The sequence below is a fragment of the Haliotis rubra genome, unplaced genomic scaffold (genome assembly GCF_003918875.1).
Source record: "Haliotis rubra isolate DU_JTF1 unplaced genomic scaffold, ASM391887v1 Scf42, whole genome shotgun sequence".
In the NCBI taxonomy this organism is placed as follows: domain Eukaryota; kingdom Metazoa; phylum Mollusca; class Gastropoda; order Lepetellida; family Haliotidae; genus Haliotis; species Haliotis rubra.
Genome location: NW_025767102.1, coordinates 1,317,566 through 1,461,744, shown reverse-complemented (window position 1 = coordinate 1,461,744; position 144,179 = coordinate 1,317,566). Strand labels below are relative to the sequence as shown.

Here is a 144,179-nt window from a genome sequence, read left to right as displayed (position 1 = left end):
ACTTATCCCCTGTAACATACATATCTACCTGGGGTTGCAGGTTAGAACCTATCCCCTGTAACATACATATCTACCTGGGGTTACAGGTTAGAACACACCTTCTGTAACATCCATATGCACCTGGTGTTCCAGATTAGAAGAGACCCACTGTAACATACATATGTACCTGGAGATCAAGCTAGAGCAGATCCTCTGTAACTTCCATATACACCTGGAGGTCAAGGTTAGAACAGATCCCCTGTAACACACACATACATCTGGGAGATCCAGGTCAGAACAGACCCCCTGTAACATACATACTGTAGTATGTACCTGTGAGATCCAGGTCAGAACAGACCTACTGTAACATACATATGTACCTATGAGATCCAGGTCAGAACAGATCCCCTGTAACATATCAAGCTGTTTCTGAGTGTCGACTCAGTAATCAGTAGGTAGGCTGTGAAATGTGAATGATTACATACCAGCGTACCGTGATGGCATGGAGCATAGTTTATACCACCAACCAATAATGTGAATTCTTTGTTTTATCCCCTTTAATCCGCAATAAAATGTAAATCAATGTAACAACGATCTTTTAACGTCTTTTAGTATGACGCAACTGGGGATCGAACCAGGACCAACCGCCGTCCAGACAGACTCTTTCCCCACTACACCACGAACGCGGTTACGCTGAAAACACTTTAGTTTTACTCTGGCATAGTTACACGTCAGTCTCACATACTTTGGATGCATAACATCAGTCTGCAATTATTCAAAGACAACGTGAGTGAGTGAATTTAGTTTTACGCCGCACTCAGCAATATTCCAGTTATATGGCGGCGGTCTGTTAAAATTCGAGTCTGGACCAGACAATCCAGTGATCAATAGCATGAGCATCGATCTGCGCAAATGGGAACCGATGACATCAAAGACAACGAACTGAACAGACAGATCGTATTGGTCACTGGATAAGCCTTTATATTCCCGATGTGTATGATTTTGCATGAATGTGCTCTGTGACATAAGGTACACATCATGAAAGTCTGTCTCCCATACACTAGGGCATAAACTGAGAACGAAATCCAATTCAAGTCTAGCATCATCTGGCGTATTTGCCTCATCCTGAAATCAAGCATTGTTTATGGCGTCATTGGGATTTTATTTCATTATTTGTAGATATATGTATTATTTGTATTTAAAAGACAACTCAATTCTTTATCCAATTGCTAGTCTAACGTTATGGTGGTATTCTTACGCTGAAGTGAGTGAATGAGTTTAGTTTTAGGCCGCTTTTCAATATTCCAGCAACATCACGACGGTGACACCATAAATGGATGTCGAACCCGGTCCTCTGCTTGGTGAGCGAACGCTTTAACCACTAGGCTACCCCAACCCACCCTTCACACGCTGGAAGGGATTTCAGAATTTTAAACTGAATCATTTTCTTTGCGATTTTTGAAACTTCGTTGCTAAATATGTCTGCCACATGAAGAGCCTAACTATATTGGTTTGGCAAAAATGCAAATAACATCTAAAACAGATGAATCTTCATGCCGTTTATGGGCCCTTTAGTCTAGACTAGTCAGCACGTAATGTTGTTTGACAGAACCGACCGCCTATGGTAGTGTTTGGATATTTCATGGGATTTTAGCACGCATTTAATTTGCGCTTAGTAACAACACAGTCTTCGGTTATTCCTAAAGGTTTTACAGCCTGGCTGTTTCACGGGAACGTGTAACAGAACATTTCGGGCTGATGATTTGGAACACAACGCCCAACGAAGACCACAGAGACAAGTGCAAACATTGGTTTTATATTCTGTGGAGTTTTCTAGAGCTGATTACCGTATCCCCTCATTGTTAAATGTGGTAAACATGAATGAGTAAATTAAGATTAAACGTTGCTGAGAGAATACACATCATAGACAATTTGAGGAGTTTGATGGCTCAGAAGACAACCTCAAACACAGACTTCCCTTTTCACCACTTTTAGCAATTTCACGGAGGGGACACCACAAGTCAAAACATTGATTACACAACAGACTGCAGTCTCGTTTCCTGCTAACTGGGTTCCGTCATATTGCGCAAATTAGTACAATAACCAGTCCAGAATTTTGAGACCAACACATTCAACTGGAGATATAAATATTAATCAGTATTATTTGATACATCTAATCACTTGTATATTGCAACACTACGCTTCTTCTAATCCTTACAAACCCGTCGTGCAGCGTGCTCTGTCGTACAGCGTGCTCTGACAAACGGAAATCTGGAAATCGTGAAAATCTCAAAACGAGGCTCGGCCGATAGAAAGGTTTGGCGGTCTGGTACGGGCTTGATATGATATCAATCACATTGTACTTTACAAAAGTACACTTAATTAGCGTCAAAAATACATAACAGGTGTAACCAGTTAGCCATATGAATTGTGAATCATTGTACGACCTCTTCAAACAGGGGCAGTCTGTGACGTCTTAGTTAACGACATGCTGCCTAAACCTCGACATAAAATATAGAAATACGATTTTATTAAACTTTAAAATTGAAATTAATTTGTAAATACCATTTTCTTATGAAACAAGGAATTGGAATTCAGTGTAACCAGAGTTGTTTATAGTGTCTCTTTTCACTTTCACACGAGGAAATTCGGATCGGCTGAAAAGTAGGTCATTGTCTGAATTGGTTAATGAGACTCATGTTTCGGTTTGAAATGGGTTTCACACATTGTACTTGAACTGAACACTGAACTTTATTTACGCCCCGATCTCGTTCTGCGGAATTAGAGGTACATGTTTAAATCTTTATTATGTATAACTTCAATATGTTAATTACACGTGTGACACACAAACTGGTAATATGTACATATCGGTTGGTTGCAAGAATAAACTATGTCTGTACATGCATTTAAAGGGTTAACGGAACAGTGTTACACTCATGCGTTATTGGTTATTATGTATGGACTCGAACCCTGGTTTTTGGTGTGACGAGCGAACGTGGCATTCTTACGCTGGAGAGTGAGTTTAGTTTTACGATGGTTTAGCAATATGCCAGCGATATCACGACGGGGACACCATAAATGGGCTTCACACATTTTGCCTATGTGGGGAATCGAACCCGGTCTTCTGCGTGGAGAGCGAAGGCTTTAACAACTAGGCTACCCCACCGCCCCTCCCTATAGAGACAGGTGTCATACATTGCCCAGACTTAGGTAGTATAATACTAGGGCTGAGCAATATAACAGGTTTACCGATATTTATCGGTTCAGACATGACAACGATACGTATTGCAATACGCTGATCGAAAACCGGCATTTTGACATGCATTCGGAAAACATCGTAACACTCGGAAATCTTCGGATATTTCCGTTTTTTAAATTGTTCCTTTCCTTGTTTATTTGTGCTAAATATTATTTATATTTTTATTTTGTCATGATTAAAAGTTTTTATTAAAGCCTAATCAAGCATAGTGATTTTGTTGTGTTTTCTTTATAAATTAAGCAGTAACTCGATTATAAGTAGTTTATTAATCAAGCAGTAACTCGATTATAAGTAGTTTTTTGTTATACACATCACAATATATGCTTTCGCATCGCAATATATCGCAATATGAAAATTCTCTGCAATACCCACCCCTGTATATTACATGGTTGGTGTCTAGAGCTGTGAAACCGGAAAAATATATTCACCTTTGACTGACTGACTGAGTTTGGTTTTTACGCCGCTTTTAGCAATATTCCAGTGTGTATGTATCGGAGGGCAGTGTTTACTCTCGCTATAACGAGGCAGGTTGCGCCGCACAAACGTTGTAAATACTCGACTGACTGACTGAGTTTGGTTTTACGCCGCTTTTAGCAATATTCCAGCAATATCAAGGCGGGGGACACCAGGAATGGGTTTCACACATTGTACCCATGTGGGGATTCGAACCCGGGTCTTCGGCGTGTCGAGCCAACGCTTTAACCACTAAGATACCCCACCGCCCCTATTCACCTTTGAACGGATGCGGTAGCCTCATCTAGAATGTTTCCACACTGCCGTTGGTCGATTTGTTCGATGTCTGTCCCACTTGCTGTAGGCATGCATGAGGAAAATACGTGGTTCCAGCTCGAGAATTTATGTATTTTGCTTTTATCAACGTATTACACCATCATAATTTGAGGACAGAAAAAACACGACGACCAAACACAAATTGTTTTGCGAATTATTTGCTTTCATCTGGCTCACGTTCAGTGTCACTAAAGCGGCTAAAGTTGTTTGACAAATGCACCCGTTCTTCAATGAAAAAGGTGTATGCTGCGGGTGTAGGTTGTATTGACCCAAGGCAAGGATCAGCCTGTGTACCAGGAAGTATGCAAAGACCCACTGGACAACACCGACATCATGGCTAAAGGCTGTGTCCGGCACGTGAACATAAGTGTCAGCGTCCATGCTTCACACAAATAGGTAGCTCATGCTGTTGATCACTGGATTGTCTGGTCCAGACGCGATTATTGACAGACCGTGGATATATAGCTGGAAAATTGCTGAGTGCGGCGTTAAACAACAAACAAACAAAATAAATGGGTAGCCGAAAGATTAGAGGGTTGGTTCGTCACGCCGAATGCCCGGGTTCGATCCCCATAACTATTACATGGGCAGTTCAGGAACGCGGTTAAAAACCATACATTCTTATACAGAGGCCAATAGTAACGATATTCATTCTATAGTTACAGTAGCCTTGGGGCATACGCGAGACAGTATCCCGTCCTTGCATAAAACCTTTATGCCAGGCCCCGGGGGCAAATGGATGAAATATTATCTATTGATTTATACTTTTGTTTTGTGCGAGGGCGAAAAATGTGAAAAATGAAAAAATATATATGGGTTAAGTCACTCGTAAAGAACTTTTTGGCATTGATATATTATTGGAGTTGTGGATTGTCTCCCTTGATTGGTGTTGCGATAGCTGGCACCAAGCTGGTATCTCTTGGGACTCCAGTGAAGAATTGCTCTGTGAAGCGATCTACACTCCTATACACAAGGAGGTCATGTGGTGGCCAGGGCTAGCTATAACTCCTACCCCAGATCTATAGTTAGTTTCTAGTATATACAGTATCGGAGTAAGCTCGATAAGATATGTGTTAGTAGGCTGGGAACTGTCCATGGGCACTGAGAAGTTTTCGACTAGGCACACAGACACAGATACACAGACACAGATACACAGACAGACAGACACAGACAGACAGACAGACAGACACACACACACACACACACACACACACACACACACACACACACACACACACACACACACACCACCACCACCACCACCACCATCACCACACCACACCACACCACATCACACATTCATAACTATTACTTAAAATTCCGATATACACACATGTGAAGGGAAATATCGAAACATATGAGATATATAAAAGATGGGCACAACTATCTTTTAACCATTTTCAAGTCATGTAATATTGAACACTATGCCGTCAAACATCGACGTGTCGAATTTACGGTTGTGTCGAAGTAAATGATGGGTCCTTGCGTATTCCTTGTTAAGTCATCATTTTCGGTAGTTTCAGACCTCGGATATCTCGAAGTATTCACGTAGGTACCTTTAAACTTCGACACATCGGTGTTTGACTATACCTGTGCAATACCAATCGTTAGCGAATTATATCTGTGTAATCCTGGTATAGCCATTACACTATTCCATCAGTTTACTGTATACCTGCATGTGTAATACTGTTCACCTGTATGCCTGTGTAATATTGACCATTCCCAGGGACCAAATTTAATTTAACGGAACTTTTTGAGTGAGCGTTCCCTTGACTATTGTTGTTCCCTCAGCAATCATTTAATTCTTCTTTGAGAGAAAACATTGTAAGCACCCCCAAATGAATGATAAGTTTCCATGGAGATGCAGCCAAACATTGATCCAGATTCTGCCTGATCATCGATCTGTCAGTACCATACCTGTGCTCATGGGTTTAACAAAGTGAAAGACCTCTTCTACCTTCTACATCTCTATCGGTAGAATTGGTCTTCAGTAAACCATGCTTGTTGTTCGGCGTGACGAGCGAACGCTTTAACCACTAGGCTACCCCATCGCCCCGGATTCAGTCTGAGGATTCAGAGCTGACCAGGGTTAACCAAAGATAACTCTGCCCAGTACACAAAAATCATACAGAGCAGTCTATTTGTTATGCGAAATGGATTTCCAGGGAACACATACCCTTTCTTGTTTTAATGACGTCACAGCGAGACATGTTTGTTAACTGACCCCCACGTTTCTGTGGACATACCAATTTGCAGGAATATCCACAACAAAAGATTTCGCTATCAGTGTGAGGCTCGGAACTTATCAATCAACTCTCATACCTTCAGTGGTAAACAGTGAGTGAGTGAGTTTAGTTTTATGCCGCTTTTAGCAATATTCCAGCAATATAAGGCGGGGAACACCAGATATGGGCTTTACACATTGCACCCATGCTGGGAATCGAACCTGGGTCTTCGGCGTGGTGAGCGAACGCTTTAACCACTAGGCTACCCCACCGCCCCTCAGTGTTAAAGAAGATGATTTGAACATGTGAAAACACGACTAGGATCGTACAGTTTCTTTGTGTACTGTAATCAGGTTTAAGCTGATCTCGGGTATGGCATGTGTAGAATGTTGTATTGAATACCAGGAAGCACACGCAAAGCTGATCCATGCTGATTGTACATTCCAGCTTTCTGATGGACAGTGGAATGGCCTGCTGGGAAAACAGCCTCATATTTATGGACAGCTGATTATTCAATTGGAATAAGTAGACGGGTGTGCTTTCAAAATGTTTACAACACAGCGACATGTATAACTACAGAGGAATCTGTCTGTTGGTTCTCACAACAACGTCTGGTTGGTTTGTTGTTTTACGCCGCACTCAACAATATTCCAGCTATATGACCGTGGCCCGATTGATATCATAAGCATCGATCTACGCAATTGGGATACGATGACATGTGTCAACCAAGTCAACCTGACCACCCGATCCCGTTAGTCGCCTCTTACGAAAAGCATGGGTTACTGAAGATCAATTCTAAAGATGATCAATGTTAACGGGATCGATGCTCTTGCTGTTGATCACTGGATTGTCTGGTTACAGACCGCCACCATATAGCTGCAATATTGCTGAGTGCGGCGTAAACCTAAACCCACTCACTCACTCCATATCAAACATATGATCCATACAAATATCTTTTCTTGTTCCACATATTAGCGAGTGAGTGAGTTTAGTTTTACACCGCTTTTAGAAATATTCCAGCAATATCACAACGGCGGACACCAGAAATGGGCTTCACATATTGCACCCAAAGTGGGGAATCGAACCCGGGTCTTCGGCGTGACGAGCGAACGCTTTAACCCCTAGGCTACCCCACCGCCCCCTCCACACATCAAGGTATGCAGGTTAGTGGATGAATAAGTGTCATTAATAGTCGGTGTGTGGCCTTGGTACACTTCCTTTACCTGTTATGTGGGTTAAACATTGCCCCGGGTCTACACACAGGCGGTACAAGCAGGATACACGGCTTTCATAAAACGACATTTATCAAACAGCGAAGGCCAACTGAAAGCAAACATAAAAGCATGCGTGCGCATTCTGTTTGTTGTTGTCTTCGTTATTTACTGTGTTTGGTTCCATCGAAAATGTGGCGCGTTTTAATCATTATGATATCTTTGTGTTATGGTTTTGTGGAAGAACATCCGTTGTTTTCTCGATTAATGCGTGAACAATCATCAATTAATTTATCTTTATCTTAAACACTCATTCGAGTATTTACAGGGCGGTGGGGTAGCCTAGTGGTTAAAGCGTTGGCTCGTCACGCCGAAGACCCGGGTTCGAATCCCCACATGGGTACAATGTGTGAAGCCCATTTCTGGTGTTCCCCGCCGTGATGTTGCTGGAATATTGCTAAAAGCGGCGTAAAACCAAACTCAGTCAGTCAGTCAGTCGAGTATTTACAACGTTTGTGCGGCGCAATCTGCCTCGTTATAACGAGAGTAAACACTGCCCTCCGATACATACACACGCAACCACTTATTTAGGCCTTGGGCAAAAAAGGTCAGACCTTGGACAAATCTGTCAAGGTCAATCTGAAAATATTCATAGGTTCGTCGTTAAATATTAGTTTATACGTTTATAACGTTGAACGGGTGAGGTGATACAATAACTAACCCATGGATAATGCATCATGTTGGGTAGCCTTGTTGTTACAGCGTTCTATTGCCATGCCAACCACCCCTGTTCGAATCCTAGCATGGTCATTTGTTGGGTAGCCTAGAGGTTAAAGTGTTCGATCGTCACGCCGAAGACCCGGTTCGATTCCCAGCATGGACATAATGTGTGAAGCCCATTTCCTGTATGTTGCTGGAATATTGCTAAAGCGACGTAGAGGTAGACTCACTTGTCCGTAGAACGCCGTCAGCGTCAAATGTTTAGTTAATTATCTGCGTGTTATGGGGCGGTGGGGTAGCCCGGCTTCGATTCGACACATGGGTACAATGTGTATCCCCCGCCGTGATATTGCTGGAATATTGCTAAAAGCGGAGTAAAACTAAACTCACTCACTCACTCACTCACTCACTCACTCACTCACTCACTCACTCAGCGTGTCATGCTAGTGTTTCTGTTTTTTTTACGGCTGTAACAAACTATGAACGGGTGAGAAATACGATAATCGCAGGAAGTAGAGTGATTGTAACTAACCCTTGTACGATCTATTAATGTCCATGGAGGAACATTTTCTTTGGAAATGTCTTCGGGATCAAATGCGACAAATATTCTGTTTCATTTTCCCGTGAAGCCGCCAGTGTTTAGGAATCACCGAAACGATATTACTAAGCGCAAGTAAAATAATGCCCACCCACATACCCACTCACGCACTCATCCACCAAACCATTCTCCCACTCAAGCACTCAGTCACTTACAGAGCGCCCCCACACACACACACACACACACACTCACTCACCCACCCTCCAAACCACACACACACACACACTCACTCTCCTCAAGCACTCGCTCACTCACAGACGCTCCACACACACTCACGCTCTCTCACTCACCAGCTCACTCACCCACATACCCTACCACCCACCCACTCACTCTTCCACTCAAGCTTTCACTCACTCACACTCACAGATTGTCCCACCCACCCACTCACTCACTCTCCCACCCACCCAATCATTCACTCACGCACTAACACACTCGCTTACTCCATATAAACTCGTCGGTTCAAAGGAACCGCTCACATGTTCAACACATACATTGATATGTAAATATTAAGTCCATTCCTATGTAGTGAGTCCCATGTGGTTTAAGTATGATATGAAAACAAGTATCTTTCGACCGACGAGTAGCACACAGAGAGCGCCAGTGTATGGTAACCGGAGATGGGCCAGTACTAACGAATGTCATCGATCCGACAACACACGCCCTGAGATCTACAGAGCAACGCTTAATACGGTTACAGGAGACTTGGTCCCAGGGTATTTAAAATGTAATGCATTCAATAATGTACCACCCTGGATCAATATTCCATCTGAAACATGTTTTATATCAGCCGGATGTGCAGTGATGATGATCTGAATGCAGGACTGTGCGATACATAGCAATCAAACTAGAAGCCATACCGTCATAGAGGTCGCATCAAAGGAATTAAGGCCACCTGAGGGTGTTCTCTGGTGCAGTTGTAATGATTCACGCTCAGTCGACACATGTAATGTTTAATCAGTCCGACGTAATCACGATGAAAATCTGGGCCCATATTCACAAAGTGTGTAGAATGTGTAAGTCAATGTTTAACTGTAGAGATACGATGTAGTCGTCGCACTGCGAATGCCGCGTAGTCCTGTGTAATGATACACGCTTAGTCGACACTTATAATGTTTAATCAGCCCGACGTAATCACGATGAAAATCTGGGCCCATATTCATACATTGCTTGTAGAGTTCGAAAGACAATGTTAAACTATAGGGCACTGCGAACGGATGGTAATCCTGTTGTAATTATCCTAGTCGACATATGCGATGTTTTTCATCAATTCTGTGCACAAAGCGTTGGTAGAGTTCGTAAGTCAATGTTTAACTTGTAGAGCTACGATGTAGTCGTAGCGATGCGAACGTCTCGTAGTCCAATTGTAATGCTCCGAGTCGATATATGTGATGTATTTAATCATTTCGATGAAATGCCAAATGAATGAAATTCTGGGCCCCTATTCACAAAGCCTTTGTAGAGTTCGTAAGTCAATGTTAACCGTAGACCTACGATGTAGTCGGTGCGATGCAAACGTAGTCCAGTTGTTATTATTCGCGCTCAGGCAACACATGTAATGTTTAATAAATTCGATTAAATATTAAATGGATGAAAACCAGGGTCCATATTCACAAAGCGTTCGTATAGTTCGTAGTTCTAGCGACGCGAACTATTTATTGATCGCTGACCTTCCTTACAAGTAATAAAAGCTTAATCATTTAATAAATCTCAATCCATAAACTATATCTGTAAATCTAATTCAGTTACGTTCGTCCCATTCCATTGCTTCATTGCATGAGTCCGGGGGAGTTTTATTCGGCGAAATTCAACGTGCTAACCATGAATCATGGGTGTTCAGGAATCGTATGATTTGGGTTTGAATCCCAGGGATAAAGATTCATGTTTTGTAGCACTATGTCAATACTCATCGATGTCAACACAATGGAAAATGCCTGTGACCTACCTCCTTTTCGGGCGTTCCTCTGATTATGCTGAATAAAATGGCATAGGGTTTTAAGTGGGACACTCACTCACTCTCTCACTCACTCACTCACTCACTCACTCACCCACTCACCCAAGACCACTCATTCAATCAGTCAAGTTCGTAGATCATATAGACATTATATACTGGCCTATTGTGATTAGAATAGTCCGTCTCATTGTCCCTGAACCATGTAATTTTCCTTTCGACAAGCCCTTTCTGTATACGATAAACAACTAAATGGTATGTTTAAGTCTAGATATTTGACAGATTCTCAATCTCACATCTCGCCGGAGCACCTTTTTGCAATTTGAATACAGTTGCCTGTTTCTATCACACATTATATTCAGTGACTAAGCTAAGTCTAGGGTCAGGAAGGTACCTAGTCTGTCTCACAGTCCCTGAACCACATTATTTTCCCTACTGCCAAGCCCTCTCTGCTGTGCTAGAGCCCTAAAAAAAGCAAGTCTAGATTTCCTCAGGGATCTCTGGTCTCCCTAGGGCTCCTTTTCAATATAAATGGGCTTGTTTGTTACTATCAAAATTATATATATTCAGAGACTAAGCCTTAGTCTAGAAGGTACCCTGTGAACTCTGATGATACGATCGGCATGAAACCGGTACTGGCAGGAATTACGGGTTTTGCATCCGTGTCAAAGCTGCCCGAGTGTGTGATGGCTTTAGCGAGAGGTTTTCTTACGCATCTTATGGTTTAATATGTCGTATAAAAATTGTTGTCTTTTATAACAATCTGTTGTAAATGCATTTCTTGTCCCTGTTCGATTCACACCAAGCTTACGGTTAAACATCATTTTGTCGAACTTTGATGAGTCGGACGTGTGGTCACAAATCTGTGGTTGTGTCGACCCCCGGATAACTCGAAGTATTCACGTAGATCCCTTCAACTTCGACACAAACGTGTTTGTCTGTATGCTCAAAACTACCCGGGTACAAAGTAGTACAAAGCATTCGCATGTGCTGACAGTTTCACCAAGTTTCTGTTGTACCGAACCACGGATAACTGGAAGTATTTACGTTGGTCCCTTCAACTTCGACACAAATGTGTTCAACTGTAGTTGTCTCAAGAAGTAACATTTCGCTGTGAAGAGTTGCATCCCTTGCGAACGCCAGGAACCTATAATCGTGGGCTGGAATCACGGTTCATCCGGAATATGTTTCTAGGTAAAAAGCAAGTGGTGCCGGTTTGTGAACCTTGGCTTGCTCCACATCTGGCTTCCTCCAATATTAGCTGACTCGACGTGAAACAACTGGAATACTGTTAAAAGCGGCCTTAATTTCAGCTCACTCACACACTCACCCACACTCATGTCAGTGTTTACCACAAATAGCTTGGGCATTCAACATATTAAACTGAGCGTCGGTATTTTCCTGGGCCCCGTTCCTCAAAGCGACCGTAGTTCTACTACAGACGTAAGTCTATGTAAAAGTATAGGAATTTCGATCATCTTAGCGCTGCGATCGCTTTGAGGAACGGGGCCCAGTTTTGAACATCGGTCCATTGAAATGAATAAATGTATTATAAAACAATATGTTAAATTTTCCAGCGTTGATAAATGTGTTTTACATATTTATTGACCAGGGCCCACTTGCACAAAGCAATCTGAGCGCTAAGGCGGTCTTAAGTATGTTAGCGTATGGGAGTTACGATTGTCGTAGCGCCAAGGTCGCTTTGTGCGAGTGGACCAACACTATGTTTCACATTTTATCGTACTTACATGTACACAATCAGAGATATAGCTACACAGTTTTAGCTATAACTTCTGAAGTCGATAGAACTGTAGCTGTATTCTGCCTTTACAGCTTTATTATTGAATTCCATCAAAATATAGTTTCGTTTACAAAAAAAATGTACAGACAATTCGTTTTTATGGCCATGGCGTTTCATACAGTACATAAATAATTAAATAATGCTCATTCAAATAAATATACATAATGTCATTCATACATATATATTATATATATATATATAGAGAGAGAGAGAGAGAGAGAGAGAGAGAGAGAGAGAGAGAGAGAGAGAGAGAGAGAGAGAGATTGTTGGAGTGAAATTAGCTCTGTGGGTTTTTTCAATCTAATGAAATATATCTTACTGTTTACCTGTGAACTTTCAAAAAACTTTTCACATATATATGTATATTTCTTCCAACTTTTGTATAATGGATAAAATGGCCACAAACATCAAAATAAGTTACTTTTTTTCATTTAGGCATGACGTAATCAAACACAGTTATGTTGTCGTTTTAGTGTTTCGGGATGGACTTGGGCACAGAGACACAGCATTACGCATGTCTGATAGCTGAAAGCATAATGCTGCGTTGTCATTGTGTATGACCATATATTAACCAGGTGAATGATAACATCAGGTTGATATCAGCTTAACCTATATTTAAATGTTATCAGTGGGTGTGTATGTATACATATATATGAATATATCCACACCGGTCATAGCAGTGACAGCGATTAGAAGTGTCCTCACGTGTTTTGACACGAACATGCATACCGACAACCTATACACGTGTAGAGTTATATCTATAACTCACGATGACGTAAAGCCGCTTGATAGCAGTGTCGTGTGACTAGAGCATATTTTCATATTTGCTGATTGTCCACCACGATGGCTCAGATAAAGAGGCATTTCGTAACACTTGTGACAGTGGGTGAGTGTGGTTTTACGCCGCACTTCAGCCAGGTGCTCCCAGCATGCTTTAAGGGAAACAAGGTGGTAGATCACTCTACTCTAGTAATGTCTGATGTCTACTCTAGACAGGAAGTTTATTGGAACAGGTGACCTGATCTTTCTTGTCTCATATTGGTAGGCAGTTCTTACATCCTGAAGTAATGTAAGGCGTAAAAGTCTTCGATGATGTCTAATTCAGATCAGGGCCCCATTCCAGAAGGTAATTGTTGCTCTGTGACAGTTGTACGTCAGTGTCTACGTATGGGAGTTACGATCACCTTAGATTTAATTCTTTGTTCAATGGGTCCCTTTGTTCAGAATATTTCAGAGTGTTTGGTGTTATCGAATGAAAATGGTTGGTTGATTTGTTGTTTAATGCCTCACTCAGCAATATTCCAGCTAATTGGCGGTGGTTTGTAAATAATCGAGTCTGGACCAGACAATCCAGTGATCAACGGCATGAGCATCGATCTACGCAATTAAGATACGATGACATGGGCCAACCAAGTCAGCGAGCCTGACCACCGATCCCTTTCGTCGCCTCTTACGACAAGCATGGGTTGCTGAAGATTAATTATTCCGGATCTCCAATTCCCGGATCTTCACGATTGTACTCTCTCGACACCATTCCCAATATATGGAAACTCTGTCTGAAATTGGGTAATTGTCTCTTTGAGGTTAGGCCGACAATTAACTGCCACAGTGATATGTATAACAAAAGTTTACTTTGCAGACCAAGAAAAATAGATATTAAAGACTTGCTGGAACTGCTCTTTGCCCCAAGACAAGGGAGGTAATTCTAAATATGACGGATGACCACGAGCACTTCAGGGTGTTTGCAAATCTTTACGAATTTACCATCAGCGGACGCTGACTGCCAAAACTAGATCTAACATTTGTATAAACTATATCCCAACAGAGCCACAACCTCACGAAACAATATAACGTTGTGAGTCACGATAGACACGAATATAAATCATATTTTGATATGAGAAAATATCTTCTGCGTAGATGGTTCAGACGGTTACACTAATACGCTCTACAAAACGCAAAATATTGTTAAAATCAAAATAATATCTCTTCCTTAGCCACTTATCTTAAAATGCGTATACCGTATATAACCAAAAGTGATCTCTGACTAAGGATCCAAGATCAAAATCGAAAACGTAACAGAACCTATTCTGGTTCAGAAAAGCAACATGAACACAATGAAACTACCCGATTTATGTTTTCGATCTGGAATAAAAAAGAGGAAGCCTTATCTCATGTTTACTGGGGCGGTGCTGTAGCCTAGTGGTTAAAGCGTTCGCTACTCACGCTGAAGACCAGTGTTCGATTCCCTGAAAGGGTGAAGGTCATTTCAAAGTTCCTCCACACCACAAGGCTTTTCACAAAATAAATTAGCGAAGCCTATGGCGCAGAGAGAAGTTTTTATTTGTGAAATATGGGGGGTTGATATACCAGGAAAATCGCTGACATACATGGAAGTGAAACTGATTCTCGATCTTTAATAAAAAAAAATCTTATGGGAAAAATTCCAGTCGGAAACAAAAGCCAGATAATTTACTGAAGGTCACAAGGGCCTGAAAATATTTGCAACTTCTGGCCCGATACAATAACAGGCGGGGCTGGGCCTCCGGTCCGGCGATTATTTCGAACGCTGTGAAGCCCATTTCTGGTGTTTCCCGCCGTGATATTGCTGGAATATTGCTAAAAGCGGCGTAAAACTAAACTCACTCACTCACTCTAATGTTTACTCTCTATGAAAAGAGTGTAGGTGTTATGAATTACTAACGCGACGACCCGCAGTTCCCAATAATAGAATAAAGGTAATTGATATTAAACGAACGGAAGAGGTAATACGGTAACCACGGCTGTTATCAAAATATACCAATATTAAACGAACGAACGATGTAATACGATAATTGTAGTAGTGTTATAAAGAAAATCCTAATATTGAAGGTAATACGGTAAACGACGTTGTGTTATGTAGAAAAAAACACTTATATTGAACGAATATTGTAAGTGAACGAACGACTGAGGAAATACGGTAACTGCAGGCGTGACACATATAAAAACTGATACTGAAGATGAATGGATGGAGGATACGGTAACCGCAGCTATTTAAAACACGTGCAACACGTTACTCCCTTTAACACAAGAGACACATATCCGTAACCACCAACGTAAAGAATACCCCAAGGACAAGATGACTTACTTCTCCAAACCATCATTTACAAAATAAACAACTTCCCAAGTTAAGTCTCCGGGAGGCCGATATGGGATATTTATTCAGTCGTTCATAACGTCCAAACGGGTAATACCAGCTGTCAACTAAATTGACGTTTATGCTAAAATAAAACAGCATAATTTCATAATGCTAGCGCGTTAGAGCCTGGTGTCGCCCAGTTCGTCAGATCACACACCTGGAGTTCGCCCGATGCTCACCTCATTTGAAATCATTATGCACAGAGAGCTCTTTTCATCTTTCTCTTTGATGTCCGACGTCGACACGGGGGATGCGTGGGTGAATGGCATATGACGGACGGTCTTGTATTTTGTGGATCAAACCCTGGTTTGAGGCTACAGATATGACGGATGAAGGAAAAGGTTGACTGGATGTTATGGCGTTTTATCGCCGTTGACAGGAAGGGATAACGCAAGCTTGTGTTGTTAGTTGCAGCAGGGAAATAGTGTCTTCTACATTGAAAACAGTCAACATGGCGTAAACAATGACGTCATGTGACATCAATATACGTGAACAATGTTATCTATGACGTCAACACTGATTAGTTTGAAATAAAATCTTAAAATTGAATTCGAATGGATTTTAATTAAAAACCCTTAAAAAACTGAAACTATCATCATAACTATCTTATCGTTTCCCGTCTTTCAAGACCGATTTTCCTTTATCACTTATCCTGTTAGCAGGAACGAAAGGAAAACAATATATTTAATAAGTGCAGTTTGCTCTACCCCTGTGTATAGTGTAATAGACAAGAGCGTTGCCCTTTATAGTCAAAGCACGAAGATGGCGTAGTGACGTCAATTCAGTGTGACGTAATGCAAAACGTGTACTTTATCACCTGATAACGTACTGACGGGATCGGGTGGTCAGGCTCGCTGACTTGGTTGACACATGTCATCGTATCCCAATTGCGTGGATCGATGCTCATGCTGTTGATCACTGGATTGTCTGGTTCAGACTCAATTATTTACAGACGCCGCCACACAGCTGGAATATTGCTGAGTGCAGCGTTAAACAACAAACAACAACCACTCACTCACTGATGTGAAATCAAGTTGTCACACAGCGGAATTTGCCCTTAGCCTAAACTCGAGGTCATATATGTATAACTAGCTCCATTTACATCGTGTTCATATCTTTCATTGTTTGGTATATTTAAATTAAAAATGTAATACAGAAATATAAATTCTTCTGATTTTAATGTCTTAATTGTAAACCAGCAATAAATGACTGTTCCACGCGGCATGGTTGCATGAGTTGCGTCCCTTTACCTAGTGTCCCGATCGTCCCGCCAGTCAACATTATTGGATGGTCTTTCAGCATGTCTTTCCGAGTTCTTCAAACATTGACAAGAACAAGATCGGAGAAGCCAAGGTATTGCTGTGACAGGAGCAGACGTACATTTACCACTACTTCCATCGGAGATAAATATCAAAATCTGATATGGCGCAATCGGTTATGACAGAGTATCAAATCTGATAATTGACATCTTCGTCAAAGTCATAATGCCCATGAGGAGTTATGTCAGGAGACACAGACTATACATAATATTATATACCACGAAGTCGTGTTTGAGATCACATGCAAGATATATTTCACACATGCCTAGGGCTACATGGTAAAAACCTCCAGGGGGTTGTATAGTGGGGTTAAGGTTGTAAACCTCATGAAGTGGTCCTCGTGTTAACTCCTATCAACTGAACCGACAGATGACGTATAATTTTCTAATATAAATTACTGGGGAAAAGGTACACATGGATTTAAAAACAAAACAAATATTGCGAGGCTGAAAAATATCGCCAAAACACTGCAAGCTAAAGTCCCAAACTTTATTATGATTCATAACCATTGTTTGTTTGTTTCCAATTTTAACCACAATCAAACATGGCTATACAGTAAACAGTTTGTCATGGGTTACGCCGCAATGCCATGGAGATCTCGGTGGCACAGTATATTCTCTAAGCACGTGTAAATTAGCATCAACATCGGTTTGTTGTACAACGATAACCTTCATAAGACTGATAATGTGGCTAAACGTCAGTTTTATACTTTCTCATTTTATGGCGACAGCATTTCACCTGGTACTCAAGTACGAGTCGAGGAGTACATAAACATGAGCAGTAAATCATTACTTGTGTACTGGGAGAGTTATCTCCCTTGTCCGCACCACTCAGCAACACTCTTACCAGCCGTTCCCGGGAACAAGGCTGCTCTCCAACTATATATACTGCCCATCAAAAGTTTAGACTCACCTAGAGCACTCACTATATGTTATGTATATGGTTACATCGAAGATGAATTTCTCCACTCTCTTGGGGGAACAAACTGCAATCATGCAGATGAATTGCACGAGGATCATGCGTCAAATTGCTGCAAAGAATGTGCAAATATCGTGCATGTGAACAGCTGCGTTTTGGTGTAACGTTTTTGTTAAGAATTCGCCAATTTTCACTGAGTTCCATCATTTAATGAATTCAGTACATCAGTTCATGTGTAAACGGTACCTTTAAACAGTATGGAATATTTTGCAAAATCTAGTTTAGGACAGTTGACTGAAGTAAGTGGCTACATTTACACTAGCGAGTCTAAACTTTTGATGGGTAGTATAATATGGGCTTGCAAACAATCAAACCTGGTACACACAAACCAGGGGTTGATATCATGAGCAGCGATCCACAATACACTGACAGCAAGTAAACACATCACCGAGCCAGACCACCCAATCCACCACGTCTACGTAACGCCTACAAGATGACAGTTGTAATCCGGAATCAACTCGGGGCCTTGAAGAGTTATCTGATCTATAAATGTAGTTTTGTACGCGGTGAAACTGTCAAACGTTCTTTGAGAGCATTCGCTGTTCCGTGTCGTGAACATGCTAAAAGGAGTTGCTCAATGTGTTAGCATTTCTATTGACAGTGTTCTTTTTAAACTGTCAGTTATATGAATAACACAGGCATATTTGCCAACTGCCTGCCTTAGGTGGGGTGCAGGGTGTGTGCATACCGCATTTGTAAATCTCATCTGGCAAATACTTACATCCCTTGTATTGCCCACAAAGAATCTCGAGTCAGTAAGTGCTCCCCTCGCTTGGCTACCCCTCGAATACAATGACCTTGTACCCTTTGCCTTGTATAAATTGTTCTATGGTATGGCCGATTGTTCAGACCATCCTTGGTAATGTTTTCCTCGATAATAATGAGTTCGTGGGCGAGGGGTGCTTTTTATGACGATGGCGCCTTGTTGAATGCGTTTACCTCCATCAACATGTGTTAGGCCTACCCACGGCTGTCCAAGGCCAAACGTTTCTTTCAATACTGTTGAAGACTCCTCATGTCAGCCATTGTACTGTATCCCAGTGACAGCAACCACTGTTATATTTTGACGCGTCCTCGTACCCCGACAGAGAGGATGTGGTGAGACGCCCATGTTCTCGATACCAGAATCTGCTCGTTACAAGACACCTATTTGACCGTATCCCCTTGAAAGGGCGTGACAACCCTAAACTATTCATAACTTTATCCAGAGAACTCTGCTTTAAAATATCGGATTCTTTTAAGACGCATATTGTTTGAAGCGTCGTAAAATACCCACACAGCGTCTGAACGATTTAAATTGTACTAGGAGTTTTACGATTTATTCTTTATTCACGGATCTTAAAATGCATTCAGCCATGCCACATAATATGTGCCCACTCACTGTAAACTACACAGAGCGACACAGCCGACCTTGTCACCTTGCGCAGGTTATGTATTCCTGCGCGGCGGATTCCCAGCGGGTGTATCCTCAGGCGTGACCTTGAAAAACGGGCCTATAAATAACCAGACGCCCCTAACATGTAAAACCGGTTATTGTAGAGTACACGTACATCAAGAGGTCAAAAATGACATTTACATGTCAAGATGTGACTCCTTTAGGCGGCACGCATACTCTCGCCATCGTAACGTGCAGACGACAGATGCAAGTTTTTCCCACTTACCGCGGAGCAATATAGATCTAGATGTAGAACTTTCTGTAGACCCCTGAAGTATTTGAAGACAAAGGTGAACAAAACGAGTCACGCCATGCCTGTATGTCACATATATCTTTTATCAGATGTCGGTCAACCAAACAAATGCAAACACATAGCTGATACATCTCATACAGACTTAATATGAAGTTATCAAATAAAGATGAATTGTACAAAAGGAGGGTCAAATTCACTTTCTCAGTTCAACTATTTACGTACGCCTACATATGTAAGTAAAAGTAGAAATATACCCTGAAATTAATATTACAAATGTAAGAGTATTTTGTTTAAAACGCGGTTTATGATACTTACATGATAAGTCCGTATGATATGGTTTCGAACAGATGTTATTTTAAAGGGGAACTAATCTCGCTTTGAAGTCTCAGTAAATTTGGTCCTTTGAGCTCCAGTTTGTTATTCCTGTAAGTTTATATTTCATTTTTTAGTTACAGTTTATCAATTTACCACTTAATGTTTTCGATTTCTGTTGTTAATCGTTTAGCGCCATGTATCGGCAATATGGCGGCATTATTTAAATAATCCAGTTTGGACTAGACAACCCAGTGATTAACATCTCCAGCATCGATCCATGTAGTTGATATACGATGAAATGAGGTCAGCCAGGTCTCTGAGAGTGACCACCTGACCCATTTATCCACCTCTGACATAGCTTACTGGAGATCTACATTCTCACGGGGCGGTGGGGTAGCCAAGTGGTTAAAGCGTTCGCTCGTCACGCAGAAGACCCGGGTTCGATTCCCCACATGGGTACATTGTGTAAAGCACATTTCAGGTGTCCTCCACCGTGATATTGCTGGAATATTGCTAAAAGCGGTGTAAAACTAAACTCACTCACTCATTTAAGACAAGTACATCAAGGCCAGCACCAAAACGGCTACCAGTCATCGAGCATAGTCCTCCTTAAAGCAAATTAAGAGTCATGAAGACCTTTTGCTTTATAAAATCCTGTAAACCAGAAGCATCTATTACAACCCTCCCATGCTGACCATTCACTGCACTACATTGGACTACCATAATACACTTTTACATACAAGCATACGTGGTTCATTCATTCTCACTCATTCTACATTCTCACTCTAACTACATTCTCACTCATTCTACATTCTCACTCATCCTACATTCTCACGGTATCCCAACGGGTCGGTTAATGATAATGGTAATTAAGTAGCGGCAATATGCTTCTCTTTCCCATGCCATCAGTTACAAAGTCTAAAACTTCGGGGACAACTGTACAGGAAACCAAGAAACCATATTTACTTATCTCATACACGTGAACAGAGCCCCGTATTTGAAAGAGGAGAAAAAGGGTATAAGCTGAGGTTCATCCTAGTGTTTATTCTCTATAAAGTATCAGAGAAATGTCTATATACAGAAAGGTCGTAGTATTTAACACTACAAACATGTGTTGTGGGTACGTACATTTCATCACTGAAGATTTTTATTCGACTTATTGATGTAACCCCTCACAGATATAAGTTGATGGCTTCACGTTTGAAACAGTATTTATTCAATTTGATATGTCACTATTTGAAAGCAAACAATTATGAAGAAAACTGTACTGGAGATAGGATAGGCGCATAGGAAAGACTGTTCAGATCTTTTATCGAAAGACACAGGTTGCCAAATAATTAATACAATTACACTAACTCATTGCTCATTTGAAACCATTGGTGTTCCGTAGTCATGTGTTTGCATAGGTGTTGAAAGAAAGAAGTGTTTTCTTTTGTCAAATCCAGTTTTTAAGTGTATACTTGAATTTACGCCAATTTATGAACAGTAAACATTAACTATTCACAAACTTGTAAATGCAGACGAACAGCGTTTATAGGTTTTTTATAACTTGAAAACGTTACATTTTAACAAATTAAGCATAGAGCCTACACTGACAAAAGAAAATGTAGTTCTCGTATCGTAGGGATTATCCAACAACATATTACTGCCTTGACAGGATAAAAGGTCCTGTCAATACAGTCATTTATCAGACCTGTAAGGCTAACAAGGTTGGGTGTGATAATTTATGAATGTTGACATGAGGAGCTGTGTCACATCTCACAGAAATATGAGTGAGTAGGTGAGTTTGCTTTTACACCGGTTTTAGCAATATCCCAGGAACACCGGTATGGGCTTCGCACAATGTACCCCTGTGGGGAATCGAACTCGGGTCTTCGGCGTGACGAGCGAACACTTTAACCACTAAGCTACCCGACCGCCCTTTAGTAGGGAGAATCTTGTCACCAAACATTCCAACGGGAATCCGGAATCGAACCTACTATGACGACACTAGCGAGGGTGTAACTACTAGGCTACCCAAGTGATCAGCTTCTTTTATTCTGAAAACGGTCTACGCTGGACAATCTCTCCGAGATCCCAAATGTTAAAATTTCAAAAATCTAGTTTTTCCTCAAGTTGAAATTAAACATTGTTCGGCGCTTAACATTTACATTACTTTTGATTTTGTGGATATACATTCATGCAAGAACGGGATCGGGTGGTCAGGCTCGCTGACTTTGTTGACACATGTCATCGTATCTACAGACCGCCGCCATATCGCTGGAATATTGCTGAGCGCGGCGTAAAACTAAATACAGCATGAGCATCAATCAACGCAACTGGGATACGATGACATTTGTCAACCAAGCCAGCGAACCTGACCACCCGATCCCGTTAGTCACCTCTTACGACAAGTATGGGTTACTGATAGAAGGTTCATTCTAACCCGGACCTTCACGGGTCGATTATTTACAGACCGCCGCCATATAGCTGGAACATTCCTGAGTGTGGCGTAAATCTAAACTCACTCCTTCATGCAAGATAACCCTATTTCTTGAACTAAATGTTAGTCTTCAGACAATGCAGTGATTGATACGTAACTGAGAAACGATATACAATCAACAAATCTTATCACAGACCTATGGTTAGGTTGAATATGTATCTGAAAACAATGTGTTTTTAGTTGCATAACGTGCACCTGTTTTTATTGCAATTCAGTGTTCGTTGGAAAAATATGTTTCACCACGCCCATAGAAGATACTGTGAGTGTAGGAATACACTGGGTCAAATGTCAAGTACAAATGTTTCCCTGCATGATTGATAAGGCGATGATTTGTGTGCGACACTCCAACCTGTCACTCTTAATGACAAGAAATTCATAACATACTTAGCCACATTAACACACGCTTAAGGGAACTGCAGAAAAACGCCCTAATTCCTTACACGCGAGTGTTTTTCTTTAAATTCTTTTACATTTTTTGTATTTTATCCTCTTTAAATGTATGACGTAAGCACATGTACATAACGGTACGTTATCGCTACAGAAAAAATATATTACATTTTGTAGGACTTAGGCTTACATTTCAAAAGAACATCATTCTTGTGTATGTCAAACTGTTGACAATAAGGTTTCAGTCGACTGAGATCGTAACGTACACAGAGCCTTTTGCGCACACGGATCACGTATGTCAGGATAGTCGTGTTTACGTTTATCATTAGAATCCTTGAATGTATTAAGCTTGGGCTTAGCGTGGCTCACCTCAAAGTAACAATTTAACATAAATAAAAACGTATTTCTCATTCCGGCACAGAAAGCATCCTTATCACCCAACGCTTGTCTTGTCGAGCTGAGTGTTAAATCGGATGATCGTATTATCTGACCATAGTTGTCCCTGTGGAGAGCCCCAACTGATTCCAGCGTTGTTATTTCTATTAACAACTGGTCTCTCCACAGGGCCTTGGAATAGCGTAGTGTTTAAGCGTTCGCTCTTCTCGCGAAGACCCGGGTTCGATTCTCCACATGGGTACAATGTGTGAAGTCAATTTAGGGTCCCCTGCCGTGATATTGCTGGAATAAAGCGGCGTAAAACTAAACTAACTCACTCACTGTCCCTGTAAGGATAATTTCCCAGCATGCTTTAGTGTTGCAGCTTTGATGTTGCTGACCCTGTTGACACTCCATGGTGGGTGGGGAGAGGGGATGCTGAACCACATTCCTATCGACCGGTTCAAAACGAAGACATATGGACTCTGACAATTCCTCGTATATGGCTTCCTCAAAATCTTGTCCCGTGTGGCAACGTGAATCAGAGATCATAAAGATCAAGCACAAAGAAAATATCTCCTTTCATGAAGCTAAGAAGAGGGTTGCAAGTTTAACTGTAGCCCCTTCAACCATCACCTACTCTTCTGCTGTCTCCCGTCCTTCTATCACTACTGCAACTATCTCTTGTCAGACCGATCTGACATGGGTCATGTCTTCTCAGCCAACTCAACTCAACTCAACTCAGCCCATCTCAGCCACTCCATCTCCAAAGCCAAAAGTCAAAACTTCTGAATCACAAACACCAGAACAAATGCCCAAACCAGAGAAAGAAACTGCTCGCGAAAAAAGGGAAAGAAAGAAGCTACAGACTAAAGCAGCTTGAGCAACTGCCAAACACAAAACCAAAGGCCACCTCTCCTTCAGAGGTCCCCGTCGAGGTCCATAACTCCTTTGGCCCTCTGGATATGGAGGTCACTCCATCTCCACCTGACACCAATAGGAGTTCATCAAACGCTTTCTCACGTTCACGTGACATGTCACCAGTGGAAGCACCATGAATCCACAAAATATGATTCAACGGAATTGCAGAGGACTAAAGAATAATTATAACGAATTACAGTTACTGATTCCAGACTTCAAACCATCCACGTTTTGTCTCCAAGAAACCTACCTAAAAAGAACTGATAAATTTGACATCCGTCGGTACAGCTCCTACCACTCCTTTTCTCCTCCCGGTGTTAAAGCTACAGGAGGCACTTCTATCCTGGTGAGGCTGGGCATCCTCCATAGCCCTGTTCCACTTAACACCAACCTACAAACTGTTGCTGTCCGCATGACTCTGAACATAGGGTTTACACTATGTTCACTCTATCTTCCACCCTCCTCAACTGTCCACCTATCAGATCTTCAGAACCTGTATGATCAACTCCCAAAGCCCTGCATAATCATGGGCGACTTGAACGGCCATAACCCTCTATGGGGGAGTACTGATACAAACAATAAGGGAAAGGTCCTTGAAGATTTTCTCGCCAATAATGATCTATAAACACTTATCTCCATCCTGCCACTGGAACATACTCTGCACTTGTTCTATCACTTACGGACTCTAATCTCTTAAACGAGTTTGAATGGACGGTCCACGATGACCTTTGTGGAAGTGACCACTTCCCAACTATTCTTACTCCTATCAATCCCGCGGATGAACCACCTTCAACAAGATGGAAGTTTACTAAGGCCAATTGGCCATTATTCCAAACTCTCTGCTCTGAAAAACTTAAACCGGACAACTTCAGGAATGTTCCTGATCCCATGGAACTATTTTACATACTATTGGAGACGAAACCATTCCCAAGTCCTCTGCAAACCCGCACATACGCAAACCATGGTTTGACACAAACTGCAAACAAGCTAGGAAAAATAGGAAGAAGGCGGAAAAATACTTCCGACAACATCCTACTGTGCATAACCTGAATGCAGTTAAAATGACAAATGCCAGGGCAAGACGTACATTTAAACAAACTAAACGCCGGTAGTGGAGGAAATATGAGTCCAAAATCAACTCCCGCACACCCATGTCCAAGGTGTGGAACATGATTCAAAAGATTAAGGGCAAAGGATCCAAATCTGGTGTTCGCCATCTCAAAGATGGTGACTCTCTCTTAACAAATAAATTTGAAATTGCAAATAAACTTGGCGAAACTTTGGCAAACCACTCCTCTTCCAACTCCTCTTATAACCCAAAGTTCCAGAAATACCAAACGCAACAAGAAAAGAAATCAGTCAATTTTAACTCTGATAATGGTGAGGATTACAATGAAACGTTTTCTCTCCATGAACTACGTACTGCCCTGGGGCAGGCTCACGACACTGCAGCAGGAGCTGATGATATTCATTATCAACTTCTGAAACACCTCCCTGATCCAAGTTTGGAAACTCTACTCAATATATTTGATGACATTTGGGCAACCGGCAACTTTCCTCCTTCGTGGCACAATGCCATTATCATCCCTATACCAAAACCTGGCCGGGATCATACTGATCCCTCAAACTACCGTCCTAAATCCCTAACTAGCTGTGTTTGTAAAACCATGGAGCGCATGGTCAACAATCGATTAATCTGGTACTTGGAGACCAATAACCTCCTTAGTGACCTCCAATGTGGTTTCCGAAAAAAACAAAGTACCATTGACCATCTGGTACGTCAATTGTCAACAAACAACATGCTGTATCTATATTTTTCGATTTAGAAAAAGCATACGATGCAACGTGGAAACATGGTATCTTAAAGATTTAAATGAATTTGGATTGAGGGGCAGATTACCTCAGTTCATATCTCAGTTTTTAAACAACAGACAATTTCAAGTACGGGTAGGTTCCACATTGTCTGATTATTTCCACCAAGATCAGGGCGTCCCTCAAGGCAGCATCCTGTCTGTCACCCTTTTTAGCATCAACATTAACAGCCTCACTAACGTCTTGAACAGTTGTGTTGATGGGTCCCTTTTCTTGGACGATTTCAATATTTCATGTCGTGGTAAGAACATGCACGCAATAGATAGGCAGCTACAACTCTGCCTTAACAAAATCCAAAAATGGGCCAATGAAAATGGCTTTAAATTTTCAAAATCAAAAAACAAATTGTATTCACTTTTGTCGTAAATACAAACCACACAAGGATCCAGACCTATCTTTAGATGGTACTCCTATCAAGGTAGTAAAAGAGGCTAAATTCCTGGGACTCATATTCGACCGTCACCTGACATTCTTACCACACATAAAATATTTGAATACCAAGTGCTTAAAGGCTCTGGACTTACTAAAAGTCGTTTCAAATACAGAGTGGGGAGGGGATCAGACTACCCTTCTTCATTTGTACAGATCTTTGGTTCGCTCTAAACTATACTACGGCTCCATCGTTTATGGTGGAGCCTGCAAAAGCAAGTTAGAAAAATTAGATTCTATCCACCACCAAGGCCTGAGGCTCTGCCTGGGAGCTTTTAGGACCTCTCCGGTAGACAGTCTATATGCAGAGGCTAACGAACCTTCCCTTGAACAACGCCGCATTAAACTTTCACTGCAATATATCACTAAATTACGTTCAAATCAGTCCAGTCCAGCATACAATTGTGTTTTCAACCCTCTCTGTGAAAACCTGTTTCCTAAACTGCCAAGCCTGGTTCCACCACTTGGAATCAGAATTCAACCACACTATCTGCAGCTAAAATTGATCTCAATATCATAGCACCTTACCGACTCCTGTCTTCACCACCCTGGCAGATGGTGAACCCACAGGTCGATCTTACCAAAAAGTCGAAACAAATCCGTTGGTGTTCGAGCAGGAATACAACCAGTTACGTTCCAAATATGACACCCATAGATCCATTTTCACAGACGGATCCAAGGATGAGGGCCAAGTTGCCAGTGCTACAGCCATTGGATCCAAGACTGTCTCCTCTAGGATTCCCGACAACAGTTCCATTTTCACTGCCGAGGCCAAAGCTATCTTTTCAGCTTTGACTTATATTAAACAGCAGAATCATTCCAAAAACTTCATCGTTTTCACAGATTCATTATCTTGCCTTCAAGCACTACAAAATGTCACTTCAAGTCACCCAATCATTCTGGACATTTTAGAACTTTACAACGACCTCTCTACTGGCCAATGTGACATCGTCCTCTGCTGGTTGCCGGATCACGTCGGCATAGCAGGTAACACAAAAGCCGATGCTGCAGCAAAAGCAGCTCTTGACAAGCCCTTATCTCCACTGCTGATCCCGTACAATGATTTCAAACCCACTATCAAAAGCTATACTCGGGACCTCATGCAAAAAAGGTGGGACACTCAAGTAGGAAGAAATAAACTGTATGAATTGAAGCCAACAATTGGTTATACCTACTTGGGTTGTCAGTCAAGACGTGATGAGGTAATTTTACGACAATGTCATATTGGCCACAGTCGGTTTACTCATGACTATTTGCTGAAAACGGATGGGGATGGGGCCCCCATGTGTGTCTCTTGCGATGAGGTTTTCACCATCAAGCATATTCCGCTTGACTGTGTGGACTTATCGTCTGCAAGGGACTCACATTATGAATCAACAAATCTGACAGATCTGTTCTCCCGCGTGAGCGCTCACCTGATAGACAACTACCTGAGGGAAGTTGATCTGTATCATAAATTGTAACTGTGTAATGTGACTAACAAATTGCCTGCCTTTAAATGTAGTGCTATGACTTTTTCTGTTTTTGAATGACAATTAAATGAATATATGTTTTTGAAATTAAACTCATTTTGACTCTGTACTTACAATGTTTACTAATACAGACTTGTTCTCGTCACTATATGGTTGGAATAATGCCGATGTGACGTAAAGCCCAACTCAACCCAACTCAGCTGTTGCTGACTGTGGCATAAAACGTCATTCACTCACATGCCCGAATCAATTTTAACCTGTTTCGAGTGAAATTTTATAATGCTGTTTTGAATAAAGGCATTAGAAAAGTTCAACATAATCTTCAAGTGGATGGGGGCGGTGGGATAGTCTGGTGTGTGAGTGAGTTTTACGCCGCTGCAATATTCCAGCAATATCACGGCGGGGGACACCGGTAATGGGCTCTACACATTGTATCCATGCGGGGAATCGAACCCGGGTCTTCGTCGTGATGAGTGAACGCTTTAACCACTAGGCCACCCCACCGCCTTCAGATCTGTAGCATCAGTTGATTGAAACCACACGGCTGTAACGAATATATTTTTACAAGCTCAGGTGTATGCTGAGCAAAGCGATGTTTGACCTAAAAAATCCATGGCGTTTGACCTGCGGGCTTTTGCATGATTTATATCTCGTCCCCTTCGTGAGTATACCCTAGGCCTACCGTGTAATTGAATCAACAAGGTCGAAGTGAAGGTCAGTTGGCTTTACGGCATCTCCAGTGTGAGTTATGTAGGACAAACTTGTGTGAGTGTGTACACGTGTTCCCAGGGCACCATACTACTCCATTGCAACGACTGCAACTGCAGCTACTCCTTCGGCGATTTACTACTGTCTTTAGCAATATACGCGCTGGCAATATGTGGTGATGCTGTTGTAGTGTTGCTGACTAAGGTATTAAACAATACCCATTTTCTCAAATACGTGTTATAAACCACATTTATTTGTTCGAAAACCAGTAAATTAAGTGTATGATCTTTATGACCACGCATGGGCGGATCCAGAGAGGGTGCAAAAAGCCGTATCCGCCCCTGTGAAGCGTTTTCATGGTACACAGGAATCCTGTGCCAACGGACCCGTTAAAGAGCAGAGTTGAGCCCCTTAGCTTCAATGATACGCTGGTATCGAGTTCGAACCCTAAACCCGGACCGATTATGACCTGCATGGTTAAATAAAACCTCATAATTGCTGGTTTCACCAACGTGACCAAAATATGCATGCAGGGGTGGTGGGGTAGCCTAGTGGTTAAAGCGTTCGCTCGTCACGCCGAAGGCCCGGGTTCGATTCCCCACATGGGTACAACTTGTGAAGCCCATTTCTGGTGTCCCCCGCCGTGATATTGCTGGAATATTGCTAAAAACGTCGTAAAACCATACTCAGCCAGCCAGCAACATATGCATGCACAAGCATAAAGAAGTTAAATAAAGACGTTGAAGGCCACCCTTTGTTTTCGTATGACAAAATAATCTATAAGGGAAACCATTTCTGGTGTCCCCCGCCGTGATGTTGCTGGAATATTGCTTAAAGCGGCGTAAAACCAAATTCAGTCAGTCAGTCAGTCAATCTATAAGGGATCAAATTAAAAGGTGTTTTATGACTTCTTTTGAATGGTATATATAACCGGTGTTAGTTATGGGCTCCCGGGTGTGTTTGCTTGCATAACGCCCGACTCAGCACTTTCCAGCTATATGACGACCGTTTATAAATAATCGAGTCTGAAGCAGGCAACTCCAGTGAGTGACATCGTGAGCATCAGTGAAGCATGCATCAACCGGGTCAGTGAATCTGACCACCCGATCCCGTTAATCGCCACTTACGAGGGGCACATAGATACCCGTTTCACAAAGCTTTCGTAGAGCTATCGTAGGTTACAGTATAGGAGGTGGGAATGCTACGAGGAAAGTTAAGAGATCTAGGCTTACGAGAGCCCTGTAATGTCAGATAAATACTGTTATGAATTATGGTTGTTATTGGAGCTAGGTTAATAAGAACAAATTATGCACGTAACAAGACTGAAAATATTGGTTGAAACTCACAAAGATTGTATTTGTGTAATGTGATATGACATGAATCAGGACAGACTTGTGCTTTAATCCTACACTGATCCAGCTGAGTGTATATTTGCCGAGGATCACAATCGATGCTGTCCAAACACCAGTGGCAGAGATCAGGGTTGTGTCCACCTTGTCAGTCACGGCAAATACTCCACTGGACTTCCCAAACAACAGACGCGCATCCTAGACTGGCCACTTAAACGTTCCTAGACATATTTACACGCATTGACCACTGTCATCGTGTTGGAAGTGAAGCCTGAGGCGGGCTCTGGAAGAGTATAAACTGTAGTAGTGGTGGTGGTAGTAGTAGTAACAACAGCAGTAGTAGTAGTAGTAGTAGTAGTAGTAGCAGCAGTAGTAGTAGTAGTAGTAGCAGCAGCAGTAGTAGTAGTGTAGTAGTAGTAGTAGTAGTAGCAGTAGTAGTAGTAGTAGTAGTAGTAGTAGCAATAGTGTAGTAGTAGTAGCAGCAGCAACAGTAGTAGTAGCAGCAGCAGTAGTGGTAGCAGCAGTAGTAGTAGTAGTAGTAGTAGCAGCAGCAACAGTAGTAGTAGTAGTGGTAGCAGTAAGTAGTAGTAGTAGTAGTAGCAGTAGCAGCAGTAGTAGTAGTAGTAGCAGCAGCAGCAGCAGTAGTAGTAGTAGTGTAGCAGCAGTAGTAGTAGTAGTAGCAGCAGTAGTAGTAGTAGTAGTAGCAGCAGTAGTAGTAGTAGTAGTAGTAGCAGCAGCAGTAGTAGTAGTAGTAGTAGTAGCAGCAGCAGTAGTAGTAGTAGCAGTAGTAGTAGTAGTAGTAGTAGTGACAGCATCAGCAACAACAGTAGTTGTGGTAGCAGCAGCAGTAGTGGTAGTAGTGAGTAGTGGTAGTAGTAGTAGTAGTAGTAACAACAGCAGCAACAACAACAGTAGTTGTGGTAGCAGCAGCAGTAGTGGTAGTGGTAGTGGTAGTAGTAGTTGTAGTAGTAGTAGTAGCAGCAGCAGCAGTAGGAGTAGTAGCAGCAGTAGTAGTAGTTGTGACAGCATCAGCAACAACAGTAGTTGTGGTAGCAGCAGCAGTAGTGGTAGTAGTAGTAGTGGTAGTAGTAGTAGTAGTAGTAGTAGTAGTAGTAACAACAACAGCAGTAGTTGCAACAACAGTAGCAGTGTAGTAGCAGTAGCAGTAGTAGTGGTAGCAGTAGAAGTAGTAGTAGTAGTAGTAGTAGTAGTAACAACAGTGGTAACAACAGTAGTTGTGGTAGCAGCAACAACAGTAGTAGTAGTAACAACAGCAGCAACAACAACAGTAGTTGTGTGGTAGCAGCAGCAGTAGTGGTGAAGTGGCAGCAGTGGTAGTAGTAGTAGTAGTAGTAGTAGTAACAACAGCAAACAACAACAGTGGTTGTGGTAGCAGTGCAGCCCAGTAAGTAGTGGTAGTAGTAGTAGTAGTAGTAGTGGTAGTGGCAGTAGCAGTAGTAGTAGTAGTAGTAGTGGTAGTAGTAGTAGTAGTAGTGGTAGTAGTAGTAGTAGTAACAACAGTAGCAACAACAGCAGTAGCTAGTAGCAGCAGCAGTAGTAGTAGTAGTAGTAGTAGTAGTAGTAGTAGTAGTAGTAGTAGTAGTATAGTAGTAACAGCAGTGGTGGTGGTGGTATGGTGAAAATAGTAGAAGTTTCATTTCAGGTTGTAGTTGTAGTAGTTGTTGCGATTGCTGTGAGAGTTGTGCTGCCATTTCCTGTTTGACGGGGTGAGTCAGTGAGTGAGTTTGCAGCAGCTTTGTGCCATGATATATGAGAAGACAGAGAGCCCGGCCATTCATGCCGCTAACTGGTGTACACTACAATAATATCCAATCACCAATGCCAGTCTAGAGTACCCCTCGATCACATACCGAAACAGACCATTGGAAGCAAAAGATCTATACATGGATGGAGTACTCAAGGTTATGAGTCATTGGGACCTGTAAAACTGAAATGACGGCTGTCAAAATGGATATCAAACAAAAATGACAGTTATGCAACAATGTTTCACTTTCATTTTGTCGTTTTTCCTGTTACAAGGAACGTTTGATTTACTGTATACGTTATTATAAAGGTTTATGACTGGCGGCAAGTGCGACTTCAACCGCAGGTCACCAAGACATCATCCACATGACTCATGGGCAGCTTATATTACAACTGCAATCACAGGTGAGACGAACAGGGTCACCTCGAAAAACGTACGATGTTCTGCAGGTTGACCAATGGCGATGAGGAGAGCTTTGATGCTCATTTGATATTATTACTTGTGAGAGCATTGCCATAGAAACATATAAACAGGGGGCTACTGTGATGACCCGTGTGAGCATTGCCATGGAAACATATAAACAGGTGCTAATGGGATGAACCGTGTGAGCATTGCCATAGAACCATATAAACAGGTGCTAATGGGATAACCGGTGTGAGCATTGCCATGGAAACATATAAACAGGGGGCTACTGTGATGACCCGTGTGAGCATTGCCATGGAAACATATAAACAGGTGCTAATGGGATGAACCGTGTGAGCATTGCCATAGAACCATATAAACAGGTGCTAATGGGATGACCCGTGTGAGCATTGCCATGGAAACATATAAACAGGTGCTAATGGGATGAACCGTGTGTGCATTGCCATGGAAACATATAAACAGGGGGCTAATGTGATGACCCGTGTGATCATTGCCATGGAAACATAAACTGATAGAATAGCATTGTTGCAATCATACGTGTCTTGACAAAACACCAGAACATAAACAGTGATAAATCTGTTTTGTATTTGAAAGTTGTTTAATGCTGTGACTGAACAGCTTTGTAAAAATCAGAATCAGTGTCGCAAGAATACGGATCGATGTATATCCCAGAAGATCATGAATTGAACTGAATGTAAATTAGTTAGTGTCCTTTTACGCCGCTTTTGGCAATATTCAAGTAATAGCACGGCGCGGAAAACAATAAAAGACGTCACACATTGTACCAATGTGAGAATCGCACCGTGGACTCCGGTGACTAGCTTTACCCACTGGGCTACCCAACCGCTTGACTGGTTCCCTTGGTATTTTGCGCTGGCGCTTCACTGCTGCGCGCAACACTGAGTGAGGAGACAGCGCAGCATACCCAGCTAACCAGTCTGCTCCACCTGCGAACAATAATGAGAAACTAGGTTCATGTTATACTAACTATATTTCCTCAAGAAAAATACGAAACCTAGTTCACGTATTACAAAAAGCACAAATTTGATTATTTCCACCTGTAAACATGACATATATACCTGTAATTATTACCTGTATACCTGTAATCAAGCTGCTGATGACATGTCTACTATACGAGTGGCCTATACAGACCTGGACGACACATGCAGGCAATGGGACAATGAGCGTTATTGCCATCAATCGATATACAGACTGAATGCTACAGTCCCCGTTATGTTTACTAAACACATGCTAGTAATGACACCTCCATGTGTTGGTCGAGACATCGTTGCCAGGTCGATCACCAGGCACCTGTACACACAACTCGTGCTCCGAGTTTGTGCGTGTGTGTGTGTGGTTGCGTGCGTAAGTGCGGTTGAGCATATAGATGGTAGAAGAAGTGAAAGTCAGTGAGTGAGTATGATTTGGCGTCCCTTTTGGCAATATTCCAGTAATACACGTGGGAGATGCCAATAATGGGCGGGGCAATGGGGTAGCCTAGTGGTTAAAGCGTTCGCTCGTCACACCGGAGACCCAGGTTCGATTCCCCACATGGGTACAATGTGTGAAGCCCATTTCTGGTGTCCCCTCGCCGTGATATTGCTGGAATATTGCTAAAAGCGGCGTAATAATAAAACTAACTCACTCAATAATGGGTAATATTATCACATGCCTTATGAATAAAGAGCGTGCGTGCGTGCGTGCGTGTGTGTGTGTGTTGGAGGGTGAGGTGGCAAGGGAGGTGACAGAACACAGAACATACAATCTAATAACTTTCCCCTAGACCTTGAAAAATGTGGTGCCCCAAGACATAGGCTAAAGTCGAAGTAGAAAAGTACTGAAAACCCCACTTTTAGAACGCCACATATGCTTCTGCCACATATAGATGGAATTTTGCTGAGTGCGGCGTTAAACAACCAACCAACCATCAGATATACTTACAAGCTCTACATTATTTTGTTTGTTATTAAATGCAGCAATCAGCAATTATATAACGACGGTCTGTAAACGATCGAGTCTGGACCAGAGAATCCAGTGGTTAACTTCATACGATGAACTCAGCGAGTCTGGCCTCCCGTTCAGGTTAGTCAGGCATAGGTTACTGAAGATCGATTCTTATCCGGATCTTCACGGTTCACAAGCTCTACGTAAATGTATATAGTCCATATATACTATAATGTTTTATTTATGTGTATAAACTTACAGAATAACTATTGGGTTTTACGTCGCACTTAAGAATATTTCGCTCATATGACGACGTGCATGCGTGTGTATTTGTGGGTGCTTGTACTAGCCCAGACTTATAAAAGCTGGTTTTATAGTACTGGCTCACTGAGATACCATGCCGCAGTTAAGCACGAATACCCCACTCAGACACATTACACTGACTCCGAGCCGACCAGTCCTTGTTGTAACCATAAATGCCGAGCGCCAGGCAGGGACCAGCAAGTACCATATTTTAACGTATTTTTTGGTATGATGCGGTCGGGGATCGAACCCGCGACCTTCCGGGCGGACGTTATCACCACTACACCACGGAGGCGGTCTTGTTTCAGATTTCCTTGTCGACCAATGAATAAGTTTGTTCTGCAATGTATCACAGCATATCATTATCCATATCAAAACACCTTATCCCAACATCTAATTCGGTGAACTAGTGTACAAACTTAAGTTCTCCCAATACATTCCATACATACCACAAATCAAAAACTTGTCTAATAATTCCAACTTTTCATGAACTGGGAGTGTGGGTTCGAATCTCGGATGGGGTTGATCCCCAACACCCCACCCGTCCCCAAAATAAAGTACTAGAATTCAAGGGCGGATCCAGAGGCGGGTTGTGAACCTTCCCCCGAAATAATTTTTCCCCTAACCTTTGGACTTCATGATTTATGTGAAACCCCCCACCTCTTCTCCAAAGTCCTGAATCCGCCACTGGAATTTGTACTTTACTGAGAAAGTGTAATTCCAAATACAATTCTCATTTGACCAATGTGAATGGTATATTCACGCCTAATAGACACATTCCCTGTTCCGTGAGGTGTACAACTGACAATACGTGTGTAATATTTCAACGTTTTTCTTCAGGAACACCATATCATACGTGATGCCTTATCCTACAAGAGTGCATATTTCGGTGGGCTCTTCTAAAACTATCTCAAGGCTCGGTAACAATTTTTCCTATGCAATATGAAACTGCATCAATACACGTTTGTTTGACTACTTATATTATGTTTGCACGCCCCAATATAGGCGTCACCCACACCAAGGTATACACAGTGTATGTTGCTGCTTTTGTTGAAATATTCAAAGGTAAACACGTCTATGTGCGGACTTTTCAACATAATGCTATCCCAGACCCAGACTCCAACTAGTCCAAATATAGTCGTCGTCATCTTTGAAATGAAAGAGAAATGTTGAAATAAAAACGAACACAAATTTCGCTTGAGTTATATTTGTACCACTTTTTAAATCATAAGGATTGTAGAGGTTAGTACTTTAACTACTGTAACCAACATGTAGATATATACCTACATGGAGATATATAACTGTACATGTATTATTACGCGCCTTTGACACCGTGTCACTCAGATGGGACATTTTCATGTTGAAGGAGACGAGCAGACGATCGGAATGAACTACAATCGATCGCGCATTGATAACAGATGAGTGCTGCGGCTTGAGCTATTTTTAGCGCATACCGGTTCAACATATCATCAGGTACGATAACTGTGCATGCCTGTCAGCAACCTAGTAGAACTGTGTCGTCGACAAGCTCGGAATATCAGGTAATTCTAACTCGTTTTTCTTGTGTTTCCTCTACGTGAATTATTTTTGCACTGACACTCTCAATTTAAGCGTCTGCCTTCTTTTACGTGTCTGTTCGCTTGGCTGTCTAAACATGGCGGTCCATCAAAGAATCCAGGTGAGATGTTACCGTAATAGTCCAGGTATACTGGTTCGGAACGCGAATGTCGTCCCGGCGTCCAATGCAAGTACTCAACCATCAGTGTCACTAAATTGAATTAGCGTAAAAACTGTGAGGACTGCGAAAAAAACCTGTTACATCTTCCTCCCATGGTGTTTTAACTTCATGGAATTTTGCAAGAGAGTGTCAGCTTGCAATCGGTTAGGTCGGATTGCGTTCTGCAGGGGTGCATCCACTGTGACCAAACCAACGAAACAACTATTCCTATATACCACCAAATATGTTAACCTAAAACTCCATACATCGACGTTTTTGTGCGTCACGATAGCATTATGCAATGAATACGATAAGGAATTTATTAAACTAATTACACTTTTGAAAGAATATGAAACTGCACCTATACATATTAAGAGTTTTTTCTCACAAACATTATTGTTGCATGAATGAGGTTTGGATTTATTTAGCTGTATAAAATCATGCTTCAGTCATCAAGGGAATGTTATATGAATAGATAAGGAATGCTGGGTCACAGTAAACATTTATGTGGAAGAGTGGATGGTGTAGATAGTCAGACATTGTAATCAAGGGCTTTGGTGTAATTAAGACATTGTCACAGACTCTAATTAGGTTAAGTATTGATGATTAGAACTATATTAGAGCTTGTTCTTGAGTAAAGTGTTTCATTGACCTCATTCAAACTAGCTGAGATCACCAATTGTCTCCATGAACATGATGAAGGACTGTCCGATCATATAGACCTTTAACATGTTTAAGGGGTGTGTTAGTTCTTACAAGCTTGTAATATATGACATATGGTTGTCGTTTATATATTTCATGAGTGTAGAAAGACTTATATCCTTGAGAGAGATGTTTGCTAAAAATCATCCATTGACCTGTTACCATGTTTGACAACTGAAAATAAATCCTGCTCAGAGAGTCTTGATGTCACAAAATGAGAGATTTTATTGCTGATCAAGCAGATCTTTCATGATGTTATATGGTCTTTATATACACATTGATATGCATGTTTCTGGGTGAAGTATCCTAATTCTCTAATATGAAATATTTCTTGTGAAATTTTATCTGGATATACATGTAGGTGCCTTCCTGGCCAACTTGAAATATTTTCAAATAGTTACAAATATTTCATATTTGAAATGTGGCCTTCTGTATTCTCTTACAATTTTCTAACAAACTGTATCTCTATCAAGTTTACAGTCTAGGTCCAGAAATTGCATTTAATGCCATACATAACTTGTTACATTGTCTTGGTGTAAGGTAACTGATAGACTGACTGGCAGTCATCCTTCAATTTAAGATGTAGACTTTGACACACTCTTGCTAACATTTCCAGTTGACCCTTATGTAAAACTGAAGTGATTCAGGTTAAACTGAAAACAAAATCTAAAATATCAAGGGGTATTTGTTGTGTATATTTTAAAAATTCAATAAATATGATGATTCACTTGCAAAATGCATGTGAGTATTATTTGGACCATGAAATACACAATGCCACACTGTGAGGGTGTGGGTTCGAATCCCGGATGGGACTCAACTGAAAAAGTACTAGAATCTGTACTTTACTGAGAAAGTGTAATCCCAAATATAACATATGTTATTATTTGGACCAGTTTTCAAACTTGTGCTTGTCCCACAACACAGTTACCAGCTTTTGCAGAGTAGGAATCAGAGGTTCCTTATTTTGATTGTCTGCAGAAAGTGGAGACAGGGTGTGTGCAAAACAAGCAATATATTTAGAACCAATGAGTTGCAGTTGCCTGTCAACTGTCATTGGGACGAGTTACCGGTATATTTCTGAGGAGGCAGTGGGGTAGCCTAGTGGTTAAAGCATCCGCTCATCACACCGAAGACCCGGGTTCGATTCCCCACATGGGTACAATGTGTGAAGCCCATTTCTGGTGTTCCCCGTCATAATGTTGCTAAAAGCGGCATAAAACTAAACTCACTCACTCACTCATATTTCTGTGAGATGTGACACAGCTCCTCATGTCAACATTCATAAATTATCACACCCAACCATGTTAGCCTTACAGGTCTGATAAATGACTGTATTGACAGGACCTTTTATCATGTAAGGCAGTAATTGGACTGCACAAGGAGCATCAGTCTGTCAAGTTTCGCCAGGTGGTGAGGCGATAACTTCAGGGGAGGTTTTGACGACATGAATGTCTTGACAAGACCAGGGTTTTGCATGACACAGAAACATGCATTCAATGTGTACAAATTTTTAGAATGGAAGCAGAATAAAATATACTGCATTCAGACGCACACACAATAATATTCTTCGTATCAAATTTGTACCAGAAGTGTAAAGTTCCTGTTATAAATGTCATTATCAGTGTATAAATTACACATACTTCTCATCACTGATGGGTCTCGGTGGGTGGGGTCCCGGTAGGTGGGGTGTTGGTGGGTGGGGTCTCGGTGAGGTCTAGGGTCGTTGGTGAGGTCTAGTGGTGTTGGTGAGGTCTAGTGGTGTTGGTAGGTGTGGGTGTAGTTGACCCTGACCCCTGTTTAGTCACAGTCAACAAACTGGTTTGTTTGGAGAAGTGAAACTCAAAATGAGAAGGAGACATTTGACACTAATTTAACAAAATGTAGACTTATTAATATCCTTTTGATGCTTTTTAATCAATGCAATTTGATTAAATTATATACAATCATTGAAAGTCATTTAGAAGTGAAACACATAAAGGGGTGTGCAGGAATATATGGATGTCAACTGCTGTATGAGGACCACAACATTTTAGAGTATGATGGAGGTGTAACAAAACACTTTGAAACTTTATAATTTACAATTATAAATGTCATTATCATATCGTACAGTAAACTACACTTTATGGGACCCTCATATATTCTGTTTGACCCTTGATGTTAGTAATTGGGGGTCCTGGACCCCTAGTTCTGTAGAGCAAGGTAAACCCTGCCTATCTACACGTGGATGTGTAGGACTTATGTCAATGGGTTTTTGTAGACATTGGCTTGACAAATTAACACTTAATAACACACACACCTGTCGTGTGTAAATTGCAGGGAATAAGGTAATTGTAGGTGAACTTGACATGACATTGTTGCTACCTGGGGTTGACAGATTGAAAGTCACACTGTGCAGTGAGTGAGTGAGTGAGTGAGTGAGAGGGTGTCTGTTGAATGCTGCAGTATATTCCAGCGTTATGAGAGCAGCCTGTAAATAATTGAGTCAGGTCGAGGTAAACATGACTGAAAGCATTAGCCATGACATTCACTCATAAGGCCAAATCCAGTGGGGGAGGTGGTTTAGCCTAGTGGTTAACAGCATTTGCTTGTCACATTGAAGATCCAGGTTCGATACCCCACATGGTACAAAGTGTGAAGCCCCTTTCTGGTGTCCCCCGCAGTCATATTGCTGGAATATTGTTAAAAGTGATGTAAAACTAAACTCACTCACTCACTCATTTCCGGTGACTTCTGGAATACAGTTAAATCCAAACGAAATCCAGTGTTTTTGTCCAGCATGTTCAGCAGTAGCTTTTGGGTTTATCATTAAATGTATGCATACCAGACATTTTGATGTGACAATATACTGTTGAAAAGGGTTTGGGATCATGAATATATTTGGGGGTTGTATTGTAGTAAAATCTGAGCATATTTCTAGAAATAATGTTAGTGGTATATACTCATGCTCATGATCCCTAACTTTTTCAGTTCAGTATATTATAAAGATTTTCTTGTTCAGGTTATGCATTACACTAGCAACAATGTGATCTTATCTTCACTGTGATGTCATCTTATGAAGCATTTATAAGAGTTTATATCCCACAAAATGTGATAAACCATTATTGCTGATGTTGTATATGGATATGTTGTTGCTATCGCTGGATCTGTAAGAGTGAATTAAGAAATTTATTAGCAGTTCATCAGAATATGTATAAATAAGTTATGGTCATTAAGTATAGCAATGATGTTAAAAGATGAAATATGGTCTTCAAAGATAAAAGTAATTATACCATTCATGATATAAACATTGGCATTGGCAGAACAGCTTATTACAATGTTTGGGCTTGAGTTTATACTACTCAAAACAAATTACTGATGATTTCTTCTTTCATTCATTGAAAAAACACATACCGGTACTAATTGGGGCAGTGGGGTAGTCTAGTGGTTAAAGCATTCTCTCGTCACGCCGAAGACATGGGTACAATGTGTGAAGCCCATTTCTGGTGTCCCCCCACGTGATATTGCTGGAATATTGCTAAAAGCATCGTGAAAACAGTACTCACTCACTCACATACTAATTTATGCCATTAAATCATCATTAAAACCTAGTTCACTGGTTCTTTTAGTCTTTTCTTCTTGTGTGTGATTTATAGAAAGATCTTTAAAGTTCAGAGAGTTCTTGACCTCAAAATTTCTTGTCAATACAACATAGTTAGGTTTCCACTTCTCAAGGAATGTACAGGTAAACCCCATAGCTTAACTGACATCTATCTGTGGTCGAGGGTATCGGCATTAGCTACAGGGTTGTATGGGGAATCGCAAGTCACCTGACCTACATTCTTAACTATGAAGCAAACTTGCATACTATTCAACCTCTGACAATCTGCATGTAGCCTTCTTGTAAAGATGAAATGGCTTGGTTAGGGTATTCATGAATGAGTGCCTCACAATACCTCTTGTGCTAAATTTAGGGTAATTGGTATGTGTGATAATTGCTGAGTTGGTACAGAAACATGTGGAAATAGGACCTGGGTTCCATACTGCGATCCTGGAATGGTTTGTTTTGAGATAATGACAGTTAACAGTTTAAGCAGCTCTCTACCCCTTAGTGGAGTTCTCCTGGCTATGGTGTGGGTTACTTGACAAAGTTGAGCTTAGTTTGTTTTTAGGCAGGGACTCTTTTGTCACAGACGAGTGCACATAGAACATCTAGTGAAATAGGCAAGACTTGATTTTGATTAGATCACATTAGGCCTGACCTAATTATGTCTTTCAGTGGCATTTAAAAGTTGTGCATAGATGTCCAAGATATGTTTATGGATTAAATTTCTTTTTTATTTCCCTTGCAACGTTTACCTGATGAAGGGACCTGGAATGGTCCCGAAACGTCGTGAGGGAAATAAAAAAGAAGTTTAATCCATAAAAATATCTTGGACAACTGACCTAATTCGTTCTTCTTTTTTTCTCACTTTTTTATGAAAATGTTACCTGAATGGAAGAGAAAAAGAAAAATCAAGATAGCTTTGAAAAATAATACCAAAGGGAGTGTTATGTCTGCCCCTGTGAGCATCACAATTGCTGTATTCAACAATCTGGCTACAGCTGCAAGTTTTTCAACTTCCTATCTCATTTTATGCTGTGTTAGAATTGGTCTTTGCAACCCATACTTGTTGTAAGATGATACGAGGGATTGGGGTAGCCTAGTGGTTAACAGCATTTGCTTGTCACATTGAAGACCAGGTTCGATTCCCCACATGGTACAAAGTGTGAAGCCCCTTTCTGGTGTCCCCGCCGTCATATTGCTGGAATATTGTTAAAAGTGATGTAAAACTAAACTCACTCACTCACTCATTTCCGGTGACTTCTGGAATACAGTTAAATCCAAACGAAATCCAGTGTTTTTGTCCAGCATGTTCAGCAGTAGCTTTTGGGTTTATCATTAAATGTATGCATACCAGACATTTTGATGTGACAATATACTGTTGAAAAAAGGTTTGGGATCATGAATATATTTGGGGGTTGTATTGTAGTAAAATCTGAGCATATTTCTAGAAATAATGTTAGTGGTATGTACTCATGCTCATGATCCCTAACTTTTTCAGTTCAGTATATTATAAAGATTTTCTTGTTCAGGTTATGCATTACACTAGCAACAATGTGATCTTATCTTCACTGTGATGTCATCTTATGAAGCATTTATAAGAGTTTATATCCCACAAAATGTGATAAACCATTATTGCTGATGTTGTATATGGATACGTTGTTGCTATCGCTGGATCTGTAAGAGTGAATTAAGAAATTTATTAGCAGTTCATCAGAATATGTATAAATAAGTTATGGTCATTAAGTATAGCTATGATGTTAAAAGATGAAATATGGTCTTCAAAGATAAAAGTAATTATACCATTCATGATATAAACATTGGCATTGGCAGAAGAGCTTATTACAATGTTTGGGCTTGAGTTTATACTACTCAAAACAAATTACTGATGATTTCTTCTTTCATTCATTGAAAAAACACATACCGGTACTAATTGGGGCAGTGGGGTAGCCTAGTGGTTAAAGCATTCTCTGGTCACGCCGAAGACATGGGTACAATGTGTGAAGCCCATTTCTGGTGTCCCCCGCCGTGATATTGCTGGAATATTGCTAAAAGCATCGTAAAACAGTACTCACTCACTCACATACTAATTTATGCCATTAAATCATCATTAAAACCTAGTTCACTGGTTCTTTTAGTCTTTTCTTCTTGTGTGTGATTTATAGAAAGATCTTTAAAGTTCAGAGAGTTCTTGACCTCAAAATTTCTTGTCAATACAACATAGTTAGGTTTCCACTTCTCAAGGAATGTACAGGTAAACCCCATAGCTTAACTGACATCTATCTGTGGTCGAGGGTATCGGCATTAGCTACAGGGTTGTATGGGGAATCGCAAGTCACCTGACCTACATTCTTAACTATGAAGCAAACTTGCATACTATTCAACCTCTGACAATCTGCATGTAGCCTTCTTGTAAAGATGAAATGGCTTGGTTAGGGTATTCATGAATGAGTGCCTCACAATACCTCTTGTGCTAAATTTAGGGTAATTGGTATGTGTGATAATTGCTGAGTTGGTACAGAAACATGTGGAAATAGGATCTGGGTTCCATACTGCGATCCTGGAATGGTTTGTTTGGAGATAATGACAGTTAACAGTTTAAGCAGCTCTCTACCCCTTAGTGGAGTTCTCGTGGTGTATGGTGTGGGTCTGCCGACAAAGTTGAGCGTCATTAGTTTGTTTTAGGTCCCAGCCTGGACTCATTTGTCACAGACGAGTGCTCGAGTCATAGAACATCTAGTGAAATAGGCAAGACTTGATTTTGATTAGATCACATTAGGCCAGACCTAAGTCTATGTCTTTCAGTGGCATTTAAAGTTGTGTCATAGATGTCCAAGATATGTTTATGGATTAAATTTTTATTTCCTTGCAACGTTTACCTGATGAAGGGACCTGGAATGGTGGTGAAGGTTTCGTGAGGGAAATAAAAAGAAGTTTAATCCATAAAATATCTTGGACAACTGACCTAATTCGTTCTTCTTTTTTTCTCACTTTTTTATGAAAATGTTACCTGAATGGAAGAGAAAATGAAAAATCAAGATAGCTTTGAAAAATAATACCAAAGGGAGTGTTATGTCTACCCCTGTGAGCATCACAATTGCTGTATTCAACAACCTGGCTACAGCTGCAAGTTTTTCAACTTCCTATCTCATTTTATGCTGTGTTAGAATTGGTCTTTTGCAACCCATACTTGTTGTAAGATGATACGGGGGCGGTGGGGTAGCCTAGTGGTTAAAGCGTTCGCTCGTCACGCCGAAGACCCGGGTTCGATTCCCCACATGGGTACAATGTGTGAAGCCCATTTCTGGTGTCCCCGCCGTGATATTGCTGGAATATTGCTAGAAGCGGCATAAAACAATTCTCACTGACTCACTGTAAGATGATACCAATAGATTGATGGTAAGGCTTTTGCATGTCATCAATCCAATTTGAATTGATTGATGTTTATGATGTCAATCACTAGACTGTCTGGTCTAAACTCCATTATTTGCAGACTGCAATCATACAGTTGATTGATGACAGAGTTGGATATTATACAACAAACAAGTTAACATACATGATATGTTTTCACAGAACACAAACATGAATGATCAGCCCTTTGATACGAGATTGAGTGAGGTGTCAGAGTACAGGCCAAGAATCAGGGGTGGAAATAACTTTAAAATTGCTAGTGTACTCCGGTAAAGTGTCACATGTAAAATCACTTGCCTTGATTATTTTTCCTCTTTACCGTCTGTTTTCTTGTTGATTTTTTAAATAAACAACATAATTAACATTGGAAAGTCAACTGGACACTGGTACAGCATGATATACAAATTTGCTTGCCCGACAGAAAAAAACACTGGACTCGGACGTCGGGTAATGGGTTATTTCCACCCCTGCAAGAACACTGTCGATCCCCCCAGGCCAGTTTGTGGTATTTGTGTGTCCCTTAAGGCAGACACAGTCATTACAGTGTGTTGGTAGATAAAGCATTATAGTACACGGGTACACAGAGGAATGTGCTGCTCTTAGGGAAGTGAGGGTTTCAATGGAACACATGGAGCGGAACATCGGAAAGTACTGTGAGGATTTCCTTCAGATGGGTAGCGGGTTGAACACATTGTGGGGCTGTCAGAAACTGCCTGTACATGCACGTCTGGCTCTACCAAGCCATGAGTCACATCAGTGTATAAATTACACATACTTCTCATCACTGATGGGTCCCGGTGGGTGGGGTCCCGGTAGGTGGGGTGTTGGTGGGTGGGGTCTCGGTGAGGTCTAGGGTCGTTGGTGAGGTCTAGTGGTGTTGGTGAGGTCTAGTGGTGTTGGTAGGTGTGGGTGTAGTTGACTCTGACCCCTGTTTAGTCACAGTCTACAAACTGGTTTGTTTGGAGAAGTGAAACTCAAAATGTGAAGGAGACATTTGACACTAATTTAACAAAATGTAGACTTATTAATATCCTTTTGATCCTTTTTAATCAATGCAATTTGATTAAACTATATACAATCATTGAAAGTCATTTAGAAGTGAAACACATAAAAAGGGGTGTGCAGGAATATATGGATGTCAACTGCTGTATGAGGACCACAACATTTTAGAGTATGATGGAGGTGTAACAAAACGCTTTGAAACTTTATAATTTACAAGTCGACATCCATAAATTATCCCCCTTTATACATAATAGTGCACATATGCATGCCCATGTTTGAAATCTTTATCAACACATTTCGCCATGATATGCCTGGTCTGGTCTGGTCTGGTCTGGTCTTCAGGAGCAAGGTGTACAAATATGACCAATATCTAAAATGAGGTATAATTATCAAATTGAATGACATTATTAATTGTAGCTATTATCATGATTATGTTGTCAACCAATACTGTAAGCAGCCGCGGTCAACAATATATAGCAGTAATGGCTGCATGTCCATTGTAGCGTTTAAGGATTTATTGATCTGAAATGAACAACATCTGTGTATGACAGACCAAGCACTGGCTCGGTTTATGTACGATCTTGCATCCAGTGGCGATACGATCTATATCACCCTAGCTTTGTACTGAAGGTGAACTTGCCTACCCCAGTCCTTATAATTATCTGAATAAATACTTCTCAGCATAATGAGTGATCAGAATGTTGGATCATTAGATCGGAATTTCAGTGTTTGCTTCTATTGGTGACCTTTAAAGGTGTAATAAAGTAATAAAGATATGGATATTTTGCAAAGTATTGTTTCAGACCTGTTTTAAGTTAGCTTCTTAGAGTTGATGTTATTTATGACATGTATCTGATGTAAACAGGGTCAATTATGGATATATACATTTGTATCTATACAGATATACTACTCAAAAGTAGTTAAAGAACACCATGCCATGTCATATTAACTGTAGCTGTATGAAAGAATTATTCTTCCTTAGCTTTTTAGGAGTGGAGGGTATATATAGTGTGACATATATTGGGAACTAGATTATCTAATTTGGTGGTCACTGTGCTAAGAATAGCACAACACATTCAGGTGATGCATTATTCTTGACAGATGGGGATTTCACAATTGATTGATTGCGTGAAGAAAAACTGATTGATATTAAATTGTATATATTCTTAGCCAAGATCAGAGAAGCTATATACATGATTAACAATATATCTTACATACATGCTTCAGTTTATATATTATACTTACACTTTCTCATCCAGTGGGCACACATGGGTACAATGCATGAAGCCCATTTCTGGTATACCCCCACTGTGATATTACTGGAATATTGCTAAAACTAAAAGCAGTGTAAAACCCCTCACTCATCCAATGGGTCTCAGAGTGGGTGTTATTTGTATCCTTTCTAAGTAATTATTCATTTAATGGTTTCACTTATGGGAATCTGATGGCAGTATCATTGGTATGTTTAACATTTATCAACTATGCTCTGTATACACCAGCTGGTTTGATATGAAAATTTATACCATGCCACTGCTAGGAGAGAGCTTTTCTGTGTACTTGAATTGATGTATGCTGGTACAATAAATATCATACCGCACGCTTGGTAAGTAGAACTGCAATTAGCTGGGTTGTATCTGATTTGGTAATGTCAATGTATTCCACGCCATTTCGTTAGTATTTGCCAGAATACAGAGCACTTGGTCTTCCAAGAACGGACGGACATTCATTGACCAGCGCTGCAGGCAGAATTCAATGCCTGCATAGTGACTGATTTGGCTCAAGTTAGTGTTTATATTTATTGCATGAGTCATGCAATATGCAACAATGTAGCTTGATTAATTACACCAGTTCACAGTTTGTAGGTAACTCATGAGCCTGGTAGCTATCTAGATTGGGATCAAAACACCGCTGCAGCTATGGCTGGATCAGTGCAGCAATTGTGCTAATTGTGTTCAGCCTTAATGTCTTGCTCCCCAGTACATTCCAGGGCAATCTATAGTGTTCTTCAGAGATTGCCCTCATTAGAATGTGTTGGATATTTTGTACAAGTTCTTTTGCAATGATTTTGGTTTGATATCATATGTGAACATTTGTACTTATTTTAATTGTAATCCTTACCCTAATGGCTTGCTAATCTTTGCCCTCTTCTTGTCAAAACATGAGTAAGTGAGTAAGATTAGTTTTTATGCCACACTCAGCAATATTCCAGCTATATGGCGGTGGTCTGTAAATAATCGAGTCTGGACCAGACATGCCAGTGATCAACAGCATGAACATCGATCTACGCCATTTGGAACCAATGACGTGTCAACCATAGGTCACCTCTTACATCAAAACATGAAAAATTTGACTTTATGATTGAAAATCAAATATACCTTTAGTATACTAGAAAATCTGTAGAGTATGGTGGCATGGAAAGTTATATGGAAATTGTGATAAATGTATCACATATGTAGAATTAGGGTACCTGTCTTTTAGGGTCAGTCATTGATATGACACAATAAGTCTTTTTTGTGTGTTATGGCTGTTCACATTTCTTCCCTCCTGACCCCGTCATTTTTGTTGTTGAACAATGTGAAATGTTCCCCCAGCAATAAAAACTGAAGGTTCTGATTCATACAATCTAGCTCAGTTTCAAATTCAAGCCAATGTTTTGGGAGAGAAAAAATCTGATAGTGAAAGAAAGTCCTAACATAACAGATGTGGACACCATCAGAAAAGCCCATCTACTTCACAGCTCTATATGCCAAATACATAGATCGATGCTCAAGCTGTTGATCTCTGGATTGTCTGGTCCAGACTCAATTTTTTACAGACCGACGCCATATAGCTGGAATATTGCTGAGAGCAGCGTAAAACCTAACTCACTCACTAAGAACTCATTTTGAAGTGTGGTTTATGTAGATTGACCGGATTTGTGGAAAGAAAAAACAAGTTGTCCTTCAGGATATTTTTCTCCAAGACACGTGGTCAAGTTTCACCAGGCATAAACACTGCTTCAATCCCCGTTGCCACACACATCCCCCAAATCCTGCGGAGCTCTTCTTCCAGATTATCATCGTGATGTGACAAGTTATTTAGTTTACTGTTCTCAGTGTTGAAACCTGTCTGAAAATGTCCTGTTCGAGAAAACAAATATCTCAAATTGTTCATTGAAAAACAGAATTTCAGAAAATGTTACCAATTCTGCTGAAATGTTACCTGGTGCCAAGTGTCTGACTTTGTTTTGAACTGGACTCAAAGTTTTTGTTCCAGACTGCGAACCATTGTCGTTGACATTAATTGAATAGATCTCTTTCCCTCCTTGACAGTCTACATACATGAAACATCTTTGTAGAGTTTCATTTCTACAACACGGAAGACATTTGTAGTGGAGTTCCTGTGAAAAACTAGTTCCTCTGGTGTTTAGTTTTTGCATAAATCAAACTTTGTCATTTAATTCAGATTCAGAATTTGTTTAAACAAAGTAAGGGAATTATTTGGGTAATTCAAAAAGTAAACACAAAAACAGTTTGTTGCTATTGCTTTTGAGCAAATATGAACAAAGGAACAATGGGTAAACAATTAGTTATGTCAGTTAAAACAATGGGTCTGTGTTTGATGGTACAATTCAGCAGTTTTGAGTCTCCACAATCAAGGGCAACTTGGTCATGAAATCAGATACATTGTCTCATTATCATACAAGGATTTTAGCATGGATACCTGTGTTAACCCATACTGACAAAAATAGAGTCATGTGTTAGCAGGTGCTCTGTTTATAGACACACAATCACATTTATTTGGCTTTTCTAGAGTAAATTGTAAGATGTGGATGCTAGTGACCAAAGTGTTTCAGTTTGGAAGAAACCTCATGCCTGACAGGTGGGTGCCAAGTCACATTGGTGGGATATTTGAAGTGGCAAAAGGACTCCTGACTTAAAACTTTGTAATTGAGGAAATGGTGTCAGTGGGAGTTGAGGGTAAACATGGAGGTTGTTTGTTACTGAGTGAGACTGTATAGGAATGGTTTAGGTAGGAAGGGACTGGAGCAGGTTATGGAACCATGGACGTAGGAGTTCATTAGCAGGCGACTGTGGAATGCTGAGAGGCAGTGTTTGCTCTGATAGAGTTGTGGAATGTTAGTATCTGATTCGCTGGTGTGATAAACTAATTAATCACCACATGCAATGATGGGATGTTTTAGCTGCTCCACCTAGAGCTAAAATTGAGATTATTCTCCATGCTTAGAGTTGCTTCTCACACTTATTAACAATTTATGTCATCAGGTTGAAAGTTGTTGTCGGTACAAATAGTATGTACTGTAAATCTTTGGATGGGTTGGTGTGTTGTTTAACACCTCACTCAGCAATATTCCAGCTATATGATGGTGGTCTGTAAGTAATCGAGTCTGGACCAGACAATCCAGTGATCAACAGCATGAGCATCGATCTATGAATTGGGATATGATGACATGTGTCAACCAAGTCAGCAAACCTGACCTCCCGATCCCATTAGTCGCCTCTAACAACAAGCATGGGTTACTGAAGACCATTTCTAACCCAGATTGGGGCGGTGGGGTAGCCTAGTGGGTATGGCGCTGGCTCGTCATGCCGAAGACCTGGGTTCGAATCCCCACATGGGTACAATGTGTGCAGCCCATTTCTGGTGTCCCTGCCGTGATGTTGCTGGAATATTGCTGAAAGCGGCGTAAAACCAAATTCAGTCAGTCAGTCTAACCCAGATTAGTGCAATTTGCACTTGCCTTGTAGAATTTTATACATTCACACAGTTTTTTTTATTCATTCATTTATTCTTTTTAAAGCTCCAAACCTGTACAATTATATTGACAGCCTTAAGTATCTACTAGACTGTGGTGAAAGCACTTATCAAAGTTGCACTGGTCCTGTCAACATTTTACTAGACCCAGGTCAGTGGGATAGCATGAATGTCAAGCCCTGATTGAGGTGGGTATGATATGAATATGTCTGAGTGGTTATTGGTGGAGTCTCGAAAGACGTGAGCCAATATTCTTTCATGTTGTGTGACAGAACAGACCTTTCAGCAAACTAGGTGTTTGTAGTTTGGGTGGTGGATCTTTTTACATTCATGTGAATCCTCCAAGGATGACTGAGCAGGCTTTAAACAATATAAACACTCAAATGTAAATATGTGGGTCGGAGATTGTTGTATCAGTTTGGGGTTAGTCTTGCAATGTCACATTACTTTATAATAACAATGAATGTGCTGCCATAGCAAATTCTCAAGTGAAAGGGCGGGAGGGGGAAGAAGTTTCCGATTTCCTTTTGTATGTTTATTGAGATCCCTGTTACATCAATGAAAACCTGATTCAAGTTAAGATCTTGCACCTATGTGGAGAACCAAATCCCAGCTTTCGATCTTAACATGCTTAAAGCAAACACTCCAAAAATTAGGTTAAGCTGTCACTTTTTTTAGCACAGTCCACATACTGTGTTTAGTGATGTTACCAATATATTATATGTCCAGTAGGCAAAGTTGGATAGTAGCACCACTGGTATTTTAAACGATTATTGATTAGTTTTTACTTTCTTACCTAGGTTTCACCCGTCACGCTGATGACCCGGGTTCAATTCCCCACATGGGTACAATGTGTGAAGCCCATTTCTGGTGTCCCCCACTGTGATATTGATGGAATATTGTTGAAAGTGGCATAAAACCATACTCATTCACTCTTGCCCTTAATGTCCTACAACAGAGTGTTCCAAAACTCACTCACTCACTCTTATCTAGGTTACAAAACTGAATTACATGGAACGTTCAAAAGAAGCTATTTATCCATTTCCTATGGAAGAATCAGTGAGTGAGTATGGATTTTCGCTACTTATAGCAATATACCAGCAATATCACAGTGAGGGACACAAGAAATGGGTTTCACACATTGTACCCATGTGGGGAATCGAACCCGGGTCTTTGCAATGACAAGCGAACGCTTTAACCACTAGGCTACCCCACCAGCACCTTATGGAAGATTGAAATAACTCTGTGCCTTTATGTTAATCATGTTAATAGTGTATTGTAAATGTCCTACATTTCTCATGTGAGAAATGACACATAATACCTTTGGATATTTTGTGAATGTCTCTCACTTTATGACAAGTTGTTCATATGCACGCTCACCCAGCTGTAAAATGTATTAGCATTCCTCAACCATGAGAGACTGACATAAAACCTGAAGCGCGGGTACGTTCAAACCAGTTCTGCCTCATTGTGTCGGGAGAGACTGGGTAACACTATGACAGTTTCAATGCTTGACATGATTCAAACAAACAGGTCAGCTGTTCATAGTGCTGTGCGCAGCATATGAATACATGGGACTAGAAAATAATTTGTATCAATTACAAATATGTCAACTTTAGTTAGTTGACATCTTTTTCATTTGATTCATTCTACAACTTATTTTACATTCTTAGCTGCTCAGGTCAGTCCAAGAAGTCTTGGAATATATAACCAGATTATACTGAGCAGAATTTCTGCTAAGATGTGGACAGATTAACTGGAGTAAATTGAAAGAGCAGGAAGTAGTATGTATACAATAGTTCCTTTGAATACCTTACATGTATTACATCATAGCCATGAAGTCCAGGTTAGGCTTTCATCACGCTACAAGAACTTTAAGATTTTCATCAGACGTCATCTCCACTGACATCTGAATTAGTTTTGAGGTAAACGTTATCAACAGTGTGCTCAGACTTAATGCAACTGCACATGCCTTGATAGGGTAATATTACAAACTCATGAGTATGCTCTGCTTTCAGTTTAATTTAGTTTTTATGTTCTTTTTGACAGATTATCAACTGTTAACTTTTCTCTGTTGACATTCAACATAATTGATGAGTACATTACTTTAAATCGATTACATCAACAACACATATGTGTAAATTGCCTCACAACAATACAATGTAAACTGAATCTGGTCAGATAATTCAGTGACTGACCTCATAAGAATCAGTCTACACAGTTAGGATGAACCAGGTCCATGAGCCTGACCACGGATCTCAATACGTCAGCTATGACAAGCATTGCTTGCTGAAGACAGGTTCTAACCCAGATGGGGCGGTGGGGTAGCCTAATGGTTAAAGCGTTGGCTCGTCACGCCAAAGACCTGGGTTCGAATCCCCACATGGGCACAATGTGTGAAGCCCATTTCTGGTGTCCCCCGCCGTGATGTTGCTGGAATATTGCTAAAAGCGGCGTAAAACCAAACTCAGTCAGTCAGTCTAACCCAGATCTTCACACATTGTATACATCACCACCATGGTTAAAATGCCTCTAAACTGGCTGAAGCTAGCATATAATCTCTCAGTAACTGATGAATGTGAACAAGTTCTATAACAATATGACCATAATATGGTTACATTATGCATCACTGGAAGTTTTATAAATGCAATAATATAAAAAATATATATGAAATAATTATGCACAGTGAAATGTATGTTTGCTCAAATAGATCTGATCTGGAAATTCTGATGTCTAATAGTCCAAATCAGAAGATTCATTAGAATAATCTGTACATTTGATTAATTCATTCCTATTATTATTCATATTTTCTAATCCTCAAATCTTTTTCTAACAGTTACAACCTTTGCCAGTTCGAAATAAGTGTGTGTCAGAATTTTCTATTTTGACTATGGCGTACACTGCTATAAGTATAGATTTAAATTGCAGCCATGCAAGTTTGTATTACTAATGGAATCGAGGCTATTATTTCAACATTGACGCAATATATTCAGCTACATACACTGAAATCAAAATATTCTTTGGAAACTGACAAGCAAGTGAGTGACACCTTGTCACAGGGTGATGGATGTGACGGAAGGTTGCTTACATTCCTGGGTGGGGCTTGGAGGGAAATACCTCAAGCTTCATATTCATCATTGAACCTACGTGTTTACTCACCATCTCGTGTTTGGGACACACATATACTTAAACTCGTATATCAACAAGGATTCAAGAAATATATCAACAGTGAGATGTTTGCTACCTGTCAGTGAGCTTCACAATTTTAGTGTTCATATATTTCTTTAGAGGTTAGGTTGAAAAATACAGCTTTAATCCTGCTGATAGTGTTGCCTTGTGTGATCAGTATCAGGGGTGGAAATAACTTTAAAATTGATAGTGTACTCCGGTACAGTGGCACATGTAACATCACTTGCCCTGATCATTTTTCCACTATACCGGCCGTTTTCTTGTTGATGTTTTCAATAAACAACATTATTAACATTGGAAAGTCAACTGGACACTGGTACAGCATGATATATAAATTTGCTTGCCCAACAGAAAAAAACACTGGACTTGGACGTCGGGCAATGGGTTATTCACTTTGACCCACTTACATGTTGTTGTAATCATTTTGAATATTAAGTTTGTTTTCATAAGGCCTTTTTTAATTAAAAATCGGACAAGTTGGAAACTGGTATTTTTGACAGGACATTTACTTTTAGTATAAAGGTTAGCTTTATAAATATTCAGTTTTCACAGAAATGGTGAGAAAAGATTGAATACTCAGCTGTCAGTATCAATGTTTGCTTGGTGATAATGTTTGAAAGACCACATGCCCAATATTTGTTAAGACAAATAGTCTTCATGATATTGTCTGGAAATCAATAAGGAGAGGAAAAGGTGGATTTCCTTGTTTTCAAGAATGTCCTGTACTTGTGAGATATCAGATTGATTTAGATGTTTTGGTGTCTTGATTATATTTAGCAATAGACAGCCAGATACATTTTATTTCTTCCTTCATGATTGTAAAGATAGGATGACCGTGCTGGCTCATAGATGGACTTTTCGAAATTCAAAATAATTCATATCGGTTTTCATTACATTATATTTGTTCATAATCCTGATCTTTATTTATGTTTTTATATGATCTTTAAGAAAAATGTAGCTAAAAAGAACATACAGTTAAATACACGATTTGTTTACTTGAACTAAACTGAGAGAAAGTGGGAGAAACATTTTACGACTTTTGATATATTTGTGTTTAACTTAGATACTTTACTGTGTCAGGCATGTCCCCAGTTAAATGAAGCCATGTGATTATCAGGGCCCTTCGAAACATATACAGTTGGTTAATCTTATATAGTGTCTACAAATGTTGTATCAGCAATTACATTGTGTATATTGAGATATTACTCAGACACTTTGGGAGTTCTCAAGATGTTTTATTGTAGTTAATACACATAATCCAGACAGTTAGATGTCCGTAACAGTCACAGCAGAACTATTTATGAGTCCTAGAGTGGCCATGTCTTGACAAGATAAATATAGAGAAGACATACAATGAGTGTTTAACTTGTGGAGGGGTGGTAAAGGAACAGCCAGGCATACACAAACAGGACATGTTCAGCTCTTTTGTGCTGTGTTTGACATTTTTAAAATGCTGGGTTTTATGAGTAGTGTAAACACAATTATCTTTTGGGATTATTTTTGGAATTTTTAAGACCTTTGTAGTTATTTTAGTGTATGTTAATGTCATCCAGTTTAGCATTTTGTAAACATGTTTATTATTAGCTGGGTTAAAACATTATGACATAACTAAGTGATGCTTTAGCTTCACCAAGACCTTATTGCCCTGTAGGAGATTGTGGTGTATTAAATGCATGAACAGCAAGAATCAATATAAATAGTATACAATGAATGTGGACTTTCTGTTACTTCTTTGCCTTTGTTGGTTGGTTGGTTATTTAACGTTGCATTCAGCAAAATTCCAGCTATATGGCAGCTGTCTGTAAATAATTTAGTCTGGACCAGACAATCCAGTGTTCAACAGCATGACCATCGATCTACGCAACTGAGATACATGTATGATGACGTGTGTCAACCAAGTCAGCGAGCCTGACCACCCGATCCCATTGGTCACCTCTTACGACAAGCATGGGTTGCTGAAGACCAATCCTAAGCCGGATCTTAATGGGTCCTTTGCCTTTTTTGTATTATTACGTCATTCCATCAAGGGGATTGAGGAACACATTGTCAATGTTTTAATTAAATTTCTTAACTTAATACCAAACTGTTTTTGTGATTTGCAGCTATGGGGAGTATTATGTGTTCATTATTGTATGTACACTACACCCTGATTGACTGCATACTTGATTTACATAATGTAATAAGAAAGCGTTTGTGAAAGGGAAGCACAGCTGATTAAGCCAAGCCTGTTGGCTAATCCTCTGTGTTTCAATATAAATGTATCATTTGTAAAGTGAGGAATAAATGACCGTTCAAGAGAATGAATGTATGATTGGCAAAAAGTGTGTGCAGTTAAGAATAGATCTAGGGCACTCTCAACATTTGCAAATGTCAGTCTGGTAAAGGTTTAACATCAGTGTGTTTGGTGGTAGTGAGTCAACCTTGAAACATGAAACCTCAAAGTCATTTAGTATCAAGTTAAGGTTGTCAGTATCAAATTTACATAGGAGCCCTCAAACACAAAACCCATCCGTCATTATTTTAACCAGAGGACATTGGAAAAACACGAGATGAAGTTACATTCAGTGAAACACTATTGGGCCACCTGTACCCCCTATTGTATGCCTGTATGTGTTTGTATGTAGGTGTCATGTGGAAAGTGTATCATAGTACACCATTGTAGTGCAGTGAATGATCAGCATGGGAGGCTTGTAATGGATGCTTCTGGTTTACATGGTTAACAGGATTTTATAAAGCAAAAGGTCGTCATGACACTTAATTGCTTTAAGGCTGACTATGCTCAGTGATCTGGTAGCCGTTTTGGTGCTGGCCTTGATGTAATTGTCTTAAATGAGTGAGTGAGTGAGTCTAGCTTTACGCCGCTTTTAGCAATATTTCAGCAATATCACGGTGGGGAACACCAGAAATGGGCTTCACCCATTGTACCCATGTGGGGAATCAGACCCGGATCTTTGGCGTGACAAGCAAACCACTTGGCTACGCCATCGCCCCTTGTCTTAAAGGATCTGGTACCAATTGTCAGTGTAGGTCATGAGGTTCTTAACATAATTAGTGTCCTCTGTCCTGCTGAGGTGTTTGTGGTCAATAAGGGTATATTCACCTACCTATTGATCTACCTAACATAATAGGAATTTTATTTTCAGGGTTTTTTGAAGCTTGGTAAATTATACCCAGGATTAGGCAAGAATTAAATACCTATGGATAATTGGGTTTTCAGAATATGGCGCTATCCTTTGTTTTCTGGACCATCACTTTACCTCTAAAGGACCCTAAGTGGATAAGAGAAAATGGTCCTAAAGGAATTCTAGGATAGATTTTCCCATGCCTGTGTACAGTGTCGTAATCTTTAATTGATTCTGTAATTTCAAAAGAAGTTAGGCTTGGCACTTATATGGAGACCTGTGCATAAGTACCCAAATTATGTGTCCAGTTATGCCCTGAGGCTGTTTTACCTGTCACCCAGGTACCTGTAATTAACAACATTCAGGTGTTACAGCATCACAGGTAATGTCCCCAGGTTGTAAACTCTGTGTGGTATTGTCACTTGATTACTCAATATGGCATAATGTTTTATGCTGCTTCACGTGTCAGTGACTTTAACACTACAGGGGACGAACTAACCTGATTCTCCAAATACAAAACTTTAAAAATGTAAATATTTGAATTCTTACATGTCTGTGAACCAAAAGATAAAATGTTTGTTTTTCTGATATTATTTCATGGCCAGTCAAATGTATTTTTATTTTGTGGAGGACCCTACCATGCCTACAACTGACTCATAGTTTTTGAAAGTTATATTTTTTAATTTGCCAGCCTCTGTGGTGTAGTGTTTAGAGCATCCACCAGGAGAGCAGAAGGTGGTGGGTTCAATCCCTGGCCTCATCATACCAATAGACGTTAAAATATGGTACTTGTTGGTCCCTGCCTGGCCCTCGACATAAATGGGTAAAACAAGGACTGGTCGGCTCGGAGTCAGTATAATGTGTCTGAGTGGGGTATTCATGCTTAACTGCGACATGGTATCTCAGTGAGCTAGCATTATAAAACCAGCCTAAGTCTGGGCTAGTACAAGCAGTCACACATACACATGCTCATCATATGATGAAATATTCTTACCTACGACGTTAAACCCCTTTTCATTTCAAATATTTTTTAAATGAGTGAAAATGCTCTGATGGAAAGTATGCTCTTAAAGCTATCTTAAATAATGACGGTCACTCAACGGTTGTATTTAGGAAATAAAGTTCAAATAAAATTCAACAAAAACTTTCTTTAAACAGAAACACAATGTTTTGGTGAGTGAGTGAGTTTAGGTTCATGTCACTTTTAGCAATATTCAAACCAGATCTGGGCTTCACACATCGTAAACATGTGTTGAATCGAACCTGGTTCTTCAGCGTGACAAGCAAACATTTTAATCACTAAGCTACCGCACCACCCTGCTTTGGTGTTAATAAGATTCAAAATCATTACAGTATTTGAACAATGCTGGAATGGAAATCATTGACATTTGTCTACACTAATGATACATCTTAGTGTTGTCATAGTTGAAATATGATTATGTCAACATAGTCAAAGGGAGGTATGACAGACATTGTTGACAATGTATGGGAACATTAGAATAAAGAACCCAACACTTGCATAGCATTATACAGTTAAATAGTTTTATCCTTTGCTCACCAAACAAATCTCCGATGTTGGATAGACAATAATCTTAAAGCTTACAAGCATTAGAAACTAGGATTTTGAAAGATCAATGAAGTTTAAATGTGTATCATGGAGATACAGAGTCTAAAGACTCACAGTCAGGCGTTATGAACAAATATCTCCTTCTGGCATTAAACTGATCTGAAACACAAATGTTTCTGCTTTGCATGTTAACTTTATGTTTTTTTAGAATAGTTACCATGTCCATTTGTCCTCAGCTTCACAACATAACTGCTGCGAAAAATGACATCCCCACATCCTTCTAATGCTGTTGGTTTGTTGTGGAGAGCTATAAATATTAAAGAGCAAACGTAACAGTTCACGCTTCTCGCACGTTTCATCTCCACCTGGGAAAGGAAGCCTATCTGGAACAAACAAAAGCAAAACGAGTTAGCCTATTATTCCCTTACATCAGATTATGTAGGCAACAGAAGTCCAGCCTATTAGAGGTTGCTGATAGGATTAGGAGTGGCCGCACGGCTGGAATCGACCTGGGCATATTTCTATTTGTTTGCTCAGTATTTTCAAGGGTGTACATGCCAAGACTGCAGTGATCTGCCATGTGGACTGAGGGGGACAAGCAGTGTTGACATATTCAATCTTGGATTACTAATTTACATACAGCATTGGGAAGATTTTGATGCCTTGGCAAGAGCACAAGTTGAAATCTAGATGACTGTGCAGAATTTCTGCAATTTATGTTTTTGTAAATTCAAGCCTGTTTAGTGTCCATGACTGTGTCTTTATGAATTCTAAGAAGTATTTCAGTGTGTGAGGAATAGTTATCTCTTATTGAGAGGTAGTGGTACAAGTCCAGTAGAGCAACTTGGACATTGACCACCCAGCACGATACAGTTGCATGATGTTTACTTTGTCAGGCAAAGGCACCTACCCTAAAAATGGTAGGTAATTATGCTTGACAACATAACTATGTTATGCTACATGTATATCTGAAAAAGTTTCATAAGTATGTTATACACCATGTGTATCAAACAACATTTCATTTGTATGTTATAGTATTTATAAGCCATGTATATTTGACAACATTTCAGAAGTATGTTATACACCATGTATAGTTGACATTTCCTAATTATGTTATACACATGTATATCTGACAACATTTCATAAGTATGTTATACACATTGTATAGTTGACATTTCCTAATTATGTTATACACATGTATATCTGACAACATTTCATAAGTATGTTATACACATTGTATAGTTGACAACATTTCATAAGTATGTAGTACACAGGGTTTTACAGGACGCATGATCCCTGCGTATTGGACGCAGAAATTTGATGAAATACCCCCAAACTGAACTCCTGTGCGTCCTTATGGACGCAATACAATTTTTTTCTGGGAAAGAACTTTCTGAGTTTGTAATGATATCCCATATCAAAATATAAACATTCTATTTACAATCATTATTCTAATGACACTGAAACTAACACATATTATAACATCATCATTATCAAATGGGAAGCATCCATGATCATTGATTTCATGCAAATTGATGGACTCCCAATTTTGTAAATGGACTCCCAAACAAATATGCCCTGAGTTCCCAGGACTTCCAGTTTTGAAGATCTATGTAAAACCCTGAGTACATCATGTATACCTGACAACATTTCATAATTATGTTACACACTGATGGTAAAACATGTGGGACTCACACTACTGTCATATTTAACCCAAGATTGTTTGCTGAAAGAATTCTCGTTGTATTATATGCATTTTGACTTAAATATACTGCCAGGACCAGATATATACTTTTCGTCATATCCTTAAATTTGCCTTATTTGTAGTTTACTATATTTGTGTTGAAGATGGTAGTTAACTTTATATGGCTATGTTTTCATGAGCCATCTTCATTCAATCACCTTATAAACATAGGCAAATAAGACACTTGGGTTTCTTATAACCAGTTGAAGAGAATTTCTGAACTGATACAACTACAGGTTTGTGCAGCAAACTAGTGCCTTTAGCCTATAGTTAGTGACCAGAAAATGGTTATGGTTATATGTGTAGTGTCCTTAAATAGTACAATGATTTAACATAGATAAGTGTTTTTCTTGCATCATGGAACAGATCTGAATGTCACAATTCATGCCTGTTTCAGTATTACATCCTGTTATGTGTTAATCTGTTGTCAGTGCCGGTCAGAGCTGCATGTAAACAGAAGCAGAGCTTATACACTGGCCTTGTGTCATTTTCCTATAATATTCAGTGGTCTTTATTTATTGCCTTCATACTGAATTAACTCCCTTGGCCTTGAGTCTTGCTTATCTTTTCAAGTGGCATATCTATCTGGATTTTGATTACCATGTCGTATCAGTAAAGAAAACTGTACATAAAGCATTAGCAACATAGAATAATGCAATTTTCACATTGGATTTGATTAGCTAAGCGATGTAAGCATTTGTTATCACTGATTGTAATATACTGCAAGGTAATACACACTAAATTCCCAAACATTAACAAAATATTACTACCAATATTCATTTTTAGCAATTCAGCAGAAATCTTGAACAATTCATCTGGCCTAGCAGAAAAAATGCAATGCAACAAGATGTTTCTATTATACACATGACACATTTTATGGGAACTTGTAATGATTTTATAAAGCTGTACATGGCTATTGATCAGCTAAGGCTGTGGTTTAATAAGAGGAACGTCAGAAATTGTCACTCAGTATTGGTAGAAGTATATTGACACCACTCTAAAGATATATTGCTGGTGGCTAAGCTTAGTTGAGAAAGTGTCAGCTTGCCAGGCCTAAGATCTAAGTTTGATTCACATTATGGCTATGATGTTATGCCTACTCACTCTTACAATCACACTCTTTGCTTCAGGCGTCAAGATGGGAAGCCAAGTGGACCCTGCCTTTCGCGTGGTTACGCCAAACAGATCTGGCTTCTTTGTATGGAGAATTGAGGTAAGTGTCGTGTGAGAAGTGACATGTTGTGGATGGAAGTACAGGTACATCACCAGTGTCCGATGCTTGAAAGTGTTATAACCATATGACGTTAATGTGAAGCTATTTAGACGTCTTCGTTGTATTAAGTACACTGCACCGATAAGCACCCTAAATCGATTTCCCGATCAGTTTTAAAGTAAATAACGTGACTGAGATTGAGGGCTCTTCATGACAATTGACATTCTCTCAGGTGTATTGCAGATTTCTTTTACAAAATACAGCAATGTAGAGTGAGTGAGTATGGTTTTACGCCGCTTTTAGCAATATTCCAGCAATGTCACAGCGGGTGACACCAGAAATGAGCTTCACACATTGTACCTATGTGGGGAATCGAACCTGGGTCTTCGGCGTGACGAGCGAATGCCTTAACCACTAGGCTACCCCACTGCCCCACAGCAATGTAGAAGGATAATATAATTATGCCTTAACCACTAGGCTACCCCACTGCCCCACAACAATGTAGAAGGATAATATAATTGCATAGTGACTATTGTCCAAGAATTCTTAGTCTCATTGATATCTTTTTCTGGCACCCCACAAAATCACTGACACATAGAAGCTGCTAGTCTAACAGCTTGCGTTGATTGTTGTTTAATGGCAGTCTGTTAAAAATTCTGAATCAGTCAAACCAGTGACTGACATCATGAGCATCATTCTACACAAATGGCATACATGACATTCAGCAGCCAAGTCTGTCCACCCAACCCCATCAGTCGCTGCTTGTGGCCTCTTTAAGACAAGTACTTAATATAAATCCTGACAACCAAGCCTTGAATAAACCATTTATTATTATGTGTATGTTGTCAGCTTTAGAATACAAATGTTTGATACCTCCTACTAGACAATCAGAGCTCATCAATGTTATAGTCACTGGTCCTGCTATATTTTTGCTGGCATTTGCCTAGTGGTCAGTGATATTTATTGTAAGCTTCGCTTAATGTTTAGTGAGGTAACCTTTGTGGAGAACATTACTATATATGAGATAAGACAACTTATTATCCATATGGCGGAACATAAGTCATGTCATATTTTCAATGCATATATCACTTTTGCCTAGCAATCATTGTTTCTGTATTTCATTGTCTGTGATGTCATTAAACAATTGAACGTGACATCAGTGCTTGCCGAGTTTTACTGCATAAATGTACATGAATAAAATGGATAATAAAGAAATAATTACACTCTCAAGTGTGCCATACAATTTATACGACACTCATGCGAAATTATGTATTGCCCGAGCGAGAAATACAAGATTTCACATTCGATTTCGTGTAAATCATGGGACACACTTGCTCATGTAATAATCTCTATATTCACACCGGCACTTACTGTGTGTTTCAGGACATGAAGCCAGTCCAGGTGCCCAAGGACAGGATCGGTCAGTTTTACAAGGGAGACTCGTATATCATTCTGAGCGTGAGTAGAACTCTGAATTACTTATTTGAATATATACATATATTTTGGTTTGTATGTACAAGATGTTGTTTTATGACAAACAGAACATTTATACCCTGTATTATCTACTGCCGACAACACTGTAACCGGACGGTCTGTTTTATGCACTATGGGGCATCCATGTTAAACTACAGCATGGTGTCTTTGTGGGATAACACCAGCATATTCGGACCAGTGACCAACGTCCACACATACATGTAGGCATGTCACTATCTAATTTGTAAATGAAACAGTTTTGATCATGACATTAAGCCTCACAAGGAGCATTGGAGTGGCCTACTGGTAAAGCGTCGGCTCATCCCGCCGAAGACCGGGTTCAATTCCCCACATGGGTACAGTGTGTGAAGCCCATTTCTGGTGTCCCCTTCCATGATATTGCTGGAATATTGCTGAAAGCGGCGTAAAACCATACTCACTCGGAAGTAACATCACCACCTCCATCTCTCATATCGCCAAAAGAATTCATCTTGAGCTTGAATGACCTTCTGTCAAAATATTCCAACTTTGGCATATAATGTATGTGTGAGCTCTTAACATGTTGAATCAAATTAAGCGTTCATATTTATTGAACTTTTAGCAATGGTGGCAAATGGGTCTTGTGTATTTTTATCATAATAGGCAATATGATTGGACACTGGATAATCGAGGATATACTGCTAGGTACTTTCTCAAAATACATTTTTTATTAGATTATGTAATGTAAGCAGTAGGAAGAATTAGTTAAACTTCTTTCAATGCTTATTTAACATTAATACTTCATTATGTTCATGACTGTACAACACATGTCTAGGAAGTGAAATACTGACATCATAATGGAATTATTGTATAACTGATTTTAACCTGACAGCTAACTGCCTTTGGACAGAGTCCTCGTGGACTCAATGTACAGGTAATGTAGGTGCTTTGCTCTTAGAATTCAATTTAGTTTACACCTGCATCCATGGCAACCTGTTTGGAGAAGGGCCACCTCCCATAGCAATGGATGAGAATTATTTTTGCTTTGTTTTAGTTGGGTGGCAGCACTAGTCATTTTATTTTTACACATTTTTTGTCCTAAACAAAAGGATTCTACACATATATACATATATGGAATGTTACAGAAATATATATTTATAATGATTTGTGTGAATGGATTATGACATAAAAGCATCACAACAATTCCGTCAATGTTGATCAGTGATTGGACCCGAGAAAATCTGGGTTCGAATTGATCTTCAGTAACCCATGCTTGTCGTAAGAGGCGACTAACGGGATTGGGTGGTCAGGCTAGCTGACTTGGTTGACACATGTCATTGTATCGATGCGTAGATCGATGCTCATGCTGTTGATCACTGGATTGTCTGGTCAATTATTTACAGACTGCTGCCATATAGCTGATGATGATGAATTGAACATGAGAATGGGTAATGGAAAATGTTAAATATTGTACACATTCACAAAACACATATAGACTGCAAAATCAGATAGCAGCACAGTGGGTGTAAGTTGAGGAGAACCTGTCTAAGGAAAGTAAACAGAAAAATACACACTCAGCAGATAGTAATCAGAGAACCTTAGCAAGATGGTCATAAGCACACTCAGCAAGATAGTAAACAGAAAAATACACACTCAGCAAGATAGTAACACAGCAATAGTAAATAATGCAAGATGGTAAACAGAAAAAAACACTCACTCAGCAAGATAGTAAACAGAAAAATACACACTCAGCAGATAGTAAACAGCATAATGCACACTCAGCAAGAAAGTAAACAGAAAAATACACACTCAGCAAGATAGTAAACAGCATAATGCACACTCAGCAAATAGTAAACGTGTAATAGTAAACGGCAAAACTGCACACACTCAGCAAGATGGTGCACACTCAGCAAGAAAGTAAACAGAAAAATACACACTCAGCAAGATAGTAAACAGAAAAATGCACACTCAGCAAATAGTAAACAGTGTAATGCACACTTAGCAAGATGGTAAACAGAAAAATGCATGCTCAGCAAGATAATTAACAGAAAAAAATGCACACTCAGCAAGATAGTAAACAGGAAAAAAAATGCACACTCAGCAAGATAGTAATAGGATATTACACAGCAGATAGTAAACAGGATATTGCACACTCAGCATATAGTAACAGAATATTGCACAGCAGATAGTGATGGGATATTGCATAGCAAATAGTGATGGGATATTGCGAAGCAGATAGTAAACAGGATATTGCACACTCAGCAAGATAGTAAACAGGATATTGCACACTTAGCAGATAGTAACAGGATATTGCACAGCAGATAGTGATGGGATATTGCGAAGCAGATAGTAAACAGGATATTGCACACTCAGCAGATAGTAACAGGATATTGCACAGCAGATAGTGATGGGATATTGCATAGCAGATAGTGATGGGATATTGCGAAGCAGATAGTAAACAGGATATTGCACACTCAGCAGATAGTAACAGGATATTGCACAGCAGATAGTGATGGGATATTGCATAGCAGATAGTGATGGGATATTCGCGAAGCAGATAGTAACAGGATATTGCACACTCAGCAGATAGTAACAGAATATTGCACAGCAGATAGTGATGGGATATTGCATAGCAGATAGTGATGGGATATTGCGAAGCAGATAGTAACAGGATATTGCACACTCAGCAGATAGTAACAGGATATTGCACACTATGATGTATTAATGTGTTGGTTCCTATTTTTCCCTTAACTCATTTTCACTCTTTCACACAAGGCACATGAGTGATGTTCAGTCAGTGTTGTGTGTAAGGTATTCCTCCCACAAGGCTCTACACCACCACATGCAGCTCACTGTTTCATGTTGTGACACACCTGTACTCACCTGTTGTACTTATAGGGAGTTCATGACCCGTGAAGATCCAGGGTAAAATAGGTCTTCAGCAACCCATTCTTGTCATAAAAGGCGAGTAACGGGATCGGGTGGTCAGGCTCGCTGACTTGGTTGACACATGTCATCGGTTCCCAATTGCGCAGATCGATGCTCATGCTGTTGATCACTGGATTGTCTGGTCCAGACTCGATTATTTACAGACCGCCATCATATAGCTGGAATATTGCTGAGTGCAACTAAACTCACTCACTCACTATAGGGAGTTCATAGGGGAACTTGATGTTTTGTTTTAAGTTTCAGGACGTTATATCAAAGCTTTTTGATTGTTTCACATCATCTATACATTTTTACTGAAGTTGTATTTATGAGTTGGCAATTGAAGATTTGTTTTAATGTTGTTGGGTCCGTTATGGATTTAATTTAATCAATATAGATTAATAAATGGTCATTAAATAGATAGGTAAATGAAGTATCATGGTTGGCCTAGACATAAGGTTCTGCAGTTTGCAACCTTTCTCACACCACACACCTAAGCTTGTGTGTTAGAACCCTCCCTCCCTCCCTCCCCACCACTCCTCCACTATCATGTCTGTGTGACATCAGTTTCAGCAAAGTCTATATAGTAGGCTGTGTAATACCCAATGCCATTTTATAAAGTGGTGAAATGTAACATATGTTATATTTGGGATTACACTTTCTCAGTAAAGTACAGATTCTAGTGCTGTTTTTTGGGGGGGGGTGTTGGAGTCCCATCCAGGATTCGAACCCACACCCTCAGAGTTAGACACCTAATCGCCAGCACACAAACCTAGACCACTGAGCCAGCGCAGCTTCCACAAAATTGGACTTCAGATGACTGGTAGTCTAGACTGCGGACTTTTTGGACCCCTCTGAGAAGTGTTAATTGGCATGGCTCCCCCGGACGAAAGCTATGAAATACACAATGCCATTTTAGAAAGTGGTCAAATGTAACATATGTTGTATTTGGGATTACACTTTCTCAGTAAAGTACAGATTCTAGTACTTTTAAAAAAAAAAAAGTACTAGAATCTGTACTTTACTGAGAGGTGAGGTGAGGTGAAGTGAAGTTGGGTTTAACGTTGTGCTTGAGAATATTTCGCTCATATGACGACATGCATGCCTGTGTATGTGTATGTGCGGCTGCTTGTACTAGCCCAGACTTAAGCTGGTTTTATAGTGCAAGCCCACTGAGATACCACACAGCAGTGAAGCATGAATACCCCACTCAGACACATTATACTGACTCCGAGCCGACCAGTCCTTGTTGTACCCATTAATGCCGAGCGCCAGGCAGGGACCAACAAGTACCATACGTCTTTTGGTATGACGCAGGTCGGAGATCGAAACCCGCGACCTTCCGCTCTCCGGACGAACGCTCTAACCACTACACCACGGAGGCGGTCACTTTACCGAGAAAGTGTAATCCCAAATATAACATATGTTACATATAGTAGGCTGTGGTTTAACTAGCTCAAGGGGACCTCACGTTTTAGTTTGTTAGTGGCAGTATGAATGTAGTTTACTGTATATCTGAGACCTGCATCACAGGTAAACAGAATCTGATGTTACTTGATAATGATTATTTTTGCATATTACGGAATCTTTAATCATATCAGTATAGGTCTACAAACAAATTAAAATGTTTATGTAGAAGGAAAAGTGTTGTGTGTCAGACCAAGATATAATTCAGGTAGTTACTTAATATGTGTCAGAGACCCATGTACTCATTGTTTCTAACATGCATGATGTGTAAAGGGGAAGTTGTCTTTTTACATTTTGTTTTTTATCTAATGATTTTCATTGTAAATGTTTTTATGTTTGATTTTCTTACATTGGGTGATGGAGTAGGCCAATTGTTGAAACATTTATTCATCACTGGAAGACTAGGGCCCTGTTCCGCAAAACGGTCATAGTGCTAAGATGATCGTAACTTCCATACTTTAACATAGACTTACGACTGTCGTAGCACGCTACAATCGCTTTGAGGAATGGGGCCCTGGTTCCATTCCCCATTGGGGTGAATTGTGTTCCATGGTTGATTATGTGTCAACATCCCCCAAACATGTGGATTGTTGTTCACTGTATTAATCACTGGATTGACTGGTCCATATTTATTTACAGGATGCCATTAGCTGGAATATTCCTGAGTGCACAATTAAGCAAAAGTAGTTCCCAAAGTAGACATGTTTCTACAAATGACACAAGCATGATATTGGTGTCTTAGACAGTCTTAGCACTATGTTAAGTAATCACCTAAGCCCTAAGATCGTTTTGTACAACAGTACCATGATATGTTTCAAATACTTAAGTTTAAACTTGAGGATATTATGTGTACACGACATATGGCTGACATTTTCAGAAAATGTGTAGCAGCCATCAATGATAAATATGTCAATAAAACATCTGCAGTGTCATCAATCATTGTTTTGTTGGAATGACATAATCTCTGGAACAGGTTTAGATTGTATACAGGGTCAATATTGATTTTGTATTTTAACAAAACTTTTTCTTATATTTTGGTGAAAGTTTTCTAGCCTTCAAGATTGATTGCATTTAGCAGTTCCATTTTCCTATTTTGTTCTTATTTTTGTATATTATTTAGAAACTGTTTCCATGGCACAAGCTGTGCCAGTGAGAGTTTCTGCCCAATTCTGTTCCTGAACTGCCATGAACAGCCCTGGTTGTTGACTGAGGTTATGGAGGTGCAATGTTGTCTGTCGGATGTGCTAGAAACCAATATTTGTGGGTTTGAATCCCCACACTGGTCAAACATCCAGGTTTCTTGGCGCCATGGCCTAGTGGTTAAAGCGTTGGCTCATCACGCCGAAGACCCGGGTTCGATTCCCCACATGGGCACAATGTGTTAAGCCCATTTCTGGTGTCCCCCGCCGTGATATTGCTGGAATATTGCTAAAAGCGGCGTAAAACTAAACTCAGTCAGTCAGTCAGTCTTGGCGCCATACCATTGGATAAACCAAAGTCATGTAACATGTTAGCTTTGCTCAATACATCGCTGTGGGCATTCCTGAGTACATTGTGCTTTAAGTATCTGTGGTTGTATTTACAGCTTTATCAAGCTTGTGAGATATGAAGACTGAAGTGTTTACATTTTGTGACTGGTCTGATTTTACGCCATTAGGATTCCCGAACCGAGAAGATCTCGTTAGAATTGGTCTTCACTAACCCATGCGTGTCGTAAGAAGCAACTAACGGGATCAGGCGGTCAGACTCGCTGAATTGATTGACACATGTCATTGTATCCCAGTTGCATCGATCGATGTTCATGCTGTTGATCACTAGATTGTGTGGTCCAGACTCAATTATTTAAGGGCCACCATCATGTAGCAGCAATATTGCTGAGTACATTGTTAAACACCATCGATTATATACCGACTGTGGTGTAACACACTCACTCACTCTGGTAAGGGAAAATGGTAGGTGTATGTTTTATTATCACCATGTAGTTCAGAGATTTTACTCAGATGTCCCTCATAGCCAATGTGTTTGTGAAGGACTACAATCAAGTTTGACAGATGTATTGCATGCAGACTGTATGTGTTTCAGATGAAAGAGGTGAAGGGGCAAAGGTTGGAGCAGAATATCCACTTCTGGCTTGGCAGCAAGACGTCACAGGTAGGCTTCTAACAGTTACTCAGTGGACTTTCTGGGTTGGGATATGTCCTTATCAACCTATGACTGACTTAATGGATCCAGTGGTCATCACTGTTGAAAGCATGTCGTTGTACACCACAGTATATTTCAGTAGTTTACACTCTCTAATACAACCTGGTTCCTGGTGGCATGGATGCCCATTGTGTTGCAATTCCTTGTGCAGAGGGGCGGTGGGGTAGCCTAGTGGTTAAAGCGTTTGCTCGTCACACTGAAGACTTTGGTTCGATTCCCCACGTGGGTGCAATGTGTGAAGCCCATTTTCGGTGATTGCTGGAATATTGGTAAAAGCAGCATAAAACCTCACTCACTCATTCATTAAGTCAGTCATTCACTGGAGTGCGGAAGGTCGCGGGTTCAATCCCCGACCTCGTCATACCAAAAGACGTTAAAATATGGTACTTGTTGGTCCCTGCCTTGCGCTCGGCATTAATGGGTACAACAAGGACTGGTCGGCTCGGAGTCAGTATAATGTGTCTGAGTGGGGTATTCATGCTTCACTGCGGCATGGTATCTCAGTGGGCTTGCACTATAAAACCAGCTTAAGTCTGGGCTAGTACAAGCAGCCGCACATACACATACACAGGCATGCACGTCGTCATATGAGCGAAATATTCTCAAGCACGACGTTAAACACCACCACCACTCATTCACTCACCCGTGCAGAGTTGTGCCCCTTGGAATGCCAGGAACTCTGTATCAAGTTGCGCCCCTCATTCATGCTTGGATCAGGGTTTATATCACTGTCATTTTTTTCCTGTTTATATTCCTTGTTGTTAGCTCCATGGCTTTCTGTCTTTTACCACCTGAGTCAATTTGTGCTTCCATTCAACATTTGGCTAATACTAATAGTGACATAAGTGAGGTACTGTTCTCTTGCTCAAAGCTTGTCATAATGATTTTATAGGTGAAATAGATCTAGAATTCCAAACTTATTGCTCTTGGAAGATAATGTAGATATATATTTTTTTTATCAAATTTGTATTTAAGTCAGTCATTTTCTTTTCTTTTCTTTTTTTTTTTAAATCACCTTCAGTGCTATGAGCATTTAAGGCTCCCCAGTCAAATACAACAACAGAAATATCCTTGTAATATTAAATGGGAAATTGTACTGATATTTTCTACAGACTTGGGGCCAAATATACATCTCTGAGCAGTTCTGGATGAGTCTCTGATGAAGCATGTGTTTGTGTTGTTGCAGGACGAGGCCGGGGGCTGCAGCATACAAGACTGTAGAGCTGGACGACTTCCTGGGAGGGGCACCTGTTCAGCATCGTGAGGTGGAGGGCAAGGAGTCAGAACTCTTCCTCAGCTACTTCGCCAAAGGACTCAAGTCAGTTCCCATCACACTTGTCCACTTCCCTCTCTGAACTGTTGCTATAGAAAATATTTTACTTAGTCTTATGTGATCTGAAAGCCATGTAATACAGTCCTCTAGACTATAGAACGTGAACAAATGTAACTTAGATACTGTGTTCTGACCATATGTTTGAGATCTCAGCTGAGTTTGACATATTGAATTGTTGAGTTATAATTGTGGTCTCTTGAATTATTCTCCCAAACTGCCTTTCTCAGGAGACAAGGTTAGATGAAGCACTTTCTCCTATGTTCTTCCCAGGAGGTATTTGTGCAGAGAAATTGTAACACAATACCACATAGGCAATTGTGACATCATCATAACCTTGATGTCATAAACAGAATGACTTCACTAAAGTACCTGTCGGAAATGGAAAAAAACCCTGATTTTTTGCATTTATATCTTTATTATAAACGATTGTTGATGTAAACAATAGTAACTTTAATACTGAAACTACAGTATAAACCTGATAAGTAAAATTTCAAGGGACTCGCCAAAATTGTTTACTTATCAGGTATTTTACTTATCCAAACTTATCAAAACCCGGAAATGACAGCAGAACAACAGACAACATTTGTAAGTAATATGACATGTTTTATTCCCTAACATTTCATTGCGTTAAGTTATACATTTATAATACAAAGTAATAAAAATCAAATTCATTGCGTTAAGTAATACATTTATAATACAAAGTAATAAAAATCAAACATAATGAAACAAAATATTTTAGTCTAACAGTCTAACATTTTACTCCACAAAAGATGTCATGAGGGATTGTCTCTGTGGTAGCATTCCTTAATTTTGTCCGAATTTCTGATCCAGTTTTACAAAGTAGCAGTGGGTATGTTGAATGTCTTTGCAACATCTGACTTTGACACACCATTTTCAATTTCTATAAGTACAGCGAATTTGTCCTCAATAGACTTTGCCACAAGTTTGTGTTTACCTTTGACAGAACGATTTGATCTCGGTACCCCCCCAGTCACGCTAGGTCCTTCGCGAGATTGCTCAGACATTTTGCCAGACCAGACTGACGATACATATTTTTTCCCTCTGTTTTATCCGATAGCATTTGTGTTAAATAAACAAGCATTTTTTCCAATTGATCTTATTCCGATATCGCAGCGAGATTGTACTTGTCACGTGACCGTAATGGCGGCCTGCTTCATGTCATTCACAATGTAAACTGGATAAACTCACTGTCATTGCTGATTGGTGTAATCACTGATACTCGCAAGCTACCTAAAACAATGAACAACTTATCAGGGCTGGCTTCCAGTTGTCAGTGTATTGTTAACTGCATAACGCCAGCGAGCTGTAAGTAGGATGTTTGTTTGACTGGAGACTGACACGTGCCCCTCATGTCGGATTATGTGGTGATCGCTAATTTAGTTATCCGGTCTCTTTTGTTAAGGAATTTACTTCCAGGGATCGTGAAAAAACCTTTAGTTAAGCGGTATTGTTTACTTATCCGAGTTTAGTTAACCGGACTCTAATAATGATAATTAATGAAGAAATTTGCCGGGACCAAAGAATAGTGTTTACTTATCCGGTATGTTTAGTTAAGCGGTCTTTACTTAAGCGGTTTCCACTGTATTAAGGATGTAGCTACCATGGAGTCTCACTATCACTATAAAAAGAAACAGGTTGGAGGGGTCATCTCAAACGATGTGTCAGGATGGGTGTCACAGACAGTGGTTGGGGTCGGGCTGGGTGATAGAGATATCAGCTGAGATAAGATAATCCTTTAGGGGAAATAGATTGGGGAAGCAAACAGCATGTCATAACAGTCCTGTTGATCATCAGGTGGTCATGCCACCTATATATTTTGAGACATTTATTACCAAGGCTGATTTAATAATGGGTATTATACTCTTTTTACATATCTCCACATAAACTTTGAGAAAGAAAGACACGTAAGATGTCAATCAATAGATGAAACATATTCAACACACATGAGAAAGCATAAAATATCTTTGAGATGACCCCTTGTGCCCATAGGCAGCACATGCATTTCATGCCAGGTGAGTCGACGTCATCATACCTGGCTGAGCGACCTAATTGCCATCTATAGTCTGATGTATTGTTTTCAGCAGCTATTGGTTTTTTCTTTCTAAGTTTTGCCCAATTTTACGAGTAAACATGCTTTTCTGAATATCCTATCACACATTCCACTGAATGTCCAGTTTGGCCGATGTGGGTTATTTCGACATATGCTATTTGACATTCTGTAAATTTTAGTGATACAGAGTAACAGCCTAAAAACAGTTTTTTTCTATTTCCAACAGTACTTTAATCTCTCTGCCATTGAACCTAGTTAGTTGTACCTACTACTGGGATTTCCAATATTTAAGCCCTGGGCTTAATAACGGAAAATGACCCTTCTTATTCACAAATATAAAGCCATAATTAAGCCCAGGGCCTAAATACAGGAAGTGCTTGTAACTGAAGAAAATCATTCTAAGACTCGATAAAATGGAATGAACTTTAATATGAGCGGAATAATACATAACACCTGAACCATAAACAATCATTAAAGAACTGTCATAAACCGGATCTTGAATGACACTCCCTCTTTTGATGAAATTTACATACTTTACTCTGGTCTTTGGGAACGTGTCCAATGATATTATCATATTTTATTGCGACTGCATGTGAGTCACATGGATTGAGAGTACCTGACATCTCTTGGGACTCCAAAACGTTCTGTACACATGAAAACCTCTAACTGCATGACAAACATGCACTACAAACGTTATATGTGCTGAAGTTTGCCATGTGCTTTTGCAAAGGGACGTCACTCTAAACAATATAATTTGAAATCTTAATTTAGGCCCAAAGGCTTAATAACAGGAAAATATCCCGTTTTTAAGCCCATGGGTGTAATTAAGAGTGGGCATAAATACGAGAAATCCTGGTACTGTCAAGAGACTGGTTCTTGGTGTTTACAAACCAGGAATGTCACCCATCCTCCGTTAAGTAAAAGTTGATATATTTAATGTCAAAAGACACTCAGGTGAGGTTTTCTGTTTAATGCAACTGTCCTGTCTCTCTGTTTCAGGACTATTGAGGGAGGTCACAAGTCGGGCTTCAATCATGTAGACAACACATTCCAGATCCGCTTGTACCAAGTAAAGGGCAAGAGGAACCCACGCATCTCACAGGTATGGGTCTTACTTAGTAGTCCCCATGTTGATGCAAACTATAACATTCATTCTGTATACAGTGTAATGTCAAATACTACTCATGTATTTCATATGATGTTTCAAATGCTGTGTATTTACATGTACAATGTGTAATAATAACGTCACATGCCTCACTAATGTGTTACAGTGTATATTGTACTGTTTACTGTGTGATACAGGTTGATATGAGCTGGGGGAGCATGAACCATGGCGACGCCTACATCCTTGACCTTGGTAAAGTCCTCTTTGTGTGGGTGGGCAATGACAGCTCCAGAAAAGAAAACTTCAAGGTGAGTGTGTTACATCGTATCAAAGGGTAAGCATGGTAGTGGGTAATTGTCTTGTTGTACTATTACAGATACATGTCTTGATGCATGTGACACATTTGATCCAGGTGACTGTGTAAAATATTACGGTTTTGAAGTTGCAAATCACTGAATGTGTGACCAATTTAGCTTAAGACTTAATGACAGGACTGGGATTTATCTTCTCTAATCACTCCATCTGGGGTATACGTATACTTCTTGTACAGTTAAAGTGAGTGAGTGAGTGTAGTTTTACACCTCTTTTAGCATTATTTCTGCAATATCATGACGGGGACATCAGAAATGGGCTTCACACATTGTACCCATGTTGGGAATTGAACTCTGTCTTCAGTTTGATAAGAGAACGCTTTAACCACTAGGCTACCCCACCGCCCCGCCCATTATTGGCAGTGTGTTGTGGCTGTTGTGTGTAACTGGACTCTAAAGGCAACAGGGGTGGTGGGGTAGCCTAGTGGTTAAAGCGTTTGCTTGTCACGCTGAAGACCCGGGTTTGATTCCCCACATGATAACGTGTCAATCCCATTTCTGGTGTCCCCCACCGAGATATTGCTGGAATATTGCTAAATTCGGCATTAAACCAAACTCACTCTAAAGGCAACAACCATTGTTCATGCTATCAACATTTGGTTTGCTGAACCCAGATACTTCACAGGCCAATGATATATTGGCTTCAGTAAAACAACATTCACTCAAGTTCTTACTCTTTCCAAGCAGTTATATTGCAAATATTACTTCAAGATATGTTTTTTGAAAGCATATTTCAATTTTGTATTTTTCATGTTTTCAGGCCCTGGAACATGCCCGGTCACTTCGAGATGAGCGTCCAGGAGGTATTGTTGTAACTGTTGACGATGGAGAAGAAGAGAAGATGACAGCTGATGAGAAAAAAGTTTGTGAATTAGCCACTGTAATAATAGATTAATAGAGCATCGCAATATGATTTGGTAACAAAGTATCATGACATCTTATATACTGTAAACGTACTTATTTTCGCTTGGTGCAATTTTTGCGGAATTGACAGTTTAGACTACATCGCGCGGTCAATTATTCGCGCAATCAGTAATTGCCGGAACTGCCAGCTGTCTCTTTGGCCGCCTCTAATAGCTGTGAAAACAAACAGAGTGGCTTAACCTGTCAGACGGCGTTTATTACTTACTCATAGGAAATCCCTATCTGTGCGATATACTAGTACACAGTAATCCGTTTACTCACGGAAGAGATGAAAAACACATCAGTCTTATGTTCCGCGAATTCTGACGATCTGACGAATTAACTTCTACTGTATATGAAGCTCTTTGTGATTTCAAACAAGCCGGGTTGTTGTGAATGAGATGATTGAGTGTTAAGTGACTATTCACTTCATGATGTACTGGTAAATAAAATCTTAATGAATAAATAAAATACTGCAGTATTATTTCTTTCCGAGTCGTTTCATGGTAATCTGTTTTGTATCAAACCATCTGTCATGTGACCAATTTCCATGGCGGCCACAACACACATTGCTGTTTTCGCTAATTCGGCGATGGGATCTGGCTCATTATTTAATTATGTTTTGGGAAATCCATTATAGCGACAGTTAAGTATGATTCTTTATGCTACTATCAGTCGTCATTTTAAGATTCCCGTAGATTTCTGTCTTCAAACTTGATGTGTTATGGTAACAACTCAGGAGCGAGTGTGGCTAGACTGAATGAATGACAGGTTTATTCGCGGTGTATAAATTTTCGCGCTAAAATGTTTTGCGCGAAAAGCGCTAAAATAAAACCTGCGCGAAATATAATACGTTCGTTTACAGTATCTGTTCTTGCTAATTTTCAATCCATTCCGTTAAAAACTTTTTAGGCCAAGGTAACAAAGTATCATGACATTGTATTTCTGTTCTTCATAGTAATAAATCCTTTGTGTCAAAAGCTTTTAATCCTGATAATTTTGATGTTGTTTTCATGTAATGAGCTTGTCTGTCTATCTATTTGTGTCTGGATCATACCCCCAGCCAATAGGTCAGTCTAAGTAAACTTAGGCTCAGTATCATTTGTTACACTGCTATACTGAGTGTAACAAACCCAAGTAGAAGGTCGCATCAGCTAACCTTTTGAATTGACCAATGAGAACACAGCTTACCAAATTGCCAAAGTTAACATTCGTACATACTGTTTGAACTTTTACCTCGAAAACATTTGTACTCGAACGATTCTGAATGCTATTTTCTGAGTGTTACTCACAACAGAGAGTAAACAGTCACTGAAAATAATGTTTTTGTCAATATTCCAGGATATTATATATGAGTTAACAGTAACCATGTCATCTGAAACCCCTAAGCGTATACACTAAAGGTCAAATATCTGTGTTTTATGCGAATAATTCATTTTGTTGAGAGATCAGTGTCAGTGACTGGGGAAGAGAAAATCCAAAAACATCTGCCGAACCCTGAAGAGTAGCTGTTGTCTGATTGGTTAAATTCTTTGTCCGTCTCGCGTTTGTTTGGACGGTCATAGGTTACTCAAAGGTTAGCTGACGACCTTCTTCTAGGGTTTGTGACACTCAGTATAGCAGTGTAACGAATAATAGTACTGAGCCTAAGTTTACTTAAACTGGCCAATAGGTATTCTTTCTTGAAATTTTGCACACACAAAGACCAGATGTTCATATGGTACCTTTTGCTATTTGGGGCTTTATGTAATTTATGTTTGTTTCTACTGCAAGAAGTTTAACTGGTTTTACAGCTTGTTAAGTAACAGTTCCATGAAACTTTGTGCACACACAGATATTGGATAAAAATTTGGTCATCTCTCTGAAACTGCTCTAATCCGACATTGTTTCCTGCAGCTGTTTGAGCAACATCTTCCCCTGAATGAGAAGTCACAGGTCAAGACCACAGAGTCTGTTGCTGCCGATAATGTGTTTGAAAGGAAGAGTGCTGAAAATATGAAATTATTCTCGTAAGTGTAGCTACATCCTCACCATTTCATCAGCTACTAGATGGCCATGAAGATCTGTGTTAGAAATAAGCTTCAGCAACCTTTGCTTGTTGTAAAAGACAACCAGTGTGATTGCCAGATCAGACTCATGTCAGCCAAGTCACTGAGTCATTGCATCCCAACTATGTAGACTGATGCACACAATGCTAATCACTAGATTATCTGGTCCAGATTCATTTACTTACAGAAAACTGTCATGTAGATGGAATATTTGTGATTTTGTCATCACTTAAAACAACAAACAAAAACAAAATCAACTGTTATGGTTTTCAAACAAAATTGGCTAAGACAGTCCCATAATGTGATCAACGAGTTGGAGACCTAGGTTCATTTCCCCACTCACTCATTTTGGCATTATGCCCACAAAGCTGAAGAAGAATGCTTGACATCGTATTGCATCTTCAAACTGATTTTATTTATTGTTTATCCCATTCCGCATGTAAGGTCCCTTTTGTTCTGCACATCAAGTACATTTTTTTTACCACAAAGTTGAAGATGCTGTTGGCCTCACAACTGATGTTATATATGTAGGTGTCGAGAAGAAGATGGGAACCTGACCATCAAGGAAGTGAAGACTGGGCCGCTGTCTCGTAAGGACATGACATCAGATGTGAGTCCAAATATACATGCATTGAAGATATGAATATATAGAATATAGCCCATGTAAGGCAAGGCAAAGAGGTTTATTGTACAAAAGGTCTCCGATCAGTATGCAAGGGAGATTTATTCATATATCATACTGTTACACATTCTTTAAATGGTTCATTTCTTTTGGTTAGTGCATGTTTAATAAATAATGAAAGATTTAATCTCATATGATTCATTCTGTCATTAAAATACTACAATTTAAATATATATTGTTAAGGAGTGACTTTACCATTTTATTGTTTCATCAAAAACTGAAGAACAGACTTTATAAATCCATATATAAAGTTCTTAAACTTACACTTCTGTATTTCTGTGTAACTGATAAAAATTAATCACAATGTCTTTGATATCAGGATTCCTTCATCATTGACTGTGGGCCAGAGCACATCTGGGTGTGGATCGGTAAACAGGCAACCAAGTCCGAGAGATCTGAGGCTATGAGGAATGCAGTGGTACGTACAAATGTATTAAGGGCAATAGGGTAGCCTAGTGGCTAAAGCATTTGCTCGTGACGCCAAAGACCCAGGTTTGTTTCCCCCACTCACTCTGAGGAATGGTGGGGTAGCCTAGTGGTTAAAGCGTTTGCTCATCATGTTGATGACCCGGTTTCGATTCCCAACAAGGATGCAATGTGTGAAGCCCATTTCTAGTGTTCCCAGCCATGATGTTGCTGGAATATTGCTAAAAGCAGCATAAAACCAAACTTACTCACTCACTCAAATATATTATATTACCTAAAGCAAACTAGGGTTTTATATTTTGCTTCACTGACTGCCTCCATGGTGTAGTGGTTAGAACATCTGCCAGGAGAGCAGAAGGTTGCAGGTTCGATCCCTGGCCATGTCATACCAAAACACATTAAAATATGGTAGTTGTTCCGTGCCTGGCGCTCAGCATTATTGGGTAAAACAAGGACAGTTTGGCTCAGAGTGAGTGTAATGTGTCTGAGTGGGGTATTCATGCTTAACTGCGGCATGGTATCTCAGTGAGCTAGCACAACAAACCAGCAAGTCTGGGCTAGTACAGGCAGCCACACACACACACATGCACATCGTCATATGAGGGAAATATTCTTAAGTATGACGTTAAACCCTATTTCACCTCACCTCTTTTGCTTTACTTCAAGTTACTTCCACAGACATTGACAGTCATGATGAATTACCGCGATGTGAGTCAAGTGATGCCACATCCCATTATGGGTTAGAAAGACATTTAATGTAAATTTACCAGGGATTATTGCTGACTATGACATGCACATTGAAAATTCAAAAAATAAATTAATGTTAAATTGGAAAAGTTTGGAGAAATGTTTGTTTAGCATTTTATTTCACTATTTCTGCAACGTGTCATTCCTACAAGATGAATTGATTTCCATGGAATGCAAATGTGCAACAGGTGGCAGTTAGAATATAACATATCTTTGGATTCACAAGCTAGGATTGTTATTTGTCAATTTAATGTTTAGAATCTAGTCAAGACTATATTAGTTTTAATCTTAAACTTATTATTTGGTACATTTATCATTTACATTTATTTATACCTGTGACCCTTTTAGGAATGTTCTGAGCTATCTTACATTTGTACCCATGTGTAATTTCCACAGTCTAAGAAGGACTGGTTTTCAAAGCAATCTAGCCATTGTTGTAATGGATGTAAACCAACCAGTGTTTGATATTTGTCATAACATAGAAATCTATTTTTACATTTGAATCTTCGTGCTCACTATATTTTCAAGTAGGTTTATCACCAATTTATTCTTGTTGTAGGGTTTCATTCAGAAGAAGGGCTACCCAACAGACACATCAGTGACACGAGTCGTTGATGGTGGAGAGCCTTCAGACTTCAAGTGTCTCTTCCCTGATTGGCCACAACCCCCACCTCCAGGAAAAGTCTACTCAAGAAGCAGAATAGGTGAGACATCGTCATATGAACAGTTGTGGGAGGGTGTAGATGGAGCCCACCCCTGTGTAGTCTACTCCAGAAGCAGAATAGGTGAGACATCGTCATATGAACAGTTGTGGGTGGGTGTAGATGGAGCCCACCCCTGTGTAGTCTACTCCAGAAGCAGAATAGGTGAGACATCGTCATATGAACAGTTGTGGGAGGGTGTAGATGGAGCCCACCCCTGTGTAGTCTACTCAAGAAGCAGAATAGGTGAGACATCGTCATATGAACAGTTGTGGGAGGGTGTAGATGGAGCCCACCCCTGTGTAGTCTACTCCAAGAAGCAGAATAGGTGAGACATCGTCATATGAACAGTTGTGGGAGGGTGTAGATGGAGCCCACCCCTGGGTAGTCTACTCAAGAAGCAGAATAGGTGAGACATCGTCATATGAACAGTTGTGGGAGGGTGTAGATGGAGCCCACCCTGGGTAGTCTACTCAAGAAGCAGAATAGGTGAGACATCGTCATATGAACAGTTGTGGGAGGGTGTAGATGGAGCCCACCCCTGGGTAGTCTACTCAAGAAGCAGAATAGGTGAGACATCGTCATCATATGAACAGTTGTGGGAGGGTGTAGATGGAGCCCACCCCTGGGTAGTCTACTCAAGAAGCAGAATAGGTGAGACATCGTCATATGAACAGTTGTGGGTGGGTGTAGATGGAGCCCACCCCTGGGTAGTCTACTCAAGAAGCAGAATAGGTGAGACATCGTCATATGAACAGTTGTGGGAGGGTGTAGATGGAGCCCACCCCTGTGTAGTCTACTCAAGAAGCAGAATAGGTGAGACATCGTCATATGAGCAGTTGTGGGAGGGTGTAGATGGAGCCCACCCCTGGGTAGTCTACTCAAGAAGCAGAATAGGTGAGACATCGTCATATGAGCAGTTGTGGGAGGGTGTAGATGGAGCCCACCCTGTGTGTAGTCTACTCCAAGAAGCAGAATAGGTGAGACATCAGTCATATGAGCAGTTGTGGGAGGGTGTAGATGGAGCCCACCCCTGGGTAGTCTACTCAAGAAGCAGAATAGGTGAGACATCGTCATATGAACAGTTGTGGGAGGGTGTAGATGGAGCCCACCCCTGTGTGTAGTCTACTCAAGAAGCAGAATAGGTGAGACATCGTCATATGAACAGTTGTGGGAGGGTGTAGATGGAGCCCACCCCTGTGTAGTCTACTCAAGAAGCAGAATAGGTGAGACATCGTCATATGAGCAGTTGTGGGAGGGTGTAGATGGAGCCCACCCCTGGGTAGTCTACTCCAAGAAGCAGAATAGGTGAGACATTGTCATATGAGCAGTTGTGGGAGGGTGTAGATGGAGCCCACCCCTGGTGTAGTCTACTCAAGAAGCAGAATAGGTGAGACATCGTGATATGAGCAGTTGTGGGAGGGTGTAGATGGAGCCCACCCCTGGGTAGTCTACTCAAGAAGCAGAATAGGTGAGACATCGTCATATGAGCAGTTGTGGGAGGGTGTAGATGGAGCCCACCCGTGTGTAGTCTACTCAAGAAGCAGAATAGGTGAGACATCGTCATATGAGCAGTTGTGGGAGGGTGTAGATGGAGCCCACCCCTGGTGTAGTCTACTCCAAGAAGCAGAATAGGTGAGACATCGTCATATGAGCAGTTGTGGGAGGGTGTAGATGGAGCCCACCCCTGTGTAGTCTACTCAAGAAGCAGAATAGGTGAGACATCGTCATATGAACAGTTGTGGGAGGGTGTAGATGGAGCCCACCCCTGTGTAGTCTACTCAAGAAGCAGAATAGGTGAGACATCGTCATATGAACAGTTGTGGGAGGGTGTAGATGGAGCCCACCCCTGTGTAGTCTACTCAAGAAGCAGAATAGGTGAGACATCGTCATATGAACAGTTGTGGGAGGGTGTAGATGGAGCCCACCCGTGTGTAGTCTACTCAAGAAGCAGAATAGGTGAGACATCGTCATATGAACAGTTGTGGGAGGGTGTAGATGGAGCCCACCCGTGTGTAGTCTACTCAAGAAGCAGAATAGGTGAGACATTGTCATATGAACAGTTGTGGGAGGGTGTAGATGGAGCCCACCCCTGTGTAGTCTACTCAAGAAGCAGAATAGGTGAGACATCGTCATATGAACAGTTGTGGGTGGGTGTAGATGGAGCCCACCCGTGTGTAGTCTACTCAGAAGCAGAATAGGTGAGACATCGTCATATGAGCAGTTGTGGGAGGGTGTAGATGGAGCCCACCCGTGTGTGTAGTCTACTCCAGAAGCAGAATAGGTGAGACATCGTCATATGAACAGTTGTGGGAGGGTGTAGATGGAGCCCACCCCTGTGTAGTCTACTCAAGAAGCAGAATAGGTGAGACATCGTCATATGAGCAGTTGTGGGAGGGTGTAGATGGAGCCCCACCCTGTGTAGTCTACTCAAGAAGCAGAATAGGTGAGACATCGTCATATGAACAGTTGTGGGAGGGTGTAGATGGAGCCCACCCCCTGTGTAGTCTACTCAAGAAGCAGAATAGGTGAGACATCGTCATATGAGCAGTTGTGGGAGGGTGTAGATGGAGCCCACCCCTGTGTAGTCTACTCCAGAAGCAGAATAGGTGAGACATCGTCATATGAACAGTTGTGGGAGGGTGTAGATGGAGCCCACCCCTGGGTAGTCTACTCAAGAAGCAGAATAGGTGAGACATCCCATATGAGCAGTTGTGGGAGGGTGTAGATGGAGCCCACCCCGTGTGTAGTCTACTCAAGAAGCAGAATAGGTGAGACATCGTCATATGAACAGTTGTGGGAGGGTGTAGATGGAGCCCACCCTGGTGTGTAGTCTACTCAAGAAGCAGAATAGGTGAGACATCGTCATATGAGCAGTTGTGGGAGGGTGTAGATGGAGCCCACCCCGTGTGTAGTCTACTCAAGAAGCAGAATAGGTGAGACATCGTCATATGAACAGTTGTGGGAGGGTGTAGATGGAGCCCACCCCTGTGTAGTCTACTCCAGAAGCAGAATAGGTGAGACATCGTCATATGAGCAGTTGTGGGAGGGTGTAGATGGAGCCCACCCCTGTGTAGTCTACTCCAAGAAGCAGAATAGGTGAGACATCGTGATATGACAGTTGTGGGAGGGTGTAGATGGAGCCCACCCTGTGTAGTCTACTCAAGAAGCAGAATAGGTGAGACATCGTCATATGAACAGTTGTGGGAGGGTGTAGATGGAGCCCACCCCTGTGTAGTCTACTCAAGAAGCAGAATAGGTGAGACATCGTCATATGAGCAGTTGTGGGAGGGTGTAGATGGAGCCCACCCCTGTGTAGTCTACTCCAAGAAGCAGAATAGGTGAGACATCGTCATATGAGCAGTTGTGGGAGGGTGTAGATGGAGCCCACCCCTGTGTAGTCTACTCCAGAAGCAGAATAGGTGAGACATCGTGATATGAGCAGTTGTGGGAGGGTGTAGATGGAGCCCACCCCTGGGTAGTCTACTCAAGAAGCAGAATAGGTGAGACATCGTGATATGAGCAGTTGTGGGAGGGTGTAGATGGAGCCCACCCCTGTGTAGTCTACTCAAGAAGCAGAATAGGTGAGACATCGTGATATGAGCAGTTGTGGGAGGGTGTAGATGGAGCCCCACCCTGTGTAGTCTACTCAAGAAGCAGAATAGGTGAGACATCGTCATATGAGCAGTTGTGGGAGGGTGTAGATGGAGCCCACCCTGTGTGTAGTCTACTCAAGAAGCAGAATAGGTGAGACATCGTGATATGAGCAGTTGTGGGAGGGTGTAGATGGAGCCCACCCTGTGTAGTCTACTCAAGAAGCAGAATAGGTGAGACATCGTCATATGAGCAGTTGTGGGAGGGTGTAGATGGAGCCCACCCCTGTGTAGTCTACTCCAGAAGCAGAATAGGTGAGACATCGTGATATGAGCAGTTGTGGGAGGGTGTAGATGGAGCCCACCCCTGTGTAGTCTACTCAAGAAGCAGAATAGGTGAGACATCGTCATATGAGCAGTTGTGGGAGGGTGTAGATGGAGCCCACCCCTGGGTAGTCTACTCAAGAAGCAGAATAGGTGAGACATCGTGATATGAGCAGTTGTGGGAGGGTGTAGATGGAGCCCACCCCTGGGTAGTCTACTCAAGAAGCAGAATAGGTGAGACATCGTCATATGAGCAGTTGTGGGAGGGTGTAGATGGAGCCCACCCCTGTGTAGTCTACTCAAGAAGCAGAATAGGGTGAGACATCGTGATATGAGCAGTTGTGGAGGGGTGTAGATGGAGCCCACCCCTGGGTAGTCTACTCAAGAAGCAGAATAGGTGAGACATTGTCATATGAGCAGTTGTGGGAGGTGTAGATGGAGCCCACCCCTGTGTAGTCTGCTACTCCAGAAGCAGAATAGGTGAGACATCGTGGATATGAGCAGCTGTGGGAGGGTGTAGATGGAGCCCACCCCTGTGTAGTCTACTCAAGAAGCAGAATAGGTGAGACATTGTCATATGAGCAGTTGTGGGAGGGTGTAGATGGAGCCCACCCGTGTGTGTTGTCTACCCAGAAGCAGAATAGGTGAGACATCGCGGATATGAGCAGTTGTGGGAGGGTGTAGATGGAGCCCACCCCTGTGTGGAAGTCTACTCCAGAAGCAGAATAGGTGAGACATCGTGGATATGAGCAGCTGTGGAGAGGGTGTAGATGGAGCCCACCCCTGGGTAGTCTACCAAGAAGCAGAATAGGTGAGACATCGCAAGAATAGGATATGAGCAGTTGTGGGAGGGTGTAGATGGAGCCCACCCCTGTGTAGTCTACTCCAGAAGCAGAATAGGTGAGACATCGTGATATGAGCAGTTGTGGGAGGGTGTAGATGGAGCCCACCCTGTGTAGTCTACTCAAGAAGCAGAATAGGTGAGACATCGTGATATGAGCAGTTATGGGAGGGTGTAGATGGAACCCACCCGTGTGTGTAGTCTACTCCAGAAGCAGAATAGGTGAGACATTGTGATATGAGCAGTTGTGGGAGGGTGTAGATGGAGCCCACCCGTGTGTAGTCTACTCAAGAAGCAGAATAGGTGAGACATCGTCATATGAGCAGTTGTGGGAGGGTGTAGATGGAGCCCACCCGTGTGTAGTCTACTCAAGAAGCAGAATAGGTGAGACATCGTCATATGAGCAGTTGTGGGTGGTTGACAGACCCCAGTTAAGGTGGGTGACAGGAGATTGTCATTGAGAATGTAACTTTTAATTTTGAAAAATATTAAAATTGTGTCACAGCAGATAGTGAAAGGACATTAACTGGGAGAAATATGTATTTAGTAATTCAATCACACGATGATGATCCGAAACAGAAATCGACAGTGGCCTTTTGCAGCAACATTTAGTCAGTCACATGACCTTGTGATTTAGCAAAACAGGGTCCAATCCACAAAACATTTCTAGCGCTATGACATTCGTAAGCGTATGACAAACTATAGAATTACAACAGGTGTACGCTACGAACGCTTTGTTGAGAGGGACCCTGGAGGCAATATCACACTTGTACTACATATAGCTGGAATATTGTTGAGTGTGGCATTAACCAACAGACATGTAACATTTGTTTGATGGATGTGTTGGTCTTGGGGAATGTTTGATAGCCATGTGTCTTGTTTCTGTAGCTAAGACGGTCCAGACCAAGTTTGATGCATCAACTCTGCACAACAACACAGCCCTTGCTGCTGAGAGTCAAATGTTTGATGATGGAACCGGGAAGGCCGAGGTGGGTAGACCAGCAGGTGCTTGTCCTGTCAGTGATACATTAGACAATGTGACCAAAACATGTTTACATGTTAATAACATACCGGTAATATCTGACTTACAATAAATGGGAACCTCAAGTTAATATTCACCTATTGCTTAAAGTTAAATTTAAAGATTTCATTTCAATGAAATTATCTGCATTGGTGAAAATTGCGTGTAGATTCTTTTTGCACTAATTTAGTTATTTCTTTCGTTAGCTGCAAATAGCTGGTGTGGCTTAATCAATCAGTTCTTTTGAGTAGTGTAGCTGACTAGTGGGTTGGGTTTGAACAACCACTCACGGACTGTACAGGGTGGATGGTGGCCAGTTCTAGCACTGTTTCACATGTGCTTACCCAAATGCAGGAAGCACACTGAAAACCACTGTCACATCTGGCTGTTGGTAAATACCCTGTCACAGTTAGTTGTAGCAGTGAGGGAGAGGTGGGATAGCTTAGTGGTTACAGCATTCGCTAGGGTTCGATTCCCCTCATGGTTACAATGTGTGAAGCCCATTTCTTGGGTCCCCGCTGTGATATTGTTGGAAAGTTGCTAAAAGCAGCGTGAAACCATACTCCCTCACTGTAGCAGTGAGCATGAGTTACTGAGTGTTCACTTGCCTGTCACACTGAAGACGCCACCTAGGGGCAAGTGTGAACCAGTTCGTAATGTCCCTGCCATTATGTGGTTGGAATAGTGGTAACGCAGCCATAAACCATTCAGCTCAAGTAGAAGAATAATAATATTGATTTTAAGAGACTCATTCATTAAGATAACCTTGACTTTTCTACAGGTGTGGCAGGTGCAGGACTTCGACCTGGTAGAGGTTGACAAGAACACCTACGGGGACTTCTATGCAGGTGACAGCTACATCGTCAAGTACACATATAAAGTGAATGGCCGCGAGCACTACCTCATCTACTACTGGCAGGTAAGCAGGGGATACCTTGAATTAGTGGAATTTGGACATGGGGGTGGAGAATAGTCATAGAGGTGGTTCTGTGTTTTCGATAAGATTGGGTTTTCGTTAAAACATTTTTTATAAGTGTTATTAGGATAGTGTTCAGTAACCCATGCTTGTCATAAGAGGCGAATAACGAGATCGGGTGGTCAGACTCGCTGACTTGGTTGACACGTGATCATATCCCAATTGCGTAGATCAATGATCATGCTGTTGATCCCTGGATTGTCTGTTCCAGACTCGATTATTTACAGACTGCTGCCATATACCTGAAATATTGCTTAGTGTGGCATAAAACGAAACTCAATGAAATGAAATCAAATCGGAAATAGATTCAGTATGGGAGGCCTCATGGCTGCCTGTATCACTGCCTGTTTGTGTGATCACTGACCTGCTTGTGTCATCACTGACTTGCTTGCTGTTGGCAGGGAAGCAAGTCTACAGCTGATGAGAGGGGGACGTCGGCACTGAAGGCTGTGGAGATGGATGACGCCCTCGGAGGTGCCGCAACACAGGTGGGGGACTCGCAGTTATGCAAAACAAAGAAATAGTAAACAGAACAAAAGTTTGGGAATGAAGAATTTTTGGCCTACTAAAATAGTATATCTGGACAGAAATAGCTTTCTGCAGAAAGAAAAGACAGCTTTTGCATTATTTACAGACATATTTAATCAATATTTAGGCAATGAAAATTGTAAGGATGAACTTGTAATATGACTTTGATTAAGTGTTTATCAAATGTTTATGAAAGAGCTGCAAACATGCACATGCATTTATCATGTGCACATTTAACAATCATTGTGACCGATTTGGAATTTACACAATACCCTTGTGTTCCAGATCCGAGTTGTCCAAAATAAGGAACCTCCGCACTTCATGGCCATGTTTGGTGGCAAGATGGTCATCTTCAGTGTAAGTAGCCTCCTCAGTACAGAACATGGGTTGGTCAGATAAATCATTATCAGTTTTGCCTCAATGTGAGATTGATCATGTAGGAGTTCTGATCCCTGACTGGTCAATTCCACTTTGAAGCATAATGATATTGGCATCTGTATTTACTGTGTCATGTATCTTGTTATGGTCGAGGTCAGCTGGGGCAGTGGGGTAGTCATGATAACTGGAATGGGTTAATGTGTTCCATGACACTGTAAAAATTAATTTTGATCCATTTTGAAATTAAAACATGTGTTGTGTTTGTAGGGTGGCAAAGCGGGCTGGCAGAAGGGGGACAAGGATCTGGGCCCAGGGGACAAGTACATGCTCCAGGTTCGGGGAACATCGGAACTGAACTGCAAGGCTGTTCAGGTGAGTGTCAAGGATACCGCAACAGGAAATCAAACCACAGTACAGGCTGGGACAAGTCCCACTTTACTACTGGGGTTTGAGACTCCATATCCGTGTGGAGCACGGTGGTGTAATGGTTAGCTTGCTGGCCTCTCACGCCAAAGGCCCGGGTTCGAATTCCGGTGGAGACACCAAAATTTGTGACCTGGGTCTCATACTGTGTTGTGTCCCTGGGCAAGGCACTTCGTCCACATTGCACTCAGTCCACCCAGCTGTTCAAAATGGGTACCTGAGATGCGGATGTACAGACCTATACGGTCGCGCTTAGCAATTAGTAGCAGCTTTGAAAGTACAATTCCGTCAGGGTAATAATGTAACGCCAGAGAGTAGCACCGTGTTGGATCCTAGGTGCAAAAATTAGCATTATAATTATTATCTAGGTACTTGAAGGTTTCGAAAGTTGGGTACAAAGTGTCCAATTGTGAATTGATTTACAGGAGCCAACATGCCCACCACTGAATTACTTACTGGAAGAGATGGTTTGATAATACTAACAGGCAATTTGATTTGAACCTTGTTATACTTAGTTTAGGGACTTAAAAATTCTTAATGACACTAGTCAACATAGTTATCTCCCTTGAAAGTAGTTTACTTGTTTCTGTCGCCACGCGCAAAGATTCTTTTTTTACATTTTCAGCCATTTATTTTCCAATTATGTTTGTAAAGTTTTGTCAATTTATTCAAGTTGTGTATTGAAAAAGGAAACCAAGGTGTCATAGCATGCAAGTTTTCTGGAAGTACTTCCATTGTAACTTTTACTAGATAATTTGCGTGTGTATAGTACAGTTTAATTTGAAATATTTGACTCTGTTTATATGAATGGAACTAATTAAGAATCTCATCAACAATTAAGTTTTCTATTCTTATTCATGCCTGAGCATTGTTTTAAACAATTTATCAGTAGTTTTATTTTAATCAATACCACTACAGGTGGACCTCTCCGCAACATCGCTCAACTCCAACGATGTGTTTGTGGTGTTAACCAAGTCAACAGTCTGCATCTGGGCAGGAAAGGTAAGTGTGGGTGCCTTGTCAAGATTGGGGAGATATAAATAGTAAGATTCTGCCTTAAACAAGCCTTAACACTAATGCTTGTTGTAAAAGTTGTAAGTTAGTACCCTGATGTCGTTGATTATAACTCACTAATTCAATGCATAGTTTATCTGGAGCAAACAAAATTTACAGCCTAGAAGATGAAGATGCAAGCTTGCCAGCTGCTCTGTAGAAACATCACTGTCTGACAGCTAGTCATCAGTTAGCCTAGTGGTGAAATAGGCTCATATCACACCGAAGGCCCGGGTTCAGTTCCCCCCATGGGTGCAATGTTTGAAGCCCATGTCTGGTGTTTTCTGCTGTGATATTGCTGGAATATTGCTTAAAGCAGGGTAAAACCCAACTCACTCACTATTCTTCTGTCAACAGGTGACGTATCATCACACTGACTCATGTTCCTATATTTCAGCCTAGTTTGGCAATGGCGGAAACTGGACTTTTATTATCAGTTATCTCCCTTGACCCCAGAGGATGTATGGTTAAACTCCTATGGCTGGACATCTGCATTGAGTTGCAAGAGTTTTGTGTTGCCGTTTTCCTAACATCCTTTTACACTTATTGTCATATGCAAGAAGGCTTCTGATTTGCATCAAATATTCCATTTAGTATTATTCAGTATTAAGTTGTTCAATAAGTATTAGTTTATATACCTGAAATTTAAGAGTTGACTCAATCTTTGTTCCAGGGTAGCACTGGAGACGAGCGTGAGTACGGAAAGAATATAGCTTCCAGATCACCAAGGTAATGCTTTAAACAGTGCATGAGTTCTCTGTTATACAGTGATGTACCTCCATGTGTTATACTGTGCTGTTATAACACAGTGATGTATCTCCATGTGTTATACTGTGCTGTTATAACAGTGATGTACCTCCATGTGTTATACTGTGCTGTTATAACACAGTGATGTACCTCCATGTGTTATACTGTGCTGTTATAACACAGTGATGTACCTCCATGTTATACTGTGCTGTTATAACACAGGGATGTACCTCCATGTGTTATACTGTGCTGTTATAACACAGGGATGTACCTCCATGTGTTACACTGTGCTGTTATAACACAGGGATGTACTTCCATGTGTTGTACTGTGCTGTTATAACACAGTGATGTACCTCCATGTGTTATACTGTGCTGTTATAACACAGTGATGTACTTCCATGTGTTGTACTGTGCTGTTTTAACAGTGATGTGCCTCCATGTTTAATACTGTGCTGTTATAACACAGTGATACCTCCATGTGTTATACTGTGTTGTTATAACCACTAATGATATACATCCATGTGCTATACTGTGCTATTATAACACCCAATGATATACATCTATGTGTTGTACTGTGCTGTTATAACACAGTGATATACCTCAATCGGTTGTACTGTGCTGTTATAATACATCATGATATACATCCATGTGTTATACTGTGCTGTTATAACAGTGATATACCCCCCACGTGTTGTACTGTGCTGTTATAACATACAGGGATATACTGTAATGAGTTATACTGCCCTCTGTTATTTAACAGTGTCAGACATTTGCACTGAGAATCATAATTACTAGCCACTAATGCTCTATAAATTAATTAAGATTACCGTCATTATCTGTCTACGTACACAAAGCCGGAAATAGCAATCAGCTGTGCACACGCTTCCCGCTAACAAGTTCAAACATGCACAATAATATAACGGGATGAATTCTATTGATTGAATACTATTATTTAACCTAAAAAAAATATATCCTAGCATTGTGTAATAGTTTTTATGTAAAAAATATATAATCAACACTAAGGTTATACGGACCATCATGAACGTGGTAAGCACGCGTGACATGGAACGAGGCGTAATCAGTTTGTGATTGTTGAATGGGGTAAAATAAGCAAGCCAGTTTGTTGCTACAATAAATATGATATTTAGAGAAGCAAAATATATTATGCATTTTCTGTCAACTACACTTCGCTTCGATCCGTGAGTAGACAACAATATATATGACAGTGAATTCTTTGAATAATGTGGATCGACAGTGACACGGAATTTGATGGGTTTACGGGCCGATGACTTGTGAAAATCTTACGGTAAATTGGGGCTTTACACAGGTCGTGAGTTGTTGACTTGACATACATTTGCAGCCAGTATCACAAATACTAGCCACTAAATGAATCATTTTGCTGTTTTAAAACTTCAGAAGTTATAACATTTTTTAGGTTCTGTGAAGTTGAGGGTAATTGTAGAATTTGTATTGACAGATTGTAAAAATGGAGCTCCACATAGTTATTTACAATGCAGAATTTTCAGGATTATCTTCCTTATCAAGAGTTGTCTGAATTTTTGTATTTTGTTTTGGGAGGTTTATCGCATGCTTTTCTGTTGATTTCAGAACTCATGAGATGGTGTTTGAAGGACAGGAAAAGGAATCTTTCTGGAATATTTTAGGTGGCAAACAGCCCTACGCTAGTGACAAACGGTTACAGGTTCCGTATCAGACATCATTTGGTTCAGGAAAAAAAGTTTTGAAGGCTCTGTGTTCTGCATTTGAGTCAGTATTGCATAAAACAGATAATTTGGTGAGAAAAAAATGCAGTTAAAGTTTCAAACCTGCATAAATACAATTGCAATTTGTTTGTCTCTTTAGAAATTCAATTTCATCTCCGAATAAATGTGGTAAAATGTTTTATATGTTTTTCCCTTACTTGTCCCCTCCTTAATGATTACATGTATAGTTGTCTACTAGGGTGTATAAAATGAATTAAATAATATGTTCAATTGTCCTTCCCGGTCAGGATGATGAGTCAGCCCACCCTCCTCGCCTGTACCAGATTTCCAATGCATCTGGCAGAATTAGAGCAGAACAGATCCAGGACTTTGTTCAGGTAAGTTCATTGTCACTGTTAGACATTAAACAGGAGCCTGGTGGACTTGTGCCACACAATCTGTATTCATGGACCCTAGAGTCACTAAAGTGACCGAACTATCACTTTCAACATTATGATTGTGATCAGTTCACTATCATACTTAAAGGCGAAGACTAATATTTGGTGGATATATAGATTTGAAGCATTTTAAAATGTTTGCTTTTGAGAAGAGAACTTTTTCATAGTTTTAACCACAGTAAACAGCTTCTTGTGTACATGTAGTATGGAGAATATCTATAATGGCTGAAATTGTCAGGTACTGTGTATATTGTCACATTCACTTATACTGGTACATAATAGACATAATCCTAAACATTGTCTTGATAGGTTTGATTATTTACAGATATGACGTAGCTGTAATATTGCTGTCATGCTTAACAACCCACTACAATATGTTCAAGAACTATATCAGTGACATACCATGATTCCAGGATGACCTTGTGCCTGAGGATGTGATGCTGTTGGATGTGTGGGATTCCCTGTATCTCTGGGTCGGATCTGGATCTAACAAGAAAGAGAAGGATTCAGCAGAAACAGTTGCTCTGGTATGATGCATGATGTGTTACCTTCACAACTTTCGACCGCCTCTGTGGTGTAGTGGTTAGAGCATCCGCCCGGAGAGCGGAAGGTCACGGGTTCGATCCCCGGCCGCGTCATACCAAAAGACGTTAAAATATGGTACTTGTTGGTCCCTGCCTGGCGCTCGGCCTTAATGGGTACATCAAGGACTGGTTGGCTCGGAGTCAGTATAATGTGTCTGAGTAGGGTATTCATGCTTCACTGCTACATAGTATCTCAGTGGGCTAGCACTATACAACCAGCTTAAGTCTGGGCTAGTACAAGCAGCTGCACATACACGCGCATGCACATCGTCATATGAGCGAAATATTCTCAAGCATGATGTTAAACCCAATTTCACCTCACCTCACCTTCACAACTTTTAAACCTATCCTGTATCATCTCTCTCTTCTCAGGCAATATTGAGTGGAAACATGGTTGGAACCAAATGTTTCCAGTTTCTAAACACTTCACCCAAACACACCCAGTAGTTACCACCACCTTCCCGTGTCAGTGCCACATTTCTGTGAGATAGGTTAAGTTCTTTTTATAAACTATTTATTCTAAAATTTCCAACATAGCTGATGTAGGACTCACTTTACTCGGGGTGCATATTAAGGCTATTATCATTCGCTCACGTGTTTGATGATTCGAGCAGTATCCCTTCATAAGTTTAATTTGTTATTCATGGTCACTAGAAATATTTATGCTTTTTAAATGTTTATCACTTCATATATATCATATTCGCCTCATACTCATAGCATATTCGTTGCAGCCCCAGATATATGTAGGTTAAAAATCAGAATAATTACTTACCTTGCCATTTGTGTCCTGTAGAGATTTCTTGTTCAGATTAGATGTTTAACATATGCCTCCTGCATTATTCAGGAATACTTGAGCACAGACCCAGCAGGGAGGGACAAGGACACGCCCATCATCAAGGTCAAGCAGGGTCTCGAGCCACCAACATTCACCGGCTTCTTTGGGGTCTGGGACAGAGATCTCTGGAGCGTAAGTGTTGTTTAAATACTAGAACATACCTCATAGAGAGGAACAACATGAACATTAGGTGTACAGACTTTGTTTCATGGATATAACAGTATAGCATAGAGATTGTTTGTTTTTTGTTTAACGCCACACTCAGCAATATTCCAGATATATGGCGGTTGTCTGTAAATAATTGAGTCTGGACCAGACAATCCAGTGATCAACAGTATGAGCATCGATTTACGCATTTGGGATACAATGACATGTGTCAACCTAGTCAGCAAGCCTGACCACCTGATCCCATTACTTGCCTCTTATGACAAGCATGGGTACTTCACGAGTGATAGCACAGAGTGACTGAGTGAGTGAGTTTAGTTTTACGCTGCACTCAGCAATATTCCAGCTAGATGGTGGAGGTCTGTAAATAATTGAGTCTGGACCAGACAATACAGTGATCAACAGCATGAGCATCGATCTGCGCAAGTGGGAACCGATGACATGTGTCAACCAAGCCAGCGGGCCTGACCACCCGATCCCGTTAGTCGCCTCGAACGACAAGCTTGGGTTACTGAAGGTACATTCTAACACGAACCTTCACGGAATTGATAGAATAGAGGTATATCATTGGGTGTTATTACAGAGGCCAGTATAACCATGGTGGTATATTGTTGGGTGTAATAACAGAAGGAAGTATAAACATTGAAGGTCATTGGGTGGTATAACATGGAAACTTTGTATAAATGTTGTGTTTCAGTAGTACTAGAGTGTTTCAAAAGAGGACAATATAACATTGGGTGATAAACATGAACACTTTCTTAAGGTTGTGCTTCAGGGGGTACTTGACCCGTGAAGGTCCGGGTTAGAATATTGGCCTTCAGTAACCCATGCTTGTCGTAAGAGGAGACTAACAGGATCGGGTGGTCAGACTCGCTGACTTGGTTAACACATGTCATCGGTTCCCAATTGCGCAGATCGATGCTCATGCTGTTGATTACTGGATTGTCTGGTCCAGGCTTGATTAGTTACAGACCACCGCCATATAGCTGGAAAATTGCTGAGTGCGACGTAAAACTCAACTCACTCACACTCACTCAGATGTACTTTGGTGGTTTAACACATTTCTGTATGCTGTTGCAATAACAGTCAACACTGGATGAACAACGATTGAGTCCATATGAAGCAGCAGCATGAGTTCTTCTTATGTAATGTTTTGTATGTTCTGTCCACAGAAAGGCAAGACGTATGAGGAACTGAAGCAAGAGTTGGGAGCACAGGCTGTGCAAGGTTCGCTAGTCCAGGAGGCTATGAACGGCAATGACCAGGACTTCAACGAGGTTCCCAAGTACACCTACTCACAACTCATAGTGGCAACAGATGAACTACCCAGTGGGGTCAACCCAGAAAACAGAGAGGTAAAGCCAGCACTGGGTGGAACATAGGGTTCTGGAACACGAGGGGCGGTGGGGTAGCCTAGTGGTTAAAGCGTTGGCTCGTCACGCCGAAGACCCGGTTCGAATCCCCACATGGGTACAATGTGTGAAGCCCATTTCTGGTGTCCCCGCTGTGATGTTGCTGGAATATTGCTAAAAGCGGCGTAAAACCAAACTCAGTCAGTCAGTCAGTCAGTCTGGAACACGATCAGTGTAGATATTCATGACCCTGTCAGTCCAGATTATTGATAACACTGTGTACATAGATACAGAGGACATTTATGGTTACTGTGGACCAGTCAATAGAGCTCTAGGGAGATCGGAAGGTCAGGGTTTTACACCACACCACGCAATGTTCCAGCTATATGGCTGCAGTCTGTAAATAATCGAGTCTGGATCAGACAATCCAGTGATCAACAGCATGAGCATCAATCTACACAATTGGGATACAATGACATGTGTCAACCAAGTTGGCAAGCCTGACCACCCGATCTTACAACAAGCATGGGTTACAGAAGATTAATTCTAACCCAGATCTTCGTGGATAGGACCGCCTCCGTGGTGTAGTGGTTAGAGCGTCCGCCTGGAGAGCGGAAGGTCGTTGGTTCGATCCCGACCACGTCATACCAAAAGACGTTAAAATATGGTACTTGTTGGTCCCTGCCTGGCGCTCGGCATTAATGGGTACAACAAGGACTGGTCGGCTCGGAGTCAGTATAATGTGTCTGAGTGGGGTATTCATGCTTCACTGCGGCATGGTATCTCAGTGGGCTAGCACTTTAAAACCAGCTTAAGTCTGGGCTAGTACAAGCAGCCGCACATACACATACACAGGCATGCACGGCGTCATATGAGCGAAATATTCTCAGGTACGACGTAAAACCCAATTTCACCTCACCTCACCTTCGTGGATAGTGTCCCTCTGAAAAGATGTAGCTGGTCTACAGTTTATCTTCATACACTGCATTCTCTGATTCTTGCTCCTGCCATCAACCACTGGGTTGCTGTTGCAAAGCAGTAATACTGCCGATTGCAGAATAGTTTAAAGCACTCATTCATATCTAGCAAGACAGTTACATTCATATTTCATCTCAAATATCTTTTATCTCAATTTATTTGTCTTTGTTTCAGATTCATTTAACTCCTGACGAGTTCAAGCAGATCTTCAAATGTAGTTACTGAAGATTTTAGTAAAAAGCCAGCATGGAAACAACAACACATTAAAAAAGGCCTACAGCTGTTCTAGACAGGATGACCTCCAAGTTTCAAATAATGCATAACACATGCTATATGTTCTCAGAACATTCATTACCTTTCACCCTTACCTGGCTGAATGGAAAACTCCTTGGTTATTTCAGGAATAGTTCATTTGAGAAAAGGAGTGTTAGATGAATTGAACGAAGTAGTATTACCATATATCTTTCATGAATTGTATTTATACAGTTATATATGCATATGGAGCAACTTTCTGTTCAGCAGATTCAAATCAACAGTGAATGAAATAATGGTGTTTATGATTGGCTGAAATAACCAATCGGGACCTATCACTGCCAGGTGCACTCTGATTGGTTGTTTATTTTTTGTAGATACAGAGGTAGAAAAGATTTGTATACTATTTACAGACTGACATTCAGTTAACAAGACCACATATTCTAATATACAGAATTCAGCTGTATCTACTTTTAGTTTTACACATCCATGTTTACTTTGTCAATATTATAATTGTGTGCAATCTACACCTAGTATTTACTGCTGAAATATATTACGAGTTGGATACAAGTTTCTGGCTAAATTCTGTCTCATGGAAACCTTCAAATAATGTTACCACTGTGTACTGTTTTGAGAGTTTCTGGGTAAGTTTTATATTTTAGCCAATGCATTTCTGTACCCATGAAATAAATTCTTTTGTAAGTATAATTTTCTCCTCCATAAGTAGATGTGGATATTGTTTATTTCTATTTACTGATATCATTCCAACCTGCTGAATTCATTCCAAATATTGCTGAATTTTATCACTTTTCACCAGTTTAAAAATATTATCAGTTCTGTGAAAGCCTGATATTTTGTTTTACCTCATTCTTGTTGTTTTGATACATAATGTTTTGTGTTGGACATTATTCAAAAATATTAAGTCCTCACTTATTAACTTGCTCACAGTTTTATATTTTGATTTGTTACCAGTTTTGCTCAATGGACACAGTGCAGAACAATCCTACGAATGTATGCAAAGTTTATGAAGAGTAATTTATTACCCTTAACGTCACAATTTCAACATTTGGTTTTCAGGCAGTGATGCTTAAACATAATGAGAAACATGGCCAGTGTAAAGTTACTTTTTGTGTAATTTTTAGTGTGAGAAGAATTTGGACATGAATCAGTACAGCTTGAAGTGAGATTCTTTTGCCTGGAAACCAAGTGTGTCATTATTTAGCTTGAGAGAACATAACCTGGTATAATCATTATCCGTTTCTAAATTTCTTATGTACATCATGATATATTTACCTAAGTTCTGGGTGATATTACTTCATTTATAAATTATTTATCTTATTTTGTCAACAACACTACAACATGGCTATTTTGGTGTCGTTCTGAGACTGCTGATCATTGCTTTTGTTTACACTGTTAAAGCATCTAATTGTTATAGGATTTTAAACAAAATAACACTCAGATTTTTGTTAGTGCAGCAATATGTACTGGGTGTTTGTGTCGTAATGTTAAGATTACAAATGACTGTTATCACCATCTAATTATTGATGTTTCACTTCATGAAGTTTCAGAGATTTTCTCTTCAAATATTTGGTTTATACATATATTTTTACACTCTTCATATGTATCTTTTTTAAATCTGTCAAGTTTTCATCAATTGGAAGTGTTGTGAGACAAGAGGCAAAATGTTTTTTCATCTGCAAATATCTTGGAAAATGTTCAACCAGGGTAGACATTGCTAAAGAATCTCACCTTCAGTTTACCCAATCATTTAAAACATGATCTTCCACTTTGGGTATTTGACACTTTTATGCTATCAGATATGTTATGATATACATGGTTGTGAAATGATGCCATCGATAGGGAATGATTTCCAGCAGGATGAATCTGGCTTGATCTGGTTTTGTGAATATTCATCATAAAACTGTCAAGTATATACATATATATCATAATATTTGTAGATGTGTATATGGAGATTATGCATAATCATTTAAGTTGATCTGTGAAAGACTAGATCTGAGGCCATGTATGGCTAGATGAGATGGCTTATGGCTAGATCTGAGGATGTGTATGGATAGATCTGAGACAGCTTCTGGCTAGATCTAAGATGGCTTATGGCTATATTTTGGGCTGTGAATGGCTGCATCCAAGGCTGAGTATGGCTAGATCAGGGCTGATTGCTAGAATGGCTGCATCAAGGCTGTGTATTGCTAGATCTGAGACACCAGATTGCTAGATCTAAGGCTTATAGCTATATATGTGTATATCTGTGGCTAGATATGATTAGAATTGCAAGAGACTTTATTGTACCATCACATTTAAAAGCTCAAGTTCTGCTATAGTTGGTGATGACACTGATAAGGATGACATTTAAAATTACAGGTGTTGCTTTGTATGGAAATGCTGTCATTATTTAGGACTAACATGTACATGCCTCTAATCCTAATTCTCACACACAAATAGATCAATTGTTTTCAATGTCATATTGTCACCAGTCCTAATATGAGACTCGATCTTATCACTTGCTGGGTCAGTGCATATTTCACCACTGTAGACTGGTGTGAAATCTGAACTGGCACTAAACTATCACCAAGAATAGGCATTTAAGAGATCTGTCCATTGTTAATGTATTTTTATTGATTACTGCCACATGTAAAACTGTCATAGAGAAATCACATCTGTTCTAAAACATACATTCAAGAATAATGAACATTACAGCCTTAATTGGGCTAGAGTGACTGTCACTGGACAGTGGTTCGAAGCTGCTCTGAAACCCAAGCAGCTTGTTGGGTTTGCCAGCAGAATATTACTTACTGACACCAGACAGTACAGTCTGTGGACTTGACATCAACTATAAGTAAACCTGTGTTTTTACAGGTTATCACTGTCAGGAGTGCCCTGACTAGACAGGTTATCACTGTCAGGAGTGCCCTGACTAGACAGGTTGTCACACTGAGGAGTGCCCTGATTAGACAGGTCATCACTGTCTGGAGTGCCCTGACTAGACAGGTCATCATTGTCTGGAGTGTCCTGACTAGACAGGTTGTCACTGTCAGGAGTGCCCTGACTAGACAGGTTATCACTGTCAGGAGTGCCCTGACTAGACAGGTTGTCACAGTGAGGAGTGCCCTGATTAGACAGGTTATCATTGTCTGGAGTGCCCTGACTAGACAGGTCATCACTGCCAGGAGTGGCCTGACTAGACAGGTTGTCACTGTCAGGAGTGCCCTGATTAGACAGGTTATCATTGTCTGGAGTGCCCTGACTAGACAGGTCATCACTGCCAGGAGTGGCCTGACTGTACAGGTTGTCACTGTCAGGAGTGCCCTGAATGTACAGGTTGTCACTGTCAGGAGTGCCCTGAATGTACAGGTTGTCACTGTCAGGAGTGCCCTGAATGTACAGGTTGTCACTGTCAGGGCTCTCATTGTGCAGGATGTCTGTCTTGAGAGACTGGCACTGCCAAGATTGCACTGAACCTCAGGACTGGCACTGTCTGTCATGCTGTGACTGTACAAGTATCACTGTCCACAGTGTCCTTACCACACAGTCGGTCACTGAACACTACTTCTAACCTCCGTACTACAAGATCTTTCTGTACTCAGTCTGTATTTAGATGCATACACACTGTAAACAGGCATGTGCTTCTTACATTATTAAAAAATACAAAGAAAGTAACCAGACTTGTTGTTTGTTACCAAGTAATCCTCACCAAGAACATGTGACAGGAAGTGAATGCAGTAATAGTGCTGCCATACTTGGTCATGGCACAACTGGCTATTCAACTATTCATCATCTCCTCACTTAAACATAGAAAGGTGTCGTATCCACAGACATCACATCTGGGGCCAGTAGTTATGGTATTATATCCCTCAGGCAGACTCTGACTATTGGATTGTTATCACATGCATGTACTCACTGGTCTTGCTGACGTGGTAGGTATACATCTCTGTTCTTCACTCAAACCTGAACCTGATATAATAATAATAATTGTGAAGTTATAATATTCCTTTTCCATGTACAATTAAGGCACCTGCTCAAAGCGCTAACACACAATCTGATTATTATTAACCCGGATAACCCAAGCTGCCTGTGAGTTGCTAGAAGGTTAATAGTCACATGACTTCTCCCACCAGGTACCCATTTTCTGCTGGGTGAACAGAGACAAGTTTGAAAAAAATCACTTGCCTAAGGTGAGACCACATGTATTACATGTGTTTCATTGTGGGGCAGGACTGAAGTCCTAGAAACTCTCAGGAGTCAAGCTGCCAAACATTGGTCACCCATCCAAGGACTCCCCGTGCCCAACGTTGTTTAACTGATTTGTCACATGAGCTCTACACACAGGACTATACACCTGTAATAGAACATTGTTGAAAACTCTCCTAAACCCAGAACACATACATGCTGAACATGCTGAACACATACATGGTGAGACCTGCTGAGAGTTTTTACGTTTGAATTGGCATACATACATGACTACAGATCATGTTCAAGACCCATGGCTGATGTTTGGGTGCTGGATGTAGTCCATTACGATACATCCATGGTAGGCTCAAGCATTATCATCATGGCCCAGCATGGCATGCAACATGCACAACTCACAAATACTGGCACGCTGTCTCTAGTAGTGTCCATTAACCCATCCATGGGTCATTTCAGGGTAAGACTTCCTTACGTACCACCCCACACCACACCCCTAATTTTCTTTACCTGATACAAGGATATACAAGTAGTGAAAAGTACCTTATAAAATAGTCGGCTCGAGTCAGTATAATGTGTCTGAAAGGAACTCTTAACTGCGGCATGGTATCTCATTTCAGTAGGAGTCAGTGCTGTCCTGTCCACAGCAGAATGATTACAGACCAAACAAGAAGCTAGTCATAGTGCCTTATACACACTCCAGTAACGTTCCGAGAGATCATGCATGATCCTATATGATTACAGACCAAACAAGAAGCTAGTCATAGTGCCTTATACACACTCCAGTAAAGTTCATGCATGATCCTATATGATTACAGACCAAACAAGAAACTAGTCATAGTGCCTTATACACACTCCAGTAAAGTTCAGAGAGATCATGCATGATCCTATAAGATTACAGACCATATAGAAAGGGATATATCTTCATGGGAAATAAAGGAGCAGAACTACTTACCATGTCTGTCACCTTGTTATTGCTCGGACCTCTAAATCATGACTAAGAAAATCCATAACCTGTAAGATTACCACCTCTAACATTACCATATCCTTTTGTAACCCCTCTTACCTGGGAGCTGATCACTTTGTGTTCATCTACAACAAAGACAAATAGCCAAGCTACAATTACATAACATCCCTTTGTAGTAAGCTTGCCACAGCTCAAACAGACAATGGAAAGTTGAGTCATTGGTAAACTAACTGAGGAACAGTCTTTATCACTGAAAAACTGAGGATCAGTCAATATTTTATCACTGACAATCTCCACACATGTAACATACCACATACAGAAAGGATGAATACAGTTTTCATGTAAGTATATTTGATATCCTCTTTATGTATATGTATGTATGTGTGTGTGGGTAAGAGTTCCGCCCATAATCCCCGCTTGAAATGTGTTCTGTTTATTATGATTATTTCGAGGTTTTAGGGTTAGGTTTAGGGTCTTAGGGTTAGGGTGTGGTTTAGATTTAGGGTAAGGGTTAATGTTAAGGTTTTTTGATAAAAAAACCCATTTGTTGTTAGGTATAGAATGATAAAATGAAATGGGGGTTACGGGCGGAAATCTTTCTTGTGTGTGTATATACATTTGTTTATCTTAATAGTGTTACACCATTTGGCATTCCAACTCACAGATGATTAAATTCTTCAAAGGCATTAGAAGTTGGTGTAGTAATACAAGACAAATCTTCTGGATTTTTTGTGTGTTCTTTTTCTTTTGACTGACACGTTTCTGGGCTAGTTCTTGCTCCTTCTTCAAGTGGATGAAAATTTATATAAAAAAAATCAAGAAGTTATTATCATAAGATTTGTCTTGCATCACAGATGATTACTCACTGGAGAATATAATGGAGTGCATTGATGAAGTTGGTTGCTAAATACTGTTCAGTGTCCTCCCCTACAGACTTCTGCTAATGATGCTTGAACCTCTGGGTCTCACAGGTGAAGAAAGCTTCCTTCTGGTGCTGTAAGTCCTTAGCAGAAATATCATTTGCATATTTTGGCAGACATTTCACTGTTATAATTTGCAACGAGGTGGAAGTCTGACAGGGTCAAATCTGGTGAATACTGAAGATATTCAAAGAGTTCAAAGCCACAACCACTGACCATGTATTTTGAAACATCATCCTTCTGCTGACATGTTTTAGTTTGTTACGGCCTGACTGTTGTTCTTTTCGTCTCTTGCCTTGATTGATGCATCGCAAAAACCTTGTCCAGAAGCTCCTCTCTGTAGATTAGCATGAATTTGTGGTTTGTCAAATTATGTGCATGAATATGTCTTCTGCTTCTATGTCAGGCCACAGGGTGCATTCCTCAGTCTTGAATGTTTATCAGTCACATCTACTTTCATGTGTAGGATTGTTTTGGGTCTATCTATTGTAGATGTTACATGTTTTCATTGTCAAATTTAATCATAAGGATTGACTGTGTATTTTTATCCCCCTGGCATGTAATGCGGGGGATACAGTCGACGCCTCGTCCGTCTGTCTGTAATCATGTTGTTTCCGGAGCATAACTCAAAATCCGTTCAGCATTTTTCAACAAAAAGTTTAGATATATCAAACAGAACCTAAAGTGGCACCTTTTGCTATTTACAGATTTTTGTGAGTTATTATTTTCTCGGTTTCCATGGAAACGATTCGGACTTAGTCTAAAAAATGAGAGATGCCCGCCTTCGTTTCTGGAGCACAACTCGAAAACCAAACGAAATTTTTCAGCAAAAATTGGTTGTTATATCAAACAAAACCTAAAGTTTTTGTCTTGGTTTCCATGGAAACGAGTTTAACTTAGTCTCAAAAGGGAGGGGTGGTCTTCGTCGTTTCCGGAGTGCAATTTTGAAAACTTCTTAATATCTTTCAGCAAAACTTGCCAGATATATGAGACAGATCTTGAAGTTGTGCCTTTTGCTATTTGCAGATTTTTGTCATTTTTATTTTTCTTGGTTTCCATGGAAACGAGCTAAACTTTATCTCAAAAGGGAGGGGTGAGCTTCGTTCCCGAAGCACAACTCGAAAACCGATCAATACCTTTAATCAAGACTTGATAGATATATCAGACATAAGCTAAAGTGGTGCCCTTTGCTATTTACATATTTTTGGCATTTTTATTTTTCTTGGTTTCCATGGAAACGATTCGGACTTAGTCTCAAAAGGGAAGGGTGGGCTTCGTTACCGGAGCACATCTCGAAAACCGTTCAATATCTTTCAGCAACACTTGGCAGATATATCAAACACAACCTAAAGTGGTGCCTTTTGCTATTTGCAGATTTTGTTCATTTTTATTTTTCTTGGTTTCCATGGAAACGATTCGGACTTAGTCTCAAAAGGGAGGGGTGGGTTTTGTTCCGGATCACAACTCGAAAACTGTTCAATATCTTTCTACAAGACTTGACAGATATATCAAACAGATCTTGAAGTATTGCCTTTTGCTATTTGCAGATTTTTGGCATTTTTATTTTTCATAATTTCCATGGAAACAATTTGGACTTAGTCAAAAAAATCAAGTTGGACTTTAAGTAACTGTCAGTTGATTTGTTCTTTCAAATTTATGGGGGCCGGGGATTTGTCATCTTCTGATGACTCTTGTTATTTCATCACCAACTGCTGGCATCTGAAAGTCTTCTTGATCTTGGATGATCTGGAACCCTCTCACCTGCCTTCTTCACAGTATGAAAAGAAGCACCCTCCCTATATTAGAAACTACGTCTGAATGGAGATGTTGGAGGTAGCCCTTTCAGCTGCAGATACTTGATCACAGTGCAGTAACCAATTTTGTCTATTATCATCAAGAATACCCAGTCACTTTGATGCATGCCGAAATATGTTGCCCGATTGAATTTTCATTCTGCTCATTGTAATTCCTGCATTCTGATTAGGTGCACTGGTCACATGTTATAGCATTCATTTCCCAGTGAATGTAAAGATTAAGCCACAACCACCAACATGCACTACTTTCACCACTACATACTGGTTCACATTAATAGGGTTCAAATGCAACCTGTAAACATGAAAAGTCTTGTATTGTAAATACAAACTGCTAAGTATGTGCTATACACCATTCACAGATCATCAGAACTTCTCAGGCACTCCATGTAATATTTATTCAGGTAGCTGATTCAGTTTGCCACTTTGAGTGTTATTTCATGCAATAGTACCAAGACAGAACACAGTGACAAAATGGTCCTTGTTTATTCCTCCTCCAATCTACACACCAAGCTGGACGGATCATGGCTGTAAATGTAACAGGAACGAATACTGTTCTGTACAGGAATACTAGCAGGAACGTATCACAGACTTCAATATATTAGTACTGTACAACACAACTGGGAATTGGAAAGAAAACAGACTGACTCAATATCAACATGAATACAGTCAAAGGTATGACGTTTATCACATACATTTTGTAAAGTATATCTACACACAATTCAGTCTTACTTCTTTAAAATAAAATGTCAGTTTCCATGATCAGTTTTAAGCATAAGTTTACATTCTCTGAGAAATGTTTGTTCAGATTTAAGAAATTCTTCTTTTAACAGCTCATTTATACAGTTTTTTAAAAGACAATGATTTCAGTTCAGTATTACATGATAATCTATTATCTTTTAGCCAGTTCTTGATAAATGTTGCAAATGTAAAAAGATTCACAAAAAAATATGGAAATATATGGAAACTAAGGATTAACGTCACGACAACCTGACAACACACCAGCCTATTCTTGAAAACAATTATAACGTAATGGTAACATACTTTATCCAAATCCAAAATGAATCAATCATCAGTCATACATTTTAACAGAAAATACAAGAATAGCTTTAAGGAATATTCATTTCCACAACTGATCATACTCGGTAACTAGTTTGGTTCCATAGGAAAATGGTTATATACAATATTATTACACAAAAATATATATACAGGCTCAATTTCAAGTCTATAATCACAGTCAAGATAACTTCCAATCCAGAAGCTTCAATCAATTCTGTTGTGTTTCTCCACTTGTACAGAGTACTGAAATCTATTGGGTTGACAGTGCTTCATAACTGTGAATGTTCAGAGTCGGCCAGTCCGACTGCCGACGGAGGATGGACGTTTAGGAAGAGCGATGAACCGTGGACGCGCTGTGATGTTGTACTCTTCAGATAGGGCTTCCGTCATGATGTTCAAGAGGGTGTTCTCCAGCACAGATTCCAAGGAGTTGCCAAACTCAGATGTTCTGGAAAAGGGACAGCAATCAATACAGTGTCTCAGAATGAATTCATGGAACAAACATATTTTTGGAGGAGAAAAGCGTTTTATGCCACAGACAGTGTTATTCCAACTGGTCAGGATATAATTTTAGGCTTTTTTAAGGACTTTAAAGTCTTGCAAACCTTGCAGGTGACATCTCTTTAAAAGAGAATGCATGCATCTGTTCAACATTAGTGTTCAGAGTAAACTTATCTATTTATGTAGGTGATGGACCAAGATTCTGTATGTGGTATTTGACCTACTTCTTGATAGCCTGTTTCTGGTGTGTTTGCTTCTCAAGTTCGATGGCACGTCTGGAGTCGGTGCGGGACGGATGCTGTGATGGAGCTGCTGATCGAACCAAGGACTGTACACTTCCAGCTGTTACAGAACCCTGGACAACACAAATATGAAACCATGGAAAACATGACAACATGCACACAGAACCCTTGACAGTATGTCAATATGTCAACATACATACAGAACCCCTGGCAATATGACACGAAACATACAGAACCCTTGACAACATGACAACATGCACACAGAATCCTGGCAACATGACAACCTATATATGAACACTGACCCACACAACTGAGATGCAGGGTCACAACTGCCAGGACCTGTTTCATAGAGCAATCTTTGCATTTTGATGACTATAACTGCTCTACTGTCTTGAATAGTGCCAAGGTCACACATGGTGATCACTCTATCCGTACTTTAGTCATCTCACACAACTAGCACAGGACACTCCAATCCCATATGTCTCAGTCTTTAATCTTTGTCCAATGGTACTCTCAGCAATATCCCATTAACATAAAGATATCCTGTAAATAATGGTGAAGACCTGACAATCCAGTGATTGATATTGTGAGTTACTATATGATGGGTAGATTTCGCCCTTCTGATTGGCCTACTTGGTCACATAACAGCTTTGACGCTAAGCAATGTCAACCTTGGCACGTCGCGAGAGGTTGATATAACAATCCATGCACCTCCCGTGGCTAAAAATAAATTTATACAAACCTGTAGAGGTTATGAATTCTTTGAAGAAAGTCCTCCTTGGGGTACATATAAGCATTAAAATGTCCATTTTAAATCCTACGACAGTTGTAACTATATTTTTAATAAAATATTTACAAAACAAAAACTCGCTTTGTCTTGTGAGACCACTCCCTACAGGGCCCCACCGACCAACACAGCCAAGAGCAGGTAACTCTCGCCGCCTCACCTCGTGACTTCACTTTTCATGCTGAACATGTCAGACAGAATGAGGGAGGCGGTTGGCCGTACTTCAAGGAGGACTTTCTTCAAAGAATTCATAACCTCTACAGGTTTGTATAATTTTTCAGAAGAAGTCCTCCTTGGGGTACATATAAGCATATGACAGACTCCCAAAGATATTTGAGACGGAGTGGCATTCTGTCTGGCAACAACTAAACCCGTGGTGGAGGAAATCTACAACCGATAACGGAAATAGAAAACACGGAGCCACCTGACCGCTGATGTCAATCAGACGGGGCGGAACCAGAGAGCCCAAGCTTATATGTCAATTGGCTCAATATCAATGACATAACCCCCAACCATTACAATGGAAGGAATGTATGGGGACATGTCGAAACAACTCCCAACCCAAATATAGCCCCAGCCAGACAATCGTGGCGAGAGGTATAGGGTAGGGAAAGCGAAAAAATTAAACGCTACAAAGCCAATAACCCAGGAGTCGAGCTAATAAGTACTGCAAACTAATGTTCGAATGCAGCCCCTGTTTGGAAGAGGGCTAGCCGACCTCGATAAAACCCAGAGAAATTATTAGCCTCGCTAAAACTTTCTGAGGAAATCGAACGAAAGTACAAACGCCATGCATTGTAATGAAGTGAAAACACCCCCACCAAACACTCTCGGCGCGAGGAGGGTAAGTGTAGGCCACCATCCCACAAAGCTGATTAACACAGACTCCCAAATACCGGCAAGGCCTGGAAGAGGGAAAACTGTAAGCCGCATTAAAAATCCCCTGAATAGCTTAAAAGCCGTGAATCCGAACATATGTTGGCTCACCATTACACTAACTCCAGTCACGCGGACATGCGGCTCAAGAGAGGCATACCAAACAGTGCCCCGGGGTTCGCAGACTCCAATCCGCCGAAGACGGTTAATAGCATATGACTGGTTAAAGCTGCTCAAACGGACCTCGCCACTCTCAAGGGGACGAAGGGACGATGTACACCCAAACCCTAATCCAACCCAAAGGATGGTAAGGTTAATAATGATGTAGTGATATGGAAATATATCGACATTGAACACAGAACCGATACCAATGACCAGTTACTAACTTGGTCAGGGTGGCAGGTCACTCTCCACTGGAGAGAACCGAAGACCCGAACCGAGCACTCCATCCTTAGAATGCGGTCAAGTTGGTAATGGCGACGAAGGCGCTCTGCTGGCTCCAAAGAGCTTACAGAACCGATCTTTCATTGAGCAGTGCCGCTGTGTATTGTCAACAAAGCCGCATCTGCCCTACCCAGTCTGCCTTCAACCCCCTCGGGGAGGTAAACCGTATCATTGTAACCATACAATTACGGAAACAAGCCAACGAGATAAAGTGCGCGCTGTTAGCAGACTCCCCAGTCTTTCCCGCCACCAAACAGCACACATGGGTACCCGCATCGATCCCTTTGTTCGCTCGTTTCGTGACAGGCACCGGTGAGCAATCGAAAGATTGGTCCCCAGTGCGGAAGGCTTGGTAGTAGTGGAAGTGCGATATATGAGCAGTCAACGGAAAGCAATATCGCGACTGAGAGTGGTAGGTATCCGGGAGTCGAATACGGACATGATCAGTATAAAATACGTTTGTCAGTGTCGGGTCAGTGGGAATCGTGATGGATGCATACCGACCTCTTCTACCAGAGTTCACCACAACAGTAAAGTCGCCTTCCACGCCAACAAGTGAAGTGAGAGAGACGATATACTTGAAAAATTAGGGCCAGACAGCCATTTGTGAATAAGTGGCAATTTTAAGGTGGGCTAATGCCGACGTAGCGGTCGAACCCTGTTCATGCCAGCTACTTATCGCTGATGTACGGCGAGGATGCTGCCTAGGCAGAGCACCATCGAACGAGGTGTGAAACGTGGAAATAGCCATGGAGTACCCGCAATGGTGGAGGTCATAAGACTCTCAACCAAAACGAGGTTATAGTAACTCCAATATCCGGAACTAAGTCCGCAGAATAGGGATTATGAAATCCCCTTTCTGCACACCAGCCGCCTTCCACCTATCAACACACTGAACGGGTGTCGAATCCCAGGCAGAATTGTGTTCTGCAACGTTGCAGGAATTCGCGTGTGTTATACCCGACAGAGGCCAAGCCACCCAGTGAATCCTAGGATTCGGTGTGGCACGTCGCAGAGTGAGAATGTCTGGTCGAAGAGGTATTCGAATCCGGGCGCTATGGATCGAACACCAACCTGACTGCTGTCAAACCCAGCACATTGATGTGCAGGTTGTGACTTCGTCTCAAGAGGCTGCAGGTCACCCAGAACATCGCCTTAACCCGGTAGGGATGTATCTGGCTGGACTGAGAGCGACGGTGTCTCCAGGGTGGGGACCCTCGAGAGACGCCTGACGTCTGTCCATCTGACTGCGTGAGGTTGACAATTCGCCCAGCTTCAGAACTGATCGTGAGGTCCAGAGACTCAACAGTTATCTGAAACCACGATGAGTCAGTCAGCCTATGCACGGGTGACACACACCGGCACTGCGATCTGGCTATCTGAGCTGTAATAAACCTCAATTTGGTGAACACCCTTGGCACCGTAATGTAGCCTAAGGAGAGCACACGTAAACTGGTAGCACGCCCCGTCAAACAAGAAACCCGAAGGTAAATCTTGAAATCAGGGTGCAATGGAACAAGGAGGTATCGCGACTGAGGTCGATTGACGCATCGCCAATCCCCTGTCTCGCAGATGAGATCACCGGCCGTGTCTCCATCTTGAAGGACAGTACCCTCTATAAACTTGTTCAGCTCTCAGATGAGAATGGGTCTGAACATTCCGTTCGAATGGCAACTATGAAATAAGTGGAGTCAAACCCCACATATTCCTGACCATTGAAACCACCGACACTGGTTGCCTACCCCAGCAAAGACTGGACCGGCACGAGTATTGTCGCCGCCTTCCCGGGAAGCCGACACAGGAGTGTGTCGCTCCGCCGGTGTTTGCGGCAGAATATAGTAACCCAGCAGTCGGCAACTTTACGCTTGCCGATGCCTGGGCACCTGAGGAAGTAAGCGCGAAGCTCAACAGACTTCCTCGTAGATTCCTCGAACTGTCCCGGCTTATATGCCCATAACCGTCCTCATCATTTGACTGGCACAGCTACAATGCAGTCCCTAGCCAGATGAGAGGTTGCCCCCGTCAGATACCGCCCAGAGTCGCCGGTTTTAAAAATTCCACCGGGCGCTCTCCCTTTCCACCAGCTCCCTCAGCAGCTGAGAGATGCCGAAGTGGAGCATACAGCGCTGAGCTGTGAAGGGGAAACAACGCAGACTGGACGGTAGAGTGTGAGGCCTTGTCCCGGATGCCGCTGGAAGCAGGCTTCCCTCGGAGGCGAACTCCAACGGTTCGGGTAGTCGACATGGACAACACCTGAGGCAACACAGCCGCGATTCTATCTCGCACTTGCCCTCAGGGACCGAACCCCGATCCCGAGACACGTAGGAGTAGCCTGATAAATCAGGGTTTCCCAAGTACTTCCAAAGCGCTGGGACTGCGTATAGTCAAACATAGCCTATAGCGCTTATATAAATACCCATACATACACATGTATGTATCGCCAGTGCTTCGGGTCGGCGGTTCGAAGTTCGAACCCCGATCCCCAACACATGGGAGTGGCCTGACAATGCAGGGCTCCCCTGGTGGGTGCTGCGGGTAGACCGGCGGCGCCGAGGTGATCGGCAGCTTCGTCACTCAACGGCCGCTTGGCCAGGGCATCGAGCAGACATCAGGCCGAGACCTGAGCTAACAGCCGGGGATCTGTTCGATATCGGGTCGAAGCCCAGGTCGGTGCTAGTCCGATCTGCAGTCCCGGACACAAGGGAGTAGCCTGGCAATGCAGGTTGCCCCTGGTGGACACAGGTAGACCTAGAGCGCCGAGGTGATCGGCAGCTCAGTGGAACCCAGACCGGGCGCCAGAGGAACCTGCCGATATACAGGTTTCCCGGCAACCCCGACTGACCACGTATGCCGGCCAGGTGTTCCCCGAGCTGGTCGGCCTCTTAGGCGCACCGCCAGTCAGGGCACCAGGGCAAAACCTGCAGGGCGAAACCTGCATCGCGGCGCCAGGCCGTGGACGAACCTGAGCCCGGCTAGGTCATACAAAGGTGCGGCGCCGAGGTGTCCCCGAACTGGTTCTGCGCTCTTTAGGCGAATCGCGCCAGTCAGGGCACCAGGCTAAGACAGGGCAAAACCTGCATCGCCGGGCGCCAGGCGCCGTGACGCAACCTGAGCCCGCAAGCTAGGTCGCCACAAGGTGCCGAAGGCACACCCATCACCTGAGCCGAAGCCAGGATCAAGCTGCCTGGGAGGAAGCATTCTCCGAGCCAGAGCTCGGCCGCAGCCAACCCCCAGATGCGTCCGATCCACACTCCTCGACGACAGGCGTGCTGAGCTCCTTGCGAACCCAGACAGCACCGTGTCAATCGGGCGGGAATTTCACCACAGACGACACCTGGTGAACTTACCTTCGAGATCAACACTTTATGAGCTGAGCTCCTTACGGAGCCCGGACATCGCCGCTATCAATCATCGAATTGACATTATGTTGAAGAATATGTTGCTGCAATAGTGAAGCAAATTGAGTCATATTTAAGTCAGCAACATTGTTTATGGGGAAACGATAAAGGGATTTCCTTAGAAACCTTTTATCAAATATTATCCCCGCCTGAAGCAGATTAGTGAAAAACATAACATCTGCGTTGTCGGAAAGAATGCGCCGCGGAGGCGAGAAACCCAGACAAAACACAACCTCGGCCTATGAGCCACCGCTGTGTGTAAACGCATGAAATATGTATCATAATACAAACATAATGTAACAGGAATATTGACGCGCAGCGGCGTTTATTATGAGCATCCTTGATCGCCGTGGAGCGCCCTCGGCTAAACACCGGAGGCACACTTTATAACCATCCTGTGGCGGTAGTGCATGGCACAACGCGACAGGGCTTAAACTGCAACAAACAGAACCACGCCAGTGTTACTAGCAGGAACTGTGAAGCAGCAAACACATAAACACAAGTAATAGCAAGAATAATCCGCACGGGCGATATATAAATGCTACAAGCTACAGCCATTTAAATACTAAAACATACAATGCAAAGCAGAAAAGGCTAGCCACCCCCTGCGGTGTACTAGTGATAGAGTAAAGTTGAGTGATACTGAAACTAACACTATCAAAATTACTCAACAAACGACTTTACCACAAATTCGCTGAAAAGAAAGAGAATTTAGGCAAGCCTACCATATAATATGCAAACATAATATATGAACTCCCTACTACAAGCTACCAAGAACATATAGCAAGGAAACCACGATCGTGGCGGTCCGCCATTTTGCCTGCCACATGGCTGGAAAAACAGAGAACCCACGCAAAGTTACAACAAAAGATGAATGAAAATATCCACATATGTCCATCCAACTAACCGCGGCCGTGAGAAAGGAACCATACATACAGATTGAGACTCTTTTACACTCATCGTGACGGGTAGGAGAGCAAACTCGAAACGAACACCACGCACGTCTATTCAACAGAACGACAGCATGAAAAGTGAGGTACGAGGTAGACGGCGAGAGTTACCTGCTCTTGGCTGTGTTGGTCCGGTGGGGCCCTGTAGGGGTGGTCTCACAAGACAAAACGAGTTTTTTGTTTTGTAAATATTTTATTAAAAATATAGTTACAACTGTCGTAGGATTTAAAATGGACATTTTAATGCTTATATGTACCCCAAGGAGGACTTCTTCTGAAAAAGAATTGAGATATTCCAGCTGTGAACTCCACACTGCGTGAGCGTGCGTGCGCATGCGTGCGTCACGCTAGATAAGGAAGCGATAGGCATCACTTCGTCCCTGTGACTGTGTTGGTTTAGAGTTACGTCCCATCTGTGTATCAATGGCAGACGACACGAGATCACGAAGAACAGGCATTCAGTACTTTTGTCATATAATAAAACAATTATTGACTTCAGTTCGGTTGATTCACCTCGGTGAATATCACATGTTCAAGGTCAATAACTTATTGGATCAACCGAACTAGAAGTCAATAATTGTATAATGTCACCAACAATCACAGAGCGAATATCTCAGTGTCACTGACCTTCTGGCTGTGTAGGCTGACTGACGACATCCTACTGTCTACACTGTTGGGGGTCCTCGCAACATCCTCCACCGATGCCAGTGATGCCCTGCTCCCACCTTCTCGGCTGGTGGTCTCCCTGGCAGGTGTACCCCCGACTGAACTGTGTCTGGACCCTACTTGTCTCTCAGATTCTTTAGCAGAAAGTGGCACCGTCTTTGGCCGCTGACCAAATTGTCTGAAGTAGGGGATCTCTTCCTTGGACACTGTCTTGACAGCTTCTTGGAAATATGCATCGTCCAACAGGCCCCTGGTAACAGTGGACAACATCATCACTAACACATATAAAAAGAATTACAGCATACATTATATTGGGAAAACAAAAGTGATAATTGGCCTGATAGTCAGCGTGACGAGCCGACGCTTTAACCATTAGGCTACCCCACCCGACTATGGTGAATGAACGGAGGGGTTCAAAGTTGTAGTGTGCAACATTGTTATCAGCCTGAAGGGTTATACAGTCTGGACCAGACAAACAAGTGTTCAAAGTGTGATACAAAATCCCCATTGTCTGGGTACAGTGGTAAATATTCATGTATATATCCCATCACTGAAACAGGACCACTATGACCTAGCTCTATGAAACAAATGATTGTTTAAGAGACATGGTGACTGCTGGTTCAATCAAATGTCAAAAGCACTATGACTTTGAAGTCAATTATACTTCAAAATACATCACGCGCACACAAATACACTTTACAGTTTTGAACACAGCAGGAAATTATCTGTTTTGTAATATTTCTCAGTATTCAGTATATCCATGTACTATTGTTCTTTTTGGGGATGTTTCCTGCTCTGGAATTCCAACTGAGGTACATATTTCTCAATGCCTGATAGACAACATAGTTGTACACCTTAGTCTGAGCAGTCAACAACCAGCAACTCCAGAACAACATAATCCAGTGATGTCCTAGAAGCACATTGCCATCATGGCCCTATTGGACAACAGTCATAGCACTGAGTGATCGTACGGCTCGTAACTTTGACATAGATGTAAGACAGTCACACCACTACCATCACTCTATGGAACAAGGAATATGATTACAAAGGGTTACCTGAGGACATTGCTGAGGACGCCTGAGATGATGTTGGCCTCAGCCTGGTTGCACTGGATGGTGTTTGTGACGAAGGCCATCTCCTCTTTCTTCTCTGCAGCCTTGCCCAGCTTCTCACTCAGAGACCTGGGGATGAAGTATAACTGCTGTCAGCATGCTGCTCATTAGTTACTGAAGTTTGTGTAACATTGCAGTCAGCTCAGAGTTACTATGTAGGTATTTGTTTAACGGCCAACTCAAAATACTTCAGCTGATGCCCTGTTAGATTTCACATCTTAGCAGACAACCCTGTGATTGATATTATGAGAAACAATCCACATCCTTTGCATGGAACCCCGCACCATCAAACAAATCACACAGCCAGATCACCTGATTCATAAAATCACATCCCGTGAAGGTCCATGTTGGAATTGTTCTTCAGCAACCCAAGCTTGCCATAAGAGGTGACTAATGGGATCAGGTGGTCAGATTCGCTGACTTGGTTGACACATCATATCCATAGATCAATGCTCATGCTGTTGATCACTGGATTGTTTGGTCCAGACTTTAATATTACAGACCACCACCATATAGCTGGAATATTGCGGAGTGGGGCGTTAAACAACAAACGGATGTTTTCTAACCTGTCTATGTAGAACTTCCTGTAATGATCGGGGAAGTTCTCCTGGAACTCTCGCACGTCGTGTGTGCGTGCTGTCAGGCCCAGGTGGAGCAGGAAGGGGCGGGGTGGTACTGGTTTCTCCCACAATTCCTTCTCCTTCCTCTTCCTCCGTCTTTCTTCAGCCTTCACCTCATCAGAAGACTTCTGCTTGATGGGAGGTAGTGTCTACAATACACACACTCAGTCAGTAAAGTAAAGGTGCTTTTATCATGATATAATCATTGTCAGTATGTGCTACTCTATACAGAGAGTCATTGTAGTGGAAAGCTACCCTTTGATGGGCTGATGCAGTCATTACAGCAGTAAGCTGTCATACACTATGTAGGTACAAACAGGCTTTATAGCCAAAATGGATAGAATTATCATTCAAACGCCCACATGTTATCAGAAATGAGCGGGCCACTGTAACTTGATAATGCCCCCAAACTGCTTGACGATGAGCCATTATCATGCCCATTGGTAGGTGATGTCATAAGGAGCTCAGCTCTTGATTTTCAATCACCTACGGCTCGTTTGAACTTGGGTTCAATATTGACGATATTTCTGACTCACATTCGTCACATGTACCTGTGCCATTATACACTTTCTTACCGGTGCCAACCTTAACAATTGTACCATAAATTACAACATGCAGCAATGAAAACATTGACTGGAACTGTAACGTTGTTGAGCATTGATGAAACATGGCGGCCGGTAGTATGGGCAAAGGTCAAGGTCGAATGTCGTCACTTACAATAGCGACGTCATCTTTTGTTCTATGACGTTTCCATATTTGTAAAAAGTGTGTCAGTGACCTCCCTCGTTTTTTTCAGGGCATTATCATTTGCAGAAGCCCGAGGTCTTTTCAGACCTCGACTTCTGCAAATGATAATGCCCTGAAAAATAGCATTACCCTTATACTAAACAGAGTAGTGGTCCAATGAACTAGAGAGCCAAGTAGACCTCCAGTCTATAGGTAGACAAAGTCATTACATTATAGGCCCTATATTTCTCCCATTATGAATCCCATTCTTCTAGATCTCATATTTGTCTATAGTCTAGGACTGGCCATTGATACAGACCATAGATATCAATAACCATTAACCGATTGATTATTGATACATTTTCGGAGACGTAACTTTGAACAATAATGCAAAAAATGTCAGAAACTAGTGAAAGAAATGAATATATTTCCCATCACTGGTGAGTGGTGACATGTTTTTGCATGGGTTATTAACAAAACAGTGTGCTGCCTCTAACTAATGAAGTCATGACCAGACAACTGACTGAGTTTAGTTTTACGCCGCTTTTAGCAATATTCCAGCAATATCACGGCAGGGGACACCAGAAATGGGCTTCACACATTGTGCCCATGTGGGGAATCGAACCCGGGTCTTCGGCGTGACAAGCCAACGCTTGAACCACTAGGCTACCCCGCCGCCCCCATGACCACACAAGCAGCCATGGAGAAGTATGAGTACATATATAGATAGCGGGTACTGACCCTGTATCTGGTCAATTCACCGTCCGGGCTGGGTGTTGACCGGTAGTCGTCCAGAGATGCGAGGCGGGATGAAGGACGCTCCTGTCACAGATACAGCATGTGCTCATCATCAAACTTTACTCTGAATATATTCATTTGTATTTAGCCAGTTATCAACATGATTCTATGGAGGTAAAACCCAGTCTTATATATATTTTTTTTTCTTTTTTTTTCGGATTTACAACAAAACGTTGTTCAAAATATTCAAACTATAACTAAATAAGATACATCATTACTTTTAGATCTTTCAAATTACCTACCACCACTTCCACATCATCAGTCAGTCTGAGGTCAGCATTGAGGTCATTCTCTGTGATGACAAACTCTTGTCTCTGACGCTCCTTCTCCGCCTCCCAGTCAGACAGACTCTTCCTGTACTCTCCCATCTCATACTCATCTGTCACCTGTAACAGCAACAGCATGTGGTATAACTACATCATCACCTACTTCCTCCTCCTCATCATCACCCTCATCGATGTCGTCATTGTCACCACCACCTTCCTCCTCCTCATCATCACCCTCATCGATGTCGTCATTGTCACCACCACCTTCCTCCTCCTCATCATCACCCTCATCGTTGTCGTCATTGTCACCACCACCTTCCTCCTCCTCATCATCATCACCATCATTGTCACATTGTCACCAGCACCTTCCTCCTCCTCATCATCACCATCATCAATGTCGTCATTGTCACCACCACCTTCCTCCTCCTCATCATCACCCTCATCGATGTCGTCATTGTCACCACCACCTTCCTCCTCCTCCTCATCATCACCCTCATCGATGTCGTCATTGTCACCACCACCTTCCTCCTCCTCCTCATCACCCTCATCGATGTCGTCATTGTCACCACCACCTTCCTCCTCCTCCTCATCATCACCATCATCAATGTCGTCATTGTCATCACCACCTTCCTCCTCCTCATCATCACCCTCATCGATGTCGTCATTGTCACCACCACCTTCCTCCTCCTCCTCATCACCCTCATTGATGTCGTCATTGTCACCACCATCTTCCTCCTCCTCATCATCACCCTCATCGATGTCGTCATTGTCACCACCACCTTCCTCCTCCTCATCATCACCCTCATTGATGTCGTCATTGTCACCACCACCTTCCTCCTCCTCATCATCATCACCCTCATTGATGTCGTCATTGATCACCACCACCTTTCCTCCTCATCATCATCACCCTCATTGATGTCATCATCATCACCACCACCTTCCTCCTCATCATCATCATCATCATCATCATCATCATCATCATCATCATCATCATCATCATCATCAATGTATACCTCATCCAGCCTCTAACAAAATCAAACCAGATTCCCATCCCTGGAACATTAAAAATTATGGCTTGAAACTAAATACTCACATTAGTAGACTGTTCTTAAAGAAGGAAAGGAGTATATAAGCATATATTCCAGACATAAGTCAGAGGGTCAGTTTTAACACCAACATGAATTGTTCAAGTCATATTTCAACATATTTTCACACACATCCATGATATAAGCTATTAGGAAAGCCTTACCTCACACACAAGATCAAGGTCATAGAATGATGGCACCCCAGCAGCAAGGAAGGTAACTCTGCACATCCCAGTACCCCCAGGTTCCAGTTGACCCCTGACCGGTGAGATGGACAGACACTGGACAAACACAGGAATCTTGTAGTAGCATCATTAACAACATGGACACAGCATCCCTTCAAGTTATCAATTCAGCTAGGACAACAAGATGACAATATAAGAACAACAATAATTCAGATAAAACCTATCAATTACATGCTATTCAAATATATCTAGGTGAACATATCTTCTTCTAAATATAGTATTCAGAAACTAATCCACAGTTTTGTAGTATATTAAATTGTCAGACTTCGGGCAAGTCACTTTCATCAGAAACCCTACCTTGCTGTCGGCTTGAGATGTGACATGCCATTCGAAGGACACTGGTCGTTGTTGGGATTTGTTGATGACAAACACCATCTGCCTGGCCAGACTGAAGAGAGGCATGTTGCTGAAGGAGACACGCTCTCGGGACAGGTACACAAGCTGGAACATCAGCAAATCACTTACACTCTTACCAGCATCACAAACTGATACCATGATCCTAAATGATGTTAAATAATGAAACAAAGAGGTCCTTGCATCATGAATATCATCTTTAGTTTCAACATAGACATGCATTAGTAGCACTCTTTGTAAACCCAGCCCCAGCTTAATTTTTATTAAGAACTAAACCAAACTGAAACAATAGCTACTTCGTTTGAGTTATTTGCATTGATAAACTATCACAAAGTCAGCAGAAATATTGTTTGGTTTAGAATATATACTTCAGCAAAGATGCTTGTTGATTTTACTTTTGGAATCAAAAGATTAGAGTAATTTCTACATCACAAAAAACTCCTGGGCCTATCCTTTCGAAGCCCTCTTTCGCTAAGATAGTCGTATGTTAAAGTATGACACTTACAACTATCTTAGCACTAAGAGAGCTTTGAAAATCTAGGCCCTGCTATCTAAAAAGCCACAAGTAATATCCACAATAGAATGACAGTACAAAGGGAAGAACCAATCACATCCTTGCATATAAACAGGATCCATTCTATTACAACATCATCACTTTTATTCTAACATGATAGAGGTGTTCTGTGGTTATTGTACCTGTCCAGGTATCGCCACACTCTGCACGCTGGGTACGCCAGTAAGGTCATGCTGGTCTGTGATGGGCATGGTGTCTCCCATCACCCGCTTGTCAAACCCTACCCCGGTGAAGGTGATGATGGCTGTGTCACCTTGATGGACATGGACTGGCACGTCGATCTACAACATACAACACGTACTGATACATTCATCTCCAGCGTCAATCATCATTCCTTTTAACCAACTTGTAATTGCAATCACCTTAACTTGGATTTTTTTTCCCTCAATTTTATCCATTTGCTTTATACAAATTCCACTACAGATACAGATACAAATTCCACATTTCAATTAAAGCAAAGTTAATACATTTTGTAGCTAACATGATATAAATGATCTGTTATTCTTTGCCTTTTGGTAAACAAAATAATCTACTGACACTTTTCTTTGATAGTTCTTTCACTTTGCACTACAATCAGTAGCTTAGTGATCTCACCATGTACGTCTTGGCCTCCAAGGGAGAGAACCTCCACTCCAGTGCCACGGACCGTCCTGGCGGGATCTCACCAATAGGGTTCAGACACTCAAAGATTGGCTGGTCAAAGTTCTCCTACAACAGATCATGTTTAGTATGACAATGAACTCTCTCAAAAGTTCAACAATTCAACATATGGCACTTATTCCAGAATAACAAAACTGCTTTAAAGACACACATGAGCGATATTAAAAGGTATCTAAGCTCCACTCACCTGTCTGATGAGTTCCAGCGGTGTGAGGTCGAACTCGTACCTGACTGGCACAGCTCCCCCATTGTACAGCTCATACACCTGGAAACAGACAGCAGCAATCACTGACTTACACTTTCTATACAATGTTAGAAACCTTTCACAATTTCCCACTAGACCACAGGACCAGTGAGAGAACAATAATTAGTGGTCCTGTCTATACTTCACTGGTCCAACATAACAATCAATACTATTACATTCATATGAACTTTTAACATCTTTTATCATTTTGTTTTAAATTCACTAGCCACCAGGACCACTGCAAACTTATCATAGTGGTCCTGATGAATTTTTACTAGTCAGGGACCACAGGACCACCGTACATTTTGCATACTGTCTACTTGAACCATCTGGCTAGACAAGTATATAGTCAGTCAGTTATACATAACATGAGTCGGTTTAATTTCAATGCTTGTTGTCAAAGGCACACGCATACCTGTTTGGGGCTGTTCTGCTCTCCTACAGGGACAGGAGTGAATAGGTGCTTGTTGGAGGGGAAGTGGATGTAATGCCTCTCCGGCTCCACGGTCACTCCAATGAAGTTCAGCTGCAATCACAAACAGTCATCTTACAACATGGCCACATGGTTAGCGGAGGATCAATAACAATCATTGCATGTCTCCATCTGGGTCATTACCCAATTAGGTGTTCCCGCAAAATTTAGCAATATAGGGATCACTATACCAAGGGAAAGACAGTAGCCCTGAAACATTTCTATGAAGAATAAGAAGTTGTTATTTATAAACGAGTTTCACATATTCATGTTCTTCCAGCTTGTAGATGCCTTCAAACGACTTCAAGGGTCAGAACTGACTCACCAGTATTTCCCTGCCCTTTGAGAGTTTGAGCAGTACAGGCAGACGGTCAGTTCCAGCCATGGTGTGGTTGTAGGTGAAGGTCACTGTCTGAGTATCTCCTGGTGCCATCCTACCCCGCTTTGGTTCGATACTGAACAGCTTGTTGTCCATCACCTTCATCTGGAAGTATTTTAGCATCCCCGAAGTTTCAATGAAACGTGTCACCATGTTGAAGAAGACTACAGCAAATCCACAGCTTTCACAGATGACTTAGCCTACTCTATCATTATAACTGATACCATGGACAGCTAGTGGTAATCACTGAAAGGGCTGTGTTTCACAGTATGTGACCTGTGAGTATGTGAAGCCTAGAGTGACCTGTGGGTGTGTGAAGCCTAGAGTGACCTGTGAGTATATGAAGCCTACAGTGACATATGGGTATGTGAAGCCTAGAGTGACATGTGTGTACATTGACATGTGGGTATGTGAAGCCTAGAGTGACATGTGTATGTGAAGCCTAGAGTGACATGTGTGTGTGTGTGTGTCCATCACCTTCATCTGGAAGTGAAGCCATTATAGTGACATGTGGGTACGTATACCATGGACAGCAGTGACATGTGGGGTAATCACTGAAAGGGACATGTAGCCAGTGACAGCCTACAGTGTGACATGTGTGTGCCTGAGTGACATGTGTATGTGAAGCCTACAGTGACATATGGGTATGTGAAGTGTGACATGTGAGTATGTGAAGCCTAGGAGTGACATGTGTGTGTGTGTGACATGTGTGTGTGTGTGAAGCCTACAGTGACATGTGTGATGTGTGTGTGTGTGTGATGTGAAGCCTACAGTGACATGTGGGTATGTGAAGCCTACAGTGACATGTGGGTATGTGAAGCCTAGAGTGACATGTGGGTATGTGAACCCTAGAGTGACATGTGTGTATGTGTGAAGCCTAGGGTATGTGAAGTCTAGAGTGACCAACCTGGTGCAGTTCGTCCTCATCAAACTCCCCAGTCTCTGCCCAGTACTCCAACTCCAGGTGCAGGTCAGATGGGAACAGGAAGGACCTGAAAGTAATACATCAGCCATGTACTTGATCTTCTCAAGTAAACAGACATTTCATGAATAATCCATACCCTTTGTAATATGAGAAAAGAGGTTCTGACAAACATCTTCAAACATGCTACAGTCAAGAAGTGAAATTTTTCACCTGAGCACACATCGTGTATGCTTCCATACAAAGAACTAATATTTCATAAAAATAATGAGGCTTATTGCCCCATGCTGCAGTCTCCTAGCCAGGCCAGGCTGGCCATCTTCAGCTTTCAGCACTCACCAGTCTGTTGGAACAGTGCCTGTGTTCTCAAACATCAGGTTGACCACACAAGGTTCACTGTCCAAGGGAGCTGCACTAAAGTTGAAGTCCAGGATAGCTCGGGTGTACACTGGTGGACGGCGCCGATGGCTGAAAAGAAACGGTCAGTTAAACAAATGCAAAAGATGTTAATGCAGATTCTTCAAACTTCATCAGTAATTAGGAACATAGAATATACACAGTAAGAGAAACTAGCAACGTTGATAAATAGATGAAGCTGTGATGTCACTTCAAAGATAAGCAATTGTTGTGAATGGGTTCAGGGTATTTATTGTAACAGAAGGGGAAAATGGTACACTGGAAAATTCAGATGATTACACAGCAATAATGGATGACACAGTAGAGATGTGTTCTGCCGTGACTGGCTCACCTGTGTCTGGTGGAGACGTTGTACATGAGTTCCTCCGCTGAAGGGTCAGAGTCCAGGCACACGTTCATGCTGAAAGTCGGGTAACAATGACAAATTTAGACCAACTAATCCATTTACGTTACCTCATAAGATAAACACACTTTCGGACAAATAGTACTCCCAAATCCCAAACAGGATTTTACATATAAGAAGAAAGCATGGAAATGTTACCCCCCAGTTTGTACCTGCTCTATCAAACCTCTCTACATCATGACACTTCTGGGCCCTGTTCCTCAAAGCGATCGTAGTGCTACGACAGTCGTAAGTCTATGTTAAAGTATGGTATTTACGATCATCTTAGCGCTACGAACTGGGTCCAGGTCTTATGAATTATATGATCACTATACTGAATATGTCCCTAGGTTTTCTAAAAATCCTTTATCAAGTCAACACTGATACTCCAAGTAACATAACAATCCTGATAATATCTATCTACTAACTTGTCAAGAGAGAAGAGGTTCCACAGCTGTTTCTTGCTGATTCCGATGGCGCTGCCGTAGCAGCGGGCGTCCGTGACGGCCATGATGGGGAACACCCCCGTCATGAGGATGTGGCACAGATGCTTCAGTTCCTGCACCGATGCCTGGGACTTGGTGCCTAGGGAGGACATGTTGGACATGGTCATGCATTATGTCATGAAGTTAAGACATGGCATTATTCCGGTTGGTCTAATATGACGCAGTGAGAAGTGATAAACATGCCTCCAAGTTTAGCCTAGTCCAGAAAGATTCTGGATGGTGTAGCAAGCTAAGCTAATAACAGTCCAAATAGCAACACTACAAAATCAGAAAATGATGCATTAGAGCAAAAATTTGATTCAGTAAGCTTTTAGGTTTTCACTCTAACTGAAGTTATCACTAACCAAGTGACTGATCACAACAGCTGTCAAACTGTGGCCTTATATTTGGACCTGGGAAAAAATTAGTGGCAACATCTTTGTATCTGGAATTTGATGTAACCACTGTAGTGTGAATCTTTCACTTGTACAGCCTTGGGATTGAAAATCTATTTGTTTCCTAGAATCCCCATGGTAGTTAAACACAAGAAAACATTACTTATTTACGTTTAAATATGTTTGAATTGATTTGAGCAGTGGAGGTGGATATAGTGAGTCCTACCTTCCGGTGTGAGGAGCTGGTAGGACACACTGTACTGGTAGGTGACCCTCCTGAGTGGGCGTACTGTGAGGAGTATTGTCTGTCTGGATCTGGCTGGCAACACTCCCTCCATGGTCTCCAGATCCAGGCCTGAAACATGCAGCAGCCATCTTATATAAAGTCAAACACCAATGTATCAAAGTGGAAGGAACCAGCGCAATGACTTTGAGTAATATGACTCAATTAGGAATGGCTACATAAGGAATAATAAGTGAGTGAGTGAGTTTAGTTTTACACCACACTCAGCAATATACCAGCTATATGGCGGCGGTCTGTGAATAATCGAGTCTGGACCAGACAATCCAGTTATCAACAGCATGAGCATCAATCTGCGCAATTGGGAACCGATGACATGTGTCAACCAAGTCAGCGAGCCTGACCACCCGATCCCATTAGTCGCCTCTTACGACAAGCATAGTCGCCTCTTGTGGCAAGCATGGGTTGCTGAAGACCTATTCTACCCCTGATCTTCACGGGTCACACAAGGAATAAGGACCAAGCTTTTACTTGGAGACAACCATCAGTTTGACACAACAGTGTTTGGCTGTACTTTTCTCTATGTTTTAATGCTTTGTCATGTTCAGTGGGGTAAATGAACATCCTCCCAAGCAAGCTTGAAATGTTTGAAACATTCATGGAAAATTTAATACAAAACCTCACTTTACACATACCTGACATAATCCAGGATGTATCAAAAGTTGTTTTGTTAATGAAATAAGTTCACATAGGAACAGAGAATATTCTTTGTCATGTATTTGTTGAATTGAATAGACAAAGAGACAAATAGATCAGAAATTTATCTTGGATTCTAAACTATGTGGCCATGAAAGGCAATTCAAAGTTATTTCTTTTTCCATTTTAATGATGCTTGCAATTTATAGAATTGTTCCAACTGACAAAAATAACATTGAAGACTGATCAGTAATTTCAAATGACCACACAATCAAACACAGTTGTCCATATACCACTCATAGATGCATATACATTGTTAAAAACTGGCATGAATGTCAAGAATTGTTGGTCTAAGGGGTTGAATGTTAGAAAACGTCAGAGTCTCTAGATTCAAGTACTGCAGAAGTAAACCTTACGACACAAGGACCCTCTTCAATTATGAACGTTGATATGGACAAAACCCTCTAGAGTACATGTAGAATATCACAGTGTTTAAAATTCCCACCTGCCCGACCATCCGGAACAGTCTATTTTCATCTCGGACGGATATTTCATAATGTCAGACAGTTTATCTGGTCATCAGTTTGAGGTGTTTAAGGTATTATGATAATTATGTTAAACTATTTACAATTGGACAGTTCATTTTACAATAACCAATCACAACACATGTACTTCCAGTTCACCTAAACCCATTGCATTGGCTGTTTGTGCTATGTTGTTCATGTTCTATGTTGCGATGCTTGCAAACAGTAAAGTATTTGGAAACCTGATTTTTTGTTTTCATTGTTGAAAACCGGACAGGCAAGTTTGTATCAGGACTGGTAATTTTTTAAAGTTACCAGTCTGGCTGTATGGCTTGGAATTTTGTGAGTTTTAAACACTGATATCACTAACCCATCTTGTCACTCCTCATGATACTGTCTGCGCACGGGCCATCAACATGCTGGTCAAGCAGCAGTCGGAAGTGGAGGCTGCAGTTGCTGCTGTTGTACAGGGTGATGTGGTGGGAGGCAGAGCTACCAACGACGATGTCACCAAAGTCAAAGTACTTCTCCTCTGCCTGCAATGAGTGTACATTAATGAAAACAAATGCTTGGCAATATATATCACTTGTGTAAGGCACAACAGATCGTCAGTGTTCCTTATAAGAGCAGACTAAAATGACAAATGGGTGCCTGACCTATTATGGACCATTGGCATGGATTAGTGTTCGTGCTATCAATCACTTGTCTGCCTGCCCTGTTACAGGATGCAGTGACCTAGCTGGAATATGCTGCAGTGTAAAACAACATTTTTCCTCAATCATTTTTTGGAGAGCACAGAATAATGACTAACATATTCTTCAAATAAAAATAAAAATAAAATAGCATTTCAAATATACATAATTGGCTGTGACAACGTAATGTGTAGTTTGACATGGCCCACAAATTCAATTTTTCAATGACATCTAAGACCAATCATACTAAACCAGTATACCACATATTTATGATGGCTGTCATAAAAAAATGGACTTACCAATATCTCCCCGAGTGATCCCTCCCCGATAGCACGCAGCTTGAACTGTTTCTTCTTGCCCCCAGATGAGTTGTTCATGAAGCCCTGCCCCCACGCAATGAGGCTCGGCTTCATCACATACTTCTCCTCACCCCCAGGGATGAACGACCATGTCTGGCTCTACACAATAAATACACAACACCATTACAAGGGCCGCAGGTGCAGAAGCAGTTACATGTTGTTAGAATTCACATATCTATCAGCTTATATATTGTTCAAGAACTTGTCTGAAAATCAAAACATACAAGAACAAGTTCATGGGTTCCTCCCAAAGTATTGTGGAAGGGAATATTTTCTGATTCTCAAAAAGAAAAGAATAGAATGTTGCTAGAAGGTACATTAATGTGAATACAACATGGCTGTGTCAGATTTACCTGTGATTCATTAGGATGAATGATGCCACAGTCAGGTTGAACCTTCAGCAGCTTGGAGTCCGCATGATTCAACTTCCACTCAAACCTACAATATGACACAAACACATTATTATGTATATTTATTACCTACAAGGGCAAACATATTGGGGTTCATATTTTTCATACGATGCCCTAGGGCAAAATATCACTTTGTCATGGTGACCTGACGTCATGAACAATGCTATGACGTCACGTTTCTTCTGTGACGTTACATTCTACATGCGGCGACAACAGGTAGCCAGCCTGTGTTTGAAAGTAGATTTGGTTTTATTTTCCTCAATTTGGCAACTTCGGTAATAAACAGAATATTATATTCGTGCCCATATGATACTATGTTTACGACACTCGAACCTAAATATCGGTATATCCCTCACTCTCGGAAATACCAACATTTAGGCACACTCGTGTCCTAAACATAGTATGACATGGGCACTCATATAATATCCTCTGTATGTGATATATGCAATAAGCACTATTCAAATTTCAACACAACACAAGCCTAATCTTGAAACAGACAATTGTGTACTGAACAGCCAGCACTATCGACCATGAAAATAGAGGCTATTTGACCTGAGAGGTATTCTGGAGACGTTCTTGATGGAGTATGTCCTCTTTGAGGCTGTCCCCACACAGGTAGGCTTGAAGAACATCACTCCGCCGGAATCCATCATGACTTCTGCAGACTCTGCTGACCCACACAGCTGGAGAGCCTGCACAAACATACAGCACACTGTACACCACAAGTCTTACAGTCAGTGAAAAACATACTTCCCTGAAGGGGTTACAGATCTTCCAACTCAAAGAAATGAATACTTTGGCAACATGCTCTGGAAGAACTGAAGATTTAATAAATTCCATATAAGTTAGTAAGTAACCAAGTTTTGAGTTCCTAAGTCAGTTTAAAAGGAAAACGAATGAAATGTACGAAATTAAAAAACACAAACAAGTTTCAAATGCTGGCCTACTGATCCAATCAAATACCATTGCAAGTCTGTGACACCCTGAAAACCGACTTTAATACAGATATGAAACATCTGAAACACTTCGATTTATAACTTGACAGGTATCAAATTCCTCCTGATAAATCAAAGGGCAGTGGTGTAGTCTGGGGCTTCAAGTGTTCGTTTAGCACTCTGAAAAAGCCTGGTTGAAATTCCAGCATGGACAAAATGTGTGAAGGCCATTTCTCATGACCATGTTTGTGATGTTGATGGAATATTGCTAAAATTATTGTGAAACCACTCACTCACTCATCAAAATCTTTTACCTCATGATACTCTCAAACTGTTGCCTACCAACTCACTGTAATTTGATGGTGCTTAGGATTCTGCCCCAATACATTCATAACCTCCGTTAACCTTGGAGGTCATTTGTATCCAATTACTGTGTCCTGACTGGAACACTATTAATAAAGACTAATGAAGCACAAGAACCAACCACCCACCCTGCTGTACTTGTCATTATCATTAAGCTTGAGCAGCATGGCGTGATGATAGGTCTTCACTTCAGAGGGTGTACACTTCACCACGAAAATCTGCACACCCTCTTTCAGAAGACCTTTGGCCGGCTTTATGGCAAATGTGCTGGAAACAATGAAGCATTAGAAAGTGAGAATTCAATTACTAGTGTCAGAATTACATAGATGTTCAATGGCTCTATAACAGAGGACTGAATAAGGACAAAAGTGTCCTACATATTGTTATAAGAAATATAAAGTTTATCAAACAGTTTAGCTGCACAGTACAATAATCAAAAACATCTTTACATTTCTACATTTGGACCCCTCTATATTACAGTTTTATGTTAATTACATTTGCTTTAACAAAACATGATTGTGAAAGCGGCTTACTTGCTAGGGTCTTTCTCCAAATCAAACAGTATGGGTGTGGTGCCCTTGTTCTGTACACACAGTGTGCGGTACGTCGACTCCTTGGCGTTCACCGCTGGGAACACCAACTTGGGGCTGTTGACATTGTAACGTGGCAGGAAGGTCTCATTGTTGGGCATGAAGGTGTGACCTGGAGCAACACAACACGGTTAATGTCATCTTCCTTCATCACCCATAAGTTTTGGTTGTTAAACATCGCAGTCAGCAATACTACAGCTCTATGACAGTGACCTTCAACTAATTCATTCTGGATTAGACAATCCAGTATCCCCTAACTGTGAGTGAGTTTGGTTTTATGCCACTTTTTTAACATTATTCCAACATTATCATGGCAAGGGACACCAGAAATGGGCTTCACACAATGTACCCATGTGGGGAATCAAACCCAGGTCTTCGGCGTGACAAGTGAACACTTTAACCACAAGGATACCCCACCGCCCTGTGAGGGTAAGAAAATCACTGATCCTAACAACACAATCCATTAAGTCTCCGGTTAGGACCAGCGTAGGTTGCTGGTGACATGTCCTCATTCAGGATCCCCCTAGGGCATTAACTACGGAATATAAGAGGATGATCGGAAGCCAGTTAGGTCTCATACATACCTGTACAGCTGACAGTCAAACACCATGGTGGGCAGTGGGTGACCTCCTCTACCAGACGATAGTCACGCAGGCTCTTGTAGAACACAAAACACTCCAACTCGGCTCCATACAGCTGATTTGGGGCATTCTGGAAGAACCGAAGATTTGACACTAATCCAGACAGTCAAGCGTAGGTTTACCCTTTTTTCATACAGCGAAGTAATAGATAGTGCATTAACAACACTAGACTGCCAAACCACAGCTTCAGTCATTCCATTGGTCCTCAAGAAAATTAGCTGGACAGGGCCCATAGGTAAGTGTTTGAACTTAAGCGGGTTCTTGGGGTCCTTAGGGGTCTCATGTCCTATTTGGATTTAAGGACACCACTCAGTTTTTAATCTTTGATATTTCAATCAATGGTTACTTTTCAACACTCAAAAGTATCTGCTTGAAGCTAGCAACTCATTTAAATTGTCGCAATGCATGGCTATAAGAGAGTCGCAACTCACCGGCTTGAATGAGACTCGGAAGGAGCAGCTCTTGAGGGGAGGGATGTCCATGACAGTGGGGTAGACCGAGAACATGTGACTACCATCTGTAACAACATCAGCAGCATCAGTCTCTACAGCCCAGCAACGTTTGATAGTAAACTCAGTTGATATTACCCGACAAAACATAGATGAGTTCTGAACATGGTGAGTGAGTGAGTGAGTTTAGTTTTACGTCGCACTCAGCAATATTCCAGCTATATGGTGGCGGTCTGTAAATAATCGAACCTGGACCAGATAATCCAGTGATCAACAGCATGAGCATCGATCTGCGCAATTGTGAAACAATGACATGTGTCAACCTAGTCAGCCAGCCTGACCACCAGATCCCGTTAGTCGCCTCTTACGACAAGCATGGGTTACTGAAGATCAATTCTAACCCGGACCTTCACAGGTGTACTGAACATGGTACTGGTAACTAGGGTTACCTCCCATCCACTGCACTGTGACCTTGCCCTTGGTGTGGTTGGTGATATTCACAGTCTGAAGAGAACACAACAATCACATCAGCATAGCAATGAAGCGTATATTAGTGACAAGACAAAAAATCTGATTGTGAGAAAACATTTCTGAATGATAACATCTCCAATTTGAATACTATAATAACTACAAGCACACATCTCATTTATTACATTTTTCATATAAACTGAAAAGAAACATTAATCTTGTATGTAGAAAACAGAAAATATGCCTAAAAATGTTCTCTACTTACCAAAACCTTATCTTAAGACATTTAAAATGACTCTTGTACACTACTTCATTAGTATGATAAATAACATGTAAAATGATCGTGGTCAGTTATCTCACCTTGTCTTCAATGACTCTCAGATTCTGACAGTTGCCAAAGTCAGCCAAGTGGACATCTGTGCTCACATGTGGGACAAAGTTCTGAAATTTTAAACAAATTATTTATTTCAATACTTCTAGTGTTACCCTGACCAGGGCTCTATTTCCCAAAGCCATCATAGCAAGGTCAACTCCCATACTTTAACATAGACTTACAACAGTCGTAATGCTACTATCGCTTTGTGAAACGGGCCGAGGCTACCAATGTGACTTGTGCCAGTCAAATATTGAACTTTCCCACAACCAGCAATATTCCATCTACATGGCACCGGCCATTATCATCCCACAGAGGTTACTTGTGATATCTTCCTACGAACCTCTGTTCTAATGCCATATTTCCTGGTTCCTGTAAAATCCTCCAGCAGCAAAAACACGAATTACCTCCCTTCTTTCTATCCAACCAGAACATGTGTTTCACCGACTTAGATCCAACTTGACTAATGCAAGTAAAAATGGGGCCACAAATATCCCTCCTCTGCCGGGGACAAGACATTTAATGGTTAGCTTGTCCGTTGTCAACGAGAACGATGCAGACGCCATTGATCCGGCATTACATGATCGAGTTCTGTCTAGAAGAAACGTTTGCGCATCGCACAGGGGAAGAGGTTCCAGTTTCCCCAAAGCATAGGGAAATTACCGAGGCCTTGCGAATGAAACAATGTCGCTGATTGCACGACTAAATCTGATTGCAACCAATCATGAATCCTGAACACTCGCACCATGAAAGGGCCGTATTAGAACAGAGGTTCGTAGGAAGATATGACAAGTAACTTCTGTGGGAAGAGAAATGATAAAATCTGGACCACACAACCAATGATTGATATTATGAGCAATGATCCAATTTCGTGGTACAATGCAATCAGTCAATGAATTCACCTAGCCTAACCACCCAATTCATCAAGTCATTTTTTACCACCAGTGATAGCTGATGGGGTCAAACCTAACTCGGAATCACAGTGAAGAGTTAAAGTATTGCACTTACTACAAGGTCACAGTGGAATCCATCGTTGAAGTATTCATCTGTCGGAGGGACGCTTGGCGTCAATGTTTCGTTCTCCTTCATCTCAACTGGTTCCGTCTACAAGCAAAAACGTCACTGTTTCAAACAATGCCATAATACCATGACTTTAAAAATAATCTCTTGCTAATTGAATCTATTTACATCTGAAAATGAAATGCAGAATTAATCTTTTTCAAAACCTGGTTCTTTTCCTGTATCATTATGATATATATCTGATAAGCTGTCAATCAAATCAGTTAGCATCTTGCATTATTTGTATGTGACAGAAATAATCTGTATCAATTGACAGTACATGAATCTGAAACCAATCTTGTAAATTTGACATATTTTTAGCAAAGAAATCATTATATACTTATCCTGACTCATAATAACAAACCTCCAGTTTTATAACATGTTATATTTGGGACTACACTTACAGATTCTAGTACTTTTGTTGGGTTGAGTCCTATTTGGGATTCAAACCCCATCCTCAGAGTCAGGCACCTAATCACCAGCACACTAAGTCAGACGTCTAACCTGCTCAGCCACCACGACTTCCTCCTGACTCTGAGGGTGTGGGTTCGAATCCTAAATAGGACTCAACCCAACAGAAGTACAAGAACCTGTACTTTACTGAGAAAGTGTAATAAATAATATAACATTATGTTACATTTGATCACTTTCTAAATGGCATTGTGTATTCAAACCCAGTGATAGAATATTATCAATACTAAAGTCTAATTAAATACTTCCAAAAGAAAAGCTTGGGCCACTCGACTCACATTATATTATATCAGGCTATTATTTGAGCACAGACAAATATCTACTGTTTACTATCTGACAAAACATATCTAATGACACTCTACATGACTATGTATCTACTATATGTCTACATCAACACTGGGTGGTGGGCTAGGCTAGTGGTTGATGCGTTTACTAGTCCTGCCAAAGGCCTGGTTCGATTCCAAACATCAGTAATTTGTGTGAAGCATCTTTCTATAGCCCCGTACATGATCTCCCCGGAATATTGCTGAAGGTGATGTAAAACCATGCTCATTCACTCCATGTCTGAAATCTGTCCTCAATAACATATCATTGGAGGTAAGAGCTTCCAACACAATGTCTCATTGACGATGTGACAGTGTTTAGAGTATCAACCTTGATAACAGTCATTTCTGCATTCAAAGGTATTACTTTACATGTTATATGTCAATGACTAGCATTTAATTACTATGTTCAGTTCCTCAACAGAAAGAAATATCAATAGTTATCTAGTCTAAGTAAACTTAGGCTCAGTATTATTCATTACACTGCTATACTGCTACACTGCTATACAAACCCTAGACTTGGGTGAGACAAAGCAAGGTGTTCCAGGAAAGAATACTGCAATTTAATTCATCACCATGTTTTGCAGACAGACCATTGTGACATCATCATTACCATGACATCACAATCATGTACATCGCTAGTCTCTGCCACTCAGGCTGGTTAGATGTTTACTCTACATTCAAGACACAGCTCATTTCTGTTAACAAACTGAAAAACCTAGGAAGAATGACTTTGGATGCTGAACAGAACCACACCATAGTGTGTTTTAATATCAAATACATCTACAGTTGTTGATAAAAAGTTAAAACACCCTGGCAGCTTTAACCTTTTATTAACTTGTGTAAATATATTATCATCAGAACACACTGTAGTCAGATTCTCAATGTATAATATACAAAATTTAAATTAAAATGATCAAAACTCTGGCATAGGAATAAGCAGCCGTATTCCATACATCTAACTAATACTACCAAAGTTATACAGATATTAAATCTACAATGAATACACTGTATGTCTCATCTACGTTAAACACAGAACAAGAACAACTTGAACATATCCTTTCATCTAAAGCTATCAGACTATCATAGAAAAATTCCCATTAAATGTTATATCTATAGACTAGCTACAAGAACATCTATCAGCCCTGCATCCCGCTATGACATAGTGCTAACAGGATTGTATACAAGCTACAAGCAGTATCAGGAGATGGTAAGATACAACAGGTATAGACAAAGAAGGGAGTACCATGTCAGGAAGTAAAAGTGTCACTCTGGTCCGCTGGAACAACACATGGAGAACAGGAAGTGATATCTTTTGAAGATAGATGAGACCTCACACAACACAGTCCTTACTCAATGTCTTACTATCATTGTAATTTGAGACTGGTATTGAAAGGACTGCATATCATGCACTATCAAATTCAAACAAAGAAAAGCTAGGGTAGTGGAAATATACAATATGTACATTGTATCATAAAGTCATATTCTTTATTTTTATTTTGTCTTGGTCACACAGACAGCATGATACAAATTAAATGAATACTATTCTTATCCGAGACTACTTAAAATGCAAAATATCTAAACTAAAAGAAAGGATGACAAAATATCAGTAATTCAGATCAAACATTTCATAATTTGATTGTGAATAAAAAAATAATGCCTGAAATGTGTTAAAAACATCATACTAGAGACTGAACTCTCATCAAAGACACAGATATGCAGTAACAAAAAAAAAACCCAGTCAGGAAATCCAAGATGGCCACCAAAGAAGACAAAGTGTCACTGATATGTTCTGTTACCTACCTGAGCTATCCTGAGTAGCCCTTCCTCATCAGTCTCGAGCTTGCCTTCCCTCAGCAGCTCATTCAGTTGCTGAAACAAACATACTCGGTGCAGACTCAGGGGAGATACACAGGTGTTACTGGTACAGTACTGAGAGTGGGTACAACATGCAGTCTGTGTGTCATGTAAGTGCACATCAAGAACACAAGGAATATTTCTGTATCATCACAATATCTTCAAATCACTATCATACTTACTTTCAAAAGTAACGACGAGTGTACTGGTGTGATGAAAAAGCACAACATCATATTCTGTGTAGGTAACACAGGCAGAATCTAAGTTGCCATGATTATGAAGATGAGCTTCATATCTAGCCAAAATCTTATGTGGTTTGTCTGTTCTGTTTTCTATGATATAATGTGTCTAATTATGCGTCCCTAAACAAGATCCCCTTAAAGGGAAGTCATATCCGTTGTTTATCACTTACATAGTAATAATAATAATAATGAGGGTACTTATATCTGCGCAATACTCCACAACATGAAGGGGCATGCTCAAAGCCCGCACAAACAGCACAACATTATTACCCCGGATAACCCAAGCTGCCTGTTAGGTGCTAGAAGGTTATAGTCACATGACTTATCCCACCTGGTACCCATTTTCTGCTGGGAGAACAGAGGCAATTTTGAACAAACTCACTTGCCTATGGTGAGACCACATATATAACAAAGGACTACATTGGTTGAGAAAATGAAATCAAATGATCTGAAGACAATTTAAGGTTAAACAAACAATGAGATCTGAAATGAAACCCATACATACAATGATATGACACTGTACCACTACTGTGCTACAGTTATCCATGCAGTGGAGGTCCAACCATTTCTTACCTCTGGAGGGTACATGGAAAACCCTCTCTCCACATGCATCTTGAAGCGGTCAAGGTGTTTCTTCAGCAGGACCGCTGGCTTGACCATCTCGGAGTGACAGGTCCCGAGCATGTCCAGGAACAGAGGACCCTAAGGACACAACAGGTAGTATACACACTAGTGTTGGGTAGATCCATGTCAGATGTGCTACGGTACATACCTTTATTAAATGCCTCTATAGCTAAACTTCACATGCACAATAAACATAATATTTGACATGTTACCAATCTTATGGTTTGCAGATTTTTTGCAAGCTAATCAGTTTGCTTTGTGTAAAAATATCTGGAAACGTAAGTTATTATTTTGTAAGGTTCTTTGGTACAGTTTTTATTTAATCTTCATACATTATTATATTATGAGTTAAATAAAGACAGTCATGCAGGCAAGCAAATAGAAATAATTCTTCAAATTCCAAACCTTTTCCCATGAACATTTTAAAAAGAACTGTTGCCATATTCCTGTTATTGTTAACATTCAAAGTAAGGTATTGTTAGAATGATGGTACACATTAACAATTCAGTATCAAATACAAATCTCATACGAAAATGGGTATAACACAGTAAAAATCTCTGACATGTAAATCACACAGAGAACTTGATCCTTATTTGCAATAACAGTGCAATGAATTTATGTGTAGTTTTATCTCTGTGGCCACCAGTAAGGTGAGTTACGTAATTCTACACTGAAACATTAATGGTAGACTCTAACAATGATGAACTGGTCCTCTCACCTGGTTATGGATGAGGCAGGTGACCCTCCTGTAGTAGTTGATGGGGTGGGTGGGTGTGAAATGGAGGATGACAGTCTGCACAGAGTTGGGCTTTAGGACACCTGACATGAACTGGAACTTGAACACACTCTCGTCACAGTCGATCATAAACTGGAAGAAAGAAAAAACAGCATGGGATATTCAATTGAGAAGATTTTCTCATTGCATTTTTTTTGTATTGCTGGATGAGAGAGTGTTGATATTATAAGTGGCGCATAACCTCATAGCAAGTGAGTGAGTGAGTTTTAATGAAGTGAGTGAGTGAGCGAGTTGTAATGAAGTGAGTGAGTGAGTGAGTGAGTGAGTGAGTGAGTGAGTGAGTGAGTGAGTGAGTGAGTGAGTGAGTTTTAATGAAGCTTTTAGGGGAAAGGCCACCACTTATATACATGGCAGCATAAGCAATGCTACCTGTGGCCCACTACCAGGAGATCTCGCCATGGTACATATGTGTATCTGACGTACCTGGTACACTGCCTCCACATCACTGCTGTTGACAATGTCTACAGTGCGAGTCCCAGTCTGACCAAAGTCGACCTCCATAAAGTTGACAACGTTTGAGCTCAGTTGTACTGTTGGACCTTCAAGAGAGATTGCTAACAGGTTCAACATTCACACCGAACAAACTCATCTATAGTTTACTGATACAGTACCAAGAGAATTCCACTGAAAGTCACTGGGCAAGTGACCTATAGTCGGAAATAAACTGTACTTTTCTCATTTATCTCTATATACCAGTTCATACAAGTGTGAAATATCTGTTAAACTAAGTTGTAACTACATTCAGTGGTCAGAGATAGGCGGAGAAAATGGACTTTACAGGGGAAATTGTATTTTCTAAGTCCAAAAGACTTATTTGAACAGACCATGCTTTATGCAAATTAGTGCTTCCGACAGTACTATAGTATAAATGTGCCTCTATATACCAGCATACCATGTCAGATGGATGTAAACATTCTCAAGGCAGTTTCAGTTGTATACTCTGCAGAAGTTGGGACTGATTACTGGGAAGCATACAGAAGCACTAGTCGTGGAACAAATAATCCCCACTTTAGCAACTATTTTTCCCTGAATACATAAACATATAATGTAACCATAATTCCCAGTACTTTCCAAATCCCACTGACTTAAAGGACACATAAACTGCATACCTTTGGAGGAACCAGTGCACTTGACAATGCTGTGGCTGATGTTGCCAACAGCAGCAATGTTAAAGTAGTCGATGCTGGTGGTGTCAACTGTATTTGGGCTGAACATCAGCTGTGTGACAGAAACAGAGTTCATTTTATGACATGTGGGCACCAATCTCAGCTTCAACAAATGCGTGACCTCCAACACCCGAAATATCTACTTCGATGCTCATGCTGTTGATCACTGGATTGTCGGGTCCAGACATGATTATTTACAGACTGCTATCATATAGCTGGAAACATTGCTGAGTGATGCATTAAAAACAGAAACAAATAAACTTCCCAGTGTGGGATGTCAAATTACAAAGTGTCACCTCAATTCACATCCACTAATGTTCATGTTCTTTCAGCTTCAAAATCATCCTCTGTGGATTAATTTTAAGGTCGACAAAGTTTGGATTACTAAACTGAAATGTTTGTTGCACTATTTGATACACCAGGGCCCTTATTCTCAAAATGTTCGTAGCCCTATGAATTCTTAACTTTGATCGTAGCCAATGTGTTAAGAATGGGTTTAAGAAGTTCTGTAGGGCTACAAATGTTTTGAGAATAGGTAGCCTGACCTGTATATCAGCAGAGAAGAAGTTGCATGATAAGACTGACCGGTATTCTAACCAATGACATCGGAGGAACGATGCCTATCTTCTGGGGACAATGGAACACAGTGTCGATCCTGCTGATACCTGTTGGGTGTTCTACACAGAATGGAGCCCTCACCTGTAATACAACATAACATAGTAACTTAAATTGGACAGTGTCAGAGTCAGTATAATTGAATTACATTTATCAAACAAAAACAAACATTATGAAAAAAAACCCCAAAACACCCCAAATATAATCTGTAAGCTCTGACACATCTTCATGCTGTATGTATATTGATCATATTGCATGGTTTCCAGGCAACTAAATAAGCACTGCAGCTTATTTTCTTAATAAAAGATATTTATAAGCATCTTCAAGAGTCAGCATAAATGATCTGCCCTATATTTGACATCTAACTAATGCTAAAAGTGCTTTCCACATGGAAATGTTATAAGTCCTTCCTTAATGTTAGTAGCACCAAACATGTGGACTTATTTTATCTTTGAAAAAGGAAATGACTAAATATAATATTAACATCACTTTTAGCTATTCTAGCAAAAGCTAAGAAGGGGACACAAAGGAAGTGCTTTACATATTGCACCCATGTTGTGAATCAAATTCAGACTTTCTCGAACAAACATTTGAACTACATGTACTTGTCTACCCCAGCACCTCTTCATGTCAGCAACCTGACCAGAACCAAGAAAAGGCATGATACTTACTGGAGACAGATTGTGCAGTTCTACCCACTTGGTTACGGCAGATCCTACTGGTGTTTTCCCAAAATGCACGGCAGCCTCCAGGTTGTCTCTGTTGAGGTTGCTGGCAGGTTTACCTGGGCTCGACACCAGCAGGTGGGGATATTTACCTGACGACCAATAACATCAAGATAAGATGGAATTTTAAAGGTATTGTCAGAATAAACATTTTAGATAACCTCAGCTCAGACACATATTACGGATATACTGAAAATGTCAAAGACGCAATTTCACATAATTTATACAAATGATCAGTTATAATTAGAGTGCGTTCAGTTTGCTGGCAGGTTTACCTGGGCTCGACACCCAACAGATGGGGATATTTACCTGGCAAGCAGTAACACCAAAGTAAGATAGCATTTCAAAAGTATTGGCAGATTCAAAACATGTCAGATAACCTCAGCTAAGACACATATTTTACAGAAATACTGAAAATGTGAAAGACACAAATATACTTATGATCAGTTATAATTAGAATTCAGTTTTACATAATAGCAATATTCCTGCAATACCATGCAGGGGATACCAGAAACAAGCGTGACAAGCAAACGCTACCCACCGCCCCACTCAAAATTCATGTTATTCCTGGTATACTGGAAATAGTAACAACTATGCTTCACAATACATTTAAAAGATACATATACAAAACCAAAATCAAGCATATGTTCTTCTTACTGGTAACAAGTGAAATTGACGTCATGCAATTCAGAAATTAGCAACCGATTCATGTGATCAAAAAGAAGAATCTCATTGCAACCAGCTTCCTGCATATAATGGGTGAATTACCTATACATGCATTGTAACCATGGCAACAAAACAAAATGGTGGACAACTACAAGTTGTCATAACCGTACACAGGACATTTGATGATTGAGTATTTTTTTTATTCAGTTCATAACAAATAACAGATGAAATAATGCATGCAATATGATAAGGTACATATTGCTATGCAGTCAACTGCAATACTATAGTTAGGCCACTGGTAATAATCTTCAAGATCTTGACTTACCAATCCCCTTGAGTTTTGTAACTTTCGATAAGGTTCCGTCGACTCCATACTTGCATAAGGCTTCTGCTTCATAAACCGTAGCTCCCTGACAGAAAAAACATTACATCAGGTTAATTACTCCATGTTAATTACACCAGTCCTTTCCAGAACAGGTAATAAAAACATCCAAAAACATGAAATTCTTTTACAGTTACAGAGTTAACATTTTGAGATGTTCATTGAGTGAACACTTGACTATTTGCAGGTGGTACCTCTGGTTTGAAGGTGGCCTTGAACTGACAGGAGGACCTGACTGGGAGGTTGGCTTCTGTTGGCTCGATGACGAATGGTTCCTTCACCTCCCACTGAATGCTGGTCTCTACATCTCTACATCAACATAAACAGATCCTTGTTGGAAACACTTACAGATCAAGCCTTTGTTGACAGTTGTATAACAGACTGGTAGAAACTATGCTGTTATTTCAGTGTTCCCGTTCTCCGGTAATTACCGGATTTTTACCGATAAAAATTGTGAAGATCCGGTATTTTCAACTGCCGTCGGTAGCTGCCGCCGGTAAATTTTGTATTGCTTAAAGTTGCCATTTATCGGCAGATTTAATAAACTTGCAGATAACATCTTTGTTTATTCTTTGTTCTCTTCAGATCATTATGCAAACGTATATTGAAAACTAGGGTGGCAATCCCACATCTAAATATAGACTATATAGTTTTTTCACAGTTGTAAGAAGCGATTTTATTGGATAAAGATTGGTTTCTAATGACGCTTTTTCGCCACAGTCTGCTATAAGGGTCGTAATTGGTCAAAATCTGACACGTGACCTAAAGCAGCCAATCATATTACGGCAATGGATTCCGTCCTCGTAAACCAAAACTTTTAGATTTAGACAGAAGTTTTGGGTAAAATAATGCTATTCTGAACATATTAAGGAAGAAATCTCTACCTATACGTAAATTATGGAACTTTTTGGACGTATCGTGCTAGGTTATGACCTGTGACAAATATGCTTCATGTATATATTTTAGCATTAAACATCGTGTCCGAGAGTGAAGATTGAGGCGGCGAGAGCCGAGATGTCAGTTGTCAGTGACTTGACTTACATTACATGATCGCACAAAAACATGGAAAATAGTAATTTTATATGTACAACTTTTATGAATGTTGTTGATTTTATTCATTAGTTTATTCAATTTATTTAATGAATTCCTCGAAACATGGTTACTTTGCTCTTTGACAATGTTATTGTGGACCCGCTGCGAAGCATGTGTCGAGAATCGTTGTTTTCAACTCGTGAAATGCAGGTTGAAATTCACCACAGGTATATAAACACTAATTATTTGCACATTTCACAGTCATTTAGATAGCGAATGACATTCTGAACACATTTATCGAATTTAGTTGGACCGCTTTCATTTCCTGATTGTGACAAAATCACGAGGACGAACGGCTATATATGCCAAATGGCGAATACTTTTGTCAGGTCTAATGAGCATTCTCGAAAAACAAGCAACTCGTACGGCAGACTTTTCAACACATTTACGTACAGTATATCGTTGCGATTACTGATTAATTTGTCTCTCCGGATAAAAACTAGTTCAGCCGGAATTTTCAGACCCCGTCGGCATAAGCCGCCGGTAATTTTCAAAACCACCGGGAACACTGTATTTACCCTGCACTGACAATAAATGTTATTGACCTTGCATTGACAACAAATGTTATTTACCATGCATTGACAACAAATGTTATTTACCATGCATTGACAACTAATGTTATTTGCCATGCATTGACAACATATGTTATTTATCCTGAACTGACAATGGATGCTATTTACCTGCACTGACAACTAATGCTATTTACCTGCACTGACAACAAATGCTATTTACCCTGTACTGACAATCAATGTTATTTACCCTGTTCTGACAAAACTGTTTACCCTGCACTGACAACAAATGTTATTTACCCTGCACTGACAACACTGTTTACCCTGCACTGACAAAAATGTTATTTACCCTGCACTGACAATACTGTTTACCCTGCACTGACAAGAAATATTATTTACCCTGCACTAACAACAGTTTACCCTGCACTGACAACAAATGTTATTTACACTGCGTGACAACAAATGCTATTTACCCTGCACCGACAACAAATGTTATTTACACTGTACTGACAACAAATGTTATTTTCCCTGTGCTGACAACAGTTTACCCTGCACTGACAACAATTGCTATTTACCCTGCACAGACAATTGCTATTTACCCTGCACTAACAACAACTGTTATTTACCCTGCACTGACAACACTGTTTACCCTGCATTGACAACAAATGCTATTTACCATGCATTGACAACAAATGCTATTCAATCCTGTATTTATATACTTGAATCTGACATCATCCAATGTCATTCATTGATACCATGTGAGCAACAATTATAATTTATTTACCCAGTGTTTACAACTTCAAATGTCATGTCCACAAAGTCCTTGGAGGCACACATGTTGAAGTCCAGGCGTGCTGGACTGTCAATGACAGTCTGTGGTAGAATAGCTTTGATACAGATCTCAAAGTCCCCATCCTGCAAGAGAAATATATGTATTCCAGTTTATTTTGTTCTTTACTGCTGTAATGTCTTTGAACACATGGTACCACTTCCGGAATCACTACAGCTAATATCAACTTCATCCCAGATGACACATTGTAACCTCCATCTTTATATATGCATCAAAGCTCACCTTAGTCCTGAACTGAATCTTGTCCTCATACTGTTTTTTCTCCAGAGGACGGAATGTGATGGGGAGAGTGAAACTAGTGCCAGCACTAAGTACAATAGCCTTTGGGTACACAGTGCTGAAGAAACGGGAACTTGGAACTCTGGAAACAAATCAAAACACAGGATCAGGTAAGAAGTGAGTGAGTTTAACTTTATGACGCGTTTAGCCATATTCCAGCAATATCAGGGAGGGGGACACCAGAAATGGCCTTCACACATTGTACCCATGTGGGTAATCAAACTCAGGTCTTCAGTGCGACGAGCAAACGCTTTACCCACTAGGCTGCCCACCCAACCTTTTTTAAATATAGAATAAGACACATGGTTATCGTCGTAGTTATTGTCAAGTCTCCGAATTAATTATTTTATTATTTAAGAACACTGATTCACAATAACATTCTTCCAAATCATTTTCCTTTCACAAACTAAGTTAGCAAAAATGTTTTGAAGTACTTCACTTAAAAATTGTAATTATGATAGATATATTCTGTTTTAGTAGCTATATTGTTAATTTTTAGATCACAATGGTATCATTTAAAGCTCTAAACGCAACAGGGCTAACACAGACAAAAGCTTACTTGTATCTTAGCTTTTGTGTTTTGATCTGTATGTTCTTGAGGACGATATTCTTGGTATACTCTCTCCCAGGCTCCCAGCCCTGCCACAAGACTTGTTCTGTGACTTCCAGTCCATTTTTGTTGACCCTGCCAGCTGGTGCCACGCCTGTAGGAAGAATGTCGGTTTTCACCTTCCCGATGTTGCCATATGTTGACGGGGTCATCTGTTGGGCTACTTCAGCAGTGGGCATTTTGCTTGTTTATGTCTTCTTCTGTACTAAAGAAACAATAATAGACTTATATACATACAATCATCAGGTGAACACATTAAAACAAAAAAAGGAAAAAAAAGGATAAATGTAAATGTTGGGTTCATGAAATCTTTATACATCATTTCAATCAATGCATGACAATTGATATTAGGAGCCCCTTATGATATGCATTAGGATTTATCTTCAAAGATCCAGTGATTATGACAAGCACACATATGACCAATATGTTAATCCATCGATACAGATGTTCTAAACAATTCTTTTGAATATCAAAATATACAATTATGTCCCTCAAATTTCCAGTTTTGTACATCACGAGTTTAGCCTTCCCTATAATTTTTCAAAACATTTGAGTAACATGGCCAGCTAAATTTCAACCCAGTTAACAGTGTGGATATAGGTCAGTCAGCTGGCGTATCGGCATCCTACTGAGTCTTAAAAACACTGCTTATAACCTATGGCAGATATGGTCATGCTGAATTTCAATCTGCTGATTACAGAAATGACTTCATCATTTATATGCCCTATTGCAGTTTACACTATCATGACAATATGGTGGGGTAAAAACATATTACAGTTAGAATGGACAATACAGGACACCTACAGCAATAATAGGAGGAAATGAGTATTAGTTCATCCCTATGAACAGTTTCTAACCTTTCTACATTTTAGCCAGCAAATTAAAAGAGACTGGGAGTTGGGAGTGGTTGGGGTGGCAGGTAAAATATCTCACACACACAATGACTTGAAACAAATGCTATCATAAGTAAAGGTCATTTCTATTGTTCAGAATAAATAGAAAATGTTTTCTTTTTCAAATATGGCCCAATCATATGTCACTGATGAGCAGTGTTTGCAATACTTTCATTTGCCAGTTGGCCATCAGGGCCTGCAGGCTTTAAAATCTGCAGGCCCAGTTTGTTAAAGTTAAACCAAATAAAAACAAAATAGACTACACTGAACACAGTTTCACACTGTTTCTACAATATCAATTAGCAAAGCCTGTGGCGCAGAGAGATATTTTTACTTGTAAAGACTGGTTGTGACATTCCTATGCGCATGGATGATTCCAGAACATTAATAAAGAAAAAAACCAAGGGAAAGATTATGACTGAAAAAATAGTTAATTTACCAAAGGCCACAGGGGCCTGCAAATATTTGGAACTGCCAGCCTGATACAATAACAACATCCGGGCTGGCGATTATTTCTAACAACACTGATGAGGATCCTGCATGCAAAAATTGAAGTTCTATTTGGGAAATTTATAAATACTTTCATATTTGATTTTGAGGTCTGACTTTTGAACTGCAAGAATTATAGAGGAGGAAACCTTTTGACATTTATTTTACCTCCATCGCCAGATTTTAAGAATAGTCACACTGCCATGTGATGCTGTTTTAGTAGCAACAAACAAACTTGGGGGATAGATACATCATCATGATCATTACATGTATCTGTCATTATGAGGGTGTCTTGGAGGATAGGTATCTGTTGAGGGTTTTGGGAGCATAAGTATCTATTATTCTGAGGGTGTAATCAATACTTACACATCCTCAAACTTCATTTTCTACAGATCTCATCTATAATGGAATTACAACACAAAAGATTTTCAACCACAAAAATTGTTTTTCTACAGTGCTTTACAAACTGTCGAAGGAGATAAAATAGATGAAGTATAAATGTGATCCAAAATGTGCATAACAATACAAAGAGAATCACTATAAACATGCAAAATATAATAAATAATCCAGTTGAGAGCATACTTCTTTCATCAAAATGAATTCGGCCTCCTGTGAGAAATAAAAACAACATACACTGCACAAAATGAGCTGTCAACTTTACTACTGGTATCATTGACTATCACTACGTATTGACAACCCTTTCACAAGATAACTGTTCCGAAAACTATTCAATATACAAGCATTACAACACTTCGACATTTTTTATCTTATACAAATTCGTTGATCATGTTTACTTTCAAAATTAGTTATGAAGATAACTTGGACGCTTTCAAAATGCTCAAGGTGACAACTTCAAACTTGATATCAAGATTTGCTTACCTTTTCTGTGATCAATTTATTCTCAATTTCTATCCATGACAAGGTTTAGCTAATGTTTATCGGGTGTCACAGTGAAGACGAGATCCGCCATCTTGTAAACTAAAAACAATCATGGCGGAAGTTGCCAAGCAACGCAGATCGTAGTCTGGTGTCCCGGGAAGGCGGCGCTTGCGCTATACCGATAACATGTAGTTACCTCCCTTTATATGGAGTATCGCAATCGGAACATTCACGTAATATTTAATTATCTTTGCTTATGAATAACAAATCAAGCTTAACAAATAGTTCTCTCATACATACTATGTAACAGTTTACTGAAATATTAAGACAAAATCAAGAGTTTGTACTTACCAGGATTGCAGGTACTTCGTCCAAGGATTTTACGTACGCTTCAGTGACTATTGTCTATCTGAGATCATATAGTTTCTTTCAAACAGAGACGTATACCGGTATGTGGTCTCTGTTTCAAAGTTGCTATAATTTATTGTTTCAACCTCCATTGCAGATGTTTATACTTTTAAACTTTAAAACGTGTTCGTATAATGTGTAAAAGATGTGATCGAGCATTTCACTCAAGGTCAGATCTTGCAGTGCCCAAGTTACATCAACTCCATACAGCTCCTCAGACTGCTGGCCACCCATTTTCTGAATCACGTGGTAATAACGGTTGATATTTAAACTAAGCGGACGGACATCGAATCAACATCAGACAAAGCCGAGCTGATACCATTTACTGAAAAAAATCCTTTTTTTTCAGGGAACACGTCAGACAGATCTTCTCGTGTTCATTTTTTAAATTTCATGCCGCTTCCATCCTCTCTATGCGCGTTGTTAAGTCATAGTGGAATTAGGAATTAGGACCTAGCTGAG

The 144,179-nt window shown here is 40.8% G+C and overlaps 2 protein-coding genes across 3 annotated transcripts; one reads left to right on the top strand and one right to left on the bottom strand.

Moving 5' to 3' along the window:
- The first annotated feature begins 35,867 nt into the window (after positions 1-35,867).
- Positions 35,868-96,762, top strand: LOC124288565 (advillin-like). The gene is made up of 26 exons (XM_046725118.1): positions 35,868-35,976; positions 60,355-60,437; positions 61,821-61,895; positions 68,367-68,435; positions 68,918-68,922; positions 69,679-69,804; positions 72,890-72,992; positions 73,193-73,303; positions 74,127-74,228; positions 76,166-76,278; positions 76,849-76,927; positions 77,319-77,417; positions 78,732-78,876; positions 84,520-84,620; positions 85,434-85,571; positions 86,030-86,116; positions 86,442-86,513; positions 86,802-86,906; positions 87,876-87,959; positions 88,684-88,739; positions 90,366-90,459; positions 90,769-90,858; positions 91,332-91,445; positions 92,347-92,469; positions 93,675-93,857; positions 95,007-96,762. The coding sequence occupies exons 2-26, from the start codon at positions 60,363-60,365 to the stop codon at positions 95,055-95,057; spliced, it is 2,400 nt and encodes a 799-aa protein (XP_046581074.1). The 5' UTR covers positions 35,868-35,976; positions 60,355-60,362; the 3' UTR covers positions 95,058-96,762.
- A 6,690-nt stretch (positions 96,763-103,452) lies between these two features.
- LOC124288551 (cilia- and flagella-associated protein 65-like) lies at positions 103,453-143,413 on the bottom strand. Of its 2 annotated transcripts, none has more exons than XM_046725103.1 (43): positions 143,310-143,413; positions 140,998-141,253; positions 140,382-140,520; positions 140,094-140,224; positions 137,903-138,017; positions 137,652-137,736; positions 136,607-136,752; positions 135,906-136,019; positions 135,264-135,372; positions 134,578-134,693; positions 134,077-134,226; positions 133,308-133,436; positions 132,439-132,507; positions 129,791-129,886; positions 128,770-128,850; positions 128,391-128,445; positions 127,924-128,009; positions 127,436-127,562; positions 126,795-126,963; positions 126,390-126,528; positions 125,516-125,655; positions 124,907-124,991; positions 124,494-124,652; positions 123,873-124,038; positions 122,268-122,396; positions 121,590-121,746; positions 121,111-121,179; positions 120,702-120,830; positions 120,348-120,432; positions 119,387-119,545; positions 119,005-119,115; positions 118,533-118,610; positions 118,280-118,393; positions 117,808-117,966; positions 117,055-117,198; positions 116,677-116,793; positions 115,404-115,547; positions 115,105-115,185; positions 113,584-113,786; positions 112,961-113,086; positions 111,867-112,155; positions 104,767-104,897; positions 103,453-104,489 (listed from the first exon to the last, which is right to left on the bottom strand). In XM_046725103.1, the coding sequence occupies exons 2-43, from the start codon at positions 141,225-141,227 to the stop codon at positions 104,327-104,329; spliced, it is 5,424 nt and encodes a 1,807-aa protein (XP_046581059.1). In that variant the 5' UTR covers positions 141,228-141,253; positions 143,310-143,413; the 3' UTR covers positions 103,453-104,326. The 2 variants fall into 2 exon arrangements, with proteins under 2 accessions (XP_046581059.1, XP_046581060.1); XM_046725104.1 differs by having other exon boundaries at positions 140,998-141,248.
- Between the last annotated feature and the right edge of the window lie 766 nt (positions 143,414-144,179).

Excerpts from the sequence above, each read along its gene's own strand:
- LOC124288565 (XM_046725118.1), top strand. The coding sequence starts at position 60,363 with ATGGGAAGCCAAGTGGACCCTGCCTTTCGCGTGGTTACGCCAAACAGA. Across the intron at positions 76,279-76,848 it reads GAAAATATGAAATTATTCTC|GTGTCGAGAAGAAGATGGGA; the intron begins GTAAGTGTAGCT and ends TTATATATGTAG. Across the intron at positions 84,621-85,433 it reads ATGGAACCGGGAAGGCCGAG|GTGTGGCAGGTGCAGGACTT; the intron begins GTGGGTAGACCA and ends ACTTTTCTACAG.
- LOC124288551 (XM_046725103.1), bottom strand. The coding sequence starts at position 141,227 with ATGCCCACTGCTGAAGTAGCCCAACAGATGACCCCGTCAACATATGGC. Across the intron at positions 129,887-132,438 it reads GGCTACTCAGGATAGCTCAG|ACGGAACCAGTTGAGATGAA; the intron begins GTAGGTAACAGA and ends TTTTGCTTGTAG. Across the intron at positions 112,156-112,960 it reads GTCCTCAGCAATGTCCTCAG|GGGCCTGTTGGACGATGCAT; the intron begins GTAACCCTTTGT and ends CACTGTTACCAG.